The 114,958-nt window shown below is 32.3% G+C and overlaps 1 protein-coding gene and 1 long non-coding RNA gene across 2 annotated transcripts; both read right to left on the bottom strand.

The window, feature by feature from the left end:
- Window positions 1-13,516: 13,516 nt before the first annotated feature.
- On the bottom strand, window positions 13,517-77,506 carry LOC127706756 (importin-7-like). The gene is made up of 27 exons (XM_052211417.1): window positions 77,331-77,506; window positions 74,985-75,066; window positions 72,818-72,974; window positions 70,963-71,121; window positions 69,419-69,575; window positions 64,849-64,938; window positions 63,206-63,300; window positions 62,513-62,583; window positions 53,119-53,221; window positions 50,423-50,468; window positions 49,871-49,970; window positions 49,137-49,330; window positions 48,396-48,485; window positions 47,609-47,774; window positions 44,072-44,113; window positions 42,277-42,395; window positions 41,552-41,674; window positions 40,267-40,333; window positions 33,862-33,987; window positions 22,051-22,148; window positions 20,646-20,738; window positions 19,457-19,677; window positions 18,678-18,898; window positions 17,586-17,653; window positions 16,989-17,127; window positions 16,184-16,300; window positions 13,517-15,420 (listed from the first exon to the last, which is right to left on the bottom strand). Exons 1-27 carry the CDS (start codon window positions 77,412-77,414, stop codon window positions 15,341-15,343), a joined length of 3,108 nt encoding a protein of 1,035 aa, XP_052067377.1. The 5' UTR covers window positions 77,415-77,506; the 3' UTR covers window positions 13,517-15,340.
- LOC127706769 (uncharacterized) lies at window positions 45,344-47,044 on the bottom strand. Its single transcript, XR_007984557.1, has 2 exons — window positions 46,537-47,044; window positions 45,344-46,375 (listed from the first exon to the last, which is right to left on the bottom strand). It is a non-coding gene; the product is annotated as an uncharacterized LOC127706769 (long non-coding RNA).
- Window positions 77,507-114,958: the final 37,452 nt, after the last annotated feature.

Genomic DNA, 114,958 nt, shown 5'->3' with positions numbered 1-114,958 from the left:
GTCTGGAAAGACATCATACCATTATAAAACCTCAATAAAATGCTTCGCTGAGCGCAGCCTGGTACGACCGCAGAGGTCGAACCCTGAACAGTTGGGCAAATTTGGACACAATATTCAAGCTTGATATTGTCTGAATTTGGATTGTGATCAAATTTTTGACATAATATAGGTTTCTGACACAAAATAAATGTGGTCAAAAATCTTACAAATCTATTGCGCAATACTGTGCAACTGAAGATTTCTTCTTGAAACTTTTCAAAAATTTGCAATTTGAAAAATTTTGAAAAAAAAATATGAATCCCTTAAAAAAATTGGAAAAAAAAATCCCCCCCCCCAACTTTTTGAAACCCCCCTTGGAGCAATAACCCCAAAACTCAATCCCAGCCTTTCCTTTGTTGTATGGAACATTTTAGTACAATTTCAGAGAGACCATTCACTTAAACACAAGTTATTGTCTGGAAACTAGAAAAATGCTTGCCCCTTTTTGGCCCCTAATTCCTAAACTGCTGGCCCCATAACCCCTAAAATGAATCCGAACCTTCTACTTGTGGTATTAAACATTGTGGTACAATTTCAGAGCAATCGAAATACTTATACACAAGTTATTATCCTGAAACTAGAAAAATGCTTGTTTTGTCCCCTTTTGGGCCCCTAATTCCTAAACGGTTGGGACCATCATCCCCAAAATCAATCCCAACCTTCCTTTTGTGGTATTGAACCTTCTTCATAGAGATCCATTCTTTTAAACTAAAGTTATTGTCCGGAAACCAATGTGTCTTCGGACGATGACATCATACGATCCCAAAAAAAATTTTGCGGTCGTATAAAAATTTTGAGATCGTATAATAAACTGTTAACACAGACATATGTCTCGCCTATTTGTTATTTTGATAATGCAAATGTTGAAATTAACATAGCAATACTTTAATATGTTAGTTAAGCAAATATTCAAAGTCAATGAACCATGACCGAAGGTACAGGGCTAAACAATCTCCATGGAAATGAGATGTGCAAATGCTAATACAACTGCAAACCAAATACCATTGACTTTTCATAAGTCGTTCCCTATAAAAAACCTAAACACAAACATTTACTTGTAAACTATGTAAAAGTTTCAAAGTCGATGAACCATAATTAGGGGTGGGGTTATATAATCTCCATGGAAATGAAACTTGCAAATAAAAATACATTTGCATGCCGAATATCATTGACTTAACATTAGTGGTTCATCTTAAACTGACCTAATCACAAACTAATACATGTAAGCTAAGCAAAAGTTTCAAAGTCAATAGACCATGAATGCAGGGTACGGACCAAATATTCTCCATGGAAATGAGATGTGCTTATGCTTATACAACTGCATACCAATTATCATTGACCTATCACTAGCATTTCCCCTTAAACTGATCTAATCACAAACTAATATATGAAAACTAAGCAAAAGTATCAAAGTCAATAGACCATAAACGAGGGAGCGGGGCCAAATAATCTCCATGGAAATGAGATATGCCAATGCTTATACAACTGCATACCAAATATCATTGACCTACCACTAGTGGTACCCCATAAACTGACCTAATCACAAACTAATACATGTAAACTAAGCAAAGTTTCAAAGTCAATGGACCTTGACTGAGGGGCGGGGCCAAATAATCTCCATGATAATGAGATGTGCCAATGCTAATACAACTGCATACCAGATATCATTGACCTACCACTAGTGGTTCACCATGAACTAAACCTAATCACAAACTAATACATTGACGCCACCAACCTAGGTCTCGCTTTTTGACTCCCATCAAGGCGAGACAAAAACTTAATATTGACCTATGAACCATGAAAATGAAGTCAAGGTCAGATGAAACTTGTCAGACTGACTTGTACCACTTACAATCATTCCATACACCATATATAGTTGACCTTCTGCTTATCTGAGAAACAAACCTAAGCACATAACCTGGATCACTGATCCATATAATGAGGTCAATGTCAGGTGTTCTCTGTCTGATGGACATGTAAACCATCCAAAGAACCCATATATGAACCATGAAAATGAGATTAAGGACAAGGGACAAATGACAGACGGAAACTTCCTAACATAAGGTATCTGCATACAAGGTATGAAGCATCCAGGTCTCTACCTTCTAAAATATAAAGCTTTATACAAATAGTTGACAATGTTGCTGCCGCCGGATAGTAAACCCCATGTCTCGCATTACTGCTACTTTCCTTGCAGGCGAGATAAAAAAAATTGAGAATGTGTCCCCATGGACACAGATGATGCCCCTACTTGCAAACAACATTATAAAGGGACACAAGTCAAGAACAATAAAAGTGACACTACCCAAATTTGTACTTGATCTTAGTTTTGTGGTAATAAGTATTGTGATCTGTGTTTTAACAGTGGAAGGCAAAATTAAACATTGCATTGCATAAAGCATTGATTGTAGTTGATTCAACTATAATCATGGACAAAGGAAGATAACTCCAATTTTAAAAATTATTTGAACAGTGACATCATTGATATTTTTAGAAAAAAAAATGAAAAATTTAGCAATTTTTCCATTTGTTAAGGGGCATTACTCTAGAACAGTAAAAGTGACGCTACCAAAATTCAAACTTGATCTGTGTATTGTGGTAATAAGCATTGTGTATAAGTTTCATAACATTTGGTTGAGGCAAACTCAAGTTAGAGAACGGAAACCAATTTTGGGACGTACGTACAAGGGTAAAACTAAATGCCCCCTCCACTTCGGCGGGGGCATAAACAATTAAACATGATTACACTTCACTTGGGATTCTTTTTATAATATGAAAAAGACTTGGTTGTATTGTAAGTTGGAAAATGTTTGTTAATTCTAATCCAGGAAACTAACCATAATTACCTAGATTAGATATAAGAAGATGTGGTATGAGTGCCAATGAGACAACTCTCCATCCAAGTCACAATTTGTAAAAGTAAACCATTATAGGTCAAAATTAACATTTATATATGCAGGACTCTGAACCGCGATGGTCACGCCAAGGTGCGATGATTTGACACTAAAGTGTGATGATGGCATTGTGACGCTATCTTGTTGATAACTACGCCGAAGTGCGATGGTCTACACAAACTAAATTTGCTGCTTTTCATGTCGATGTAGAAGTCAATTTGTATGTTGAAAGCAGTTTTCCAGGTTTTTGAGTAAACAAGTGGCTTATAAACTTTTAATACTACGAGAAACAGGGAGGATTGGTTGAAAGGGGTAAGTAAACCTTTTGTAGAAATTGTTTTTCAAAATCTACAAAAGGTTCCTTTTAAGAACAATGTGTGGCATTCTCTAAATACATACAGGTCCTCAGACAGACTCTCCATATTATAATATTACAGTACATGAAGAACTCATGAGAGGAACAAAGCAAAGATAAAACGTTAACGCAGAATTATATCCACATGCAGACAATCAAAGAGGATGATCTCTCATTTAGTATGCAACTGAAATTAAGGACAGACAGACTATTAAGAAAATCTGCTTCTCAAAACAACTACACATCTGTAGATATTTAACTAGCCATCATGTGTCAAATAGACCATTGCACATCCCAGTCCTACATATATATCACAAGATCAGAATAAAAATTATAAGCTGTTCTTCCACTGTGTAATAATCATTGACATAAACATAACAATCATTTTAACTTTTTTATTTCATGACAGGAATTTGCACTGATATAAAACAAAATAGCAAAATGCATACTTTATAGTAGAGGTTAACCAAAGATTGCTTTAAAGTGTTGAATCAGCAAATGAAATACAGATTTATCATATAATATTGAAGAAGTGTTGTTGATGCAAATACACAGGATTATTTCAGAACCAAATTACTCAAGATAATGAGATAGTGTAAAAAGTAACCCAAAAATATATTGTTGTCTTAGAATATTCCATTACATTTGTACTAAACTATTTTTGAAATAATCTATGAACTCATTAATAGAATATGTGAAATGAAAATATATTATTGTCCATATTTGGCCTTAATACCTGCTTAGTAGGTACAGCAAACAAGGAAGTAAAACCACAATATTCACTTTTACAACTGATTTTTATCCTACATGTGATATTTCCATACTTGACAAGGAGATAATTCATTTTTTAGTTTAATAAGGTTCATATTTACCAATTAAATTTCCAAACAAAATAAATGTATCAAAATAAAAAATGCAAATCTCTGATTCTAAACAATCTCCCAATAGTCTTTTTGGATTATCACATGTACTGTAAAATTGTCAAAACTGTATGACAGCAAAAGATGAAATATTAAATCATGTAATATTCATTAAAACTCAAAAACCATGGAAACTAAAGCAGCGCCTCTCTTCTAGTCAGGGTAAATCTGGCATTTGAAAGTCAATTTGAGACAACAAGGATAAGAAATCTATCTATATAGAAATGTTACACATCTTCTTTTTCAAACTGGGCCAACTGTCTTTTTAAATAGAACATAAATTTGTAAGAGATTAAAAGGTTTTGAAGTTGTGGTTATATGCTATTTTGAAGGCTGTCAGTTGAAAATTACCAGAAAAATCAGAAAGCTAAATGGAAAATATCAAATTAAAAATTCATTTCATCCCTAGATGCACAATGACATCAAATTCACCCAAAACTGTAGTTTTAAAAATAATAAAATGCTTCGCTGGGCGCAGCTTGATACGACCGCAGAGGTCGAACCCTGAACAGTTGGGGCAAGTATGGACACAACATTCAAGCTTGATACAGCTCTGAATTTGGATTGTGATTAAATATTTGACACAGCATAGGTTTCTGACACAGAAAGAATGTGGTCTAAGAACTTCAATTTTTTTAATTTACCTATTATGGTCCAATGTCCAAAATCAAAATACATGGTTAGATTCAGCATATCAAAGAACCCCATATATTCAATTTTTGTTGAAATCAAACAAAGTTTAAATTTGGACCCCAACTTGGACAAACTTGAAAACTGGGCCCATAATCAAAAATCTAAACACATGTTTAGATTCAGCATATCAAAGTACCCCAAGAATTCAATTTTTGTTAAAATCAAACTAAGTTTAATTTTGGACCCTTTGGACCTTAATGTAGACCAATTTAAAAAACGGGACCCAAAATTAAAAATCTAAAAACACGGTTAGATTTGGCATATCAAAGAACCCCAATAATTCAATTTTTGATGAAATCAAACAAAGTTTAATTTTGGACCCTTTTGACCTCAATATGAACCAATTTGATAGCAGGCCCACAAAATAAAAAATCTAAATACATGGTAAGATTCAGCATATCAAAGAACCCCATATATTCAATTTTTGTTGAAATCAAACAAAGTTTAATTTTGGACCCCAATTTGGACCAACTTGAAAACTGGGCCAAAAATCTAAAATCTAAATACATGTTTAGATTCAGCATATCAAAGAACCCCATATATTCAATTTTTGTTGAAATCAAACAAAGTTTAATTTTGGACCCCAACTTGGACCAACTTGAAAACTGGTGCCATAATCAAAAAATCTATCACATGTTTAGATTCAACATATCAAAGAACCCCAAAAATTCAATTTTTGTTAAAATCAAACTAAGTTTAATTTTGGACCCTTTGGACCTTAATGTAGACCAATTTAAAAAACGGGACCCGAAATTAAAAATCTAAATACATGGTTAGATTTGGCATATCATGAACCCCAATAATTAAATTTTTGATGAAATCAAACAAAGTTTAATTTTGGACCCTTTTGACCTCAATATGAACCAATTTGATAGCGGGGCCCACAAATAAAAAATCTAAATACATGGTAAGATTCAGCATATCAAAGAACCCCATATATTCAATTTTTGTTAAAATCAAAAAAAGTTTAATTTTGGACCCCAACTTGGACCAACTTGAAAACTGGGCCCATAATCAAAAATCTAAACACATGTTTAGATTCAGCATATCAAAGAACCCCAAGAATTCAATTTTTGTTAAAATCAAACTAACTTTAATTTTGGACCCTTTGGACCTCAATGAAGACCAATTTAAAAAACGGGACCCAAATTAAACATCTAAATACACGGTTAGATTTGGCATATCAAAGAACCCCAAAAATTCAATTTTTGATGAAATCAAACAAAGTTTAATTTTGGACCCTTTTGACCTCAATATGAACCAATTTGATAGCGGGGCCTACAAATAAAAAATCTAAATACATGGTTAGATTCAGCATATCAAAGAACCTCATATATTCAATTTTTGTTAAATTCAAACAAAGTTTAATTTTGGACCCCAATTTGGACCAACTTGAAAACTGGGCCCATAATCAAAAATCTAAATACATGTTTAGATTCAACATATCAAGGAACCCCATATATTCAATTTTTGTTGAAATCAAACAAAGTTTAATTTTGGACCCCAACTTGGACCAACTTGAAAACTGGGCCCATAATCAAAAATCTAAACACATGTTTAGATTCAGCATATCAAAGAACCCCAAGAATTCAATTTTTGTTAAAATCAAACTAAGTTTAATTTTGGACCCTTTGGACCTTAATGTAGACCAATTTAATAAAATGCTTCGCTGGGGCGCAGCTTGATACGACCGCAGAGGTCGAACCCTGAACAGTTGGGGCAAGTATGGACACAAAATTCAAGCTTGATACAGCTATGACTTTGGATTGTCATTAAATATTTGACACAGCATAGGTTTCTGACACAGGATGAATGTGGTGTAAGAACTGGAAAAAATTTAATTTACCTATTATGGTGGAATATCCATAAACTAAATTGTTTGTTAATTTCAATATATCAAAGAATATGTAGAATTCAATGTTTGATGTAATGTAATAAAGTTGAAATTTGGACCGTTTTTGTTCAATGTGGACCAATTTGGTAACATGTATAAATAATCAAAAATCTAAATACATGGGAGCCCATTTAAATACATCATAAAGGTATTAAAATAGAAAGTGACATCATAGTCATGGCTAAAAATAAACAAAAATCCTTAATCAGCAATATTTAAAGTAATATCTAAAAATAAAATTCCTTTGTAACCATAAAAGCCCATTTAAATACATCATAAAGATATTAAAATAGAAAATGACATCATAGTCATGGCTAAACATAGCTAAAAACCCTTAATCAGCATCATTTAACAGTAATATCTAAAAATGGAAATGACATCATAAAGGTATTAAAATAGAAAATGACATCATAGTCATGGCTAAAAATAAACAAAATCCTAAATCAGCATCAGCAACATTTTATAGTAATATCTAAAAATAAAATTCCTTTGTAACCATAAAAGCCCATTTAAATACATCATAACAGATATTAAAATAGAAAATGACATCATAGTCATGGCTAAACATAGCAAAAACCTTAATCAGCATCATTTAACAGTAATATCTAAAAATAAAAATTTCTTTGCAACCATAAAAGTAAAATAGAAAATGACATCATAATCATAGCTAAAAATAAACAAAAAATTTTTTTATTGGCAAATTTTAAATGGAGTTTATTATACTAAAACAATAAATTTGCAACCATAAACATGATAAAACCCCATTTAAACACATCATAAAAGTATTAAATAATTCAACTACATCATAAGGCTATAAAAATAGAAAATGACTTCATAGTCAAGGCTAAAGGTAAACAAAAAACCTTCATCAGCAAAATTTTATATTGGCAAATTTCCAATGAAGTTTATTACACTAAAATTGTTGGCAAATTTCCAATGCATTTATTAACAATAAAGTTATTGGCAAATTTCCAATTTACATAATTTAAAAGCAGTGTAGATGAGATATTTAGATGAGTTTGAATTACCAACCTTACACTGCTTTTAAATAATGTTCTTTACTCAATTATTTGTCTATTAAAATGGAAACCCTTGTTTTTTAACCTTTTTTCCCCTTATTCCTTAAACATTAGAGCCATAACCAACCCCCCCTCCCAAAGCCAATTATTACTTTCCAATGTAACTTAAATTTCCAATATACATAATTTTAAATTTCAATTCCTCATGATATATAACCGTATCATTATTATTTTCTTTCATATATAAATCTGAAACAACCATCTTTAAATGGAAAATTTTAAAGAAAAAAAAAGGAAAAAAAAAAATCCTACCTCCCACACATTTTTTCAACCCCCTTTTGATTCATCATCCCCCACCTCAATCACAACCTTCAATTTGTGGTATGGTACATTGCAATACAATTTCACAGAGATCCATACACTTGAACACAAGTTTTTGTTGCAAACTAAAAAAATCCTTATTTTTTACCAATATTTGGCCCCTTATTCATAAATGTTTGAGCAATTAACCCCAAAACTCAATTCCTACTTTCTCTGCGTGATAAAAAATAACTAACTTAAAATGTAAATTTTAAACAAAAAAAAAAGGAAAAAAAAAAATTACCCCTTTTTTGACCCCCGCCCCCCTTATGATTCATCACCCCCACCCCCCTTTCCCCCCAAACCAAGCTCAATAACAGCCTTGCCTTTGTGGTATGGTACCTTGTAATACAATTTTAGAGAGATCCATACACTTGAACACAAGTTATTGTCTAGAAACTAAAAAATGCTTATTTTAAACCCCTTTTTAGGCCCCTTATTACTAAACGTTTTGGGCAATTACCACAACACTCAATTCCAGCTTTCCCTTTGTGAAATGGAACCTTGTAGTAAAATTTCAGAAAGATCCATACACTTACACACAAGTTATTGTCATGAAACTAGAAAAATGCTTGTTTTTTGCCCCCTTTTGGCCCCTTATTCCTAAAATTTTGAGGCAATTAACCCCGAAATCAATCCCAGCATTGACCCTTTGTGACATGGAATCTTGTGGTACAATGTCAAAGAGATCCATATGCTAACACACAAGTTATGTCTGGATGTTACAAAAATGCTTATTTTCGGCCCCTTTTTGGCCCCTAATTCCTTAACTGTTGGTACCATAACCCCCAAAATCAATCCCCACCTTCCTATTGTGGTATTGAACCTTATAGTAAAATTTCATAGAGATCCATTCCCTTAAACTAAAGTTAGAGTGCGAAAACCATTGTGTATTCGGACGACGACGCCGGACGACGACGACGACGCCAACGTCATACCAATATACGACCTCAAAATTTTTTTGCGGTCGTATAAAAACGGGACACAAAATTAAAAATCTAAATACACCGTTAGATTTGGCATATCAAAGAACCCCAATAATTCAATTTTTGATGAAATCAAACAAAGTTTAATTTTGGACCCTTTTGACCTCAATATGAACCAATTTGATAGCGGGTCCACAAATAAAAAATCTAAATACATGGTTAGATTCAGCATATCAAAGAACCCCAAGAATTCAATTTTTGATGAAATCAAACAAAGTTTAATTTTGGACCCTTTTGACCTCAATGTGGACAAAGTTGATAACGGGGCCCAAAAATCAAAAATCTAAATACATGGTTAGATTCAGCATATCAAAGAACCCCATATATTCAATTTTTGTTGAAATCAAACAAAGTTTAATTTTGGACCCCGATTTGGACCAACTTGAAAACTGGGCCCATAATCAAAAATCTAAATACATGTTTAGATTCAGCATATCAAAGTACCCTAAAAATTCAATTTTTGTTAAAATCAAACTAAGTTTAATTTTGGACCCTTTTGACCTTAATGTAGACCAATTTGAAAACGGAACCAAAAATTAAGAATCTAAATGCACGGTTAGATTCGGCATATCAAAGAACCCCAATAATTCAATTTTTGATGAAATCAAACAAAGTTAAATTTTGGACCCTTTGGACCTCAATGTGGACCAATTTAAAAACTGGGCCCAAAATCCAAAAACTTAATACACGGTTAGATTCAGCATATTAAAGAACCCCAAGAATTCAAGAATAAAACCCCATTGAAATTGATCAAGAAATAAGCAATTTATACGAAGTATCTTCTTTTGCACAATACTGTGCAATTGAATATTTCTTGCTATTGTGCAATACTGTACAATTGACAATTTCTTGCTATTGCGCAATATTGTGCTATTGGATATTTCTTGCTATTGCGCAATACTGTGCAATTGAAGATTTCTTGCTATTGCGCAATACTGTGCAATTGAAGATTTCTTGCAATTGTGCAATACTGTGCAATTGAAAATTTCTTGCTATTGCACAATACTTATTATATAATAATTTACACATCCTGTTTGGTGTGTATCTCCTACCATATCATTATTATTTGCTTTTAAATATTAATCAGAAATAACCAACTTAAAATGGAAAATTTGAAAAGAAAAAAAAAAGGAAAAAAAGAAAAAAAAAGAAAAAAAAATATCCCCCCCCCCCTCCAATTTTTTGAACCCCCTTATCATTCATCACCCCCAAACTCAATCCCAGCCTTCCCTTTGTGGTATGGTACCTTGCAGTACAATTTCAGAGAGATCCATACACTTGAACACAAGTTATTGTCTGGAAACTAGAAAAATGCTTATTTTTGGCCCCTTTTTGGCCCCCAATTCCTAAACGTTTCGGGCAATTACCCCCAAACTCAATTCCAGCTTTCCCTTTGTGATATGGAACCTTGTAGTACAATTTCAGAAATATCAAAACACTTACACACAAGTTATTGTCATGAAACTAGAAAAATGCTTGTTTTTTGCCCCTTTTTTGGCCCCTAATTCCTAAAATTTTGAGGCAATTACCCCCAAAATCAATTACAGCCTTCCCTCTGTGATATGGAACCTTGTGGTACAATGTCAGAGAGATCCATACACTTACACACAAGTTATTGTCTGGAAGTTACAAAAATGCTTATTTTTGGCCCCTAATTCCTTAACTGTTGGTACCATAACCCCCAAAATCAATCCCCACCTTCCTTTCGTGGTATTGAACCTTATGGTAAAATTTCATGGAGATCCATTCACTTAAACTAAAGTTAGAGTGCGAAAACCAATGTGTCTTCGGACGACGCCAACGTCATACCAATATACGACCAAAAAATTTTCAATTTTTGCGGTCATATAAAAATGCTGAAAAATCGTGCAATAAGTTTCCATACAACCCAATTTATAAATTTAGCACTAATAATTACTGTGATTAACTGTGACAAAAATACATTAATTCAATTTATAAATACTACATTTGCAAGATTACAAATGTTCATCTTTTACTGTTATTTGACATTCTCTTTATAACATAATAAATATACATATGTACAATGGTATACTATGTACAGTATTGTTGGATGATGATTTTTTATGTACATTTTAATAAATACATTATTTTTTTATTAACACAATTACATGCATTTATGGATGTTCTTGGAAAGTTCATATGATAAATGATCAATGATGATAATATTTTTACAAGATTGTTAACATATCCTCTGTATAATCCTCCTATCTTAGGAGCACAACCATGGTTAAGTCGTGTAAAGGAGGACATTAACCACACTATATTCTTATCTGACATACTTGACAAAATAAATGGACTATTCATGCGATTGAATATTTTGTTTCAACCAAAGCCATTCATTACTCGTATTCCTTAGAATTTTAAATGAGGAATTTATTTTATCCCTATCGTGTAATTTAGGATAGAAATTAAGACAATGAATTTATGCACTTGTTTTTTGGCCAAATAGATGAGGAATTAGTATATCTAATCCTCATCATTTCATTTAAGATAGAAATTAAGACAATAAGTTCAGCAATTTTGTTGCTGAAAAGTTGGTTTATTTTGTTAACACTTTAAATGAACCGACTTACAGGACAAACGAAATTACTACAAAGCATTGTTTAAAACCGGTTGGTCAAATTGTTGGCACAAGGGTTTTATTTAGATGAAAATTTGGTAGGTAAAAGTTGATATTTTAATACAAAACTGAGATAAAACAAGAATGTGTCCATAGTACATGGATGCCCCACTCGCACTATCATTTTCTATGTTCAGTGGACCGTGAAATTGGGGTCAAAACTCTAATTTGGCATTAAAATTAGAAAGATCATATCATAGGGAACATGTGTACTACGTTTCAAGTTGATTGGACTTCAACTTCAGCAATAAACTGCTTCGCTGAGCGCAGCTAGATACGCCCGCAGAGGTCCAACCCTGAACAGTTGGGGCAAAAATGGACACAATATTCAAGCTTGATTCAGGTCCGAATTTGGATTGTAATTAAATATTTGACATATTATAGGTTTCTGAATAAATGTAGTCAAAGATCTTGAAATTGGTTATATGAATTGAATTTATATTCAATTAAAGATTTCTTGCTGTTGTGCAATACTTAGTAAATCTGTTGTCAGACTATAAACAAATAAAGTTCAATTAATTCTCAATGTCATATTAAAAATTTATGAAAATAAAAAGGGAGCTTACATCAATAGATATAAACAATTCACCAAAGTTTCATGAGAATTGGTGGCAGCATTTTTGAGTTATTGTCCGAAAACTGGAAAATCACCCCTTTTTTAATGAATCAAACCCCATAACTCAGAAATGTAAAATGTAAAATTTATAAAATTCTAAAGGGAGCTTACATCAATACATACAAACAATTCACCAAAGTTTCATAAGAATTGCTGAAAGCATTTTTGAGTTTTTGTCCAAAAACTGGAAAATCCCCCCTTTTTTCATAAATAAAACCCTGTAACTCGGAAACGTAAAATCTAAAAATTATAAAAATTGAAAGGGAGCTCATGTCAATAGATATAAACAATTCACCACAATTTCTTGCAAGTTGGTGAAAGCATTCTTGAATTATTGTCCAAAAACTGGAAAATCCCCCTTTTTTTAATGAATAAAACCCCATAACTCAGAAACGTAAAATCTAAATTTTATAAAAAACGAAAGGGAGCTCACGTCAATAGATATAAACAATTCACCAAAGTTTTATGCAAATTGGTTAAAGCATTTTTGAGTTAATGTCCGACATGTTGACGATGGACAGACGGACGGACGGACGGACAGACGGACAACGGTATACCATAATACGTCCCGTAAACGGGCGTATAAAAACTACCTTGACCAAAAACTTTAACCTGAAGCGGGACAGACGGACGGACAGACCAAAAAACATAATGCCCCTCTACTATTGTAGGTGGGGCATAAAAATAACGATAGAGATTCACTTACTGATTTAAAAACATGTGATGCTTATTAGATAAATGAGTGGTATACTTCACACCTAGAATGTTTAAATTCAGATATTGTATTTTGGTTTTATAATAATACAACCTTTCTAAACAACAACATTTGTACCAGATTGCTAAATAAGATTTAGAAGATATAGAAAGAATCAAAATCTGTTGTCATGAAACTATGATGAAAGGCCCAACTAAAAGTAATTATAAAGAAAACACCATGCACTAATTCTGTGAATAAGCATCCAGAGAAACTGTTTTTTTTTTCATACAGAAAAAATAAAAAATTGGAAAACACATACCTCATAGCACAATAAAAGTTTCAAATTAAAGGAATGTATTAATGGAAGCTAAACAACATTGCAAAATAATAAGAAAGACTTAATACTTGTGACAAAAACAAACACACATCTAATCTATCAATACAGCACCAATATACCTCACTGACAAAAGTCTTGTTTTTGGAGGGAATTATTTCGACAATCATACTATTTCATTCAAGCACAGATCATCTTAAATCAGTAATAATACATTTGCTTACATCATGCATATATTTTTTACATATGTTTTACTTGTTAATATATCTACTACTGTACCTGAATTCGTAAATATTCAAATTTTCAGTGAAAATATAAAATGAACTACATCAATTCATATTGAACATAACTGTATGATAAAATGATATTAATATGAAAGAAAATCACCCTTTTATCAATAAAAGACTTTCCAAAGATCTATTCATACATGGTCCTTTTCATTTTGAAATGAAATCTGATTTACTAACTGTTTTTTTAACCTTTTATTTAGTTCTAGGTGAAAAGTGTTTCAAAATTATTCAATGAAATGATCAGAGGTCTGAGACAGGTAAAATTAGCCTCATCTAGGATTCTGCAATACTTCTTCTATTGACATCATACAACAATCATTTTTGAAATATGGTATCGAAGATTTTCTTTTTTAAAATCTATCAAGTACTATCCTGTTTTAGCACACAAAATAAGATGTATTTCATCCAACAGTAAGTAGCTAAAGTTATAAACACAATAGATATAGTTTCAGTTGTTTTTATTGTATACTGATTAACTAACTTTGTTGAGTTTTAAACTTGCTATTCAATGAACTCTGTATTCACATTGCAACTAACTCGGAGCAAAAATAAAAGACAAACTAAAAGAAAAAGTTTCATTATGCATTTGAAATGTTATGTTTCATTTATTGACTAGACTGGATTAATTCATTTAACTTAAAAGCTAATACACAAGTTTTTCTTCCTTCAATAAGAAAGCAAGCACTTTTTTAAAATATAATTTTAACATGATAAGCAACAACAAAAATGTTTTTAGTGTGCCAAAATCGGTCCTTTTTCAACTAATGATTGTTTCATTAAAAAAAAATTTCATATAACTTCACTAAGTTGCACTTCTAAAAATCAGATAAATCAATGTTATCATTGATTGATGGCAGTTTAACGCCACATAAAAAGTATAAACGCTTTTTCAACTTTCACATTTGAATGAAAATATGGAAATTAATGAAATGTTTAAATAATGCTGAAAATGTTTTGAGTTTAAAGAAAAAATTGCATTTATATAAAAATTCATATTCTTATTTAAATCAAATGAATATTTGAGTAATAAATGTTTATAGTAAAATTTTCATTTCTGGTAACTTTTGCCGATTTCTATAAATTTCAAATCATTATCAAAATAGCTTCTACTTTTAGTTTGACAGTTTAGTAATCATGCTAATAGATAATTTCACTTTGTACATGATTATGAATGTAAGTATGTAGCAGTATGTCAACTGACTAACATTCTGATATAAACACAGTTTGTTTTTCTATGTCATTTTCTTCGCTTTAACTCTGTATCACGAGATCTCACTATGGCCACAGTCTAACATTCTTCCAATACAAATGATGAAATCTGTGCATGATGACAATTTTCTCTCGAGTCATTAACTGTAGAGAAAGCAATAACTAAACTTGACAAAAAATAAGTATTTAATCACAAACTAAGATTCACCAAGAATGTATCACCAATCTCGTATGTACAAATGAGTAACTAAATGAATCAAATGTACAGTCAATGGTTGTATAGCTTTAGGTTTTGTGAATTATGGTATTGACAACATGCCCAATTAATGTGATTATCTTGCGTTCCTCGAAGCCATAAGCAGTCAAACACAGGGAATGCCATTTGATGATGGGTTATGTTCCAAAATTAAAATTCTGTGGCACAGAGGTATTCTGAAATACGTAGCCTCCAGCATCTTCTATTCTTTTTGATTCTGAAAAGAAGAAAATATTCATTACCAATAAATTTACAGCTCTGTTTTTTGTGGTTTCAAAAACTACCAAAAGACATTACAATCATTATCTCCCTTTGTTTGGAATGCAAGTTTCTTTTATAAGGAGACATGGTGGTTTACAAAAGCAACCAAATGACACAAAAAATAAATAAGACCTTTTTCACTATTACTTATATTGCCTCAGTGTTAATATTCTGAAAACAAGTCTCTTGAATTCATTCCTTGCTAGGGTTAAACCAAATGTTACGATTTTCAGCTGTTTCTCAGAGATCTTAACATTAAAGATAGGTAAAGACAACTGGTCAGACTTACCACTGTGACTGAAACCCTCTATTCATTCAACCATCACAAAATAAATTGAAATTCAGTATTCAAAAGAGTTTTTTTTAGTGAAATTTAAGAAATCCAGAAATCCCTATGAATGATTTTGAAAAAAATCTAGACCTCTTTCATTTTTATTTTCACCAATTTCACAGGCATTTCAAGGAAATGAAAGGGATCTAGACGAACATGCTGAACAAAAGGTCAACCACTGTTAGGTATGGTCATTCAGTTTGACCAATATCTATACCTAGCAAGGAAGATACTTTAAAACTCTAAAAGTAAACCAGGAACTTCCAAAAATACTGGAAGTACATATACATAAGATAGTATCTATGATGTAATATTTTCTTCCATATTTACAGTGATTTCTGTCAATTTCAGCATCTCATCAGCAATTGTAGAAGTGAGAGAAATTTACCTGCAGCAGCATGTCTTTGTTCAGCTAACTTGAAAACATCCTCCAATTCCTTAGTTTGTTCTGGAGTTATAGGTGTCATTAAAGCCTGGTACCAAACTGGATCAGCTGTCTGGATACCTGTTTTATAATCAAAAGATAACCAAAATTGAATTTTGATCAAATTTATTCTTTAGTTTCAACAACTATAATATCAATGACAATGAATAAATTGTTGAAACAGAGATATGTTGAAATTTAAATACTTCAAAATGTAAACTGTGCAAACCATTCAAAGTCCCGGAACCATGACTGAAGGTGCAGTGTAAAATACTCTCCATGGAAATGAGATTGACTCATCATAAGTGGTTTCCTTTAAACTGATCTTTTCATAAACTTTCCATGGAAATGAGATGTGTCAATGTTTAATGAAACATTCAAAATTGATAGAATCACAAACGAATACATTGTTGACACCTCTGCTGGAAAATGCAAATTAAAGTCTCATCTTCACAACTTTGTCCAGGCAACACAAAAATAAGGATTTCATCCAATCATTGTATGTGAAATACCAAATTTATAATTGAACGTTGTTTAGCCGGTGTTTTCAGTCTAAATGATATTGTCTTTCACTTTAAAAATACAACTTCCTCCCCTGCCAAGTTTAAATGATTGATTGTTGGTGATTAACGCCACTTTAAGCACTAAAGACTACATCATAGCGGTCAGTTTTTATTGGTGGATGGAGCCTGAGTGCCCGGAGATAACCAACAACATTTGGCAGGAAAACTAAAAGTTGAAATGAAGTTCTTAAAATGAATATACTTACTTTGTAGAACATTCTTGAAGACTTGATATTCATCCACTTGACAACTATCTTCATCCAGGGGTGTCTGATAACTTTCTAATGCTGTTTCCTCCATTCCATCATCTGAATATTCATTATCACTATCATCGTCTTCATTGGCCTTAAAAATGAGAGAATATTAAAACTTTGTACTGGTTTGAACTTTATAAAATTCAAATATTTTCAGAAATTTGCAAACAGTGTCATCAGCCTATTTGTTTTGGAAGTTACCATCACCTGACTCGGTATGACAAGTATTTTTAATTTGATTGTAAAAAAATAGATTTCTGTTTAATCTGACTGAGACAGAGAAATGATTTTTCTTGTTTTTTGAAACCTGTGATTAGAAAATACATGTGCGGGGAAATTATGTTATTGTTTATATATTTCTAAATTTTAGAAAACTTACAGTTTCAGTTAAGACACAGCTTGCTTTTAGAATTCAAAGTATTTTCAAAGAAAATTTTTACATTTCAATTTTTAAACCCTTTGTTCCTATTTAGTGTAACTTATTGATTTCATGTGACAAAATTTTCAGATATTATTTTTCCAATCTTGATATTCCTGATCAATACTTACGGATTTCTCTAGTTTTTCTAAGTATTGTGCTCCATCTTCATCAACCTCATCTTCATCACTTGCCAATTCTAAAATAAATAATATATACAAGGTTATTCCAATTAAATTTACTGTAATAAATTTGTAACCAGTTCCGTAAAAATTCATTGAAGTCTTTTCCATAGTCCACATGCAAACTTCTAGTCTGTATGTGAAGAAATTTGTAATTCATTAACTCAATTAAAGACACCTTTTAAAGACGATATAAATTCATAAAATATTTACATTTCTTAATAAATTTAATATAAGTACCCAATTTTCCTTTTTTAACAATTGCACTATCATCTATACAAATTTGCCAGTAAATCCTATATCTACTAATTAAAACATTTATAACCTTTTCAATGCCATAATTTTCTATATCAACATCAAATCATCTTAAGGTGGTACCTAACACTACAGGGAGATAACTCTGTAAAAATCAGCTTAACGTTTTAATTACGTTGTATTGTTAAGGAAATATTAAGCTTCTCAATGATCAAAATTGGTGTTTGTCAAACTGCTATATAACCAATGAAATTTTTCTGATAAAGTGGTTGGTTCAAATTTTTTGAAATTTTTATATTTTTGTCAGAGGGTTAAAGTAAACATTTGGTCAAAATTTTATGAAAATTAAACGAGCCAAATTAATATTAGTCAAGGTGTTGGGTACCACCTTAAAATACATACAATACTAGAATACAAACATGACTTATCATGTTTGTGAGGTTTGTGAGGTTTGTTTTAACAATATAACTGTTGATGTACAAGTAAAACATTGTTTCATGTCTAACTCCACCAGAAAGTTGATAGTGATTGTCTGTCCATCCCATTTAAAATAAAGTTGAACGAGAATCTAAGAATCATCCTAGGGTTGTTCCATAAATACATTCATGGGAACCAGGGAAGGCAATTTGAATTCGCCACTATGGTTGACTGAAATATCAAGTTGTACAGATATAAAATGTATGCAGGTCTCTTAAATTTCTTCTATGGGTGGTTACTCAATTTTAAAGTGCCTTCCCTTGGTAACATGTAAATTTAATGGCCTTAGATGGTGCTATGTATCATTACCATTTTCATCCTTTTCTTCCTCGTCATCTTCATCTTCTTCATCACTACTATCCTCGTCTTCCTTGGCTTTGGCAGCATAGGCTCGCTTCAAACCAGAGAAGAGTAACAACAAAGCAGGGATAATCTGTGCTGATACTTCTGACACTTCATTTGGTCGATTGTTACTAATTAGATTTACTAAGGAACACAATCCTAAAACTGTTATTTTTCTGTCGTGTAAACTGCAAAAAAAAGGGGAAAAAATGTAGTTGTTACTTTCATCATGAGAGTAGAATAAAGAAAAATCTTTGCAGAACAAGAATGTGTGTACACAGGACACTATGCCCCCACTAATGTGTGTTAACTCCTTATTTGGAATATAGTTTAAAAATTCACCTTATAATGTACATTTGTACTAAGTTTAAAGCTAACCTGACCATATAATCATGGTAAACTGACAAACAAATGATAAACTTACCAAAGAATCAACAGTTGAAAAAGAACAAATCTAAAGAATCATTGAATACCATTTTCATTTCAGCAACACCTAGAAATTATTCTGAAATAGTCTTAATCTTATTAATTAACTGATCTTCAATTAAATGAATCTGTTATTCCTATATTTAGTCAGTGTCTTAACTTTTATACTTACAATTTCAAGAAAGCACTTCTATGTGTCTCATAAATGTTTTAAAAATGTTCACTAGCCTAAACAAATTTTTACTAGTCATGAGCTTAAGGCTAGTGGTTTTTGGCACTGACTATTTACACCTAATATTCTGTAAAGAAATGATACCTACCCAACAAAACAGTCTATATCATGGAACCAAGACTTCAAAAACTGAGCTAATAATGATCCATTTACATTTGGAATTTGTAATTTAGATAATGTGTCCATCAAAAATGGTAAATTATAATACAAAGCGGCTATCACAACTTGTAAACACATAGTCCGTAATTCTGATGTTAAAACTTCACGTGTTAGTCTCTGCAATGCTAGTTCAATAAATGATGGAATTACCTGTAAAAAAAAAAAAAAAAAAAAAAAAAAAAACTTTTTCATCATTTTTAGATTATGTACACAATCTAACAAAGACAAAAATTTCTTTTCAAATGACATTTCTATGTAAATCTATACAATGTATGCAAATCACAATGCTTAAATACCAATACACAATTAATCATAAAGGGAAGAGTCTCTTATAAATCAACATTACAGGAATACATTACCAACTTTATCAGAAAATTATTGTGAAGTTTTCTTATGAACTATCTTAAATAACAAATTTTGGTAATTTCAATAAAGAGTTGTGCCATGAGCACATGATACGCCCGTCGCTTTTTCAACAAATAAAGTTCAATAATTCCTCAAAGTCATATCAGAAATTTATAAAAAAAAAACTAAAGGGAGCTTCTTTTAATAGATATAAGCCAATTACCAAAGTTTCATGAAAACTGCTCAAAGCATTTTTGAGTTCTTGTCCGACAACTGGAAATCCCCCCCTTTTTTTTTATATAAATCTCACAGCTCGGAAATTTAAAATCTGAAATTTATAAAAATCGAAAGGGAGCTTGTGTCAATAGATATAAACAATTCACAAAAGTTTCATGAAAATTGGTTAAAGCCTTTTCGAGTTATTGTCTGACATGTTGATGACGGATGGGTTGACAACAGTAAACCATAATATGTCCTGTAAACGGGCGCATAAAAACAGGAAGTACTTTCATTTGACGCTGCCCTTTTAACAGTTCACATTTCATTATCTCAGCCTTTAATGCTTACTATACAGTATGGGTTTGCTCATATCTTAAGTTCATACTGTGAAAAGTACATTTTCACATCCATGTCCTTGCATCTTTGGTCGATAGTTGTCTGATCGGCAATCATACCACATCTCCATATTTTTATATTGTATTCTGATAAAAATTCTTAACATTGATTAATTGAAGATTGCTTTATTTCATCAACATATAGGTATAAAAACATACATGATCTACTTGTCCTGGACATTGTAGTATAATAACTTCTAATAACTTGGCTGCATGGCATTCAGCATCTTCACCAATATCAGCTGACATTACCTAAAGGAAAAAGTGAAAACAACACTTAACATTCTCCACATATCATTGTTTTTTTTTTAAATGATTTGCTAATTTTCTCTTGTGGTATCTATTTCAGAAAGGTAAAGATATTCAATTTACTTGTGATGCAACTAACAGCATGATTCCATTAATTATAATTGGATATCCAGTATTTAACATGCTTTATGGTTCATTTATATTTTTATATGTTTCAGAGTTTAGTGTGAAGTCCATTTTTGCTGAACTAATAGACATTATTGTTTAGGGGCCAGCTGAAGGGTGCTTCAAGATGTGGGATTTTCTCGCTGTATTGAAGACCCATTGTTGACCTTCTGCTGCTTTCTGCTCTTTGGTCGGGTTGTTGTCTCTTTGACGCATTCCCCGTTTCCATTCTCAATTTTATTATTTTACATGAAATAAGGTTAAATTGCTAAAAGACCCCTCCTAAATTACTGATAGCTATTGTTTTGCATTTACCATACCAATAAGTGAGTTTAAAATAACATAGATAAATATTGTTTTTATTGGTATAAATATTGATTTTGTTATCAGTGAATTAAAATCATACTAAATAGTTTTGTTATACACATATGCACTTTAACGGTACTACAATCTGTCGATACCTTTATTTTAGCATTGCACAAGGTCATGTTTTTTTCTGACTGTTAATGATGTCTTTACACTAAATCCATTGGATGTTGGATGTGTATTGATTGATATTTTAGTCTAAGATACAAGATTTTTTTTTGTTTGTTGTTATTGGCTTTGAACTGGCTGTCAGTAACTGCGAGTACTTTCAGATCTGTACTTAGTGTCCTTTTGTTGTTAGGGATGAGGGATGGATAAATACCCTGCCACGTCTGGTCTGTGTTTTTGTTTGATTGTTCTGCTTTGTATCAATCTGATGAGTTAAGCATTTTTCAACTGATTTTTATAGTTTGTTCTGATGTTGTGCTGTTTCACCACTGTCCCAGGTTAGGGGGAGGTTTGAGCACCAACAAACATGTTTAACCCCGCCACTTTCTTTATGTGCCTGTCGCAAGTCAGGAGCCTGTAGTTCAGTGGCTGTGGTTGGTTCATGTCAGTCATATTTGTTTTTCATAAATTGTTTTGTTATAAATTTGGCAGTTAGTTTTCTCAATTGAATTGTTTCATATTCTTTATGTCGGGGCCTTTTATAGCCAACTATACGGTATGGGTTTTTCTCAATGTTGAAGGCCTATAATTGCTTACATCCACTTCATTTGAACTTTGGTGGATAGTTGTCTCATTGGCAATCATACCTCATTATTTTTATATAGAGTCAACTTACTGTTTTACACATGTTATATATAATCTGTACATGTTCTGGGTTAGCTAGAAAAGCAGTGGTATCTACTGTTATATAGTTGTGGAGGGCAGGCATCATTTCTGAAATAAACAATACAATAAATTAATTATTCAACATATCATGCAATTAACAATCATTAACTAATGAACATGATAAAACAGATTTTTTTTAGTTTGTGTTATCTTTTATTGCTTCGTAAAGAGCTCTTTTAAAATAAGCCAGTATTCGGAAAAAAATTAGAGTGTCTGACATAGTAATCATTTTCAATCATGGACATGTCATTTTTCATCACAAAATGGCTTTTAGGCATAGATGCTTCATTTAAATAAAGTTATTATTTAAAGATGAGTTGCAGATACAGGTTGTGTAGGAATTTAAGAATGAACCAAGTCAATTATTTACTCAAGCAGTCACACATATTCTGTTGACTTGTAATGTGGGAAGATTTAATGCCAAAATAAGGTTCTCGAAAACAAAGGAGTACGACTTTTTTTTACATTGTTTCATATTGAAATCCTCTCAAATCATAACAATTTAAAATCATTATATTCTACAAATCTTTGTATCTTAACATATATGCTTATTATTGTCAATGCCTGTGAGTTAAGTAACTCACTCTGGCAGTCAAATATTTTAAATTTATTCTATTTGAAAAAGAGAAAATTCTATTTCTCATATGCCAAATTGAGATTCACTGTTACCAATTAAAACCAAACAGAAACAATGGCAAAAGTATGTATTATCACTATCTTCTTCACCTTTTCAAAGAGTTTTATGTATTTTCATTAATATTCAGACAAAAACATACCATTTCATAACATTTAACATGCTTAAAAGTACTTTTATTCACTCCCACTCCTATTTCCTTTATTCTTTTCGATATGCTTAAAAGAAGCAAATAAAGGGAGGTAATTATCATCAGTGCTGAAAAATCCTTTATTTTGCAATTAGAACAATTAATAGTTGCAGGGATAATATATTTTACAACAGGGGAGGAGAAATCCCTTTATATAAACCTTATACCATTATCATCTCTAGTCAGGTCCTGAAAAACGTTGCAGGGATAATATATTTTACAACAGGGGAGGAGAAATCTATTTATATAAACCTTATAACATTATCATCTCTAGGCAGGTCCTGACAAACGGGACCATTTTGTATTTCATATCTTGATATGAAATCAAGGAAGAATCACATTAAGATCAAAGTAGTAGCTGCCTTCTACTAATTACAGGCCTGTTAACCCTCCTTGAATGCTCTGATTAGTTTGACAACTCAATAAAAAGTGGATTTTTAACTTTGGTAGTAGTTTCCTATTTAAAGTTTCTTTTGATTTTTTATTGTTTTCAAGATTAAAGCTTGAAAGCTGCCCTTAACAGACATGAAAAGTTCTCAAATTATTTGTATGTTTGGCTTCTTCATCCTCGGGAGACTGATCTGATTGCGACAAATTAAATTATCACTTCCTCTACTTTTAACTTCACTTTCGACAAAGAAGCCCATTCATCTGCCAGTAGAACTTAGTTTAAAAGAAGTCTCAGTTATATTAGTTTTTGATGGAACAGCACTGAGAATCCAGTCTTCAGAAAAAAATTAGAGTGTCTAACAGTATAATCATAGTAACATAATAGAAAGTGCATATTCATCACTAGACTGGTAATTCACAAATTTCATAGAGTTGCAAGGATGTTTATATTTTACATTACTAAGGGGGAACATCCCTCAATAACCCTTTAAAATCATCCACTCCAGGCAGGAGTATGAATTGTTAATATGAATTCAGCAACAGAGAAGAATCTCATTTAGATCAAAATAGTTGCATCTGCTAATTACAGAACTGTTATCCCTCCTCGAGTGCTCAAAGTAGTTACTTAGTTCAGTCTGCACCGTTAGCCTCTAGTACGATGCCCCAGACTAGTAAAACTTTATTCAGACTAGTAAGAATTTGCTAAATTTTGTTTAGATACTTAAGAAATATATAGGAATATTGGTCTTTGTACTAGTAGTTGGAAAAGATTTTGGTGCAGACTGTTAGTTTAGAGTATATTTGTAATGTTAATAGTAGTTCCCCATTCAATGTCTATTGACTATGCTTTCTGCCAAAAAAGAGGTAAAAATAAATGGGGAATGTGTCCATAGGACACAGATGATGCCCCGCTTGAATATAACGTCATAAAGGGATATAACTCAAGAATAATAAAAGTGATGCTAACCAAATTCATAGTGGTAATAAGCATTGTGTATATAAAGTTTTATAACATTTGGTTGAGGCAAACTTAAGTTAGAGAACGGAAACGAAAAATTCAGCAATTTTTCCATTTGTAGAGGGCACAACTCTAGAATGGTAAGGGTGACGCTACCCAAATTCAAACCCGATCTGTGTTTTGTGGTAATAAGCATTGTGTATAAGATTCATAACATTTGGTTGAGGTAAACTTAAGTTAAGAGAACAGAAATGAAAAATTCAGCAATTTTTCCATTTGTAAAGGGCCATAATTCTAGAACGGTACAAGGGACGCCACCCTAATTTAAACTTGATATGTGTTTTGTGGTAATAAGCATGGTGTTTAAGTTTCCTAACATTTGGTTGAGGTAAAGTAGAGAACAGAAACAAATTTTGGGACATACGTACAAACGGACAATGGATAAAACTTAATGCCCCAGCCGTAGGCTATGGCAGGGGCATAAATAAACTGCTTCGCTAAGCGCAGCTGGATACGCCCGCAGAAGTCCAACCCTGAACAGTTGGGGCAAAATGGACCAAGGCTTCCAAAACGGTCATATATTCCGGACATTTGTATAATGTCCGGTAAAAGTCCGGCTGGGCAAAGCACGAAACGGTCATCTACTTTTTAGTTTTCAAGGCTTTCTTATGAGACGGTCATTTTAACATAATTAGCGATCTTTTTGACCCAACCTTTTGCCTTTAACAGCCACACATTTCCGGTCATAAAAGTGGCATGATCATAAAGTACTATCAAAACAACCCCTACTTTAATACCTTTTCATTTTAATCAAGGCTAATTAGTTGTCGAACAGCTGCAATTTACCTGTTCAATTGACAGGTAAACTATTTTGAACCGGATATTGATCGGTCTATTCAAAGTTATTTTCTTATATTTCACCGGTTTGCATCTAATTAATTTAGTCAAACAGATTAAAATTATCAGAAATACATTTTCAAACATGATTTGATGAAAAAATTAAAAAGGTGAAAATGAAAAATCGTCAAAACCACGTTGTTTGAACCAGAGACATGTCTCTGTTTGAACTAGTACAATTGCAAGTGTGCACATGTGCGCAGGTGTGAAATTTAATTATGAATCCTAATTTCTTCAAACAATACTTAAATTGTCATTGATGCCTTTATCTCACGTTTATTTCGAATATTTTCTTGAAGAAATAACGTAGAATGAGCTACTTACACTCATTCATGCTTTGCAAACGTACACGGAATTTACGTATCCGTCTCTGGTCCATGTTTTACCATTGTCAAGACAACATCCGGTATTTTGAAAACGAAAGTAAAGTGTTTGACAACGTCATTTTGCACAAATAAAGAGTTTAAGGCAGATATAAGTACGCTAATGTTGCACACTTCGAATGATGCACTGCCAATTTAACAGTTTACGTCAGAACTTCGAATTTGAATCAAAGAAAGTTAATATTAAATAATATCGTTTTTTTTTTAATGTCAATCATTGGGATGGCCAACTTGGCAACTGATTACCATAATTGCCTTTTGTTTATTTAGTCTTTAGAGATTAAAATCGGGATAGTATATAAAATGTCCGGCTGGCTAAAAATAATTTTGGAAGCCCTGAAATGGACACAATATTCAAGCTTGATACAGGTCTGAATTTGGATTGTATTAAATATTTGACATATTATAGGTTTCTGAATAAATGTAGTCAAAGAACTTGAAATTGGTTATATGAATTGAATTTATAATCAATTAAAGATTTCTTGCTGTTGTGCAATACACTTTGCTGTTGCGCAATACTTAGTAAATCTGTTGTCAGACTATAAACAATTAAAGTTTAATTAATTTTCAATGTCATATTAGAAATTTATGAAAATGTAAAGGGAGCTTACATCAATAGATATAAACAATTCACCAAAGTTTCATGAGAATTGCTGACAGCATTTTTGAGTAATTGTCCAAAAACTGGAAAATCCCCCCTTTTTTAATGAATAAAACCCCATAACTCAGAAATGTAAAATGTAAAATTTATAAAATTCTAAACAGAGCTTACATCAATACATATAAACAATTCACCAAAGTTTCATAAGAACTGCTGAAAGCATTTTTGATTTTTTGTCTGAAAACTGGAAAATCCCCCTTTTTTTATGAACAAGAGTGCACACGCTGAAATGTCTCGCCTTCTTTACTAATCATTGATATTATGTTGATAGTCCTAAATATAAAGCTTTATTACAACTGTCACATAAACTTAACATTAACCAAGTAAACTAAACATTGACCAATGAACCATGAAAATGAGGTCAAGGTCAGATGAACCATGCTAGGCAGGCAAGTACAGCTAACAATTCTTCCATACAACAAATATAGTTGACCTATTGCTTATAGTTTAAGAAAAACAGACGAAAACACAAAAACTTAACACTGAGCAATGAACCTTGAAAATGAGGTCAAGGTCAAATAAAACCTGCGTGACTGACATATAGATCATAAAATATTTCCATACACCAAATATAGTTGAACTATTGCATATAGTATTAGAAAAAAAGACCAAAACTCAAAAACTTAACTTTGACCACTGAACCATGAAAATGAGGTCAAGGTAAGATGACACCTGCCAGCTAGACATGTACACCTTACAATCATTCCATACACCAAATATAGCTGACCTATTGCATGCAGTATTAGAAAAAAAGACCAAAACTCAAAAACTTAACTTTGACCACTGAACCATGAAAATGAGGTCAAGGTCAGATGACACCTGCCAGCTAGACATGTACACCTTACAATCATTCCATACACCAAATATAGTAGACCTATTGCATACAGTATAAGAAAAACAGACCAAAACACAAAAACTTAACTATAACCACTGAACCATGAAAATGAGGTCAAGGTCAGATGACACCTGCCAGTTGGACATGTACACCTTACAGTCCTTCCATACACCGAATATACTAGACCTATTGCTTATAGTATCTGAGATATGGACTTGACCACGAAAACTTAACCTTGTTCACTGATCCATGAAATGAGGTCGAGGTCAAGTGAAAACTGTCTGACGGGCATGAGGACCTTGCAAGGTACGCACATACCAAATATAGTTATCCTATTACTTATAATAAGAGAGAATTTAACATTACAAAAAATCTGAACTTTTTTTTCAAGTAGTCACTGAACCATGAAAATGAGGTCAAGGACATTGGACATGTGACTGACGGAAACTTCGTAACATGAGGCATCCATATACAAAGTATGAAGCATCCAGGTCTTCCATCTTCTAAAATATAAAGCTTTTAAGAAGTTAGCTAACGCCGCCGCCGGATCGCTATCCCTATGTCGAGCTTTCTGCGACAAAAGTCGCAGGCTCGACAATAAAACCCTGTAACTCGGAAATGTGAAATCTAAAATATATAAAAATCGAAAGGGAGCTCATGTCAATAGAAATAAACAATTCACCACATTTTCTTGCAAGTTGGTGAAAGCATTCTTGCGTTATTGTCCGAAAACCGGAAAATCCCCCTTTTTTAATGAATAAAACCCCATAACTCAGAAACGTAAAATCTAAAATTTATAAAAAACGAAAGGGAGCTCACGTCAATAGATATAAACAATTCACCAAAGTTTTATGCAAATTGGTTAAAGCGTTTTTGAGTTAATGTCCGACATGTTGATGACGACGGACAGAGGTATCCCATAATACGTCTTGTAAACAGGCGTATAAAAATGAAACAAGATATTTTCAAAATTTCAAATTAACATGAGACTGGTGAGGCCATTCAAAAAAGATTGTTAGTTTCCCCAACTCTGGGGTTCTTTTTTTTTTACCTCTGGGTCAATTTTTTTTTTTTTACTAGATGAAAAAGGACCAAAGCTCTCTTTTAATACATGAGGTTTGATTGTCTTATAATTTCTTTTAAAAAGTTTCATTTGTCTTTCTTAAAGTTTTAAATAGATTATATCATAATGTAGATCAAGATACAGGTATAATGTGAAGCAAGTTTTTTTTTCAAGAACTTCTTGTCAGTGGTTTATGAAAAAAAAAATTCTCTGTAGAACCAAACTGCATGTGCCTCGTTTAATTTTTTGCCAAAAAAATAAAAGCAAAATAAAAAGTTTTTCCTACATGCCAGGGGTTCAAATTAGCGGTGGTCCGAGGTCTGCGACCTTCGATTTACGGGTTCGAACCTTCCCACCGGTAGTTAGTTACACCCGAAAGACTTTCGTATTTTTGCAGGTTAAAAAGTTACAAAAGCTTTTTGAACAAAAATATATAAAATCAAGAATAAAAATAATCTTGAAATATGCATTTTTATTGAAAGGAAACTTATGTATTTGCTTACATTCTTCACAATAGACCTTTTTCACATTACCGACTTTTGACTCCAGAGTTTATATTTTTTCGACGGGTTACCTACTCTGTGGTAAGACATCCTGGTACTCGGTCAAGTAAGAGCAACATAAAAAAGTAAAATCAAGCTTTTAATCGATACAATTTATGGGGAAAATTAACTGCTTTATATTTTCTTAACACGATAAAATCATCAGAAAACAGAAAACTTTCCCCTCAAATTGCATGGATTGTGTGGTTGATTTTTCTTCTTTTGGTTGCACTTACTTGACCGAGTACCAGGATGTCTCACAGAAAAGGTAACCTGTCGAAAAATTATATAATCCGGGGTCAAAAGTCATTAATATGAAAATAGTTTATTGAATGAGACCTCATTGAATTGATGTGTACAGTGTAGTCATGTGACAGGTCGTCATACAAGATCCCAGGAAACTCGAGAATATAATATTAAAACATAACCAGTAAACGGTATGAGTCTGTTTGGTTTTGGAGTGACCCCTTCCAAAGAAAACCTGATAGGGCATACAAAGGGAATGATTGATGAAACCGCTTAACGCAGCCCAAAAATACGACAGGAAAAACAAGAACGTAATTTTTCTCACATACAGTGAAAGGGAAAGTGCCCTGGTTCATTGGGAAACAAAAATTAAACTTGACCCCATCAAAAATCATGATGCAAAATAACCACCCAGCATCTATGTATCTTGCCAAAAAAAGTGGTTCAAAGAAACTGACCCCAAGTTTGAAAACGAAGTTGAGCTGTCATCTGACACAAAGTTAGGCCAGTGCTCTTAAGCAGTAATTGAAATCAAACCAATTATAAAGGTACAAAGTGTTATTTAACACAGCATATAGTGTTGGAAAAAGGGGAAGTTTTTTTTCTGACTGAATTTATTTAATAAAAAAAATGAGGTTAATGTAGTAATTAGATGGGTGTTTTGTTATGGTATTGGTAAGCATTTTTTATTTTTATAAAATGAATTTTCAAAAAACATTGGACCTTCTAAGAATAAAGGAGGACTTTTAAAGTATCTTTGGTCAAAGGTCCGGGACCTTCAATTGCTTAAAGTAAATTTGAACCCCTGCATGCTATTTAATATCTTGTGTTAGGGGATACATACATTCAATTTTCAATGGCCTCGTGTAAGTCTTTCAGAACAGGAATTAACCTAGAGATGAGACTACATTTGAACAATAACTAACTTCTCATCCCTCAAATGTCTATGCCCATGAGTTACATAACTCACTGGGGCAGTCAAATATAAAGCAAAAATTTGCTACATAGATTTCTTAGAACTTTAAATCTTTACCACAGCCAAATGAAACCAGAATGAAACAATATCAAAGGTATTTATTAACAATCTCTTCTTCACTTTTTTAAAAATGTTTCAATGATTTCTATATATTTTCTGGAAAAAACAATTTACATTCATATCATTTAACAAGTTTAATAATTCTTCAGTTGTCTCCCACTCCAATTTCCTTTCCTCCTTTAAATCTTCTTGAAACAAGCAAATAAAGGGAGGTAATTTTAATTTTAGCTGCAAAATTTACATATATATTTTGACGCTATGGCAAAGCAATGGTTTATTTAAAAAAAAAAACCCATTTCATTCTTAATTAAGAAGTTTTGGCAAGGAAGATAACTCCTCTCAGTGTAAAACTTATGAAAGGAGCAACGGTGATTAAGCTGTTAAGAATTGTCTCAATGTGCCCTTTTAAGTTGAACTTTGAAGTAAATAAAGATAATTCTCATTTATTTGTCTCTTATCTAGGATATGTACTGATAGTAATGCAACTTCATAGTAAATATCATTGATGTATCACAAGTAGTTCATATCAAACTAACTTAAGCAGAAAACTTAACAAATGTTGACGCCCGAGTCGTAAAAGCAATCTTTATGTCTCGCTTCGCAGGCCTTAACTTTAGTTTAGTAGTGCTTTAAATTATTCTGATGAAAAAGTATTTAATGAGAATCCAGTCTTCAGAAAAAAATTAGAGTGTCTAACAGTATAATCATAGTAACATAATAGAAAGTGCATATTCATCACTAGACTGGTAATTCACAAATTTCATAGAGTTGCAAGGATGTTTATATTTTACATTACTAAGGGGGAACATCCCTCAATAACCCTTTAAAATTATCCACTCCAGGCAGGAGTATGAATTGTTAATATGAATTCAGCAACAGAGAAGAATCACATTTAGATCAAAGTAGTTGCTTCTGCTAAGTACAGAACTGTTAACCCTCCTTGAGTGCCAAAAAAGAGGTAAAAAAAATCATCATTTAAGGCAATATCTCCTATAAGAATTCACCAAATAATATGGGCCAAAATAGTGAGTAGGTAGATCTCGAAATCTTGCCTGATCGGAATTCTCTCTTTCTATAACAGTTTCAAGATATTAAACAATACTTGCCTTTTACCCCTTCTCTTCTTTAACCATGTAACTCATGTTGGTTAGAAGGTTGGATTACCAGACATTACTAACACTAGATACTCCAAGAATGAACGAGGCAAATTTTTTGTTTCAATTGGCAAAGTTATTTAAGGGAACTATGTAGGCTACGGCGGGGGCATAAAAATGAAACAAGATGTTTTCAAAATTTCAAATTAACATAAGAGACTGGATAGGCCATTCAAAGAAGATTTTTGGTTTCCCTTAACCCTGGGGGTCTGTTTTTAACCTCTGGGTCAATTTTTTTTCTTTTTTTAATAGATGAAAAAGGACCAAGACTCTCTTTTAAGACACAAGGTTTGATTGTCTTATAATTTCTTTTAAAAAGTTTCATTTGTCTTTCTTAAAGTTTTAAATGGCTTATATCATAATGTAGATCATTATACAGGTATAATGTGAAAGAAGTTGTTTTTGAATGTGCCTTGTTTAAATTTTTGCCAAAAAAATAAAGCAAAATAAAAAGTTTTTCATACATGCCATTTAATATCTTGTATAAGGGGATACATACATTCAATTTTCAATGGCCTTGTGTTAGTCTTTAAAAACAGGAATTAACCTAGAGATGAGACCACATTTAAACAATAACTTACTTCTCACCCCTCAAATGTCTATGCCCATGAGTTACATAACTCACTGGGGCAGTCAAATATAATATAAGATTTTGCAACACAGAATTCTTAAGACTTAACATCTTTTACCACAGCCAAATGAAACCAGAATGAAACAATATCAAAGGTATTTATTAACAATCTCTTCTTCACTTTTTTAAAAATGTTTCAATGATTTCTATATATTTTCTGGAAAAAACAATTTACATTCATATCATTTAACAAGTTTAATAATTCCTCAGTTGTCTCCCACTCCAATTTGCTTTACTCCTTCAAATCATCTTAAAACAAGCAAATAAAGGGAGGTAATTTTAATTTTAGCTGCAAAACTTATATATATATTCATTATGGCAAAGCAATGGTCTTTTTTCAAAAAATAACATTTCATTCTTAATTAAGAAGTTTTGGCAAGGAAGATAACTCCTCTCAATATAAAACTTATGGAAGGAGCACAAACGGTGACTGTTAAGCTGTCAAGAATAGTCTTATTGTGCCCTTTTAAGTTGAACTTTTACAAGTAAATAAAGATAATTCTCATTAATTTGTCTCTTATCTAGGATTATTTATTACATTAAAGCAAAGCTGTGGTTTGTTTTCCAATTATTAAATCTTTGGTTCAAAATTTAGCTTTATTTTTTTGGCAAAAAAAACCCACTCCAATTTAGAACTGTTTCCTCCTAATGCAAAACTTATGGAAGGATAATGTCTTGATGAACACTAAGTTTGAAGAATTATCATTTTGTAACATTATGCAATGGGCCAGAAGTTTTACAAACCTTCAATATATGAATAATTAAGATTTTTTACATCCAAACTGCACAACTTTATTAAAATCGTAGTTAGCGTCCCTTTTTACCATATAGGTACAAAGCACAATGTTAAAATAATTGTCACAGGCCAGACAATCCACTTTGCTTATGGCATTTGCTTTGTAAAGGAAGGAACCTAGTGGCAGATCCAGACATTTTTATAAGGGGGGGGGGGGGGGGACTTAGTCATGCTTCAGTGATTCCCTAAATAATCAACCAAATTTTTCCCACAAAACGGGGGGCTGGGCAGAAAAACTTAACATTAAAAATTGCTTATGAATTCAAAGTCACTGGTCCATGACAAAGGAAACAGGGCCTCGAAATAGTCATCAAACTGATATTAACTGATCATAATGCAACTTCATGCAAAATATCATTGATCTATCACAAGTAGATCCTATCAAACTAACTTAAACAGAAAACTTAACATTGAAAATTGTTTATTAATTCAAAGTCACTGGACCATGTCCTAGGGGACAGGGCCACAAAAAAATCGTCAAACTTCATAGTAAATATCATTGATCTATCACAAGTAGTTCCTATCAAACTAACTTAAGCAGAAAACTTAACAATTTTTGACGCTTTCCTCTACTTTCGTCGCAGGCCTGAACTTTAGTAGTGCTTAAAATTATTCTGATGAAATAGCATTTAATGAGAATCCAGTCTTCAGAAAAAAATTAGAGTGTCTAACAATATAATCATTGTAACATAATACAAAGTGCATATTCATCACTAGACTGGTATTGCACGAATTTCCTAGAACCTGATGGGTGTTTAGCAGGGAAGAAATCCCTCTATTACCTCCACGAAATTAACACTTTTAAGCAAGCCCTGACAATTAAGACAATTTTGTTTTCTGATAGGAATTCAAATACAAAGAAAAATTAAGATCAAAGTATCTGCCTTCTACTGATTATAATAGAGATTATTCAGACAATCCAGGTACATTCATCTAATGTATCATTATTGAGGATGTAAAGGGTTATTTTCGTTCAACTTCTTTTAAAGAATAATATGCTTGAAGCATATTATTCACTGTGTTTCAGGTAAATTACAACATCCAAGCTATTTTTTTGTTAGTGAAATGGCATTACCCATTTGTTTTTTTGGTTTTTTTTTTAATCAATTGTAATATTAATCAAGACTGCTTATTCTTTTAAATTGTTTAAAATTTTGCCATGTAAGTCTTTTTATAGCTTCAGTGTGGGTTTTGTTCATTGTTGAAGGCTGTTGGTTGAACTGTAGTTGATTACATCTTTTTTCCTTTGGATTTTAATGAATAGTTGTCTCATTGACAATACTACCACATCTTATATTCTCATACAATATAATGTCATTCCATAATCCCTGATAACTATACAAACCTGTGAAATAATCAATGCCATCTTTCTGGAACATAGTATGCAACATCTGGAACACTTGCCATAAATGTACTGATACATGGGAACTGGTTAAGCTGTACACCAATGATAACATCTCCTCATAGAAATCTATAAATACATAACACTTGATACAGCTGGATATCACAATTTTCAGAATAACTTAAACAGGAAGTAATTTATTATTTTTGTGTGATATAGCTGGATATCACTATCATAGCAGAATAGTAACACCTCTAAATATCAACATCATTTTAGCACCAGCATCGTTGCTCTTCCAAGACATTTGATGTCATAAAGATCATTAAAAGTGCAATCATACTCTGAATTTAGTTTCAAAATCTTATAGGTGTAATACCACCAAATCATAGTACGTCACTTCCGGTTGCATACGAAAATAGGTCGAAAAAAAATATTCCCTTGAATTTGACAGTTGTAGGTAATTGATCCTACATTTCATTGCAGTAAAACATTTCTTGGTCATAAACATATATCTTGGGTATTTCAAAGCACCATTAATTTTTTACTTGGGGTTTCTATAGAATATTTTGGAAACTTGAGGTTACATGGTTACTAAAGCTTGTACACAGGTTAAAAAAGGGGGAAAATTTGATTGGTTAACTTCCAGTGATGGTTATTTTCTTATATGCAATGAAATGTTATGTGAAATTTTTTCTATAGTACTGGACAGGATAAAAGTTTACTCATGCCAAGTATTTCTTTATTTGAAACAAAGATAAGTTCAGCACAATTTTTTGAAAAGTGCAATTTTAACAAAAACTAATAGGGGAAATTCAATGGTGGTATTACACCTAATATGGGAAGCTGTACATGCACCTTTGACCTTGTGAGTACTCTCATGTGTTAAAATTTCTTGCTATTTAAGTGAAATATTACAAATAATGAAATATTCTGAGTAGATTGAGTCTCCAAAACACATTTTATGAGAAAATTTCCTTGAAATAGGACTTTACCATGAATATTAGTTGACAGAAGAAGCCATACTTAGAGTTTTGGGGAGCCTTTTCTCCTTATTTCTTATATTCTGCTATACTAGAAAATTTTTCCTAAGAAATTCTTTATCAAATATATAGTTTTAAGTAAATGAAATTATTTTTAAAGCAGTAACAACAAATTATTCACCAAAAAAGAAGCTTTTTATGTCCCTCTCTGGTACACGGCGTAAATTTAAGTTTTACGTAAGGACTTATTGAAACCGCCTTGGAGACAGTAAACTTTTATATGGATAGTTCATTCAGCTTGAATACTTCAATTAATCATTTATTATAACATTTCTATCATAAATGAGTGAAAGTTACCCCAAAATTTTTATTTATTGGCCTAAAAAGTAGAAATTTTGAGGAAATGAGAGGTATAAATGGACCAAAAGAGACCTTAGAAGGAAGACAAAGAGGTCCATTAGTAGTATTTATCATCCTAAAGTCATCTTTTGTATCATATTCAACTGTTTGTAGGCAGATGAGATAAATATTTGATCATTTATTGGTCCACACTATATTCTATCATGATGCGGCTTGGTTTGGAATTTTCGAAGAAATTTTGCTCGAATCGCTGTAGATGTCGTCTTACATTATACTAGATTTTTCTCAAACTATTGAACTGATTATGACAAAACTTGACAGGAATGCTTGAAATAACCAGTATTACAAAGGAAAAAAGTCACATTCAGTTTATTTAACAAAAAAGTCTTCTTTAGGTGTAATACCACCAAATCATAGTACGTCACATCTGGTTGCATACGAAAATAGGTCGAAAAAAAATATTCCCTTGAATTTGACAGTTGTAGATAATTGATCCTACATTTCATTGCAGTAAAACATTTCTTGGTCATAAACATATATCTTGGGTATTTCAAAGCACCATTAATTTTTTACTTGGGGTTTCTATAGAATATTTTGGAAACTTGAGGTTACATGGTTACTAAAGCTTGTACACAGGTTAAAAAAGAGGGAAAATTTGATTGGTTAACTTCCAGTGATGGTTATTTTCTTATATGCAATGAAATGTTATGTGAAATTTTTTTTATAGTACTGGACAGGATAAAAGTTTACTCATGCCAAGTATTTCTTTATTTGAAACAAAGATAAATTCTGCACAATTTTTTGAAAAGTGCAATTTTAACAAAGACTAATAGGGGAAAATCAATGGTGGTATTACACCTATAAACTCTGTGTAATCCAAAAGACTTGAGATTTTGATACATCTTTATATGACATGAAACTGATGCAAAAGTCATCAGGTGTAATCTTATCAAGTTCATGTTTTTCTTTGCAAAACTCCAAATATATTTCAGTTGAAAAGAGAAAAAGGAACTGCAAAATTGCAAAATATATAAGATTATGTGAAGAAATTTGAAATGAAATCCATTCAGTTGTTAAGGGGGATTTCTGGAAACAAAAAGGCTACTCTTAAAGTTTGACTAAATAATTCTAACAAGAAAAATTTAACATGAAGTGTTCCGTCTTCAAAAATTGCCACATGCTTACCAGCCCAGACTTGTAAAAATTTCTTCACACTCCTTACAAATTTCTACTGCAAGACAAATGCACAAAAAAACCCACCTATGTCTCCCTTGTATGACTTCTGCAGGAAGGGACAAAAATGATATACAGTTACCTAGCGGTATACAGGTAAACAAAAAGTGATTTAATCTATTTGTGTGATATAGCTGGATATCACTATCATAGCAGAATAGTAACACCTCTAAATATCAACATCATTTTAGCACCAGCATCGTTGCTCTTCCAAGACATTTGATGTCCTAAAGAACATTAAAAGTGCAATCATACTCTGAATTTAGTTTCAGAATCTGATAAACCCAGTGTAATTCCACTCGATCTTTAAGATTTCTATACATCTAAACATGAGATGGAAGTTGATGCAAGAGTCATCTTGTGTAATCTGATTAAATCCATGTACTTATACAATCTTATGTATACCAGAACTTAAGACTAAAAGATAGGCTCACAAAGACCATGTTTTTCTATGCAAAACTCCAAATATAATTTAGATGTAAAATTAGTAAGGTGTACAATTGCAAAATATAATAAAGATTCTGTGTCAAAACTTTCAATGAAATCCATTCAGTAGTTGAGGGGGATGTGTAAGTGGAAACAAGATAGTTACTCCTTTTTGTTTGGCCAGGCAAGTCTAATATGAAAATTTAACATGAAGTGTTCAGGCTTCACAATTGGCCACATCCCCACAAGCCCAGGGTTGTAAAACTTTTTTTAGAATCCCTTATGAATTTATACTGCAAGATAATAGAAGTTTATAAACAACAAAAGCACAAAAAAAGACACCTAGTCTCCCCCATATGGCTTCTGCAGGAAGAGAGACAAATGACATACAGTAACCTTGCAGTTTACAGGTAAACAATAATTTATTCTTTTTGTGTAATATAGCTGGATATCACTATCATAGCAGAATAGTAACACCTCTAAATATCAACATCATTTTAGCACCAGCATCGTTGCTCTTCCAAGACATTTGATGTCATAAAGATCATTTAAAGTGCAATCGTAATCTGAATTTAGTTTCAAAATCTTATAAACTGTGTAATCCAAAAGACTCCTCTAAGATTTTGATATATCTAAACATGACATGGATGTGATGCAAGAGTCATCAGGTGTAATCCTATCAAATTCATGTACTTGTACATTCTTAGGTATACCTGAATTTAAAACTAAAAGATAAGACTCAAAAAGACCATGTTTTTCTATGCAAAACTCCAAATATATTTCAGATGAGAAAAGAGAATGGAACTACAAAATTGCACAATATACAAGATTCTATGAAGAAAATTGAAATCCATTCAGTTGTTTAGGGGGATTCCTGGAAACAATATGGCTACTCCTTAGAGTTGACCAAATAAGTCTAATAAGAAAATTTCACATGAAGTTTTCAGTCTTCAAAATTGACCACATACCCACAAGCCCAGGGTTGTAGAAATTTCTTTGAAATCCTTATGAACTCATACTGCAAGACAATAGAAGTTTATAAACAACAAAAGCACAAATCAAAGTGCTTGTAAGCACAGAATGGTTTCAGAATTTATCAGTGGGCAGTAAAATTAAATATTGCATGGTATAAAGCATTGGTTGTAGTTGATTCAACTAAAATTATGGACAAAGGAAGATAACTCCAATTTTAAAGATTACTTTAACAATAACATCTTTTGATATTTTTAGACCAGATATTAGATTCCTGCACCTTGAACAAGGTCTTGACCAGTATAACATCATTTTGTAACTTGAATATCTGAGCATATATCTCATTGATAAATTTCTGGAAATGTTCATGTATAGAATGTTATGATCAATGAACTATATTTTGTGTACTGTGGATTCATTTTTATTCGTGGTATACCAATTTTCGTGGGTTTCGTGGGTCACAGCGAACCACGAATTTAAGAATTCAACGAAGAATAATCCTGAGAAATGTGTATGGAGTCGGATGTTTATTTCCGGTTATGTTATGCAGTTCATGTATAGTGTTGACTAGCGATAAACATTGTAACATAACACGTGTTTTTATTGAAAGAAAATACAAGTATTTTGATTAAATCAATAATAAATATATCGAATATCAGTGATAATTTACTTTTTAAAATTGATTAAAACTGTTCATGGAAAATAACTGCAAGTTGTTAATTACCGTGTCATAGTTTGGTTTACTGATGATTAAAAATCAATAGGATTAAGTACGGGGATATTGCCCGTAGGTAATATTGTTTATGACAGGAACATTTATTTTCACACCTTTTACTTATATGACTGTTTATTATATCGTGATTAGGGAAATGAGCTTTCAATCATAGAGTTTTGAATGTCTTATAAAATTCCGACAAGAATTTATAAATTGTAAAACAAACAAATAATTAGTTGTCTCTGTCCATTATTGTAATAGAAGTTTTCAATGAACACTTTAACTTAGAATGACCAAGCGAGGATTTTGACAATTCAAAACTTTTTCAATGAATTCCTTCTTTTTTGTTTGTTTTATTACTGATCAAACTAAGGAGGTTATATGATCTCCTAAATCAAAAAAGAAATCCACGAATTACGAATCTGAATTTATTTTTTTTTTGTGATCAGCGATCCACGAATTTACGTATACCACGAAACGTCTTTTTTTCTCTATCCACGAAAATTGATACCCACGAAAATTAATGAATCCACAGTATCTCAAAAGTAGTGATAAACCTTGGAAGATTTAGATATCAAGTCAGTACCATAGGGTTTTGATTGCATGAAATGCAATCTTTACCCAAAAAGACACCTACTCTCCCCTATATGGCTTCTGCAGGAAGAGAGACAAATGATATACAGTAACCTTGCAGTTTATAGGTAAACAGTAAGTAATTAATTCTTTTTGTGTGATATAGCTGGATATCACTATCATAGCAGAATAGTAACACCTCTAAATATCAACATCATTTTAGCACCAGCATCGTTGCTCTTCCAAGACATTTGATGTCATAAAGATCATTTAAAGTGCAATCATACTCTGAATTTAGTTTAGAATCTTATAAACTCTGTGTAATAGAAAAGACTTAAGTAAGAGCCATCCTGTTTAATCTTGTCTAATTCATGTCTTATGAAAAACCCTAAAATTAAATCGGATGAAAAAGAAGAAAGGTAGTTGCACAATTGCAAAATTTTATAAAGGTAAAGTAAAGAAAGTTTCAATGTAATCAATTCAGTGGTATGGGGGTGGATTTGGAAACTAAATACCTACTTTTGGTTTAGCCAGGTATTCTGTAGTTTCAGTGAAATGTATTAAGTGGTTTATTGGGATTTTTTGAAACAATATGCCCACTCCTTTTTGTTTGGTCAAGTATAGGTCTAATGAGAAAATTCAACATGAAAGCGTTTACAACAAATGCAGATAAAGATGATATACAGTAACTTTGTGGTAAACAATTAGTAACTTATTTATTTGTTATCACTATCATCTATAGCAACACCTCTAAATATCAACATTACTTTAGCACTCAGCATCTTTGCTCTTCTGTAAGGTTTGGCTTAATCAGCGATTCCCTGGGAGTTCCATGTAGAACTGTAAGGTGAGGCTTAATCAGCAATTCCCTGAGAGTTCTTTGTATAACTGTAAGGTGGGGTTTACTCAGGGATTCCCTGAGAGTTCCTTGTAGAACTGTAAGGTGGCTTAATCAGCGATTCCCTGAGAGTTCTTTGTATAACTGTAGGTAGGGCTTACTCAGGGATTCCCTGAGAGTTCCTTGTAAAACTGTAAGGTGGCTTAATCAGAAATTCCCTGAGAGTTCCTTGTAGAAATTGCAATATATCCAGAAAAAAACAGCTATTTAGTAAAAATATTAACTGCAAGTTAAATGTTAAAGGTACCTACCCATAATTTCCTTTTGCATAATAACACCTATCACATTTAAAACAATGCCCTCTAATTGTAACATAATCTACAATAGCAAAAACAAAATATATGTATTTTAGTAAAATAATTTTTCTTTTAACATATTTTACTATTCTTTAAATCTGGAAAAGGTTTAGAATAGATAACCTGCTTTCAACACTACAAACATTTTAAGTGTACGATCAACTGTGACGAGATATACTGTTGTGCAAATATGTTCTATATATGATGAACATTTCTATTTTATAATTCCCACAATATTTTTTCTTGAAAATGAACTTTATGTTCCATTGTCATTATTAAAAGCAAGAAAAATAATATGATGAACCCATTGCCATCATCTCATATTTTATTCCAAATTATGTCATTTAGTTTTTTTCTTTTCACAGATAATGCTTTTTCCATGTATATTCCTTAACAAATGTGTAAATTTTTCACAATTAGCTCCTTGTTCTATGCTTGTTAATATATTTTGAACATAGCACAATATAAGCTATATTTTGGAATGTATTAAGAATCAAATAATGTGGTCAATTTTTGTTTATACCCCCACACTACCATAAAGCATTTATACTTTTTTATCATGCAGTGATTGCCTCTTCAGATATTTAAGGAATGCCCTGGCTTATAAATTGTTGGTAACATTAACCATTATTGATCACATATTTAAAACAACCATTCTTTTATTAGATTTCAGTCTTTATTCTGTGAATGTACTTAAGCAGGAAAAAACTTATGTAAACGGACATTTTTCCTTTAATTTTTATTTTATTTTGCAACTGCAGTTGTTTTGTAATAGGTTCAGAATTTTCAGAATAACTTAGACAGTAATTTATTATTTTTGTGTGATATAGCTGGATATCACTATCATAGTAGAATAGTAACACCTCTAAATATCAACATCATTTTAGCACCAGCATCGTTGCTCTTCCAAGACATTTGATGTCATAAAGAACATTAAAAGTGCAATCATACTCTGAATTTAGTTTCAAAATCTAATAAACCGTGTGTAATTCCACTCTATCTTTAAGATCTTTGTACATCTAAACATACATGGAAGTGATGTAAAAGTCATCTTGTGTAATCTTATTAAATTCATGTACTTATACAATCTGTACAATGGTGACCTATAGTTGCTTACATCTTTGTCATTTGCTGGAGAGTTGTCTCATTGACAATCATACCATATCTTCTAAATATCAATTATATAAAATTTTCTTTTAAAGATGTGCTTTTTTTTTTTTTAAATTAAAATATTTACTACCTCTTTTTGATCTTCCATGACAGTTAATATGGTTTCCATGGTATTGAGTAAACCTAATGCTGTAATAGATTTCTCTTCGGATTCTGAGATATCACCATCAATCACCTGAGCAAAGGTTGATGCCTGGAACAAATAAAATTACTTAATCATTGAAGAAATTCAATAGCAAAACTTTTTTTTTTAACATCTTCAGTATTTTTTCACATGATAATATGTTCTAAGCAGTTATTTTGGACCCTTTACACAGATAAAGCCTGACTGTAAAACAACATTACCTGCAGACCAAAACATTTACTGTAAATTGAGACCGTTCATTTATTATTGCAATCACTGAACAATACTCAGATACAAGAAAAATTGTGATTTAAGAAAACGATGCATACAAATAATACTATCTAAATTTTCAATGCAAGGTTTAATTTTTGCCAAAACTGTCTAGTCACAACTGTCGCAATATTAAAAAGAAAATCACAAAAATATATGAGTTCATGGTAATCATTTAGGGACAACCTACAAGCATACAATCCCCAAATATTTCTACAATACCCATCTTGTATCCTTGTGACTAAAAGCTAAGGAAGGGAAATAAATGTTTGTGATTTTTTTTTAAATAACCTTTATATTAAACCTACCAGATGTGGGGTATATTTAGGTTATACTTACTAGATGTTGGGTATATTCATGTTATATCTACCAGATGTGGGATATATTCATGTTTTACCTACCAGATGTGTCATCATTTCTACAGCTAAAGTAGACACTTCCTCTACATATGTACACACTAATCTTTGCATCACAGTCGTTAAATCATCACTTTCTGTTTCTCTTATCACATTTAATAATTCTGCAATACATCAATTGTAAATTATTCTATTTTTTGCTAAAAAAATGGATACATTAAAATTTATATGGTTACTCGAATACCAAGTACTATACTTTTCTTAAAGGTATTGTTCTTCCCAAATGCCAATAAAATTGAGAATGGAAATGGGGAATGTGTCAAAGAAACAACAACCCAACCAAAGAGCAGAAAACAGCTGAAGGCCACCAATGGGTCTTCAACACAGCGAGAAAATCCTGCACCGAGATGGCAGGCTTCAGCTGGCCCCTAAACAATAATGTGTACTAGTTCAGTGAAAATGGCTGTCACAATAAACTCCAAAACTTATAAATGAACTAAGTCACAATATACATCAAATTACACAAAACTGATATATCAGATTTGAACTGATCAGACTCTTATTACCAATGAAATATCCAAAAGCCCTTTTGATAATATTTCCAAATGGAATTGTATGTGCACAATAGTAACAGAATATATAACTGTCAAAAATGCCTTCTACAAAACAATCCATTTTTATTAAGTAAAAAGTATAGAAACAAATCAACACACACTAAGACATGCATTCATGAACAAAGTAATATGATAATGTTAAGTATCACCATGTTGATACACATGAAAATACATTGTAATATCTTGAATATAATATTGTAACACAAAGAAAGTTGTATCCAAATATAAATAAACCATTATTTTAAAAAGATTGTCCCTGGGCCAAAATGGCGTCCACTGGTATAACAGTGACGGGCGCCTTGGATTCCCAGAATTTTTTTATTAGCATACACAATTTTCACATAAACGTAAGTTTACATGAATGGTAATTGTATGTGCATAATAGTAGGGTTCACTACAATAAATATAAAATCTTAGAGAGTACTTCCTTGAACTTTATTACTGTATTCATGCTTTCTACCATGAGGTGATGTTTACATATAATATATCAAAATACATTTGGTGACCCAATTAACAACTCATTAATCTATTTAAATAAATGATCAAAACATTGCAAAGACAGCATTTCGAAAAACTTTCTTTTACTAGAAAACAACAGCACTGTCATTTCTGGGAAAATTAACAGAGAACCTAATAAGTTTCTTCCATCAGCTAAAGCCAAGAGAGCATTGCATTATACCAATTAAAAGCATGTGGGTGCAGTACACATTAAAATGCCTTTTAATTCTTCAAATGATGAAATACTTGCAATGTCAAAAAATATTTTGAAATTGTTAATGCATAATACATAGTTTTTTTTTTTTTTATAGAAAACAGCTAGAAAAAAATGTCTTCATAGACTTTCAGTCAAAAAAATAATGGGTCAAAGGTTATGCGAACAAGCAATTGATTTGAATCATTCTAAGGAAAAGAATTCTTATTATATGAACTGTATATGCAAATGTTGTAAAGACTTTTACACGGTACATTACCTTATCTCTAACATATTTTATCAGAAAACTATCAACTGGTTTATTGCATGTGGGGAAGAATGTCTTTCAGACCAACCATAATTCTTTTAAAAGTTCCCCGATCTAATGTCAAACTCCCTATTTATGTTTAATCAGTATGTTTTATATTAATCATATTTTTCTTTATTTATATTCTACATTAATAACCTTTGACTCATAATCAACATAAAGAACCAACTGGAAGATAAGCCACTTTTAATAACTATTTAAACTTACCTAAAATTATAGGTTTTATATGTGGTTGTATGAACTGTTTGGCTGAAAATAAAAGATACAAATAAAATATAAAGTAAACACTTAATTTATCCTTATTCGTCTTGTTTAATCTTAATGAATATGTTTCTGATACTATTCTTTTATAAATATGCAAGTTCTGATAACCTCATGAGTATTCATGAAAACATCTGGTGTAACTGTCTCTGGGCCAAAATGGCATCCACTGGCAGAGCAGTGACGGACACCTTGGATTCCCAGATATTTATTTAGCACAATCCTTTTCCTTATAAATATCATATTTATAGAGGAGAGTAAGGATAATGCAGTATATTGTTGAAGGAATGAAACTGGATAAAGTTTACAACAACAAAAGCTTTTCAAGTATCATCTGCAAATTTGTCTAATATTTGCACTTCTTTTGTCTAAGTGTCTTTTTTCAACTTTCCAGAGTTTTCAAAATCTTTTTTCCCCTGGTGGTCCTTGAAGAAAATCTGCTGGTCCTCACTATTATTTCTATTGCAAAATACAATAAAATGCTCCGCTGGGGCGCAGCTTGATACGACCGCAGAGGTCGAACCCTGAACAGTTGGGGCAAGTATGGACACAACATTCAAGCTTGATACAGCACTGAATTTGGATTGTAATTAAATATTTGACCGAGCATAGGTTTCTGACACAGAATAAATGTGGTCTAAGAACTTAAAAAATTTTAATTTATCTGTTCAAACCATATCATTATTATTTGCCTTTATATATAAATCAGAAATAACCAATTTAAAATGGAAAATTTTAAAGAAAAAAAGGAAAAAAAAATCCCCCCCCCCAAATTTTTTGAACCCCCTTATGATTCATTATCCCCAAACTCAATCCCAGCCTTCCCTTTGTGGTATGGTACCTTGCAGTACACATACATGTACATGTGATGGACTGTGAAACTAAGATCAGGAGTTTTGGAGATTAGGACTCAGATCAGATGTTTTTTATCGACATAAATTCTGTCGTAAATGTAACCGTGTGCTGTAGAAATTGTCTGTTAAAGTGTGTTTTCTTCAACTTTCCATCCGAATGTATTATGTTTATAGTACCTTTGTACTTATAAATTTTCTCTTATCTTTTTAAACTTTCAACTTCCCTCAATCTAACATTCTTCTTTTTCAGTATGTTCTTTAAATTTTTTGGGTCATATCTTTTTTTACCATTATTCATTGCAATCAGACCATTTGCTTATCTATCTGCAAGTAGATCTTTTATTTTTATCTTTATGCAAGTAGATTTTTAATGCATGATAAGTAACACATTCAAACTGTAATCATGGGTCATAGTTATTATATAAATTTCAATTTAAGCCTTGAAAGGAAGTATAGAACCCTCAAATAATTTTCAAATTATTATTTTTTTATTTGTCCTAAAACATTTAAAATCATTTAATTACCACCCTTTTATGATTATTTGTTCAATTTATATTTTATTTATATTCTTTTAAAAATTTACATTATTTAAAGAAGTAACTTAAAACAGGATAAATCAAGGGAAGTAACCCAACATTCATTTTAAATAAACAAAGTTTTATTACACAACGGCAGTTAGCCTGAGGTAAAAATCGTTTATTACCAGTATGTTTGACACCCAAGGTGACAAGTGAGGCCATATAATTATGCATTTTAATTGATTTACAGGTAAAATATAACTTCAGTAATGTCAGTTACACCAGATATGTTTGGCTGAAATTTTTCATTCATGAAATATTTCATACACGGGATTTTTTTGTCTTCAACTGGAGGTCGGGAGGAGACCCCTGAAAACGGGATTATTGTACTCCCGTCGGGAGGTTCACATGTATGAACTGTACAATTTCAGAGAGATCCATACACTTGAACACAAGTTATTGTCTGGAAATGCTTGTTTTTTGGCCCCAAATTCCTAAACATTTAGGGCAATTACCCCCAAACTCAAACCCAGCATTCCCTTTGTGATATGGAACCTTGCAGTACAATTTCAGAAAGATCCATACACTTACACACAAGTTATTGTCCTGAAACTAGAAAAATGCTTGTTTTTTTGCCCCTTTATGGCCCCTAATTCCTCAAATTTCTAGGGAATTATCCCCAAAATCAATCCCAGCCTTCCCTTTGTGGTTTGGTACCTTGCAGTACAATTTCAGAGAGATCCATACACTTGAACACAAGTTATTGTCTGGAAACTAGAAAAATGCTTATTTTTGGCCCCTTTTTGGCCTCTTATTCCTAAACGTTGTGGGCAATTACCCCCAAAATCAATTCCAGCTTTCCCTTTGTGATATGGAACCTTGTAGTACAATTTCATAAAGATCCATACACTTACACACAAGTTATTGTCATGAAACTAGAAAAATGCTTGTTTTTTCCCCCTTTTTGGCCCCTAATTCCTAAAATTTGGAGGCAATTACCCCCAAAAGCAATCCCAGCATTCCCTTTGTGATATGGAACCTTATGGTACAATGTCAGACAGATCCATACACTTACACACAAGTTATTGTCATGAAACTAGAAAAATGCTTGTTTTTTTCCCCTTTTTGGCCCCTAATTCCTAAAATTTGGAGGCAATTACCCCAAAAATCAATCCCAGCATTCCCTTTGTGATATGGAACCTTGTGGTACAATGTCAGAGAGATCCATACACTAACACACAAGTTATGTCTGGAAGTTACAAAAATGCTTATTTTTGGCCCCTTTTTGGCCCATAATTCCTTAACTGTTGGTACCATAACCCCCAAAATCAATCCCCACCTTCCTTTTGTGGTATTGAACCTTATGGTAAAATTTCATAGAGATCCATTCACTTAAACTAAAGTTAGAGTGCGAAAACCAATGTGTATTCGGACGACGACGCCGGACGACGACGACGCCAACGTCATACCAATATACGACCACAAAATTTTTTTGCGGTCGTATAAAAATTGTGTCAGTCCCTTGAAATTTTTTGTGGACAAAACCTCCAGACCACCACTTTTCGAGAACTCTGACTTTCATTTATCATTCTTTTAGCATCTTTTCAGAGTTAAAAGTGAATAAAAATAGATTATTAGCATGATTATTTAGTACTTCACTGGAACCTGTCTAGGGACACCCCTCTATTGAGAACCATTTATCTTTCAATGAATACTCTTCATAATTTATATGAAATAAGAATGTTTTGATAAACCACCAGTCTCAGAAGACAACTTTTGATGTTCCCATGTTTTTACAGAACAGCCCTTGGTCAACATGATGGATTTTGCAAGAAATTTCTGACATTGCCAAAATGCCAAACATTTGGAGTAACTCTTAGGGCTATTCCATTAAAATGTATGTGGGAGGGTAGGAAGGGACTTTCAAAATATCCCTACAACCAAGAACCATTTTTTAGATAATTTTGCATAATGGTAATAGATGCATACTGAAAAAAGACCCATGACCCACATTCAATAATTAAACTTACCTTCCTACCCTACCACATACATTTTAATGGAATAGCCCTTATCACCCAACTCTCTCATTCCTTTACACAAAGTACACATACCTTTTTCTTGTTCTGTAATTAACATCTGTAAAGCTATAGCTGCTTCTACTCGTACAGGTAAATCTTTATCACTACATAAAGCATTCCTTGTCAATTCTAATGCTTGTCTTAAATTGTTCTCATTTTTAAATTTCAACTCACAAAAATGTTTCAAAACCCAACAAGCCTGCAAATAAAATATACATTCATTTATATAACATGGAAACGAAAATATAAAATATATGTGATTAACAGTGTTTCTTGAATTATGTTAAAATTGCCCTAAGAAGACTAGATTAGTTTTCTTTATTTTGACAAATCAAGTGCCATTAACTATTGAGCAACAACTCATATCACCCAAATTTTCATCAACAAAAGGTAGATTGTCTTTAATACTAAGGTATACTGTATTTGGGCCAAAATGGCATCCACTGGACATTAGCGACGGACACCTTGGATTCCCAAAAGTTTATTTAGCATTGTTGATTTTTTACTGAAGTCACATGACTAAGCAAAATTTTCACAATGCAAACCAATATTTTCCATTACACTAATTTATGTTGCCTTCATTATAAACAATACAGATTCAAATCTGAATAAAAATAATAATAGAGAAAATTTTGTTTGACAAAGATCAGTTGGAAGTAAACTTGAGAAATTGCAAGTCATGCTTGGACTGACAAATTAACAACCATATACCTTAAATGTCAGTCTTTGACAGGCTTAGAAGCATATACCTTAAAATGTCTTTGACAGGCTTAGAAGCTGAAATCAAATTTGAAACACATATATTTTGCCCATTACTTACCCTGGCTCGTAAAAATCCACTTTCATTAGTGAATTCTGGGTAGACATGATTTACCAACATCATTTCTGCTTGATCTTTGTAAATCTTTCTCTGTAATGACATAAGAAACATGTCAAAAATGAACCCACTAACCAGTTTCAAAAGCTAAATAATTATGTTGAAGAATACTGTATTTGGGCCAAAATGGCATCCACTGGACATCAGTGACGGACACCTTGGATTCCCAAAAGTTTATTTAGCATTGTTGATTTTTTACTGAAGTCACATGACTAAGCAAAATTTTCACAATGCAAACCAATATTTGTTAATACACCAATTTATGTTTCTTTCATTTCATACAACACAGATATTAATAGAGAATTTCAAATTTCAAATTTTGAAAACACATTCAAGAATCACTACAAAAATTAAAATTCAGGCGAAGCCATAATAGTTCTGACACAAGCCATTACATTCTAACTTAAGTTACACTCCGTAATAAAAAACCAAACCATAAAGTTTTATGGTTTTACACAAACTAATTGTATATATTGTTATTTCAATATAGATTTGAAGGTTGTACGGTGACCTCTTGCTAACCTTCTACGTCATTTGGTCTCTGCTGGAGAGTTGTCTTATTGGCACCACATGTTGTGATGTTTACCCTTTCCTTATAATTATTCCAGATGAAGCTTCATTTACAAATTTGAAAAGTGCTATTCAGAAAATAAATTGTTTGTTTGCATTGATTATATAACAAACCTTCAATAAAACTTCAGCTACTGCTCCAATCATGTGCAATGCCCCATCTTTTTGCCTAGGGTTGACATTTGGTTGGTTTATAACTTGCATAGAAAATCCCATGGCTTTTTGCAAGACCTCTTTTCGTTTCGATGCCGCTGAATAAAATAATGTTTGTGCAGCTATCACTGGCGACAGAAAATCTTCAAACACGTCTGGAAATAAATAAAACACTGTACTGGAGGAAAAATTTATTTGGTGAGGACAAATATATTCTAAATACACTACGTTGATGAAACTACAGATTTTGTTCAAGTAAGATTTCTCTTTATGGAAATATTCCTTTTTTTCCAAAAAACAAATTAATTGATGCTTGATTATTTCAAATTTTAATAGACAACAGCAATCCACAAAGAACAAAACTTTCACTTGTAGACAGTTACATTATTTTACATGTTTAAGAGGAGTAGGACCTTTTTTGGACCTTTTTGGGAAGTCAGGATTGGGCCTTTATATTTGCATGAATTCAAGATTTACACTTGTTGGGACTAGGGAATTAATGATTAATTTTCAGGACCCTGGAAAGAATGCCGCATTTTTTTGGGAATCAGCATTTTTCCAGGTATATGGGACGACACCCCTTCCATCCCCCAAGCCCCCTCGTTTTACAATGTAATGAACTTTGGACAAAACAAACTGTCAAACATGAATTACTTTGGTCTGAAGCAAATCAGTTCAAGCTACGATTACCCTACCATATTTAACTCGGATATATTCCTGAGGATCGGTATTCCATAATTCATCATCTTCATCACTGTGACACATCAAAGGAAATAAAACTTCTTGTATTAAAGTCTGAAAATATACAATTTCACAATGTCAATGCAGCAATACACAAAAACCTTCTTAAAAAAATGTATAATTGCACAAACATATGTTTATTACTCATTGCTTATTATAAAAGAATATTATATATGAGACTTTGATTGATTTTTGGGGTTTAATCCAATTAGTGAAAATTATTATTAAACAATTTCCAAGTGTATATTTAAAACTACCTGAATTATAGAGAACACCATAAACCATTTATTTTTTTCTTGGTTCCAGTGCTTTACAATTTCAATTCAAGGGTTCATAATTGCACGTCATCAAATGTTCTATTTGAAGCACATTTCAGAATGTGATTTCCAAAAGCTTAAACTGGACAATAAATTCATTATTTCATACCACTTATTCCCCTTTCCTGGCAAGTAGTATTGAGAGATTTGTTATTGCCTAAAAGAACAGATTGATAACAGTAGACCTACCTGGAAATGAGGCTTCATGTATTTCCACGAAAATGCATGGCTGACTCTGGAAATAAGAAAGAATCATTAAATCTTTTTTCAAATATTATATATGAAAATGAAGGTTATGAAATTAATTTGTAAACAGGTATCATTTACATAGGAGAAGAACATTTTTTTTCAAACCAAACTAACTTTTCAAACGTCAGGTATTAATAAAATGCTCCGCAGGGCGCAGCTTGATACGACCGCAGAGGTCGAACCCTGAACAGTTGGGGCAAGTATGGACACAAAATTCAAGCTTGATACAGCTCTGAATTTGGATTGTGATTAAATAGTTGACACAGCATAGGTCTCTGACACAGAATGAATGTGGTCTAAGAACTTAAAATTTTTTAAATTGGACATTCACAGTATTATGGTCCAATATCCAAAATCTAAATACATGGTTAGATTCAGCATATCAAAGAACCCCAAGAATTCAATTTTTGATGAAATCAAACAAAGTTTAATTTTGGACCCTTTTGATCTCAATGTGGACAAAGTTGATAACGGGGCCCAAAAATCAAAAATCTAAATACATGGTTAGATTCAGCATATCAAAGAACCCATATATTCAATTTTTGTTGAAATCAAACAAAGTTTAATTTTGGACCCCGATTTGGACCAACTTGAAAACTGGGCCCATAATCAAAAATCTAAATACATGTTTAGATTCAGCATATCAAAGAACCCTAAAAATTCAATTTTTGTTAAAATCAAACTAAGTTTAATTTTGGACCCTTTGGACCTTTATGTAGACCAATTTGAAAACGGAACCAACAATTAAGAATCTAAATACACGGTTAGATTCGGCATATCAAAGAACCCCAATAATTCAATTTTTGATGAAATCAAACAAAGTTAAATTTTGGACCCTTTGGACCTCAATGTGGACCAATTTAAAAACGGGGCCCAAAATCCAAAAACTTAATACACAGTTAGATTCAGCATATTAAAGAACCCCAAGAATTCAAGAATAAAACCCCATTGAAATTGATCAAGAAATAAGCAATTTATACGAAGTATCTTCTTTTGCACAATACTGTGCAATTGAATATTTCTTGCTATTGCGCAATACTGTACAATTGACAATTTCTTGCTATTGCCCAATATTGTGCTATTGGATATTTCTTGCTATTGCGCAATACTGTGCAATTGAAGATTTCTTGCTATTGCGCAATACTGTGCAATTGAAGATTTCTTGCTATTGTGCAATACTGTGCAATTGAAAATTTCTTCCTATTGCACAATACTTATTATATAATAATTTAAACATCCTGTTTGGTGTGTATCTCCTACCAAATCATTATTATTTGCTTTTAAATATAAATCAGAAATAACCAACTTAAAATGGAAAATTTTAAAAGAAAAAAAAAAGGAAAAAAAGAAAAAAAAAGAAAAAAAAAAAATCCCCCCCCCCCCCCCAAATTTTTTGAACCCCCTTATGATTCATCACCCCCAAACTCAATCCCAGCCTTCCCTTTGTGGTATGGTATCTTGCAGTAAAATTTCAGAGAGATCCATACACTTGAACAGAAGTTATTGTCTGGAAACTAGAAAAACGCTTATTTTTGGCCCCTTTTTGGCCCCCAATTCCCCCCAAACTCAATTCCAGCTTTCCCTTTGTGATATGGAACCTTGTAGTACAATTTCAGAAATATCCAAACACTTACACACAAGTTATTGTCATGAAACTAGAAAAATGCTTGGTTTTTGCCCCTTTTTTTGGCCCCTAATTCCTAAAATTTTGAGGCAATTACCCCCAAAATCAATTACAGCCTTCCCTTTGTGATATGGAACCTTGTGGTACAATGTCAGAGAGATCCATACACTTACACACAAGTTATTGTCTGGAAGTTACAAAAATGCTTATTTTTGGCCCCTAATTCCTTAACTGTTGGTACCATAACCCCCAAAATCAATCCCAACCTTCCTTTCGTGGTATTGAACCTTATGGTAAAATTTCATGGAGATCTATTCACTTAAACTTAAGTTAGAGTGCGAAAATCAATGTGTCTTCGGACGACGCCAGATTTTTGCGGTCGTATAAAAACAACTGCTATCTATGTTAGAATACCAAATTATGTAAAAGAAATTATAGACATCTATAATTTTTTTTTAGTTTTACTCTTCTTCATACTATTAATTTCCATGCTATTAGAATCTTGTACATGTTCAATTGGTAAATCTTTGTTATCTGTGGGTAACTTGTGTTTGCAGGTTGTAATAAATTGATGTTAATTTCACGTTTTTTTTTTAAAACAATATATCTGTAGATCGACACTGGGAAATATGGATGTATGTGGTAGGGTCAGAAATATGACCTTGACCTTTAACCAAAATATTGAAAGGGTTCTTTCTTTACTTTCTCTATATTTTTATCTACAGAACCAACTCCCTACTTAGAGCAATTCCATTAAAATGTGTGTGCCGGTAGGAAGGGAGTTTCAAAATATCCCTACAACCAAGAACCATTTTTTAGATAATTTTGCATAATGGTAATAGATGCATACTGAAAAAAGACCCATGACCCTCATTCAATAATTAAACTTACCTTCCTACCCTCCCACATACATTTTAATGGAATAGCCCTTATGAATTCAACATTTAAAAAAAAAAACAATAACTTTTGCAATATAATTTTTCATCAAATATTACTTCAACATTATATTTACCCTTGGTTTAAATAATTGAGAACTTGTTGCATAACTCTTGGTGCTACATATATTTTTTGTCTGTACTGGTCCAAAACTTTGAATAAAACTGCAATTATGCCACCTGCAAAAAAAAATATAAATTAAAATCTACACTTGAAATGTCATTAAACTATTAATCATAATATAATCAAACAATAAAATGCTTCGCTGGGCGCAGCTTGATACGACCGCAGAGGTCGAAACCCTGAACAGTTGGGGCAAGTATGGACACAACATTCAAGCTTGATACAGCTCTGAATTTGGATTGTGATTAAATATTTGACACAGCATAGGTTTCTGACACAGAAAGAATGTGGTCTAAGAACTTAAATTTTTTTAATTTACCTATTATGGTCCAATGTCCAAAATCAAAATACATGGTTAGATTCAGCATATCAAAGAACCCCATATATTCAATTTTTGTTGAAATCAAACAAAGTTTAATTTTGGACCCCAACTTGGACAAACTTGAAAACTGGTCCCATAATCAAAAATCTAAACACATGTTTAGATTCAGCATATCAAAGTACCCGAAGAATTCAATTTTTGTTAAAATCAAACTAAGTTTAATTTTGGACCCTTTGGACCTTAATGTAGACAAATTTAAAAAACGGGACCCTAAATTAAAAATCTAAAAACACAGTTAGATTTGGCATATCAAAGAACCCCAATAATTCAATTTTTGATGAAATCAAACAAAGTTTAATTTTGGACCCTTTTGACCTCAATATGAACCAATTTGATAGCGGGCCCACAAATAAAAAATCTAAATACATGGTAAGATTCAGCATATCAAAGAACCCCATATATTCAATTTTTGTTGAAATCAAACAAAGTTTAATTTTGGACCCCAATTTGGACCATCTTGAAAACTGGGCCAAAAATCTAAAATCTAAATACATGTTTAGATTCAGCATATCAAAGAACCCCATATATTCAATTTTTGTTGAAATCAAACAAAGTTTAATTTTGGACCCCAACTTGGACCAACTTGAAAACTGGTCCCATAATCAAAAATCTAAACACATGTTTAGATTCAGCATATCAAAGAACCCCAAAAATTCAATTTTTGTTAAAATCAAACTAAGTTTAATTTTGGACCCTTTGGACCTTAATGTAGACCAATTTAAAAAACAGGACCCAAAATTAAAAATCTAAATACACGGTTAGATTTGGCATATCAAAGAACCCCAATAATTCAATTTTTGATGAAATCAAACAAAGTTTAATTTTGGACCCTTTTGACCTCAATATGAACCAATTTGATAGCGGGCCCACAAATAAAAAATCTAAATACATGGTAAGATTCAGCATATCAAAGAACCCCATATATTCAATTTTTGTTGAAATCAAACAAAGTTTAATTTTGGACCCCAATTTGGACCAACTTGAAAACTGGGCCAAAAATCTAAAATCTAAATACATGTTTAGATTCAGCATATCAAAGAACCCCATATATTCAATTTTTGTTGAAATCAAACAAAGTTTAATTTTGGACCCCAACTTGGACCAACTTGAAAACTGGGCCCATAATCAAAAATCTAAACACATGTTTAGATTCAGCATATCAAAGAACCCTAAGAATTCAATTTTTGTTAAAATCAAACTAAGTTTAATTTTGGACCCTTTGGACCTTAATGTAGACAAATTTAAAAAACGGGACCCAAAATTAAAAATCTAAATACACGGTTAGATTCGGCATATCAAAGAACCCCAATAATTCAATTTTTGATGAAATCAAACAAAGTTTAATTTTGGACCCTTTGGACCTCAATGTGGACCAATTTAAAAACGGGGCCCAAAATCCAAAAACTTAATACACGGTTAGATTCAGCATATTAAAGAACCCCAAGAATTCAAGAATAAAACCCCATTGAAATTGATCAAGAAATAAGCAATTTATACGAAGTATCTTCTTTTGCACAATACTGTGCAATTGAATATTTCTTGCTATTGCGCAATACTGTACAATTGACAATTTCTTGCTATTGCGCAATATTGTGCTATTGGATAGTTCTTGCTATTACGCAATACTGTTAAATTGAAGATTTCTTGCTATTGCGCAATACTGTGCAATTGAAGATTTCTTGCTATTGTGCAATACTGTGCAATTGAAAATTTCTTGCTATTGCACAATACTTATTATATAATAATTTACACATCCTGTTTGGTGTGTATCTCCTACCATATCATTATTATTTGCTTTTAAATATAAATCAGAAATAACCAACTTAAAATGGAAAATTTTAAAAGAAAAAAAAAAGGAAAAAAAGAAAAAAAAACACCCCCCCCCCCCCCAATTTTTTGAACCCCCTTATGATTCATCACCCCCAAACTCAATCCCAGCCTTCCCTTTGTGGTATGGTACCTTGCAGTACAATTTCAGAGAGATCCATACACTTGAACACAAGTTATTGTCTGGAAACTAGAAAAATGCTTATTTTTGGCCCCTTTTTGGCCCCCAATTCCTAAACGTTTCGGGCAATTACCCCCAAACTCAATTCCAGCTTTCCTTTTGTGATATGGAACCTTGTAGTACAATTTCAGAAATATCCAAACACTTACACACAAGTTATTATCATGAAACTAGAAAAATGCTTGTTTTTTGCCCCTTTTTTGGCCCCTAATTCCTAAAATTTTAAGGCAATTACCCCCAAAATCAATTACAGCCTTCCCTTTGTGATATGGAACCTTGTGGTACAATGTCAGAGAGATCCATACACTTACACACAAGTTATTGTCTGAAAGTTACAAAAATGCTTATTTTTGGCCCCTTTTTGGCCCCTAATTCCTTAACTGTTGGTACCATAACCCCCAAAATCAATCCCAACCTTCCTTTTGTGGTATTGAACCTTATGGTGAAATTTCATGGAGATCCATTCACTTAAACTAAAGTTAGAGTGCGAAAACCAATGTGTCTTCCGACGACAACGACGACGACGACGACGACGACGACGCCAACGTCATACCAATATACGACCAAAAAATTTTTAATTTTTGCGGTCGTATAAAAATGAGATTGAAATAATTAAACTTGACAAATAACATGTACCAAACTTATCAATTATATGATACTATAACTGTCACCACTGTACTTCTACATTATAATTATTTACAATGGTTGAACTACAGAGGTTATTTATGTATCTGACAATATACCCACATCTTTGACAATTATCCTGCACAAAGACGTCCGCTTGTCAGAAATTAATCAAAACATAATTAGTCAACAAAAATAATATAATCAATCAACTAGAGGCTCTAAAGAGCATGTGTCGCTCACCTATGTCTAAGTGCATATTCAATAATGGACAATCTCCTACATTGTGGACTTGGAATAGAATTCATGACAAAAAACATCTTTTTTGTTGATGTTGTATTGCTGATAATTTTTTCTGCTTTGAATTTCTTTCTATCTTCTTTAATTTTTGGGCAAAACAAAAAAGGGTAACTTTTTTATATCAACAGACAGATGGACAACTATGGATTAGAAAAGCTCAGCTGGCTTACAGGGGCTAAACATGAGGGAGTTTTATGTGCTGACATGTATTCCTGTGTTGGAATGGTTTATGACTGTCACCACTGCAATTCTACATAATAATAATTTACAATGGTCAAATTACAGAGGTTATTTATGTACCTGACAATATACCCACATCTTTGACAATTATCCTGTACAAAGATGTCCGCTTGTCAGAAATTTAAAGATGCTTAGCCGCTACATAAGAGGTTGCTCATTTGAATGTCAACAAGACGTTGTCAAAATAACAATGTTTACAAACCCATGAACTGTAATTCACAATTAAGTCTGTTAGCTTTATACTGAATGGAAAAGAGATACTATATATATCTATACATATATAAACAAGTCTAAATTGAAAATAACGTTCAAACCTATGATTGTGTTGGATAAAAATCGCAATTTTTATACGTGTGCATGCAAAACAAATTTCTTGGTAGAGGGGTCTAAATACAGCACAAACAACTTTTTCCAAAAGACCAAAAAAGTGAAAAAGTATATTTTAACAAAACGCATTTGACTAGCAGGTCGAACAACGGACGTTCTTAAACCCTGCCGACTGCCATTGGTGATTGCCAAATAAACGGATCACCAGATGTAACAAAATGGATCTTAACTATTAATTTAATACCAAACAGAAAACAATAAACTTGCGGAAAAGATGGTATACCGCAAACAAAAGGTGCAAAAATTAGTACACCATATCCGAATTTCGACAATACATATATAAATACACATGACATTTAAAATTATCCCTTTAGACCACTGAATTCATTTATTGCATACAAAGATGAAAATATTTAATTGTAACAACACCAAACAGTTACAAATAATGTTATATAGCATAAGATCTGGGTTTTTGGCTAAAATGAAGGATTTTAATGTACTGGCATGAATTCCTGTGTTTGAAAAGTATATGGGTGTCACCACTGTACTTCTACATTATAATATTTATAATGATCGAACTACAGAGGTTATTTATGTACCTGACAATATACCCACATTTTTGACAATTAACCTGTACAAAGATGTCCGCTTGTCAGAAATTATTAATCAAAGCATCATGGATGTTGTGATCCAGCCAACATTGTAGCTAGTCTGACATTTCTTTTTACCATACTTTCAATATTTCTTTTGTTATTTTCATTTCCATAATCTCACTGTAAAATTTCTATTCTATTGCCCAAAGATGGAGAATTTTGCAATATTGATGCAAATTTCAATTGAAGACACTCAGATTTTTTTACATCTTTTTTAGAAACATTTGAAATTCAATGATTTTGACAAGAATGTTAGGGGAAATCTTCAAACGTGTAGCATATTTTTTATATGCCATTAATAATAATTGGCTTAATTTCCAGAAAGAGGCATTAAAAATGCTCTTTCTCAACAACAACAAAAATAAACTACTAATTTTTATTTACATTGGTGTTCATTTTTCATTTAAGGAAACAATACATTTCCTGTATTCAATTATATATATACATGTACAAATACCTAATGCTGAGATAATTCCAATTACTGTTAAATAGCAGTATAATGGGGAATATACAAATTAACTTTTTGCAGAAAATGCTCAGGTAAGAGTTATGCATTTGTGTTTATTGTTTCAACCAAATCACTGATAATTGTAACTTAAATAGACCTTAATTACTAACTTATGTCAGATGATTATGACTTTGGTTACCAGTGAAATAAAATTTGTAGCTTTTTTATACAGATTTTCTTTGAAAAAAAACCCACATCTTATTAATCAGTCAGCTTTCACACAAAATTAACAGAATAGTTTTATCAAAGACATTATGTCTATGGTTTTATATAGAGATAATCAAAATAAATAATAGGTACACTCTTGAGGTCAAGACTTTGTGTATTCAGTTAGATGTGTAGTAAATTGAATACACAAAATTCTTGGACCTTAATATCAGTATGATTATCAACTGTTATGATATATTAACTGTGGTCAATTAAGACTGCATTTGAGTGGAGTTGAATCCAAAAAATACTTACACTTTTGAGTGTAATTGTTTGAAAATCATGACAATGTCTATCATAATGGTATTGTATCTTATTTGCCTAATGAAAGAATGGGAATAATAGCATTTCAAAAAAGTGTGGGAATCAACTCTGATATCAACACAAAACTTGAACCAAATTTTATTCAATGGCTTACAGGAACATAAATTACTGATAAATTCTTATCAACTGCTTAAATTTGATAAATCATATCTTTGGAAGAAAACCCAGTAAGCAGTTAAGGGTATTTGCTTTATATTGAACGGAAAAGAGTTATCATATATATATTTATACATATATAAATACACATGAGACATCTTAAATCTTTTTATCTCTTAAAACCACTGAATTCATATATTCAATACAAAGATGAAAAGATTTATTTCCAATGACAACAAACAGTTACAATGACAGTAAATTACGTTATACTATCAAAAATTTGGTTTTTTTTAACTGTTAAGAATACAAAAGTTTGAAAAGTACATGGGTGTCACCACTGTACTTCTACATTATAATAATTTATAATGCTTGAACTACAGAGGTTATTTTATGTACCTGACAATATACCCACATCTTTGACAATTATCCTGTACAAAGATGTCCGCTTGTCAGAAAGTAAATTAAAATGATGTCAACAAATATGACTTTGGGAGTTACTCAGTGTTCTCCCCCAGGATTTTTAGATAGCACCAGGGTTATCAAGGCGACAAATTAGATATATGCATCAAGCATAATTTGCATCGTGAAGCAACTCTTTTCCTCTATCCTCCTTAAGGTTAGTTCCCATAGGGTTCTTTCTTTATTTATTATCTTTTATCCATTTGAGTTTTTCTTTTCTTTTGTACTGTGTTTTGTTGACTTTAATGCAGTGAAAGAAACTATGTTCTCCATTCAGACAGACATGAAGAGAATTGTCAATTGTTATTACTACATGTATTTGTGATAATAGGGTGTTTTTTTTTGTTTTTTTTTATCTTTACTACTGTTTTTTAACAACATTGACTGGCTGAAAATGCCTACCGTTCCTACTCGCTTATTAGTCGGAAAATTGGGAGTAAAATTCATAATCCAGAGAGGGAGGCCGACTAATAGACGAGATCTAGTGACCAGAGGAAAAATCCAAGCTTGAGAAAAGTGGTCAGGAGTGAATTTCCTGGTCAAAACTACGTTTTTGATTGCCAAACCTACATAAATCAATAAATAAAAAGTTTTTGTTGAAAATAAATGACTTCAATACTGTCTTTGTGTTTTATTTGTTCTTTGGTAAACATTTTCTGCAAATTCGTGTTGAAATTCTACTGTTTCCGGTTTGTGTATTGATTTTCATGGTCACATGGTTTTCCTATAAACCCAAAAGAAGAGCCAAGAACCAAAAATGAAAAGGAGATAACAATGTACCAAATATGTGAAAGGATGTTTTCAGCGGAGTTATTGTGTCATTATTGTGATATCATGATATCAATTCAATGCTTATAAATCATATAATAATCAAAAAATAATTTTAAGATTCATTCCCAAAATCAAAATATTATTCATTATAGTGTCTCAGGTAAACAAAAATTACAAAATTGATTGACAAGCCAATATAATCCATTGATAACCCCAATTAAGAGACAAAGAGTTGTATTCACTAAAGGTGTGAAAACTATCAGTGATAGGTAAACAGATGACACTAATGAGTTGGAGTTAGTTATTTTAATATATTGATTAGCTTCACTTAATTTTTTTAATCCTTTAATCATCACAATATAATAAGAATTATGAAGTGTACATGCTCATTTAACACCGAGTTATGTATGCTGTGAAAAATATTTTCATCAAGTGTTGATTGACTTTAAATTTTTCAGGTTCATATTGGTTTATATTCGCTTTTCTCAAACAATAGGTTGTTAGTCATACCCTACAAAATCATTGATGCATTACGTAAACAACACATGGCTAATCTAACATTTGAACAGTGAACAAAACAAGAGAAATGAATACATCTTTATTATTAACAGCAATATAAATTATCATGATGAGCATCAACTAAATTCAAACCAAACAAACATTAATGCAGAAATGAATATTATTCCTGGATTTGCATTGGTTTTACCGGCGTTCAGTTACTGTCAGCTGAAAAAAAAATGCCCAAATTTTGTCCGACTTATACGAGGGTCAAGACTAAATCCTTAGAATTTGGAGCTGAAAAGGGACCCCGACTTATAGTAGGATTGACTATTAGGAGAGTATCTACGGTAGTTAGGTTGGCACAATGTCTATATAATAATGGTTTGATTTCATTGGGAGTATTAAAGATATTACCTCTCATTTACAATGTATTTTTTCTGTATGTATACAGATTATAATTTTTAATAAATTACATTCCATTTTAATAGTTAGCAATTATTTGTTAACTTATTTCCTATGAGTAAACATATTTTTAATCTAAGAATTTCAAAATAGCTAAAAAACTCTTCATGGATTTATTATGAAAACGTTGTTTTTGATGGTCTTACGCTTGGGTGGTGAGTGAAGCCATAAAATTGTTGTTAGAATTCATAAATTATCTCCATATATTAGTTAACACACAAACAATTCAAGTTACAAGTGCTAATTGATTGATTAAATCCAATCAGCAACAGGTAACCCTCATCAAGTAAATCAATCACCTGTTGTAATTATCAAGGTGCTGCTTAAATTTCACCTATAATTTTATAACACACAGATAAGCGAGTCTGTGTTGCTTTAAGGGCCTGGGGAGAACACTGAGTTACTGGTTTGAATATCAATAATTTAGGTAATTTTATTTACACTGTGTGGAAAAGAGGACTTCCTTTAATTTTCTTACTACCAATTTTTTTTATATAAAACTTCTACCACATCTTCCATTCCAGAAAGCAAAAGGAATAACATATAGCTTTTCAATATGGCAGTACACTTATTTTTCTCTTAATCAATAAAAACAATATAAACTTTGAATGATGTTTCATGCTTATGTACATTAGAAATCTGTCCAGTCAGAATCAGCATTGTATTTTTATCTCTATAATCCATTGATTTCCAACTCTTGCATTCGTAATGATATAGAAATTCTAATTTTGTTTCTGTCAACATAACAGATCAAATCATTGGGTTTAACACTTGTCAACTATTTAATGACACAAAACATGCAACAAATTATGAATTTAACCGGATTCCTTAAAATGACAAAAAAAAACAAAACATTTAGAAACATAATCTCTGATGAAAGTAACTGACTTTGTTAAATTTGTCTTGTAAGTATTCACACTTCCCCCATTATTTTGCTCAATGGAAGCTACAAAGAACTATTTAATAAAACTAAATTCAGAAAAGGGGCTTTTAAAAGAAAGACAGCAAAGCTATCTTTTTCCAATCAATTTTTGGCATCCATGTACTTTTTGTAGAAATGTGTATTTCGCGGATTAGCATGCACTTTCATTGTATCACAAAAAGAGTTGCAATGTACACCCCACTCGTCATCAGACATTAAAATACCATTCTCAGTTGGTGTAAAAAATTCAATGAACATGTGATCTGTTGTGTTTGTCACCAATATACTTCTATTTCCACTGTATTGTTAAACAATGGACAGAAGACATTGGAATTTAATGTTTCTGACAATATACCCACATCTATGACAACTGATCTGTGCATAGACGTCCGCTTGTCAGATTATCTTTTTTTCTAATATCATGGTGTGTAAAATTATTCAGTTATAGGTCAGTAGAGCTTGAGTTGTCAGTTTTAAGCAAGTCTGGCTTTACATAAAGCCTTTTGTATATTAATTTGGGTAAGCAAAAATTTGAAGAATTTTTTTTTTACAAAGCAGCTTACCTGAAAAGGCTTTCAGATACCATTCAGCAAATGCATTGTATTCTTTTGTAACATTACCAGGACTTCCATATCTACAAGGAGTAACCTTTAATATGTATAAGTGTTTGAATATCTGAAAGATCTTTTACCTTTAAAATAAGAGACTAGTTGTACTGGAGATATTTGAAATATAATCACTAAAATTAACTGGTCTCTAATTGTCAAACAAGATGCTCACAGTAATCAACATTTAACAAATGATAACAATTCCAAAGTTTAGGTTACATAAGGCATTATGAATGATACTGCTTATGAATGATACTGAAATTTCATTCATGGATTTTTTTCCATGCATAGTGGGATAAAATAAATGTTCCTTCTGCATTACAAATCCCTCCCATATACATATTATTCAGCAAACCAATTGGTTCAAGTGAAAGAACCTAATGAAAATTATTCCATGGACCAATAGGTTCAATAAATGCATTTACTACTATCTTTATGTTGTTTTTGGTGAACTTTGATGAGCGTTGATGAGTTGCTGTCTCATAAACAATAACACAACATCTCATACTATTATTAATGATTGATTGCAGTGAAATTTTTTTAATAACACCCAATTTAACCAGGATCAGGTGCGAAATAACAGCAATATTGGACCTGACGCTATAAATTTATCATCAAAGTAATACACTAATGCATATCTTTACAAACCTTTCAAAAACTCTAGCCAGTATATGTGTTGCCCATTTCTTTACCTTCCACCATGCTAACTCAGGTCGTTCATCTTCGTCTATCTGACTGGTTTCCTGTAATGTATCATTATGGAAAGTAGAATTTAATTATATTCAAGGGATGAAGGTTGTGGGATTTTCACTCAATATCTCTTATCAAGCTTTTAAAATCAGCTATCAAAACCTAATCTAAGGACTGTCAAAAAAGTGGTTTTATGCAGTGGGGTAGAAAGGGTTGTGATTTGAAAGCTATTTTCATTCAAACTGCAAATGTATATATGTCTGTAGAATTACTGCATACTTGTTTTATGTGAATTCCGAAATGAAAATGATTACATCAGAATAACAAATAACAACAAAAGACCCCTTCACGGTAATAGGCAAGTATTTTATTAAGTTTATTTTGTGAAAAGGAAGCCAAGGTACAATTTTCTCTATAACATTCATCGAAGTTTCACCAGAAAAATTTATAGCACTTTTACATTTGTATGGATTTTGAGGGTATTTGACTTTTGAGGTGCTCAATCAAAGGAGTAGGCCCGGTAAGACCCCTTTTTGGCCCCAAAATATAGCAGTTTTACAAAATTGTTAAAATGTAAATTTTTAGCTATTTATTGGAAAGAAGAAAACTTCTGTTACATAAATATGGGCTGTTTTTGACAATACAATGTACATGTATCGGGTATTAGCATCATTAATGCATGCTAAATTACTGAAATCTTCCAAATTTTAGCATTTTGGTTAATTTTTAGACGGTTTCCGTCTGAAATGGAAGTGGCCGCATTTGTGTTCATTCTTAATATTTAAATGTTAGTTGTATCTGATGATAATACATAACATATATAAAGGTTGAGAATGAACACGGATGTGGCCACTTTCATTTTTGACAAAAACCATCTGAAAAGTGACATATTATGGCATATTTGATAGATTTTTCATAATTAAGCTTGAATTTGAGCGTCTTTAATGACTAAATCAGTTCAAATCTTTCACATAAACTAATTGAATTGACTGAAGTAGACACTTAAGTGTTTAAAAAGTGTCCAAAATCTTTCGTCAGATGAACCTGAATTTTGAGGCCAAAATCGGCCCTTACCGGACCTACTCCTTTCAATACTGTCCATGTCTATCAGGGTTGTCGTTTGTTGTTTTTTATATAGAGTTTTGTACATAAATCAGGCCGTTAGTTTTCTCGTTTAAGTTGTTTTACATTTGACATTTTGGAGCCTTTAATATCTGACAATGCAGTGTGGGTTTTGCTCATTGTTGAAGGCTGTCAATGACCTATAGTTGTTCAACTTTAATGTCATTTGGTCTCTGGTGGAGAGTTGTCTCATTGGCAATCATACCACATCTTCTGATTTTTTTTTATTATATGTAAACACCATCAGCACTACGACAAATCTCTTCAGTACAGACAGTTAAGCTACTGTCAGAACGACATTAATGTAGCACTGCCTTCAAAGAAAAATGTGTTTTCATCATTTGATGTTCACTATCATCTTCAGAAGTTATGTTTCAGACTACCCAATGTCTGATTAATCATGTTTATTTCATTATTTTGCATGGATCATATTTCTCGAATAGCCTTCAAATAAGCAGTACTATTTTTAAGTTAGGTACCTCAGGAACAGGTCTGTCTACAATCTGTCTGATAACTTCCATCCACTGAGTGAACACTTCTTTTGTTAAAACATCTTGAGGCAAAAAATTCTGCAAATTAATTTAACATAAATAAGATAAAAAAAGATGAGGTATAGGATGAACTACAATGAATCTAAATTCAATATCACAGACTAAACCATATATAAAGACAACATAAGAGATTAACACAAGTCCTCAAATAAAGAACAACAATCAATATCATAATAGAATTGCTTCCAACTATTAAATGATTTGTTTTAAATACATCATCAGCACTACGACAAATCTCGTCACTTCAGACAGTTAAGCCACTGTCAAAACAACATAGTACATCATCAGCACTACGACAAATCTCGTCACTTCAGACAGTTAAGCTACTGTCAAAACAACATAGTACATCATCAGCACTACGACAAATCTCGTCACTTCAGACAGTTAAGCTACTGTCAAAACAACATAGTACATCATCAGCACTACGACAAATCTCGTCACTTCAGACAGTTAAGCTACTGTCAAAACAACATAGTACATCATCAGCACTACGACAAATCTCGTCACTTCAGACAGTTAAGCCACTGTCAAAACAACATAGTACATCATCAGCACTACGACAAATCTCGTCACTTCAGACAGTTAAGCCACTGTCAAAACAACATAGTACATCATCAGCACTACGACAAATCTCGTCACTTCAGACAGTTAAGCCACTGTCAAAACAACATAGTACATCATCAGCACTACGACAAATCTCGTCACTTCAGACAGTTAAGCTACTGTCAAAACAACATAGTACATCATCAGCACTACGACAAATCTCGTCACTTCAGACAGTTATGCTACTGTCAGAACGACATTAATGTAGCACTGTCTTCATGATAAATCTGTTTATCATCATTTGATGCTATGCAAACTTCTTAAAAAATTGATAAAAAATTCAAACAATTCAATTTATCCTTTTTTTTGGTATCATTATTTGTTGTCTCATTGACACATCCCAAAATAAAAATAAGGAGATGAGGTATGTATGCCATTGAAATAAAATGATCCGCTGGGCGCAGCTTGATACGACGGGAGAGGTCGAACCCTGAACAGTTAGGGCAAGTATGGACACAACATTCAAGCTTGATACAGCACTGAATTTGGATTGTGATTAAATATTTGACACAGCATCGGTTTCTGACACAGAATGAATGTGGTCTAAGAACTTAAAAATTTTTAATTTACCTATTCAAACCATATCATTATTATTTGCTTTTAAATATAAATCAGAAATAACCAATTTAAAATGGAAAATTTTAAAGAAAAAAAAATCCCCCCCCCCAAATTTTTTGAACCCCCTTATGATTCATCACCCACAAACTCTATCCCAGCCTTCCCTTTGTGGTATGGTACCTTGCAGTACAATTTCAGAGAGATCCATACACTTGAACACAAGTTATTGTCTGGAAACTAGAAAAATGCTTATTTTTTGGCCCCAAATTCCTAAACGTTTAGGGCAATTACCCCCAAAATCAATCCCAGCCTTCCCTTTGTGGTATGGTACCTTGCAGTACAATTTCATAAAGATCCATACACTTGAACACAAGTTATTGTCTGGAAACTAGAAAAATGCTTATTTTTGGCCTTCTTCCTAAGCTTTTTGGTCAATTACCCCCAAACTCAATTCCAGCTTTCCCTTTGTGATATGGAACCTTGTAGTACAATTTCATAAAGATCCATACACTTACACACAAGTGATTGTCATTAAACTAGAAAAATGCTTGTTTTTTGCCCCTTTTTGGCCCCTAATTCCTAAAATTTGGAGGCAATTACCCCCAAAATCAATCCCAGCATTCCCTTTGTGATATGGAACCTTGTGATACAATGTCAGAGAGATCCATACACAACACACAAGTTATTGTCATGAAACTAGAAAAATGCTTGGTTTTTGCCCCTTTTTGGCCCCTTATTCCTAAAATTTGGAGGCAATTACCCCCAAAATCAATCCCAGCATTCCCTTTGAGATATGGAACCTTGTGGTACAATGTCAGAGAGATCCATACACTTACACACAAGTTGTGTCTGGAAGTTACAAAAATGCTTATTTTTGGCCCCTAATTCCTTAACTGTTGGTACCATAACCCCCAAAACCATCCCACCTTTCTTTTGTGGTATTGAACCTTATGGTAAAATTTCATTGAGATCCATTCACCTAAACTAAAGTTAGAGTGCGAAAACTAGTGTATCTCGGACAACAACGACGACGACGCCAACGTCATACCAAAAAACGACCACAAAAATTTTTTTGCGGTCGTATAAAAATCTAAACACATGTTTAGATTCAGCATATCAAAGAACCCCATATATTCATTTTTTGTTAAAATCAAACTAAGTTTAATTTTGGACCCTTTGGACCTTCATGTAGACCAATTTAAAATTTGGATTACCTCCCTTACACTGTTTTAAATTATCTTAATTGTTCATTAACCATTACTTTATTCATAATTTAAAAGCAGTGTAAGGGAGATAATTTCAATGATGTATTTGATTTATCTCCCTTACACTGCTTTAAATTATGTTTTGTACTAATGTATTTGTCCATTAACCAGGACAACCTTGTTTTTCCCCCTTTTTTGCCCCTAATTCCTAAACGGTTTGAGTCATAACCCCCCAAAACAAATCCTAACCATCCCTTTGTGGTATGGAAACTTGTAGCATAATTTCAGAGAGATCCATACACTGTTCCACAGTTATTGTCTGGAAACTAGAAAATGCTTATTTTTGGCCCCTTTGTGGCCCCTAATTCCTTAACTGTTGGAACCATAACCCCCAAAATCAATCCCCACCTTCCTTTTGTGGTATTGAAGCTTATGGTAAAATTTCAAAGAGATCCATTCACTTAAACTAAGGTTAGAGTGCGAAAACCAATGTGTCTTCGAACGATGATGACGACGACGCAAACGTCATACCAATATACGACCGCTAAATTTTTTTGCGGTTGTATAAAAACGGGACCCAAAATTAAAAATCTAAATACACAATTAGATTTGGCATATCAATTCCAAATCCCAATAATTCAATTTTTGATGAAATAAAACATAGTTTAATTTTGGACCCTTTTGACCTCAATATGAACCAATTTGATAGCGGGGCCCACAAATAAAAAATCTAAATACATGGTTAGATTCAGCATATCAAAAAAACCCATATATTCAATTTTTGTTGAAATCAAACAAAGTTTAATTTTGGACCCCAATTTGGACCAACTTGAAAACTGGGCCCAAAATCAAAAATCTAAATACATGTTTAGATTCAGCATATATATTCAATTTTTGTTAAAATCAAACTAAGTTTTATTTTGGACCCTAATGTAGACCAATTTGAAAACTGGAACCAAAATTAAAAATCTAAATACACGGTTAGATTTGGCATATCAAAGAACCCTAATAATTCAATTTTTGATGAAATAAAACAAAGTTTAATTTTGGACCCTTTTGACCTCAATATGAACCAATTTGATAGCGGGGCCCACAAATAAAAAATCTAAATAAATGGTTAGATTTAGCACATCAAAGAACCCCATATATTCAATTTTTGTTGAAATCAAACAAAGTTTAATTTTGGACCCCAATTTGGACCAACTTGAAAACTGAGCCCGAAATCAAAAATCTAAATACATGTTTAGATTCAGCATATCAAAGAACCCCATATATTCAAATTTTGTTAAAATCAAACTTTTTTGAAAAAATCAAAGTTTAATTTTGGACCCTTTGGACCTTAATGTAGACCAATTTGAAAACTGGACCCAAAATTAAAAATCTAAATACACGGTCAGATTTGGCATAACAAATAAATGTGGTCAAAGATTCAAAAAAGTTCCTATCAAACTAACAAAAGCAGATAACTTAAAATTGAAAATTGGTAATTAATTGAAAGTCACTGGACCATGAACTAGGGGGCAGGGCATTGAAATAGTCACCAAACTGATATGTACTGACAGTAATGCAACTTTATATCAAATATCAATAACAAGTGTTTCCTATCAAACTAACTTAAGCAGAAAACTTAATTGTTGATGCTGTTGTCACCTGAAAAGCAGGATTACTTTTCCAGCGACAACGGCTTCAACAATGGTTATGATCTCGCGTTCTTTTGTCGCAGGCGAGAAAAAAAACACAGATCTCTGTATGGCATTTAATAAAATCAAAATACTTTACTTATAGTAAATTAATATGCAAATTTATACCTAAATTGATCAAAACAGAACTTGTAACATGTTTGTTTTTTAAATTTGCCAAAGAATATAATTAGTCAATGTCTCGTTATGGAAACCCCAAAATTCACTATTCAATAATTAAAACAGCAGGTGCACAACTTCATGTCTTGTAAAAGAATCTGTGCAAGTTTTGAATAATTCTGTCAGGCTGTTTCTTCAGGAGTTTAGATTAACAAAGTGTGAAGTGGATGATAACAACACAAGTGATCCCTATATGTTGCTTGCGACAGCTTGACACTATCAAGCCTATACAACATAGATCTACTCAGGAATACAAATTCTGATCTTTTTTACCTGAATAAAGGCATAATAAATTTTCAGTATCTGTTTCTGTAGTAGGACTGAGGCTTCTGATTGGTCCTGCATCATGAATGAAATCCTCTGGTATATTAATGGTAACATCACTGCCATGGCATCATCGAGTATCTTTCTTTCATCAGGTCTTTTGTATCTAAAACATTCAATTTTGTTTTTCATTCCATGATCCAGGTTTTCAAAATGATAATTAGAAACAGAGATCTAAAAAGTGGTGGTCTGAAGGTCCTAACCACCAAAGGACAGACACAACTTGGGTATTTTGCAATAGAAATAATAGTGAGGACCAGCAGATTTTCTTCAAGGACCACCAGGGAAAAAAAGATGTTGACTACAAGGAAATCTGAACAATACTGAACCAGGCAATCAAACCTGTATTCTAATATTTTGTTCCAGAAAATACTTATCCCTCTCAGGAAGGCAATTCTATTTTTTATCATATGGGTGGTGGTGTTTGAAAGTTAATAATTGATGAAAGTGGTGCCCCAGAGAAGGAAATGAAATATTTTGGGCGTCAGTATGTTGAAAAAAAAGTGTAATATGTAGGTGGTGGGTTCACAAGTCTATTGATATATGCAAAGTGTAATAAGATAATAGGTGAGGGTTCTAATTTATTTTAATTTCTGTGAGTGATGGGGATAAAAAACATAGTATTTTCTGGAACAGTCGTTAGAATTTCTATCAGGAATTTACCTTCATTCAAAGTTGATGAGGATCTGATGAAGAATTAAGAGATGTCCATCAGAAATTAATATGGTGTATTGTTACAAGTCCCCTCCCATAACAATAGTTCCCCATTTCAGGTTTTTCTGAGTGAAAACCATCATACTTTTTTTGAAGAGGATAGGATGAAAAATGAAGGTGCTATCCCATCATCAAAAATTGATGCGAGGCATATATTTACTTTTGTCCTTCCAGAAAAAATGTCCCACATTTCAGATTGAATTATTGAACTCATCTGAGCTTTTAATGAGTTGACGCCTCCATCCAAATTTGAGGAGGATCTGATAAACGATGAAGGTGCCAAGTGATGACTGAGACCCACACATGGACCTGAAGGTAAAAAACACTTTGTTGTGTGGGGTATAAAAATATACTGCTTTGATGTCTTTTGGGCTTTTATGGTGTGTGACATTTGACAGTTTCCCAAAATTCAATTATTAGAGTTCTTTTCCTAATGCTTGTAGAGGTTTGGTTGGCTTGCTTGCTTTGTTTATATAAATGTTTGCTCAAGATTTGTAATTATGATTGACATCTGCAATTTCAATGGATGTTAAGTATAATGCAGAGTATAATGTATACAAGATGAAGCCCCCCCCCCCCCCATAATCTATTGATTGCAGATGTCAATCTTAATTACAAATGCTTGAGTATTTAGAGCTTTAAACTAGGGTCATTCGGGGAAACTGGAACCACACATATATTTTTATTTGGCCTTACCATATGCATGTGTTATATAGTGGAATATTGCTATTTGATACATATAAAACCTTTAATATCCTACAACACTGCATCTAACTTACTCATAAACTTTAACCATTTGATATAAAGTCATCAAAGCTCCCATCCATTGCATGGGATTTTCTGACTGGATAAAAGTGGCAATCTTCTCTGGTAAAACAGCCCATCTTCCTGGATAATCACACTTTATGATGTGACTAACAATAACACATAACTGTGACCTAAAAATACAAGTTTATAGTATAATATTATAAACAAAGCAAGTGAAAACACTCATGTTTAGATGTGCAATCTTTACTATATCAGGGCTCACACCAGCAGGAGACAGGGTCGAAGAAGTTGCTTTCCCGCCCGTCACTTCGCTTTGCCCGACTGTCAAAAGCGATATCTAGTCGCCCTAGTGTTCACCATAGTCGATTTCAGTCCCTTTTGTCATCGGCAACTTTCAATTTTTACCAAATTGACAAAACAGCAATTTTTCATTTTTAAGAATAGAAATTCAAAGACATAAACAATTTATTTCTTTAGAAAAAAGGTGAAAGCATGGACTTGGTTGTATGTTATTTCATAGAAACAACTTTATATCAATTTCGGTGCTTGTTACTCGAGAGCATATATCAAAACATTCTGATTTTCGGCAAACTAAGTTTGTTTCTTCGTTAGAACGTGATGAAAATTGCCTTTAGTTAATGTTTAATCCATTTATTGCATTAAAAGCGTCATATTCCTTTCCAAATCGCTTGTCAAACATCGTTTATTTTAGTAAATTTTCCTCAACCGCCATTAAAATATTTATGCGAACTACGGATCGGAGGCGGGATTCATCGGAAACTGACCAGCTATGACCAAAATCCGGAATAACTACGGACACACAAATGGCACAGCTGACTGAGGAATAATGATCCCAAAAGGGAAAATTACACATTAACAGACTTTGGGTTAGATCTCACTGCTGAATGTATATATTTCCATGTATATATGCATTGTTTCAATTTATTGATTAAAGTTACATAACTTTGTTGAATTTAAATATCTTTTTAATGAGAAACAATGAGTTTCATAAACATGATAAACAGAATAGTTTTTAATTGAATTTTCATTGATATATGATACTTTCTTTTCCTTTTTGATATAGCAAAAGTTCTTTTTAGTGCTAGACATTTAGTTTGTAGTTTCTGACAAGAGGACTAATATAATTGTGGAACTATAAATGATAAATATAAACTATAAATCATTTATTGCAGACATAAACTGAAACAACTGTTACTTTAATTGTATACTCAAGATTTGAATTCAACAGTATAAAAATTAAATAAAAAGGATACATATGGCCCTTTATATTATATTAACAACCAAACATTGTAGTGACGCGAGCGAACAAGCACTTCTTTTTTCAAATCTCACTTCTCCCTATGAGTTTCAAAAAGAGAAGTCACTTTGTCACGGAATAGAATTTCCTTCATAATATAAGTTCCAAAAGGAAAAAATATTCTGGAATACTATTTCCACAGGAATAAATATTACAGTATATGTTCCTAACAGAATAAATGGTATAGAATATTTGTTCCAACAGGAATAGATATTATGACATTGTTTATTACAAAGTTTCCAGTGGAACTTCTGTTAGGCGGAACAAATATTCGTTGACAACTGCTCCTTATGATTCTGGAGTAGTGTGAGCGCTGTATATATGGCAGTTGTTTGATTATTTTGAATTTGTTTTTATTTATTGATTGAATCATTCATGGAATAACAACTTTGAACATATAACTAAGTTTTTTCTTCATTAATTGAGTTTCTAAGGCAATTTTTATCTAAAGATTGACTCCCTAAGGCAAAATCGATTTTGACTGATGTGTACAGACCAATGCCTCAGTGTTTTTTTTATGTTATATTTTCTCTCTAAATAATTTTTACCTGATTGGCCCAGCAGCATGTATGATGGCCTCTATGACGTTATCTCTGATCTGCTGACGGTCTTGTTCATGGACACTAAATGGCACAGGATCTCCTGGGTTCTCTACTTCCTTTTCTTGCCAGGACTGGGTCAACACATTTTTCAAGTAAATGGCACCTAATTATGGATATATGCAGAATGTAGTACAATAAAGATGATCAACAATCCAGAAGTTTAACCATTTTAATTCTGTCATTCTCAAACTTAATTCTGATTATTAGAAATTAAGTGAGCATTAAATTTTCTTTAAAAATAAAAATACAATATTATACTTGGCGAAAAAATAGACAAGTCCCTAACAGACTATTCAGCAGGATTTAAAATCTAACCCCCCCCCCTTTTCATTGGTATGAAACACTTCTGTGACTGACGCAGTACTGTATAAAGTCCAAACAATTTTTATATAACAGAACATCAAAAAGTTTTTACAAATTTAATATTGAAACTTCCGTACATTTTGGGAAAAAATTTGTAAAGGTTCCGCGGAACCCAGTGTCTCGCCTACTTTTTCTGTTAATTGCACGCTCAACAAAAATGAGGAAGTAAATCAATAAAATAAAAAATATTCCACTTAATACTATCTTTTGATTGTAAGAAGCTACTGTCCAAGTTTGGTAAAAATCAAGGATAGTTTATGAATCTAATAAATGTTTAAAAACTTTAACTGCAGACTGAATGTAAAGTTAACTGGAAGAAAACAAAATTTCCTTCTAGATACTAGCTTTTGATCATAAACAAGCTTCTGTCCACGTTTGGTACAAATCCAAAATAGTATAAGAAAGTTATTAAAATTTTAAAAACTTAAACCACAGAGTGAATGTGTTGTTTCCTGGCAGAAAATCTAAGTCCATTTAAAAGTAAAATACGGAAAAAATTTGTAAGTGTCTCGCCTACTTTTGCTGTTTATCGCAGGCTCAACAAAAATGAGGAAAAAAATTAATAAAAATATTCCTCTCTATACTATCTTTTGATTGTAAGTAGCTTCTGTCCAAGTTTGGTAAAAATCCAGGATAGTTTATGAATCTTATAAATGTTTTAAAAACTTTAACTGCAGACTGTATGTAATGCTAACTGGAAGAAAAACTAAGTCCATTTATAAGTAAAATACGGAAAAAATGGAACAAAATTTTAACAAAATTTCCTTCTAGATACTAGCTTTTAATCATAAACAAGCTTCTGTCCAAGTTTGGTACAAATCCAAGATAGTTTAAGAAAGTTGTTCAAATTTTAAAAACTTTAACCACAGAGTGAATGTAATGTTAACTGGCAGAAAAACTAAGTCCATTTATAAGTAAAATACTGAAAAAATGATTTTTTTTTTTTTACAAAATTTACTTCTGGATACTATCTTATGATCATAAACAAGCTTCTTTCCAAGTTTGGTAGAAATCCAAGATAGTTTAAGAAAGTAATTAAAATTTCAAAAACTTTAACCACAGAGTGAATATTTGTGGACGCTGCCGACGGAATGTAGGATCGCTATGTCTCGCTTTTTCGACAAAAGTTAAATGCTCGACAAAAATGGATTTATTTTTTTACAAAATTTCCTTCTAGATACTAGCTTTTGACCATAAACAAGCTTCTGTCCAAGTTTGGTATAAACCCAGGATAGTTTAAGAAAGTTATTAAAATTTTAAAAACTTTAACCACAGAGTGAATGTAATACATGTATTTCCCAGCAGAAAAACTTAGTCCATTTATAAGTAAAATACGGAAAAAATGGAATTTCATTTTTACAAAATTTACTTCTGGATACTATCTTGTGATCATAAACAAGCTTCTGTCCAAGTTTGGTAGAAATCCAGGATAGTATAAGAAAGTTATTAAAATTTCAAAAACTTTAACCAGAGAGTGAATATTTGTGGCAGCCGCCGACGGAATGTAGGATCGCTATGTCTCGCTTTTTCGACTTAAGTCGAAGGCTCAACAAAAAGTGGTTTTTTTTTAAATTGCAAATGTTGCAAAATTTGGAATTAAATCAATTGACAATGACACTGCACTTTGATAAATATATTTTTTAATATTTGTCATCTTTTGAGAACATGGGACATTTTCAAGTTTATAAAGGCAATCAATTTTCAATTATATGCTTCTTTTTCATTTGGAAAATATATATATATATATTACCTGCTTGTCTCACTGGCATGTCTAACTGTTCTGTCATTACAACTTGTAACAGCAAGGGAGAGAATCCTATTATCTTGTGAACCTACATCAATATACATTAAATTGCATTAGGTATGATTTTGGCATTATAGATTGATTGGTGTTTGCTTTACATCCAGTGGCAAATAATTCATGCATGTTCAGGACGAGAACAAATTAAAAACAAGTTGATTGGACTTCAACTTTATCAATAACTACCTTGACCAAAAACTTTAACCTGAATCGGGACAGACGGACACACAGACAGAAAAACATAAAGCCCCTCTACTATCGTAGGTGGGGCATAATTAATATAATTGGTAGGTTCTGCAATAGGGGTCTACCAGAATGAAGGGCGGGAAATTCGGCATGTCACTGGAAAATTAGGGAATAATGGAGATAGGCTGTCGTGAAAGTAACAAATATTTACCCGTGAAAGTAAATTTGCAAGATTAACATTTTCTTTTCAATGTTTCAATGAACCTGTGATTGTAGCAGACAGATCTTTTTTATCCTGGTGGTCCCAGTGAAAATTTGGTGGTCCTGTACTTGCAGGAAACTTTTGCTATCAATTATTCAGGTTTGGGACAACTTACCAAATGGGGAGCAATTCCCATTAACGAGGAACAATCCAGTTAACACTCGGTTAAGTACTGTAAACCAACTAATTTCCGTGTGCGATTTATTTTTGCGACTTTCGCGAGAAGAAAAAAAAACGTGAATATGAATTGCCATGAATACGTAAATCTTGGATCTTTCCTATTTAACTACATCAAACATATTTCAAAATTGCGAAATTAAATCGCCGCGAAGTAGGAGAGAAATGGCTAAACCCAAAATAAACTATCCGCGAAAATAAGTTGGTTTACAGTTATCATTAACAGATTAAACAAAGTTTTCTTTACTGAATCTTTTATACCTGAAATGACACATATTTATAGAAAATGGAACAACTTCTTCCAAAAAACCCTATTTCAATTCGAGTTTTAAAAACGTTAGTAAGTTTTTGAAGTTTTCACAGCCTTGTAACTTCTCACTGATGCAGCTTTGGACTCAAGTTTTGAAAATGATGAGTCCTGACACACTTTCGTGAGTCCAGTCCAGGAATCATGGACTCGCCTTAGTGAGAACCCTGTTTCAATAAATCAAAGTTAGAGCTATTCATCTTTTAGAAAATTTGCTGCATTTTTCATGAAGATGTGCCATTTCAAGTATAAAATGTGCGAGAAAAAAAACTGTCAACCTGTTATATGCAAAATTATTTGAGAAACTAAGACAAGACCAATTTGAACAATAACTATATGGTTCCTTAGGCCAAAAAAAAAATATATATGTCTGTTTTAAGATAACATCATTAGAAAAAATAGGATAGGTAGGTCGTATTTCCATTTCTTTTGGTGACATGGATTTTGAGTCTTGGAGTCCATCTTGCTATGGTCCGAGTTTCCCCGTATTTTTAATGATTGCCAGATTGGGATTATTTCCCTTGGTTATTGGGTGGAAAAAATGGCAGCAAAGTGTTTAATTCATAATACGAGTCGTGAGTTTCCTGAAATCACTTGTCCTATTCACTATTGTGAACATTAATATGTATCAGGCAATTGATTTATTTTATTGGCAACTCGAACTTTGCTTTTGACACGGGTTCAGTTAATTTTTCAGTTTATGATGGAAATAAAATGACTTAAGAGTCAACGCTTTATAGTAGGGTTGGTCGGGTAATTTTTTTTGGCCTAATAATATTTCATATACATTGTATTCTATACTAAATTAATCTAAATACCAGACAGCCTAAAAGAAGAATATAAAACCACCAACGTTGAGCATCAGAACAAACATGTTTCAGGAACACAGAGAAAGTATGATGCATAAACAAAACAAACATGTACCAATAACTTTCAGGGGCTTATCAGGCGTCACATGTCTCATATTAACATATTTGTAACAAGGCAAAAGACAGCAGGAAGTTATTTTTTCAACATTAAAATTGAGATACAAATATTTGCTTGTGAGACGGCTTAATTTGTCATCATAGATCAAGGAAATTTAAAAAATAATGACATTATTTCCTTGTTCAATGATATCATATCTTAAATATATACAAATGAGTAATCATTAAAAAATCATTCAAACGTTTTATTTCTATAAATCAATCAGGGCAATGAATTCTCAAACACTACTTTTTACATTTTAGTATTAGTTTTTATATGGCTAAAATAATGTCGATTCCAATCACTGGTTGTGCCATATTCTTTACAATGACTCAAAACTGTCAAAGCGCACATGTTGTCGGCCATTTTGGAAAACGTGTCTTGCGTTTTATCTCACCTCGTGAAGCTGTTTCTCTGCTTGTTCTCTATTATTAATGTCCATAGTGGCCCGAAGGGCTTCTACAATGCTGTTGACGTCCATTGTATATGTTTAAGGCGTGTTTTAATTATTTAAATTGAGTAAAATTGGTCTTCTTCTGGACCAAACCAAGGTTCATGCCGGTGATCGCGCCAAGAAAGGACATTGATGACGTAAAAATTCCCAATGAAAATTTGTAAAAGAAGTTTATAACAAAATAAAATAATGGCTATGTGTTAATAATAAGTACCAATTAGTGAAAATTTTAGCTTAATAGTATATATTATTTGCTAATTATTAGATTTATTTGTTAATTAATATATTTTACGACAGTATATATCAGGTCATGACCCTATGAACTTTCAACTTGATATGGGAAGGTGTAAAACTGTCATTTTCACGTGTTTTCAAAATTATATTACTTCACAATAATCAAGGATGTAAGTTAAGTAGAAATGAATTGTCAGAAAATATACTATATTATATATTTTTTGTTTTAAATTGTAGTTGTTAATGTAAGAATTCCAAGGATTTTTATAGTAAGAAGGTTCTTACTATAAAAATCCTTGAAGAATTCCAACTAGAAAATTTTCAAAAGATCAAAAAAGAATTTTAGCTAAAGGAAAGAGTTCCATATTATGGCATAAGACATAAAGCTTTATTTAAATTTGGTATATGCAATATAATTACAAATGTAAGCTCTGAAGATCTTTTAAAATCGACAAAACACAAAAGTCAAAACATACATATCAAGTCATGCACACATGATACAATTAAACATACAAAGCAATAGTTCATATTATGCATACATACAACACAAATGTTGTATTAAGCAGCATAACAACACCGAAGCACGTACTTGTGGGGTAAAAAACGCTGAAGCATGTACTTGTGGGGTAAAAAACACTGAAGCATGTACTTATGGGGTAAAAACACTAAAGCAAAAGTAAAAGTGTTTGCAACATAAAAAAGCACATATAGATTTGTTAGGTAACTAACATAAGCACAAACTAGCAGAAGCGCTATAAGTTATAAAAAAAAATTGCTATGCCATTTTGAAAACAAAAGCATGAAACTAAATACAATGAGCAGAATTAACTGGTTTTGCATGCGTTATATTGGCATGAGCTGCCAGACCAAGAATTTATCAAGTTCCTGAATTGATTTAAAGATGATTGCTTATGCAGCTCATCTGGCAGCTTATTCCAAAGTTTAGCACCGACATACCTTAAAGATTGTAAGCCATATGCAGTTGTTCTCACATGGTAGATGTGCTGTATTCTGGTATATAAAAGAGTAAGAGTTTTCAGTTAAGTGGATTAAATCGTGAAGATAAGAAAGACATGCTTTATTAATAATTTTGAAAACTTCTCATTCTTCAAATTTTTAAAGATGGTAATTTTGATTTGCAGAGTAGATCTTCATAACTTGCTGAAAAGTCTTCATTAATTAATCTTAAAGCTCTCTCTTGAATTTACAAATCTTGTATGTATTAACATCCCCACAAAAGTGCCAAACTAGTGGGCAGTAATCAAAGTTGGACATTATGAAAGAATAATAATTTGTTAATTTTCCAAATTTAGTCAGGTGTTTTTCCATTCTTTTTAATACATTTAGCTATTTGGATGCATTTTTACATATTATAGAGGCATGTTCATTGAAATTTAGTTTAAAATCTATTGTTACTCCTAAAAGCTTAACCTCATTTTCGCATTTAATGGCACCCCCATGGAATAAACTGTAATATTTTATTGTGTTTAGTATGATGGGCATCCCATGTGGAACTCTTACATTTTACCTTGTTTACAGTGATATTTCGATGCAATATGATGACAGATTTTAAAAACAACAAGGTTAAAACTGTCTGATAAGTGCAATTTGAGTACCCTCACATTACAGTTTTAATCAATATTATTATAGGTCACAGTTAATGCTGCTTTATCCAACAAACATCACTTGTTCAACTAGAATTGGCGAAAACTGGAAAGTCACACAATTTTTTTATTTTTTCAAGTTATCATAAGTTTCCAACATTTTTTTTAACACTATTAGTACGGGATACAGCATTATACTTTAAAATTGTTCCTTTTTATAACAACATAGGAGAACTCTCAAAATTTACACCAAACACACAGACATCTGTATAAAGGTTAGCTACAATTTTCAATTGGAATGCCCAATTAATAGCTGTATAAAGGTTAGCTACAATTTTTAATTGGAATGCCCAATTAATAGCTGTATAAAGGTTAGCTATAATTTTCAATTGGAATGCCCAATTAAGGGCATACGATACAGTTTTGATCCCACGGTGATTTTTTTACGAAAGTTTGCATACAAGCTATTTTTCACCTAGTCAATTCAAATATGTAATAAAAAATATACCTTCATGTGCTACTTTTAGAGATAAATGGGGTCGAAATTTTAGACGTTTACTGGAAATTTCGGTTTCTTGGACATTTCTATCCTTTGGAAAGACATACTTAACTTTTTTGTTTCAAAAGACAAACGCAAGTGGATTTTTGTAAAAACATTTGGAATATCTTCTCTACATAAGTGTGCATTGAATTTATGTAACAATTCTTTGGATACATTAAATTTTTATCACATTTTCATGACTTTAGTCAAAAAGCAGCATTTTTTGCTGTATACTTATCTAATTTAAAAAAATTCCATCAGTGATTTGTTCATAAAAATTGGCACAAATAATCTTCACACATAATCAAGTCAAATGTCATTTTTAAAAAGAGGGGTCCATGAACTCGTTTTCAAGCTAAATCAGTCTGAATGATAAAAATCAGTCGAAAAATGCATCTTTTCCCGATATGTCACAGCTTGACGTTGCCAAAAATAACAGTTTACGTAAGGGACGTCATCACCTCCCCTGTTACTGTATTGTATGCCCTTAATAGCTGAAATTTACACACAACACACAGACATCTGTATAAAGGTTAGCTACAATTTTCAATTGGAATGCCCAATTAATAGCTGTATGAAGGTTAGCTACAATTTTCAATTGGAATGCCCAATTAATAGCTGAAATTTACAGGGAACACACAGACATCTGCATAAAGGTTAGCTTCAATTTTCAATTGGAATACACAATTAATAGCTGAAATTTATTTTTCACCTTCATGTCCTTTTTCAAATTCTCAGTACAAGCTGATTGTGGTTTTCTTTGAAACAGAAGGAAATGAAAACCCTACAAACTTGAGACAATTTTGTTTATTTTGCTTTGAAATTCAGTATTGTTTGAGTGGATGTACATGTAGGTAACCATAGTGACAATTAAATTGAAAATTTTCTGTTTTTATACGACTGCAAAAAATTTTGCGGTCATATATTGGTATCACATCGTCGTCCGAAGACATTTGGTTTCCGGACAATAACTTGAGTATTAGTAAATAGAAAACTATGAAATTTAAACACAAGGTTTATAACCACAAAAGGAAGGTTGGGATTGATTTTGGTGGTTATGGTCCTAATAGTTTAGGAATTAGGGGCCAAAAAGGGGCCCAAATAAGCATTTTTCTAGTTTCCAGACAATAACTTGTGGAGTGGTGTATGGATCTCTCTGAAATTATACCACAAATTTCAATACCACAAAGGGATGGTTAGGATTGGCTTTGGGGTGTTATGGCTCAAACCGTTTAGGAATTAGGGGCAAAAAAGTGAGAAAAAACAAGGGTGTCCTGGTTAATGGACAATTACTTAAGTACAATGTTGTGTTTGAATTACCTCCCTTACACTGCTTTTAAATTATGTATAAAGAAATGTTGTATTGTCTTGAGGTGATTAGCTGTCAATTTATTTTTAGAAGTTACTATTTTAATAATTTTAAAAATGCTGATTAAGGAATATTAATTTTCTATTTTAAGACTTTTATGATGTATTAAAATGGGTTATTATGGTTGCAAACTCCATTGGAAATTTGAATTGAGATTATGACTATATCTTGAGGGAAAGAATTTTTTTTTGGAAAAGGTGTGGGGGGGGGGGGGGGGGTAAAAAAAATTGGTGGTGGGGGACAATTTTTTCTCAAGATTTCAGAAAATTTCTTTTTTTTTGGGGGGGGGGGGGGGGGGGGGGAGGTCAGTTCGCAACAGCATAGTGTATTGCACAAAAGCAAAAAATTGAATATAAATTCAAATCATATAACCAATTCTAAGTTCTTTGACTACAGTTATTCTGTGTCAGAAACCTATTATGTGTCAAATATTGAATTACAATCCAAATTCAGACCTGTATCAAGTGCGAATATTGTGTCCATTTTTGCCCCAACTGTTCAGGGTTGGACCTCTGCGGTCGTATCCAGCTGCGCTCGGCGAAGCAATGTATTTGAAAGAGTCCTGGGAACTTATGCATGCAGGGTTGTGATGCATCTCTTTATTTCATAAAACTTAACATTTCCAGACAATGCAAGATACAAACATGCAAAATTTGGTAAACAAGTCTCAAAATTAAATATTATGTTCTTCAGCAGTACTGTGAGTGCACTCTGAGACAGATTTAGGGGAGGGGGTCCAGGGCCCCTTATTAAGCTTCATATATGATAAATGCAGGCTTGTTACAAAAATCACTCCAAGCATTGGCTCCCCCCTTTTCAAAATCCTTGATATGGTATAATTTATTTGAAGTGGCAAAGCATGATAGATTCAGAATTATAAAAGGATGAATTTCTATGGATTTTACTGCAGAATGACCATGTATTTTGTTCCCTGACATGTACTACTCTTTTTTGCAAAATCTTACTGTAAGTTTTTTTTGAGTGTTTATTTCTGTCATTTAGTCCATAGATTCTTAAGTAGCAATAACTGGTACTGGTAAACCACAAAAATAAAATTTGTCATACTAGTGACCCTCTTTTTTCGTTTATAAATAAGAGGACTTAAAATGGTGCTAAAACAAATTTTCATGAACTCTTTATATGTAAAAAGAGTATTTGTTTACCATGTTTACATACCTGCTTGAATTCTCATCCCGGTAGGGACATAATATCACAACAAACTGCCTCGACCTTTCTTTGTGAATCTGTCGATATCCATGACTTTGTACAGAAGTTGATTCAAGGTGCAACCAACTTCTTCTTGTTCTGTTGTAACTGTCCTTTGTCAGGTTATTCCTTGTCTTCCTGGTTTCCTTTTCCCTTGAAATGTCCAATATAAAGATGTGCTATGGTGTAACATTCTTAGTACATAAGCATTGTTAACCTTACCATCTGAACCTTTGTTTTATGATTTCTGTAAGAGCATTACAATTCTCCAAAAGGTACTAATCTTTTTTAGCCAGAATGTTATCATGATCCTTAAGCAGCTATTATGGAATGTCTCTATTTTTTTAAATGTCACTTTCTAACACACACCAACATTCTGAACCATACCAGAGCACAGGTGATTGACAACCTTATCAATGAGCTTTATATAAATCTAAGGTGATTTGCATCTATGTGCAGATATGTACCAATGCAAAAGAACAGGCCAGGGCCTACGGTCATAAAACTTTACTTAGTACTTGAAGTACAAGATTTGTGCTTGAAACACCAAATCAAGCAATTTCATTGGTTGAATTCTGAGTCTTGAGTATGTCAATCATACTCCAATTTTTACGACAGCAAGGCCTGGTCTCATTTTTGGCAACTTGATAAAAGTGTTTGGTTTAATTATGCAGGTCAAGTCGCAGTACAAATCACATAGATAGGTTACAGGGAGATGTCAACGAGGTAACACACCTTTTGAAGGACAATGTTGAAAAAGTTCTGGAACGTGGAGAGAAAATTGAAGATTTGCAGAATCGATCAGGTAAATATATTAAACAATGTCAATGTACATACTTGATATAGATGTGATAACGTTTATATAAATAACTAAATGATGACCAACAAATGTTGAAAAAATACATTTTGTGTACACTTGATACATGTAAAATCTCAGCACATAAAACATGTTTAAGGATGTTCGTTCCTCTTGTTTTTGAATTTTTGTCAGATTTCTGGAATTTTCTGGTTTTATCCATGTATTGCCACTAAAAATTTTGCCCGCTAACTCCTACTTTTCTTTTCATGATTTTATTACATATAGTTTTAAAAGCCACGTTTGAAAATCTTATAAAGTCTGTATATAGAAATGATAAATGGATGAAAAATCTAGAGAGAATTATTACCAACCAAATTTTCAATGGCTTATATCTCGAAAACAAGGACACAGACCCTTCATTTTATCTGTTTTTTTTTAGTTCTGTAATTTATAAACTATCAATTTATAACAGTCTTTTAAAAAGCTAGTTATTTTAAAACAGAGTAGCGAACATCCATAAGTCAGATGTTTTTGTTTAGCTGATTGTCTTTTAAAAATGCTTACTTCCTTTTACATTCTGTTAATATAAAACTATGAAGATGTGGTATGATTGCTAAGGAGACAACTATCTACTAGAAACCAAAGGACGAGGACATAAACTACTATAGGTTACTCTACGGCCGTCGAAAATATCCAAGAACAATACTGAATAATAAGCTTTAAAAGTCAACAGGATGAAAAAACGGAAATAATTCAAAAGTGAATACCAACGGCCTGACAAAGACTAAATTACAGGCACATACAGAATGTGGTGAATTAAACATGTTTGTGAGTGCACAACCTTCCCCAAATCTGGGATAGTGGTCTGATAGCATGATATAAGAACAGACTTCTAAAATCAGTTGAAAATGGCTTTTTTCATAAGATCAGCACAAAGCCCAACAAAAAATACAAAATACAGAACTAAGAGTACTCACAATGAAATTTCAAATAATAAATAACCTATGGTTTCTCAGTCTGCTACAAGATTGAATACACTAGTATTTTTTTTATATTACAGAGGACTTAACAGCAAGTTCCATTCAGTTTAAAACCCGATCACGAGACCTCAGAAGGAAGATGTGCTGTCAGAATTTTAAAATGACATGCATATTGATAATAGTTATAACTGTTATTATAGTAGTAATAATTCTTGTCATTTTATGTAAGTATTCACATGAACATTTTACAGTTGAATTCTTTTCCAAGTGTCAGTTTGAAAGTTTATGAACTTATGAACACACACCTCACCACCAACCTCTTTTTTAAAAACAATTGATACAGTTAGATCCTACTGGCATAACTGGGACATTTTTATGCCCCTGCCGTAGCGGAGGGGGCATTAAGTTTTACCCTTGTCCGTCTGTACATACGTCCGTACTCTAACTTAAGTTTGCCTCAACCAAATGTTATGAAACTTATACACAATGCTAATTACCACAAAACACAGATCAACTTTGAATTTTGGTGGCATCACTTTTACCGTTTTAGAGTTATGCCCCTTTACAAATGGAAAAATTGCTGAAATATTCGTTTCTGTTCTCTAACTTTAGTTTGCAACAACCAAATCTGATGAAACTTATGCACAATGCTTATTACCACAAAACTTAGATCAAGTACAAATTTGGGTAGCGTCACTTTTACAGTTCTTGAGTTATGTCCCTTTATAACGTTATATGCAAGCTGGGGCATCATCTGTGTCCCATGGACAGATTCCCCATTTATTTTTTATTGTATCATTTTTTGTTCCCCTCTCTTTTCTTATAAGGAAACAAATTGAAAATAAAATAAAAATACTATCAATTATATTATAAATCAAACTGTTAAACTGTATGAAAGTTGAAGGCACAAGGTACCAAGACAACAAATATTCTGATATAATGGATTGTTTTGTTTATAACTGTTTAATATGATCATTATAACATAAGAGAAACTAAACTGATAGTATTATAGAAAATTGATTCACTTGATTCAACTTCAGTCAACAACAAATCTGGTAAATAGCTGATTATTTTTACTTTTGTTTTTGAAACAAATAAAACTGCTATGATATCTTCAAAAAAAATATCACCTCAATTAAGTAAACAATTTATTTTAAAAGTTGACTGATTCTATTCTAATAGGACAAATATGTCAATACTTTTGGATCAAAGCACTCTTAGAGTCTTAGGTGAAGGCAAACATTTGCCGTTTCCTTAATTAAACACACTATTAATATTGACGTAAAAGAATGGAGAAAACTGAACTACTCTGACATGCTTCAACTATTTACAATAACGTACTTAGATAGGTTTGGATGAATTTGAATGTTAATCTTACTTATATGTAAATAAATTGGCTTTTAACAAATTTTATCATGTTTTGTTTATGATTCCTTGTTTTGATGACTTTCAGTTTCACAACGGTGCATATTCCTGTAAATTACTTATATTCTTATGTCATCGTTCAATGACGTCATTTAGACCGATTGACGTTGGGTAGCTCATTCATAAAAAAGCATATGACGTGGGAGTATGATCGGAACAGCCCAAACAAATCATGACGTAGCCTATCAGCTGACATACAATATATTCATATTTTACGTATATGAATATACATATAAACATGTCTAAATTGAAAACAACGTTCAAACCTATGATTACTGATTTTACCACGGGTTGTTGGCCCTTTATGCTAAATATTTTACCACGAGTGATAGCGAGGGGTAAAATATCAGCAGAAAGGGCAAACCCGTGGTAAAATCAGTATAAATTCAAGCCCCCATGAATTATTTCTATTCTAATAGTAGCCGATCAGCTGACATACAATATATTCATATTTTACCACGGGTGTACTCGAAGCGTTTGAAGAACGTCATATTAGAATCTCTGATTAATTTTGTTACTTTTCATTGTAGTCACAGTTAAACCATGGGACAAAAACAGTGGGCATCATAAAAATGGAACTTACATAATGTCTACCTGATCATCAACAGGTGCTTTTAGAAATGGAACTTACATAATGTCTACCTGATCATCAACAGGTGCTTTTAGAAATGAAACTTATATATGTATATATTATATACTGTGATATAAAGATTTTATGAACAAATTATCAGCATGTAACAAATTTATACTTTATTTATAACGAGTGTCATCTATAAATAAAGTGTGTATTTTCAGAAACAAAACATAAAATTGATACAAAGAAATCCATAATCAAAATTGTATTATAATATATGTCATAATAACATCCAGAATACCGGTAGTTCACACTGAGTGAACTATTGTAATATTTGATTGTAAATATGTTGTTTAAAAGAGAGGGAGAAAAAGGGTGTTTTTCTTATTACCTTAGATTTGTTTAATACTTATTAATCATATCCCAGGATTCTCACTGAGAGGAGTCCATGACTCCGAAGCCTAATCTGCATCAAGATTCTGTGTAGGAACCGTAGACAAAAATACTAGTCCCTGGACTCCTAAAAAATTCTTTGTGAGGACCCTGAGATATTCTATAATATGAAATGTTCAGTTATACTTATTTGACCTGCTAAACACATTGTACTTTCCTGTTAACTTGTATATTTATACTGCAATTTATTTTAAATACATAGTGTTTGATGTGATCTCTTGACTATCTATACAATGGAATTTGATGCGACTGTCATACAAGTGAGAGGTTTAGCGCTATAAAACCAGGTTCAATCCACCATTTTCTACATTTGAAAATGCCTGTACCAAGTCAGGAATATGGCAGTTGTTGTCCATTCGTTTGATATGTTTTATCATTTGATTTTGCCATTTGATTACGGACTTTCCGCTTTGAATTTTCCTCAGAGTTCAGTATTTTTGTGATTTTACTTTTTATACACTGTATTTTCTACAAATATAGTCCCACCTTTTGTATACTTGGTTTTGATAATAAAAAAAATATTACTTTCATTATGAGTAAAAATGACTTCCTTTAGAGATACAGCAGTGATTATTCTCGTCATGGTTATCATTCTCACTAACTGTAAGCTGCAGCCAATCAAGCATGTAATCAAATGAAATCTATCCTATATTACTTTAATATTTTTTTTATTGTATTTGAATTTTAAATGTTTTTATTTGCCATTCCTTTGATGTATAAGTTGTCCTACTGGAAAGTTCTAGTTTAAATAAAATGGCTGTCTGCCTGATGTTTTCTTTGCACCTCTTACTTATATCAATGTAACACTTAAACAAATTAATGCATCTGAAAAACTCATTTTATAATTCTATTGATACTATTGTAATTGCTGAAACACAGTCTCTTGTTTTCAATAGTTCTTATTTTATTAAAATATTATTTTTAACAATTTTTTTCAAACTTGGCATTTAGTTGCTAACTTCTATACCATTTTGTCTCTGGTGGTGAGTTGTCTCATTGGCAATCATACCCCATCTTCTTATTTTTATATTCAAATCTAATTCAATATTAAAAGATTTCCTTTTGAAAGCCATATTATTGTTAAATAGATTATAAATCATATTTATACTTTTAGTTACTACACAGATTCTGTGAGAATGTGCAATATGTGTATTTTTGTTTATTTATCTGTTTTAACATAACCCCAGTATACTGTTATTGTAAGTTTTTGTCTAAGACTTGTAATTTGGTGGGCCATGATGAACTTGGCATATAATGGATGTCAAAGGAGGCTATCAGTGTGTTTTATATTTGAGCTAACATAGCAAATTCTGTTTGATATCTTAATGTGAATCAGATTATTAGAGAAAATTGGTGTAAACATTGCTTGATATAACTGTAAAAATTAATATTTGATGTTTTAGGACTTCAATGTCTCAAGCATTAAAAAAAATCAACAAAATTTGTAGTATAATAATAATTATCAGACCAGTCACCAGTGCTTAAGGTCAGCTTAAATTTGCAGTGAAGAGTGAGTTTTTAACAATGTACTGGAAACTTTGAAATATTTGCGATGTTTTTATTTTTTTTGAAAAACTAAACATTTAAACTTACATTTTTGATTTTGAAATTATATTTGTATTCATTGTTTCATGAAATTGCATTTAATTTATCTCACATTTTTGTACATTGTTCGACCATCTCAATAATAAATGCAGGCAAAAATTTCTGAATTTACAGTAGAATATCATAAATAAGTCAAGATTGCAGACCAAGAATTCAGCCTGGGTCATGAATTTTACTGGTAAAAATATTTTTAAAATTTAGGAGCTAAATTTTTTTGTTTATATCAGTATTTTAGTGGTCAGTTTTATTCATTACATTTATATTTAACAAGTTTGTATGCCATATTATGGTACATATGTATCTGTTTTAGATCCTTTGGTATTATCAAATTTACAACAATATATTCATGAGAATTTTAGAGAGAACTCAAACAGCATCCCAATTCATGATTATGTAGTCATAAATTGATTGTAATTCTCATGGATACTAATCCTGTTTATTATTGTGAACTAAAGACAATTTTACTTTCCAAACACACTTGCATTTAAATAACCTATAAAAGTATACAATTTCATATGTAATTAAGATAAAAAAAAAACTATTTCGTGTTTTTCATCCAAAATTCCAATTGAGCTTCAGATTTGAAATTGTGATTATTCTTATTTTTCATGTTTTTATGATTTTACATTGAAAATAAATCAAAATGTTCAAATTTTCATATGAAGTCATTCTAACAGATATTTTGTTATCAATTAAATGGTTAAATAATTTTTCTACTTTGAGTTCAACAGAATTAAGCATTAACAGATATGTCATGGTTTAATTAGTTATCACTTTGAAAGGTTTTGACCTATGATCTGAGTAAATTGTCATAGAATAGATTGAAAAGTCTTAACTGAAATTCATTTCAAATGAAAATAGATATCCTAGAATATTATTTCTTTAAGAAAGTACTGTGGCATTATTTTTAGACATTTTTAACTGAACGCTATAGTAATGTTTAGACGAGCAAGTTTATATTGACAGTGTTATATAAATGCACAGCCATGATTCCTTATAAATATGCTTATTAGTTATAAATAGTCTCTATTGAACTCATATATGTTTTTTGGAGCTTTTTAAATAGTCCGACAATGTAAGAGTACACTATCTTTATGGAACAAACTTCTAAGATTATTTTTTATTTTTGTATAACTTATTCTGTCATATTTATTTAATGAAATTAAAAAATTATCATTATAAGGAGCATCTTAATTTTATCTGTAAAAAAAATGTAAGAACATACTATATATATTAGAACTGCTGGTCTGGTTAAGTTTAAAGATAAGGTTTGTGTCTCAGTTATTGAATATGACAAATCAACAAAGTTGGTTTGTATGTTAATTTTAACAAGGATATAAGCATCTGACTTGTCAAATATTCCTTGGCCTAATTTAGCATGCTCAAGTGGTCAAATGTTCAGGGTTTATAGGTCTATATTTGAAATTTAATCAATATTCAATATGTGTATTTGTTTCAAAGAGACTGTATCAGATTGACCAAGTTATGTTTTCTGGATAAATGTTTCTTAGTTACAATACTTGGCTTATCAACAATATTTGATTTATGGATTAATTGTAAAAAGCCTATTTTTTTGTTAAGTATTTCATATACTGTAAATTCATAAATTATTGTGTGCATTTATTATTGCAATTTTTGAAGAAATGCCAGATTAAATATTGCTATTTCGGGAAAAGCTGCATACACTTATATGCATCAGATATTAGAATGTCAGTAAACTCACCCAGTCGCATTATTTGAATTAATAAAAACCTTGCAATGTTATCTGAATTTACTGAAGTATTTATATAATTAATTCTCCTAGGTGTCAGGTTAAATTTTCATAATTAAGTATGTTTTGTCTATAACTTCACATGATAGGTCATTAACATTTGATTTGTAGATTCAATGTAAGGTTAATATATCCAACTTCTGTGTCATTTGGTCTCTGGTAGAGTATCGTCTTGTTGGCAATTATACTACATCTTCTTATTTTTATATTTACATATATCATCTTACTTTTGTTTCATTTCTTAGCTCTGAGGACATATTGTCTATAGGACCAAGTGAGCTATTGCATTTACTTGGCAACTGTTATCCGTAATCTTGAAGTACAATTTTTTAAATTATCAAATTGTGCATGAAGGGTCCTCAATGCTCTTTAACATTATACTTTATTTGGTCTTTTTATCTTTTTTAATTTGAGTGTCACTGATGAGTTTTTTGTAGACAAATGCGCGTCTGATGTACAAATTTTAATCCTGGTATCTATCATGAGTCTATTTACAAACTGTTCTCACCCACTAGACGCAATCTTTGATTCCGATTGAGAAATTTTCTCAAAGCTTCACTTCTGAAACAACATGGTATATTGTTTCGAAACTTTGAAAGATTGAATAAAACAAAGCATAAGAGATAATACCAATTCACACTCTAAATGTTTCACTCAGAGTTGAAATCTATTGATTTTTAAAACCTACTGAAATTTGAATATTTATGAGTCTATAGTTATTTGCAGTTGAAGGCATTTTGATGAAAATATGTGAATTTTACATTCTTATGGTAAATTTTACATGGAAGGATGTTTTTAACCAAAACAGATCAAAGTAGTTCAAAAAAATAAAAGTGGCTTTATTTCCAACAAATTATGGTTTGGTTAAGAATATGCATCTTTTATATTTTAGCTGGTCTGGCCAAATGGCCAAGTGAGCCAATTCTCATCATTTGGCGTAGTCTCATGTTTTTCTTTGTCTGTTTACTTATAAAAAAATTTACTCCTTTAGTTTAAACATATTTTATTTGCAAAACAAATTGGATGAGACACAAGTCAAACAGACTTATGAAGTCTTCTCCATTTAACATATTTAACAATACAATGTATAAGAGCATGCATACAATACATATTATTTCAACATTTGTATAAATTGGACAGAAAAATTAAGTGACACAAAAGATGTAGAGAGAAAAAAAAAATAAAAGTAAAAGAACTCAAAAGAACAACAAGGAAATAAATTAATAAATAAAAAAAAATAAATCAAAAGAACTGAACCTAGATGATGATGTGAATGTGGTCATGTTTTACTATCTAAAAAATAAGGAATCTATTCGACCCTCTAATAAACTCAAACACATGTTTAAAGATATTTTCATTTTGCTTCTGAGTAAGTAGACTATTACCCAAGGTTAATAGTTTCACATTTAATGGACAGTTATTTTGGAGCCAGCTAAGATTTTCTAAAAGCTTACTTCTTATTTCTGAATATAATATACATTTAAGAAAGAAATGATGCGAATCTTCGGAATACACACCGCAGCGGCAAGATGGATCAGAAATAATATTAACTCTAGACAGATGATAATTTAGGAAGGAAGCAGAGCATCAAAGTTGAGTAAGCACAATGATAAGTTTACGACTTCCAAACTCGTAATGTTTCGGCATGTATTTATTACTATTGGGATTTAAGTTTTTTAGTTTCGTTTCCTCCTTTCACTATTGAGTCAATTAAAACTAAACTTAAACAACATCATCCTTGGTGTAGCTTATTTAAAAATGGTGTCCAATGATCCTGCCTGCCAACAAACTTGGCAAGTTTTTCTTTTATCTTGCTAACTTTTATACATAGAGAACATCTGAAATGGGCATAAATTTTCTAAATGTCAAGATCTTTACTACTTACTGTCTATTATGATTAAATTGTCACAGCTTCTTATAGGAGTTATTGCACTTGCATTACTTTTAAGCTCACCTGGCTCAAAGGGCCAGTGTGAGCTTTTGCCATCACTTGGCATCTTTCGTCTGTCATCATCCCTCATCTGTTAAATTTTACAAAGATCATCTTCTCTTAAACTACTGGGCCAAAGTTAAGTTAACCAAACTTGGTTACAATCATCATTGAGGTATCTAAAAAAATGGCCGACATGGCTACTGAAAAATAAAATGTGTGTAAAAAGCAATTTTTGGATCTTATCTTGAAAACCGCTATGGATAGAGAAAATCTAACAAGAGGCCAAAAAGTTTCAGAATGATAAGATCTCCCTTCTGTCTGTTAACTTTGAAACTGTCAGACAACTTCATGTAGGAGTTATTGCCCTTGGACTACACATTTTTACCAATTTTTGTTCTTTTTTGCCAGACCTATAATACAGTATATATGTCTCTGTTTTTGTCTAATATTTTGAAAATGATAATAGATAGAAATAAACCTTGTTTTGCAAAAATGATCAACAAAACAAGATCTACGAATTAGTTGGCATGTTTGAGATCGTCAGTTGGTTCCTTATTGGGGTAATTGCTATTTGATGACGATTTTTACAATTTTTTGCCTATTATCTTGAAAACCACAATAGATAGTCTTTAAAAAACGAAAATGATCAGTAAGACCAGATCCAATCTGAAGTTAGTTGCGGAAATCGTCAATTGATTCCTTATACCCCCCCCACACCTCCGTTTTTACCTAATATCTTGAAAACTATAACAGATAGGTAGAAACTTTAAAAAGCAAAAATGACCAGGAAGACAAAATCTGCGAATAGGTGTCAGCTAACATATAGATGAATTTTTCAGTTGTCTTCGTATAGGAGTTATTGTCCTTAAGGGCATGCGATTTAGTTTTGATCCCACATTGATTTTTGACGAACATTTGCATACAAGCTGTTGTTTACCTAATCAATTCAAATATATGTAATGAAAAATATACCTTCATGTGCTACATTTAGAGATAAAGGGGTCGAAATTTTAGACATTTACTCAAAATTTCGGTTTCTTGGACATTTCTATCCTTTGAACAGACATACCTAACTTTTTTGTTTCAAAAGATAATCTCAATCGGGTTTTTGTAAAAACTTTTGGAATATAGTCTTTACATTAGTATACTCTAAGTTTGTGTAACAATTCTCAGGAAATAATTCATTTTTATGATTTTTTCATGATTTTAGAAAAAAAACGGCATTTTTTTGCAGTATATTTATCCATTTAAAAAAAAATCATCGGTGATTTCTTCATAAAAATTTAACAAATAATCGTCATATACATAATCCATCCAAGTATCATTTTAAAAAAGAGGGTCCATGTACTCGTTTTCACGCTAATGATTGAAATCAGTCGTAAAAGCCTCTTTTCCCGATATCTCTAAATGACGATTTAACACTTTTTTGTGTTTTGGGCAAACACTTTAGCAGACAGAAACTGTAAACAGTAAACAGAAAAAAATATCGGAAATAAAAGAACAAAAAAGGGATTAATCTAAAGTCATGAATAATATACGAGTCTAAAATGTTGACGTGTGTCCATTGAAAAAAGATGCACATATAGACCTCGGTGAGCGACACATAATCTTAAGAGTCTCTAGTTATTAAATTTTACAGTTTTGGCCATTGTCTTGAAAACTATTACTGAATTATTTAGACAAAGTCTGTAGTCTCGTGGTGCATGTCTTAGGTTCGAGATCTTGGTGGGTTTGCGGTTCCGCGTTTTCAACTTGTGATAACCACACAAGTAATAGCTTTTCTAAAAAGCTTGCCGTCTCTTAGCTGATGAAAGTGGAAAATGTTTTCTCTTTGTAGTTTAATTCGTTCAGAATTGTATGTAAATTGTAGTGGATTACAAAAATTATGAAAGGCTTATACAATTTTTACATCGCGATGACCGTGAGGGCATTCCGACGTATTGCTATCACCTAGATTTCCATTACGTAACTTTCGTTTTGGGTTTGTAACCGATCTATAAACAAGATAAATACGCGGATATAAACGAGTGCAAACTAATATTCCTTATCGTTTGTTATAAACACATCTCTTTAATGAATACTGAAAAAAATATTTTTGTTTAGAACATAAATTAATAATATGAAAATGTTTTGTCGTTAGATATAAATATATATATATATATAAGTAAAAAAAATCATTGATAATATCTATGCACACGTACCGAAAAATTGTGTTAAAGCATGCGGAAGAATATCTCAAGAACGTTTTGCGACAATCCCGGCAAGGACCGGTAACTCTGTAATTGTTTTTGCGGGAAAATGCCTACTCAATTTTTACAGAAGAGTGTCCACCATGCACTCGCACTGCACGTTTATTAGAATAATATAATAGAATGATATACAAATGGATGAAAATTATATATATATGTAACTGTTATATTAATATAATATATAACAACAAACCAGTGTATACTGATTTGTATCACTAAATATAACAGTTATTACGGTGAGGTTGAATTTCCTGTCATTTATTCATCATCCACGCACGAACTTGTCTCAGAAAAAAATATATCCCTGTACATTAACCTCAGTTTCAGGTATAGAGATGTGATCTTTTTCTGTGACAAGTGCTTTTGACCATCCACAAGAACTTGCGGTCATCCGATGTTCAGTACTTCAGTACTTTGATTTAGATTTACCAATTTCTTTTGGGGATTGCTTTTGGGGAAAGTATTGACACTGGAAATGGAGAGGTTATGTCTTTTTATCGATTTTTTTTTCAAACAGATATCGGAGTTGTTCGTTGACTTTTTCTTTGGTTGATTGCTTATTTATTTGTGTTAGAAAAGTATGGCCGCTTCCACCTGAAAGTTTTTCGTTCATAATAGGCATCGAAAAGTGTAGAGAGTGAAACGTAGTAAAATTTAAACATATAAGAACACAATTAATATATTTCCAACGGTATCTCACATCTTTTCAAAAATGATCCTTAAAATGTAAAGCTTCACATATATGTATGGTTATTTTTGTTGTCGATGAAGATTTTGTCTATTAATTGTAGTTGGAATGCAATGTGGAATGCCCCTCGCCTCTTTTTCTATATTTGAATAGTGAGTATCCTTACAATTAAATGTTTCTTTTTTTCAGATTATTTGGTTTTATTTGACTTCTTGATTATATTTTTTGATGAAAAATACTCAGAGTCGTGAGACGGGTAATTTGTTATATAAGACCTATTGTAAGCGCCTGAAATTCAAAACATAGTAGTTTCGCCGCCATTCGTTTTCAAATTATAATGGACGTCGTTGGTTATAAAGAAGGTGATAAGTCCTGCAAAGCTATTTTAAGTTCACTATGAGGCCATCAACATAAGAGAATCAACAAATTTGACCAAAAACTTTATTAAGCATACAGCTTGATACTGTATCTTAAAATTTGTTATTGTTTTACTTGTACATAATCTTCATATTTATTTACGATACCATTTAATGTTGGATGACGAATAAGGCCCTTATCATACTTACCCTTACACGCTTGACATACTGGACTGACATAATCTTTTGTGGGAGACCGTTCGTATGTTGACATATAATTGTCTTTTTGTTTTATGATCATAGTATATGTATTTTTATACTTGTTTTACAATTCTTGTAGAAAACATACAATTAAGAATAATCTTTTAAAATGCCAACAGTATTTTCGTCTTTTAAATTTATAATTTTCTTTTATTTCTCTTTCTCTCATATAGCATGTCTAGTATAAATAGTCAATAAACCTCAAAACAAACATTAGAAGTTTGTTCCTGACCCTGCTCATAGCTTCAAGTAATATCTGAATTATTTTTTGTAACAAAAAAATTGTTCCGGAGTGACATTTGTTCCGCCGGAACTTATTTCATAGGAAATATGTTCCACCGGAATTTATATCACAGAAAATTTAATACCCGGAATATATATTATAAGGAAATATGTTCCAGCACTGTAAAATTTGTTCCGGAACTAATTTTTTTACTAAATGTTAAATAAGTTCCGGGTATTACAGATTAACATGATGCATTAACTTTATATCAAGCAAAACATTCTATAGTTGTACCTTACACATTTAATACTCAACATTAAAGTCTTTAAACAACACGAAAACATTCAAAATAAGGTAAATCTTTTAGCATATATATTGTACGTAGATAATATGATTAAAAAACAAATGCACAACTATGATTAACAACTGTGATAAACATTTAAAACACATTATTTCATGCGGGTGCTTTTAACCAATCATATTCCTAGAAATGTATAGGAGGTAAGATAATGTCAGGATACAAGGATACCAGGGCCCCCCTCACAATCTGAAAATCTCGTACGGGTCTAACCATAAACACTCTGGGCCATTTTAGACGCAATGTCTTCTTCTGCCTTTTTTTTATCATGGCCAACGTGACGTAAGAGGTACGTCACGTTGGCCATAATACAAGAGGTAGAAAAAGACATTGCCTCTAAAATGGCCCATAGTGTTATAGGCAATAGTTAAGTCTGACAATGTGACATCAGAACACCAGGACACCCACCCCCTCCCGCCAAAAAAAAATCCCCTGCTGACATAAATGCTTATGGCCATTTTAGATGCAATGTCGTCATCTTCTACCTCTTGTATCATGGCCAACGTGACGACTCTTAGTTTTGCCAGCCGGCATTAGTACTAAGTCGGATTATATTTGTTGCATAGTGTGCTAGTGACCTAATATGATATATATGGGGTTAGTAAATTCCATATATTTAATTTGCTGACCCCATATATCTCAAAGTGATCAAGTCTTCAATATCGTTAGTATTAAGAACCTTCTTCCATTGGTCTATACAAAAGAAAATGCCAAAAATAACAACTTGCCAGCTTCAAATGTGTTTTATGAATTTATTTCAATCGTTCATCGTCAATTTCTTCGTCTGTTGAAACCTTTTAGATTTTTCCTCAACACCGTGTTGTTTTTATAAAGGGACGTAACACCACTACTAATCGTGTATTGAAATAAGCTCCGCCTACTAACCCAATATGGAATATACACGGTCTCCATGCGGTTGCTTTTAACCAATCATATTCCTAGAAATGTATAGGAGGTATGATAATGTGAGGATACAAGGATCCCAGGACCCCCCCCCCCCAAGCTGAAAATCTCGTACGGGTCTAGCCATAAACACTATGGGCCATTTTGAACGCAATGTCTTCTGCCTCTTGTATCATGGCCAACGTGACGTATCTCTTAGTTTGGCCAGCCGGCAATACTTAAGTGGAACTATGTGACATACTGGGATACCAGGATCCCTACAAGCTAAAAAAAAAAACTCGTACGGGTCTAGGCATAAGTCATATGGGTCATTTTAGAGGCATTGTCTTCTTCTACCGCTGGTATCATTGCCAACGTGATGAATCTCTTAGTTTGATCAGTCGGCAATAGCCGGACTATGTGACAAACCAGGTACCTCCAACCCTATGCTTAAAGCTCGTACGGGTCTAGAGCATCAGTGCTGTGAGCCATTTCAGAGGCAATATATACTTTAAACCCCTGATATCATGGTTAACGTTAATAATCTCTTAGTTTGGCTAGCTGGCAATAGTTAAGTCGGACAATGTGACATCAGAACATCAGGACACCCACCCCCTCCCGCCAAAAAAAATATCCCCTGCTGACATAAATGCTTATGGCCATTTTAGAAACAAAGTCGTCATCTTCTACCTCTTGTATCATGGCCAACGTGACGACTCTTAGTTTTGCCAGCCGGCATTAGTAATAAGTCGGATTATATTCGTTGCATAGTGTGCTAGTGACCTAATATGATATACATGTATATGGGGTCAGTAAATTCCATATATTGAATTTACTGACCCCATATATCTCAAAGTGATCAAGTCTTCAATACCGTAAGTATTAAGAACCTTCTTCCATTGTAGGTCTATACAAAAGAAAATGCCAAAAATAACAACTTGTCAGCTTTAAATGTGTTTTATGAATTTATTTCAATCGTTCATCGTCAATTTCTTCGTCTGTGGAAACCTTTTAGATTTTTTCTCAACACCATGTTGTTTTTATAAAGGGACGTAACACCACTACTTATCGTGTATTGAAATAAGCTCCGCCTACTAACCCAATATGGAATATACACGGTCTCGATGCGGTTGCTTTTAACCAATCATATTCCTAGAAATGTATAGGAGGTATGATAATGTGAGGATACAAGGATCCCAGGACCCCCCCCCCCCCCCCCCCCCCCCAACAAGCTGAAAATCTCGTACGGGTCTAGCCATAAACACTATGGGCCATTTTGAACGCAATGTCTTCTTCTGCCTCTTGTATCATGGCCAACGTGACGTATCTCTTAGTTTGGCCAGCCGGCAATACTTAAGTGGAACTATGTGACATACTGGGATACCAGGATCCCTACAAGCTAAAAAAAAAACTCGTACGGGTCTAGGCATAAGTCATATGGGTCATTTTAGAGGCATTGTATTCTTCTACCGCTGGTATCATTGCCAACGTGATGAATCTCTTAGTTTGATCAGCCGGCTATAGCCGGACTATGTGACAAACCAGGTACCTCCAACCCTATGCTTAAAGCTCGTACGGGTCTAGAGCATCAGTGCTGTGAGCCATTTTAGAGACAATGTATACTTTTACCCCTGGTATCATGGTTAACGTTAATAATCTCTTAGTTTGGCCAGCCGATAATAATTAAATTGGACTATGTAATATATATCAGGTACCCCCCTTTTGTTCATTGTATGCTTGCAAAGTGTACTGGTATAGAGCATCAGTGATATGAGCCATTTTAGAGGCAATCTCTACTACTACCTCTGGTACCATGGTCAACGTGGAGAATCTCTAAGTTTGGCCAGGCGGCAAAAGTTAAGTCAAACTATGTGACAAACCAGGTACCCCACCTTTCACCCAATAGAAAAAGCTCGTATGATTCAAGGGCATAAATGCTAAGGGCCATTTTATGGTCAATTTTATTTTACATCTTGTATTGTGGCCAACGTGGAGAATCTCTTAGTTTGGCCAGCCGACAATAGTAAAGGTTAACAATGAGACAAACCAAGTACCCCAATCCTATACTGAAAACTCGTACTGGTCTAGAGCATCAGTGCTAATGGCCCTTTTTTGGGCAGTATATCATTCTACCTCTAGTATCATGGTTAACGTGAACCATCTCTTAATTTGGCCAGCCGGTAATAGTTACAGTGTACTCTGTGACATACCAGTGTCCCCCCTTTTCAACATATGGTGATACATCGTACGGGTCTAGGGCATGAGTGAGCCATTTATGAGGCAATATCTACCTTTACCTTTGGTATCATTATCAACGTGGAGAATCTAAGCATGGCCAGGCGGCAATAGTAAAGTCAGACTATGTGACAAACCAGGTACCCCCACCTTTCACCCAATAGTGACAAAAAAGTAAAATAACAAAAATACCGAACTCCGAAGGAAATTCAAAACGGAAAGTCCTTTACAAAATGGCAAAATAAAAAGCTCAAACACATCTAATTTTTTTTCATAGAAATTGATCCAATATCCACCCATTTAGGTGCGAATCATATCTCTGGCCTAATTTCATAGAAATTGATCCAATATCCACCCATTTAGGTGCGAATCATATCTCTGGCCACAGAAAATCTGTACTCAGATGAAAATCTGGATTTAAACGATGACTATACTATACCTTGCAGTCAAATCCCTAACAGTCAAAAACCTAAAGATGAAATCGAAATAGCTGAAGAGGGAGTGCAAACTATTACAGAACTTAGTAGGAGAAGATATCCTCTTTTAACAATGAAAACTTTGTTGGAGTTCCAAAAGAAACACTCCATTAAATCTGGAATAATATCCGTACATTTCAATGGAAACGTAGGACCGAAGACCAACAATGATGTCAATGCAGATATAAATAAAACCTTGAAACCCGCAATAGACAATCTCCAGGATTCTATCATACAAGTGCTGAAAGAACATATTGATAAACTGAATGTAATGTTAAATAGTGCATATACTGAAACAATAGAATCTATTGGAGTTATTACGGAAAAAAGTGGTGAAGCAAGAAACCTTATAAACAGAAAGTCTAGGGAAATTAATGATGAATTCGAAAAACGTCTAAGGAACTACTCTAAAAGCTTGAAACATGAAACCAAAAAGAGTATTACTAGCAGAAGGAAACCCGATACTAAGAAGAATGGAAATAGACAAGTACTGAATGAACTAGCCAAACTGTTAGCCAAACACAAGTAACTGATTATATGCATAAAGTGAAAACTAATCATGAATAAACAAGGATAATATCTCATTCCTATACATATGGATTTAAACGAATATTAATGAACCATAAATTTCATAATTATTTCATGTGAGATAAACCTGTAATCATTACTTATTAAATTATATAGAATCGACATTAAACTTTTGTCTTTTATCAAATGATTACTTAAATACCTAAACTCTACTTTTGCTTTTACTTCGATTGTTGATATATTGCAAATTAATGACAGTAAATCAATAAACCTGGGAATATTATATCCCTAGATTTGTTTATTTATTGCCTACTGCGTATCCACGATTGATCTAGATAGCAATTATAGATACTAACCAAAACAATGATGAAAAGGACACACCCCTTGTGGTCATTACAAAATTAAAAACATCCAATGAGAATAGTGATACAGAATCATATTTAAGTATATGAAATAATACAAAATAACATTCTTAACAAATGCAAAAAGAAAAGCATGGGAAAACATAGAAGACTTAATAAAAACAAGAAAAAGTCTAAAAACATTGAAAAATTCAAAGCCGTCAAAAATAAAATAAAATTACATAAACAAGAAATCAAGCTGAAAATTGCAAAACAATTTATGCTGAACCTATCATCAAAAACATTATCACAACCAGAAACACTAGTTCTTGCTAAAGGACTAAACTTTGTTCCAACAACAAAAACATCCATAAAACAAATAATGAAAGATTTTAAAAAAACTGAAAGGAATTTGAGACTCTCATACTTTTTCCTTGAAAATCCAAATATACAAAGTAAAATTCATCCCTTCAAGGAGAAATCTAAATTTTCGGTGCCGGCGTTTGCCGATAACCCTATTGAAAAATATATTTTCTATACGAAAATGGAATTATCTAAATATATCCCTAAAACACAATTTAACCTTTCACTACAAGAAAGGAACTGCCTGAAGAATCTAAAACACGATGAAAATATCATCATTCATAAAGCTGATAAAAACAATGTAACAGTTATTCAAAATATTTCCGACTACCTGAAAGAAGGTGAAAAACAATTGAATGACAACATACATTATGAACAAATACAAGAGATAAATCTTAAAAACACTCAGAAAAAAGTATATGAAGTAATTTACAAAATGAAAGAAGAAAACTGTATTGATGAAATATCTTTCAAATACATTAAAAATGAACAAAATTATATAAAAACACCTTTTGCATACTTCCTCCCTAAAATTCACAAACTGGACAGTGAAGTTTTACAAAACATTGAAAACGAGAATAATCAAATAACAAATATAAATGTCCCTGGTAGACCAATAATATCACAGTGTAATGGACCACTTGAAAGGTTAGGGAGATATTTAGATTATTTCTTACTTCCCTTAGTGAAAACACAAAAAACATACATTTCTGATACAGGTGACTTAATCAGAAATATTGAAAACTGCACATTTGATAATAATGTACTACTTGTTACATATGATATAACATCACTGTATACCAATCTCAGATTTGAAGAAATCACAGAAGCCTTACAAAAAGCGCTTGGTGAACATGAAAAAATTGAATCTTCTATAACAAAACCTACCAACAAATTTTTGATTGAAATAACAAAACTCATCCTTTCCAATAATGAATTTACCTTTTATGGAAATTCATATCGACAAATCATTGGAGCATCAATGGGAGCAACAGCTTCCCCTGAAATATGTGACATTGCTATTTACAATCACATAAACTCAATCCTCAAAAACTCTCCAATCTCTGAAAAAAATATTTTTCATAAAAGAATGAGGGATGACGGACTACTGATGGTAAAAGCAAAAGAGTCTGAAATTGATTTTCTGTTTGAAAATGCAAAAAACAACATGACCTGCTAAAGTTCACTTATGAATGCAATAATCATTCCATAAAATTTCTAGACCTTGAAATCTTCAAGGGCGAACGCTTCAAAAATACTGGTGTTTTAGACCTGAAATGTTTTACAAAGAAAACCGAAAAATTCCAATATCTTCATAAAAACTCAAACCACCCCATTTCAAACTTTAAATCCTTTATTAAAGGCGAAGGCATTCGTATACTTAGAAACACCAATACTGACAGTGAATTTCAAACCAGAAAAAATCTCTTTATTGAAAAACTATTAATTAGAGGATATCAACTGAAATTGGTAGAACAAATTCTATCAAAAATCAAATTCCAAGACAGACAAGATAAATTAAAGAAAAAGAACAAAGTTGAAAATAAATATAATATATCATTCATTACAAATTATCATCCTCAAGCAGAAAAACTTCAAAAAGTATTCAGGAAATACTGGCATCTTATTAAAACGGATTCTACAATAGGTGCTAAATTTCATAAAAACCTATCAATAGGATTCAAAAGAAACAGAAACATTGGTGAATTAGTTAAACGAACTATAAAATAATTTATCTAAACCTCACAGTTCCTACTAAACATTTAACTGTGCGGAACTAATTAATGACCATCATGTAAACAACACATGTAAACTGATATTCTTATGAGGACAAGTTTGTACTATGAAACGCGTAATTAATTCAACATTGGTTGAACAAGTTCAGAAAACCAAAATAAAAATAAAACAAATTTAAAAGTGTAATTATTAAAAACACAATTCAAAAACTATTTAAAAAATTATAAAAAAAAAAAAAAAAAAAAAAAAATTAAAAATTAAAACTTTGATAAATTAAAGAAAAAATAGTAATAATAAAAAAGAAATAAATGAAAAAACAAAACAAAAACAATAGGGGTGGTCTCTGATGAAGGTTTCCCTGGAATAAAAACATTTCCGAAATAACCCGAAACATTGCGTACATAGCACAGTATCAATGTAAGGCCAGAGATATGATTCGCACCTAAATGGGTGGATATTGGATCAATTTCTATGAAATTATATTATTATCATCATTGCGAAAACAATGCGTAACACTTCGATAAGTTATTATGTGCCTATAGTATACTACTAGTACTGTATCATATGCCCTTAGATCATACAAATGACAAGTTATAAACTATGTCACTCTAACACTTAAAAAGGACAATAAGATGTTTAATGACATTATGTAGCAGGGCTTTTAAAGGCCCCTATAGCTACATGATACAATGCATTTAATGAAAACTAAAAAAAATAAGAAAAACAGCCTGATTTATACAAAACAATAAAAGAAAAAAATATGATAGACAACAATCAACGAGTATAATGAAATAAGACTCTTGACTGGACACATATCTCCAATTTTTTTATGTGTTTTTTTTTAATAACTAAATGAAGTTCAGCGTGGCATATTGCTCTCTCTAAACACGGTCAGCCATTTATCGTCCCCTTCCGACAGACTATCATCGTTATTATTTCAAAACTTTAAAGGGGAGGGGATGTATATCCTTCAAGCAACGTGAATCGTTCTATAATAAAGGAATGTGCAAGAAGTTTATATATGAATGTAAGATTAATTTTTTTTTCAGAAGCATGGCACAGCAAGAAAAAGATATAAGACACTACAAGACATTCCAAGTGATTTTGAATAAGACAATTGATTGACTTTTTCAATGTATTCTTAAATAAATCAAATAGTTGATGTAAAATGGTGTTTTGTTCTCATCTCTTCAGCCAATTATCAATGATTATTGACTTAAGATGTAACCCTATTAGAAGTGTATCGTTTTAGTTTAGAAAGAGAAGTTTTATTGAAAAATCTGAATTTGGGACACAAGTTTTAGTCAATGTAACTTGAACTTAAAAATGTGTATAATCATGATAATGTTTGCATAATGTCCAATGGCATATATGTCATGCATGTTCAGGTTGACATATGCATGATGTGTATAAGATAGGTAATAAAAGTTGAGAGTGAAAAACTAAACATTATACCATTGTGGTTGGAATGTGGGCTTTCTTGCACTGTCTGTCGTCTGTCCACCTATATTTGTCGGATTTTGTCCAGTAAATATTTTCATCACTGTTTTTCCCAAAACTGCTGATAAAGATGAGTTCATATTTAATGAGCTGCTTGATAGTGATGAACTGTGATGTGTGAACATTTTTTTATCTGGCACCTGTTTCCTTATACATTGTATTTCAAAATGTTGAATGTTCTCAAACTTTTCATTACTTTAATTAGTAATGCTGATGAACAGAATGACTTCATATTTGGTAAGTGGCTTGACCATGATGAGTTGTGTCTGCCATTTTGGATGTGTCAAAATTTGTAGATACTTCTTGTTTTTAGAGACTTTGAATTGTGAATTTCATATGCTTAGCAAAACAACTGATTTATTCTTGTTTGTATATAGAATTAATCACTGTGTATAAATTAATTTAACTAATGATTTGTTATTTAAAAATCAGGAAACTCAATAAAAAGTACAGAAATTTTTATATTGATATGATCTAGATATCAACCAAAAACATCTTCTTAAAACATTTTGAAAACATTTTTTAGGCACAGTCTCACTTGCAAGAAAACATCCAAAAAACATTTTTATAACATTATTTGATGTTCATGATGTTTTTCAAACGTTCAGAAAATATTTCTAGAAAATATTTTTTAAAAGATTATCAAAATGTTTTATACGCCATTGTTTTTCACATTATCATGATATTTCTTTACAACATTTTAATTATATTATGCAAATATTTTAGAAAATATATTAGAAAACGTTTTAGCGATATATATTCTACCATACATTTAATGTTTTTCTCACGTTTTTTTGTGATATTTTCATGACATTAGACACAACATTTTAAAAACATTTTAAAGATGTTTTTGTGTTTGCTGGGAACGAACGGAAAACAACTGTCATATTCCTAACGTGGTACAAGCATTTCCTTATGTAGAAAATGGTGGATTAAACCTTGTTTTATAGCTAGCTAAACCTCTCAATTGTATGACAGTTGCATACAATTCCATTATATATTGACAACAATGTGTGAGCAAAACAAACAGACATAATAGGTAAAAACGTCAAAAATCGGGATATAGCAGTCAACATTGTAATATAATCTTAATCACTATGAAAACAATTAACTGTTTCAACAAAGAAACAGGAAATGGCATATAGACAAAATACATAAGCAAAAATGAAAGAAAAGAACTCAATATTGACCATAGCACAAATAACACAATGCGGGATGTATAAGTACAGATCCACGTCATAAGTATATAATCAAAAACAAGTTCGTATGGGTCAAGGGCAAAAGTGCTGAAGGCAATTTTAGAGGAAGTGTCTTCTACCTCTTGTATCATGGCCATAGTAGAGAATCTCTTAGTTTGACAAGCCGGCAATAATTAAGTCGGACTATGTTATATACTTGGTACCCCGACTACATCGCCTTATGCTGAAAAAACGTACGGGTCTAGAGGCAATCTCTACCTCTGCCTCTGGAACCATGGTCAACGTGGAGAATCTCTTAGTTTGGCCAGGTGGCAATAGTAAAGTCAGACTATATGACCATGTACCCCTACCTTACACCCGTATGGGTCAAAGGCATAAGTGCTAAGGACCATTTTAGAGGCAATATCGTCTTCAACCTCCTGCATCATGGCCAACGTAGGGAATCTCTAAGTATGGCCAGCCGGCAATAGTTAAGTCGGAATTTGTGACATGCCAGGTTCCCAAACCCTATGCTGACAAACTCATACTGGTGTAGGACATAAGTGCATTGTACCATCTGAAAGGCAATGTGTCCCTCTTCCTCTTGTAGTATTGGATTAAAGAGAATAGAATACTGCTTTTATATGGGACCATGACTAACGTGGAGAATCTTTCAATTTGGCCATCCGGCAATAGTTAAGTCGGACTATGTGACATACCAAGTTCCCCCACCCCTCCCAAACCTGGTACTGACAAGCTCGTAAAGGTCTAGGGCATAAGTGGCATGATCCATTTTAGAGGCAATATCTACTTCTTCTTCTGGTACCATGTTCACCGTGGATAATCTAGTTTGGGTAGCCGGCAATAGTTAAGTCAGACTTTATGACATACTAAGATAAAAAGTAATATAACAAAAAAAAAAACGAACTCTTAGGAAAATTCAAATCGGAAAGTCTCTTATCAAAAGGCAAAATCAAAAGCTCAAACACATCAAATGAATGGAAAACAATTGTCATATTCCTAACCAGGACCTCCAACATGCTGACAAATTCGCACGAGGCTAGGCATAAAACCTATGAACCATTTTAGAGGTACTAGTATTGTCTTCTTCTCTTAGTTTGATCAGCTGGCAATATTTAAGTTGGACAATGAGACATACCATGCCCCCTAACTCTATGTTAAAATGTATACGGGTTTAGGCCATTAGTGCTATAGGCCATTTTTAGAGGCAATGCAAACTCCTATCTCTCGTTTCATGGTCAACATGAACAATCCTTTAGTTTGGCTAGCCGGTAATAGTTAAATTGGACTATGTAACATACCAGGTGCCCCCTTTTTATCCCTTACTGACGAAAACGTACGAGTCTAACACATAAGTGAAATGATCCATTTCAGACGCAATATCTACCTCTACCTCTGGAACCAAGGCCAACGTGGTGAATCTCTTAGTTATTCTAGGCGGCAATAATTAAGTCAGACTATGCTACATACCAGTTACTCCCAGATTTCACCCAATAGTGACACGCTCGTTTGGGTCAATGGCATAAGTGCTAAGACTCATTTTAGAAGCAATATATTCTTCTACCTCTTGTTTCATGGCCAAAGTGGAGAATCTCTTAGTTTGGCGAGCCGACAATAGTTAAATCGGACTATGTTACATACCTTGTACCCAAAACCCTTTGCTGACAAACTCAGACGGGTGTAGAATATACGTGCTATAGACCATCTTAGAAGCAATGTATCCGTCTTCCTCTGGTAGTATTGCATTAAAGAGAATAAAGCGGTGTATGGTACCATGGCTAATGTGGAGAATCTTTTAGTTTGGCTATCCGACAATAGTTAAGTAGGACTATGTGACATACCGAGCCCCCCCCCCTTGATTCTAAAACACTCGTACGGTTCTAAGTGGTATGACATTTAAGAGGCAATGTTTACTTGATCTCTAATACCATGACCAACGTGGAGAATCTTTTAGTTTGGATACCCGGCAATAGTTTAGTCACACTATGTGATATACTAGGTACTCATCATCCCCCTATTTACCCAATGCTGGCAAACTCGTTTGGATAAAGGGCATAAATGCTTAGTACCATTTTAAAGGGCAATGTCTTCGTCTACCTTTTGTATCATAGCCAACATTGAGAATCTTTTAATTTGGCCATCCAGCAAAAGTCGGACTACTTGACATACCAAGTCCCCCCACCCGATGCTGACAAACTCGTACAGACTAAAAGCATAAGTTTAGGGTCATTTTAGAGGCAATATCTTCGTCTACCTCTTGTATCATTGCCAACATGGAGACTCTCTAAGGTTGGCCAGCTGGCCAGAGTAATGTCGGACTATGTGACATACCAGGTACCCCAAACCCTATGCTGACAAACTTGTATAGGTCTAGGGCATAAGTGTTATAGATCATCTTAGAGGGAATGTCACCCTCTACCTCTGGTAGTATTGGATTTTAGAGAATAAAATATTGTATGGTACCATGGCCAACATGGAGAATCTTTTAGTTTGGTCATCCGGCAATAGTTAAGTCAGACTATGTGACATACCCGATACCCCAAACTCTATGCTGACAAACTCATACGGGTGGACAATCTCTTAGTTTGGCTAGCCGGCAATAGTTTGTGACATACTGGGTATCCCTTCACTCCCTGCTTACTCAATACTGACTCGTTTGGGTCAAGGGCATAAATGCTAAGTGCCATTTGATAGGGCAATGTCTTCCTCTACCTTTTGTATCATAACCAACGTGGTGAATCTTTTAGTTTGGCCATCCTGCAATAGTTAAGTCGGACTATGTGACATACCAAGTTCCCCCACCCGATGCTGATTATTTGACATACCTGGTACCAAATACCCTATGCTGACAAACTTGTATAGGTCTAGGGCATAAATATTATAGACCATCTTAGAGGCAATGTCACCCTCTACCTCTGGTAAAATTGAGAATAGAAATGGGGAATGTGTCAAAGAGACAACAACCCGACCAAAGAGCAGAATGCAGACTCAAGGCCATCACAGGTCTTCAACACAGCGACAAAATCCAGCACCCGGAGGCGGGCTTAAGCTTGCCCCTTAACAAAAATTTGTACTAGTTCAGTAAAAATGAACATCACCCTAAACTCCGAAACATATAAATGAACTAAAATTTAAAAAAAAAAATACAAGACTAACAACGGCCAGAGGCTCCTGACTTGGGACAGGTGCAAGAATGCGGCAAGGTTAAACATGTTTTGTGAGATCTCAATCCTCCCCTATACCTCTAGCCAATGTAGAATAAAGAAACGCTCAGTAAAACTCAGTTTAAAATATGTCCGAGTCCGATGTCAAAATAGGTAACAGAAGAAACTAAGCAAAATGACAATGATACATGAATCAACAAAGCTCGTATGGGTCAAGGGCATAAGTGCTGAAAGCATTTTAGAGGCAATTTCTACTTTATCTACGTCCGGTTCCAAGGCCAACGTGGAGAAACAACCCGCAGTAGTTTATAATTACTTAGACTGCGTGCATACCAGATATTCCCTCTTAACCCTAGTGTGGAAAAAAGTAAAAAAACAAACTTTTTTCTACACTAGGTGCAAATGAAAATTGGGACCCATAGGCATGCTTGACTGAAAAATCCAGGTGGGGTATAGCACGGATTTTTTTTTAAATTGATCCAGAGTTGGGGTCCGGCACCCTACCCTACCCTAACTTTCAAAGTTTATAAAAAAAAAATTCTGAGGCAATACTTTTTTCCACACTAGGTGCAAATGAAAGTTGGGACCCTTAGGCATGCTTGACTGAAAAATCCAGGTGGGGTATAGCATGGATTTTTTTAAAAATTGATCCAAAGTTGGGGTCCGGCACCCTACCCTACCCTAACTTTCAAAGTTTATAAAAAAAAATTCTGAGGCAATACTTTTTTCCACACTAGGTGCAAATGAAAGTTGGGACCCTTAGGCATGCTTGACTGAAACATCCAGGTGGGGTATAGCACGTTTTTTTTTTTTAATTTGTTATATAATTAATTAGTTATGTCCTTGCACACCATACTTTGATTACTAAAAATAAACACTGCGTGTCATCAAAACTAAGCGAAACCCACTGTTACTGAAAAAGAATGATTCGCCAAAACAGATTTGTTTGACATGAAAGTATTAAAAGTACGAACTAAACTTTGTATTCTCGAAGCGTAGAAATATTTTTACTTTTTAGGAACTATTTTTCAGGATGCCGAGAATATGGAAAGCTATTTCGCACAATATTGCACAAACATTTTCTGATGGCAAAGTCGATACCATGTAACAAGAAAATTTAGGCAACATTTAAATAATGTCATTTTTCAGTGTTGACAGTTGAAGTTAAGTCTTTAAGCGTGCAGCACCTGCACGATGTTAAAAGCACATACTATTGTTTATTAAAATATTGAACAGGAAATGAAATTTTCATATTGAACAGGAAATGAAATTTTCAAATTCATTGAAAAGTGTTTTCGACGGCTAAATTGAAGTTAAAACAGATATTGTAGTGGTAATATAAAATTGAAAAGTTTTAGTTAGTTTGAATCTTATGCAACTTTTGGGTTAGACATACCTGAAAACTGGCTGCTAGCGGAGTGGCTGCTAGCGAGTGGCTGCTAGCTTGAGTCTAGCCCCATGGAATAGCGTAACAATGATAGCTATGTGCAGGTATATATACTTATTGTAAAAAATATATGATAGCTAGGGTAACTACATGTATGTTCTTTTATCATTCAATATATATATATATATATATATATATAAAGGGTGGGGTATTGGATGTCTCAGCTGCTCACCCCTGCCATAGAAAGGTCGAAGTGCCGCCGCCCCCGCCCCCGCCCCCTGAGATAAAAATTCTCGTGTAAATTAATATTAATCGAAAAGAAATTAATTGATATCTCCGTTTTAAAATGTTTGTGTTGCCTTCAGATTATCTTACTGAGTATAAATAAATATAACCTAAGAAAAAAGCATTTTCCTAAAAGTTTCTTATGTTTTCACGTATAAAATGTTCACGTGAGCGACTGGATTGAAATAATCACGTGTGTGTTTACAAATCTTCAGGATATTTGGGTATGTAATAGTTATACACCGAGGGATAGGTGTGTCTGGATAAGAAACCCCGACGGCCGGAGGCCGGAGAGGTTTCTTATCCAGACACGCCGTATCCCGAAGTGTATAACTAACTTACACCCGATGCTAAACCCTACATTTGTTAACATTGATTATTAAATGAAAAAGGACGGATAGGATATTTATTGACACTATCAAACCTTGATTTATAAGAATTTTTATTTGTTTTTACATGAAACCCCACTAGTGACCTTACTTTGGCTATCTTCGTTCAAACTTTGACAAGTGAGTAGATTTTACAAATGTCAAAGTTGCTGTTTTGCATATTCCCGTTAAGTCCATGTGCTAATATCGATCAGCAGGTCAAGGTTGACCGTTTCGTGCATTCTTATTACAAAAAAACCATCATGCTCCTTGTATGCAGTTGTCAATATGGACGGGTATAAGACGGACGACATTTTGAGGTTGGATTTGGTAAAAGAAACTAAAGATAAAGGCAATATTATAACCCAAAGTACTTACCTGTATCAGTTTAATGAAGGTAATCTTAAATGTATTTTATGTGTTACGGTTTTATAAAAGAAAAGCCCCCCCCCCTCTTCTCAAGAATAAACAAACATTCATATTCGGACATACTGAGGGATAGGTGTGTCTGGATTAGAAACCCGACTACCGGACGTGCTCAACATACAAAGATACAGATTGAAAATTTAGGAACTCTCTTTTTGGGGGCAATCAGAGGCGGATCCAACCATTTTTAAAAGGGGGTTCCCAACCCAGGAGAAAAGGGGGGTTCCAACCATATGTTTATTTTATTCATTTCATAGTAAAAACTAAAAGATTTATCAGAACATGTATATATATATATATACCAAGACCCATCTACCAAGCAATTTGTTTTGCATGCACACGTATAAAAATTGCGGTTTTTATCCAACGCAATCATAGGTTTGAACGTTGTTTTCAAGATATATATATAACATGTTTTATATATACTAGTATATATATACAAGTCTAAATTGAAAACAACGTTCAAACCTATGATTGCGTTGGATAAAAACCGCAATTTTTATACGTGATATATATATATATATATATATAGAAGTCTATAAAAAGGACCAACCAGCAAATTTACTATGTACCGGATCGTCTAGAATAGACGATACTGTGCAGATAAGGAAAAAAATTATAAAAGTCTAGAGATTTGCACAACGATACTAATTTAAGATGGTATTATACGAAGATGTTGTTAATAAATCGTGTTGACAAATATTTCGGCTTAACAAATAGCCTTCTTCGGTGTCAATTATTTTAACAATACTGGTATTGTTAAAATAATTGACACCGAAGAAGGCTATTTGTTAAGCCGAAATATTTGTCATTGTTAAAATAATTGACACCGAAGAAGGCTATTTGTTAAGCCGAAATATTTGTCAACACGATTTATTAACAACATCTTCGTATAATACCATCTTATATTAGTATCGTTGTGCAAATCTCTAGACTTTTATATATATATATATATATATATATACAAGTCTAAATTGAAAACAACGTTCAAACCTATGATTGCGTTGGATAAAAACTACAATTTTTATACGTGTGCATGCAAAACAAATTTCTTGGTAGAGGGGTCTAAATACAGCACAAACAACATTTTCCAAAAGACCAAATGAGTGAAAAAGTATATTTTAACAAAACGCATTTGACTAGCAGGTCGAACAACTGATGTTCTTAAACCCTGCTGACTGCCATTGGCGATTGCCATATAAACGGATCACCGATGTAATAAATGGATCTTAATTATAAATTTAATACTAAGCAGAAAACAATAAACTTGCGGAAAAGATGGTATACCGCAAACAAAAGGTGCAAAGGTTTTTTTGTACACCATATCCGGATTTCGACAATTAATGTCTCTTCAGTGATGTTAGGAATCGAAACGGTATTTGGAAGGCCATATAATTTACCTCAATTTAGGATAGACTCTTAAGTATATATATATATATAGGTGGCGCATTCTCTTCAGACATTATCACGGGTTTTCAACTGACATCGTCCTGAACATGCATGATTTATTTGCCACTGGACATTTAGTAACCAGTAACCAATAATCAATCAATCAATCAATCAATCAATTCATGACGAAATAGATCAAGTTGCCTTAATTTCCCTTCACAAGGTTTCATAGTACACACTTTTTGGTGTACAAACTATTTGCATGGATTATAAATTATCACCATTTCAAGATGGCGTTGTACTCTAATCAAGGTATAAAGAACCATATGTGTTTCTCTTTATTTAGAATATAGCAAAGTGCTCTCGACCAATGAAATTGTAGGATTTGATGTCTCTTAATTGTGAAGAATGAATGTAAATCATGTTCTTAGTAAGGGATTATCCTATTATTTGGTTCTATTTACAGTTCAAAACAAAGAGTTTCTATAAATGAGTTACAACTGCCCCGAGGCACATCTATCAGATTAAAAAGATTTATCACACAGTGATTGAAACTTTCTAAAAGTTGAATTGTGAAACAAACAAAAAAATCAAGATAAGTTTACTGGTGCAGTAAAATTGGAACCTTTAAGTTTATCATGAAAATATTAATAACTTCAAATTACTAAAAAAAATAAACAATATCAGATCAATGTAAAAAAAAAGAAAAAAAAGTTTTAAAATAAAAAATTACCTAAATCTTTAGCTTTCCAAAACTCTGATTACTGGACCAGCAGTTAGGAAAAATTATTATAGTTATTTCCAATATTCCGATAAAATAAAAATAAAAAAACAAACAGGAATTTAATTTAAGTTTTGAATATATTTAAAACTTATAAAGGCATTTTATTAGAACATTCCCCTGACATAATTAAATAGTATTTGATTTAAAAAGCCGGACTAAAATATTGGCTGTGAAATAAAATTAATTGCAACTCAAATGTATTTATTGATTTAAACTGTAAATAAAACTAGAGGCTCTAAATAGCCTGTGTCGCTCACCTTGGTCTATGTGCATATTAAACAAAGGACACAGATGGATTCATGACAAAATTGTGTTTTGGTGATGGTGATGTGTTTGTAGATCTTACTTTACTGAACATTCTTGCTCCTTACTATTATCTCTATCTATAATGAACTTGGCCCGGTAGTTACAGTGGAAAATATTTTGTAAAAATTTACAAAAATTTACAAAATTTATGAAAATTGTAAAAAATTTACTATAAAGGGCAATAACTGCCTTAAGGGGTCAATTGACAATTTTGGTCATGTTTGACTTATTTGTAGATCTAACTTTGCTGTACATTATTGCTGTTTACAGTTTATCTCTATCTATAATAATATTCAAGATAATAACCAAAAGCTGCAAAATTTTCTTAAAATTACCAATTCAGGGGCAGCAACAACCCAACAACGGGTTGTCCGATTCATCTGAAAATTTCAGGGCAGATAGATCTTGACCTGATAAACAATTTTACCCCATGTCAGATTTGCTCTAAAAGCTTTGGTTTCAGAGATATAAGCCAAAATCTACAGTTTACCCCTATGTTCTATTTTTAGCCATGGCGGCCATCTTGGTTGATTGGCCGGGTCACTGGACACATTTTTAAACTAGATACCCCAATGATGATTGTGACCAAGTTTGGTCAAATTTGGCCCAGTAGTTTCAGAGGAGAAGATTTTTGTAAAAGTTAACGACGACGGACGACGGACGCCAAGTGATGAGAAAAGCTCACTTGGCCCTTTGGGCCAGGTGAGCTAAAAAGGATAATTCCTCACTAAAATATTACATGATTTACATTCAAACTCACAATCAGGAAACATATACAATTCCTACCTTTTCTTTGTACTGTTGTGTCAACTTATGTCTATAACACATTTGTTTTTATATTTTCCAAATTATAAGAGAAAGTCCATACATCACTAAAACTAATCCCTAAATGAAATGCCGAAAAAGGAAGTTATGCATCAATTATAAACATTGCACTGACGATGAAACTAATTCTTGAATACAACCAATCAAGAGATCATTTGAGACTTGAGCACTTTACAATATTCTAAGTTTGTAAGAGAATGATAATCCCTTACTTCATGATAAGTACTCGCTGACGCTCGTACTTAATCATGAAGAAAGGGATTATCATTCTCTTACATATACTTAAATGAAAGAAACTTGCAATCGTCAAAACATTTTTTTTACATCCAAAGATTTTAATAGCAGAATATTTAAAAATCAATGTGAAAACTAATTACAAACTATTTAATTTAATTTGGAACACAGCATTTTATTCAAAATAGCCAGTGGCAATTTTTTTTTTAATATCTTGATTACGATACAATGAAATCTTACCCTTGTGGTCATTCATGCGTAGTTACTTAGTACACGCAAAAAGTATGTACTATGAAAATTAGAAGGCAAATTCAAGCAATTTGATTTGGACGAGAAGTTGTAAGTATGTGCTAACAATTAGCGAAATAGAACTTAAAGGGTCAATGCCATTTTGATATGAAGGATTAAGCCGAGGACTAGTGAATAGTCCAAATTAACACTTAAGATCAGATGTCAAATTCATATTAATTAGTGTTATTTTACATTCGAACAATTCAATACTTGTTATAAAAA

The sequence above is a fragment of the Mytilus californianus genome, unplaced genomic scaffold (assembly GCF_021869535.1).
Source record: "Mytilus californianus isolate M0D057914Y unplaced genomic scaffold, xbMytCali1.0.p SCAF_6, whole genome shotgun sequence".
NCBI classification, from domain to species: domain Eukaryota; kingdom Metazoa; phylum Mollusca; class Bivalvia; order Mytilida; family Mytilidae; genus Mytilus; species Mytilus californianus.
The sequence above is the reverse complement of the archived record's forward strand: the minus strand, read 5'-3'. Positions and strand labels throughout refer to the sequence as shown.

Excerpts from the sequence above, each read along its gene's own strand:
- LOC127706756 (XM_052211417.1), bottom strand. The coding sequence starts at position 77,414 with ATGGACGTCAACAGCATTGTAGAAGCCCTTCGGGCCACTATGGACATT. Across the intron at positions 41,675-42,276 it reads TAGAAATGATGACACATCTG|GCATCAACCTTTGCTCAGGT; the intron begins GTAGGTAAAACA and ends TATTTGTTCCAG. Across the intron at positions 18,899-19,456 it reads GATATAGACTGTTTTGTTGG|TTTACACGACAGAAAAATAA; the intron begins GTAGGTATCATT and ends TTTTTTTTGCAG.